This window comes from Carassius auratus, chromosome 43, assembly GCF_003368295.1.
Source record: "Carassius auratus strain Wakin chromosome 43, ASM336829v1, whole genome shotgun sequence".
Lineage (NCBI taxonomy): Eukaryota > Metazoa > Chordata > Actinopteri > Cypriniformes > Cyprinidae > Carassius > Carassius auratus.
The window spans coordinates 10046862-10168757 of record NC_039285.1 but is presented as its reverse complement, the minus strand read 5'-3'; the positions used below and the strand labels follow the sequence as shown (position 1 = coordinate 10168757).

The following is a 121896-nucleotide window of genomic DNA, read 5'->3' as shown; positions in this document are numbered from 1 at the left end:
TTTATTACTATATATTTTACTACATAAAAACAATAAAGCAATGACTATTAGAGTACGTTTTCAGTCTTCCTACTTCAAAACAACGTTTAATTCGATGCGTTGCATGTCCTTTCTTTGTGAAATATACTAGCAATTTCTGAATAAATTTACTGTCGCGTGTTTTTATCTTTTTTTGAGACGTTTCTAATACTCTAGCAGCATCGCGTGGAATACATTCAGTACTGCAACATGTGTGCTTCTCGGGCAGCTTGGAGCAGTCTGCTCAACAAAACAAACAGTGATTGGGTAATGCTTCACTGAGTAGCCCGATTCGACACCGTACGTTTTCCCCACCCACTGAGAGACCAATAAAAGTTTCTTATTGGTTGAATTCAAGGTCCCGCCCCAATGGCCAATTCTTATTGGCTCAGAGATCAATATGGGTGGGTGGAATCTTCCAGAATCTAGTGGCGCGGTCTGTGACGGAAGACCTTTTCAGGAGAGCCAAAACAAGAAGATAGTATACGTTTTTTTTAGGTTTAAATTCTGAAGACAGCTCTTATAGTTTTTGGACCGTGTGGAACTGGTGAGATCTGAACGCGCAAACAGCTGACTGAAGTAGTGAATAAAGTGAAGGACTTGTCAAGTGAGTGCGTGTGAATACTGGCTAGTCATGGTAAACTGAAAGATAGCAAATATTACATCTTAAGTGGAAGCCATGGGGAAATAACTGTTCTGTCCGGACAGCTGTAATTTGTTGCATGAATACCAAACAAACCATTTGATTTTCAGCTCGACCACCCCAGCAGCATCACAGTTTGTTAGTTCCTGAAGATGGACGGGAGTGTGACCGTCCTCTCCAGCCCCACGGTGTCCGTGCGGCTGACCAGCGCCGCCAGCTCCTTCGAGACGAACCGGAGATTCAACCGAGGCATAACGATCGCGGAGTTCAAGGTGCGGCATGCCTCTTGTGTGAATTAGTATGTTTTTATTTTTGTTTTTGTTTTTTACCAATAGTCAGACATGAAATCATTATCTGAGACGTGGGGTTCTGATTTAGTTTTGTTCCCGCATTAAGTATACGGTTGTCTATTTGTTTCATAATTACAGTATTTACTTTTCCCTTTATTTACCCCAAAATGGAAGTGAAATGTGACCATGTGACCCATAGATGAGGCACATTTGAAACACGTGAGGGGCACGATATATCATGACCATACGACAGCATAAAGCGATTATGAATTGCATCTATTAACATTTTATAATGTTCTCTGAGGTTCACTTACAATGGTAGTCTGATTTTACATTAAAACAACTTAATTTTGAAGTAGTAGGCTGTTTTCTGTATAGGTTTTGAGCCTCTGCAGAAGGTGTGGCGCATTCAAAACTCGCAAGTAAACGCCCACTGCTATGATTTGGCTAACAATGTCGCTTATTAAAATACAGATGAACGCTGCTGTGTGGAGAAGCGTCAAACTGCAGCCTGCGGTGGACCCACATCCAAGTGTGACGTCAGACACCACGCCCATGTCCAAATAGGTCACATTCTCATTCATTTCGAAAACTGCGTCATAGAGGCTTGTTTGAGGTGCATTGGCGCTGCGCAGACCGATCTGCATGTCATCAAAGTAATTAGAATATCATGGAAAAGTTTTTAATTAAAGTCTTATATTCTAGATTCATTGCACACCAGCTAGAATATTTAAAGTTGTTTTTTTTTAATTCTGATAACCTACAGCTTAGCTAAAAAATAAGATACTGAATTTTATCTGATACAATGTAAAAAAAAAAAATGCATATATAAGACAAACTAAAATATTTTGTTAATAAAATAACATGCAAGTTTTGTTATGCTAGCATGTCTGGAAATGTTTAAACCATGTGTATTACAACTAACTCTTACAACTAATGGTCGGTGATATTTGGGATATGTTATGCTATTTATTTATTTTTTCCCAAACTGTGGATGTTTTATGATGATCACATGCAGATGCATAATGTGTTGTCCAGTGTGGCAATGTGCTCAAATCACAGCCATGAACACTCTTGCATGATATCTAATATTCAGTACAACAGCAATTGTGTCTCTGTAATGAGCCCTTAAAGCGCCATGGTGATGTAAAATATGGTATAAGAAGAAAAATTATATTTCAATGATTTTGCATTCATTGACAAACAGTTAGCATTCCCCTAAGAAACTTTGCCGCCTTTCACAAAGTGATTGCATTCTCTAACAGGTAAAAAGGTATGAAATAGAGTTTCCTTCCACTTCATATTATTTCCACTGAAAATGTGTTGCAAATGAGGGCAATGTTTCTTGAGGGATGCATACAATTGATTTTTATGACAGGTCATCGAACTGTGAGGATCTATTTGGAATCATATTGATTTCATAGTTTATTTTAGAATTTAACATGTTTTTTTGTTTGTTTGTTTTTCAGTGTAAATTGGAGATGATTGTGGGCACCACAGCTGCCTATATTGACCTTGAGCTATTCAGCACTTCTGACAAGTTCTTGCAGAAGCTAGACAACAATGAAGCTCTGCTCGGCTCCTATCCTGTGGATGATGAGTGCAGAATACATGTGGGTATTGACTCAGCACAGAAAGCAAGTCATATGACAAAATTAGAACTTAAGGGATATGAAATGATGATATCCTGAGTTTTAAAACTCTGCCATTCTTTACATTTTGAAACCATTTTGATGGCATTAATAAAGATGGAGTTATACTGTAGTGTTGTCTTCTGTGCAGGTGACAGACCGAAGTGGTACGCAGAGCGCGGAGTTCACTGATTTGTCAAAGGTGGATAAATTCGAGATCTCTGATGAAGCCTATGAAAAAAGAGGAGGTAATCCAGATAGGACATCATATTTCTGCCTGTGACGCATTTGCTGAGTGAATTAATTTATAGCAATTTAAAGTAACTGCTTAAATAGTAGAGCTGTGATTTAACTCCCAATGAAATTAAATGGAAATAGAGTCGGGTCATATCTTCCTTATTGTGACATACATGTGAGTTAAATGGACTACTGAAGATTAAAAAACAAAAGAAAGTTGAACAGGTTTCTGTCAATCGTTGACTAGAAGGAGGCAGATCGACTAAATGTGATCGTGCAGTTAACTGTAAGAAGAGTGTAGGGTTTAAATGGAGTTAACATTTTGATTAAAACGGACAAAAATCAAGTAAATATACATGACATAATTCACAAGAAGTTCAGTAACCTGCATTTAAAAAAATAGATAGAATCTCATACTGACTTTAAAAATTATGGCTGAACGTGGTGTAATTATGCAATATATTTCCATTTGCATTTTTGGCTTCAATGCATGAAATAGTGTTACGTTAAAATTAGGTAGTCTATAATGGTTGAGAAATGTAGATTGCACATATTAAAAGTGCCTCTAGAATTAATATAAGAAAATATCTAAGTTTTCAGGTTTCTTATTTGTCAGATTCAATACGGACCTTCAAGAAGAATTTAAAGTTAGGTCGATTTAATGAGGAAAACAGGGCCAAGCAAGAAGAGGCTCTTGCTAAGAAAGAAGAGGAGGAGAAGGTGGCTGCTGGATCCATTGCTGTTGGGAACCGCTGCAAAGTTGAAGTTGTTGGGCAGCCTAGCAAGATTGGCACTGTTATGTTTGTGGGTAAGCTCACCCTCATTTTCATATCACACCTCTCAGATTAAGGCTTTGTTTGTGTTGTTTGCATGACCTGGTTTAATCACATCTATTGCTCTGATTTACCAATTGAATGTTACATCTACTCAAAATAGAGGCAAGAGATAATTATGATCACATTTTTAGTGATGCTTTTTAAAAGTGTAAAACATAATCCTGACCTGGGGCTCCCTGGTGTCTTTAGAGATGTGATTTTTTTTTACACATACAGATTCCTTTTTTCCGACCTGAGAAATATGTCCCATGTGAATTGTGTAAATCTGAGAAAAATGCTGCATTTAAATGCATTATTACTTACTAATATTTTTTTAAATGATTATTGTTATAAAAAAAATATATATATATATATTTATTTATTTATTTATTTTATTTATTTTTAAGAATATAATAATATAAAGTAGTGGTAACAATATTCATAATAACTATTCTTTTTTAATTATTGCCATTATTGTCTAGTTATATTGAATTGGGCTTAAATTCAATCTTGGGCTTTCTTTGTTTGCAGGTACAGTAGATTTCAAACCAGGCTACTGGGTTGGTGTGAAATATGATGAGCCGCTTGGGAAGCATGATGGCAGGTCAGTGCACACCCAAGTTATTTATGTTTATGAATTAAAGCAGCATGTGTCTGAAACTGACTAATGTGATTCTTCCATGAACCTTATGAGAAAGTCTAACCGATGCGTTATGTTTGTCTTGATTTAGTGTGAATGGGAAACGTTACTTTGAATGTGAGCCAAAATATGGCGCCTTCATGAAGCCCCTCTCAGTGATTGTGGGAGACTTCCCTGAAGAGGACTATGGTTTGGATGAGATGTAAGACTCAGTTGATTAGCAGTCAAGATGAGCAGAAAGATCCTTTCTTCCAGAAGTTTGGCTCCATGACATCGCTGCGGTAGAAGGTTTTTTGCTGTCGGTGCAGATCATTTTGTTTTATGCTGGTGTGGAAAAGATCAGCAAAAATTGTACCTTCATTTCCTGCAGTCAAATTCGAGGAATGATCTTAAACAACATCTGTGCCCTGGAGACTAGAAGTAACTGGTGAGATAAATGTGAGAACACCAGCTGAGGTCAGAGTAAAGAAAAGCATTCGCTAGCAGACCAAATCATTTCAAAATTCAAACACAACCAACCAACTACAACAGAAAATGTATTTCACATTTTTGCAATACTGTACACACTGTATTGTATCAATGTATTCTGTACTAATGAATTCCTCCTCTTCTGCAGCCTGTTATATTCTTTTGCATCAGTATGACTATGTTTAAGGTTTCAGTCCCTCATTGTCTTTAGCACTTTAGCGATTAGCTCACTAATGAGATGTGTAAAGTAGAATACCGTGGCTTCAGTTTTCCCATGGTTCTGTATTTTCAGTGTAAATTACAGAAATGTGATTAAGTCTTGCTTTTCTTGTGAAAATTGGCGGTAAGCATTTTCGTGCATGTCAAATTTACGTTTAACAGAAAGGCCTAACGTTTTTAATGGAATTCTGTTAAGTAAAATCTCTTTCAAATAAATTCATGTGCCGATTTTGGACATCCTGCAGAAATATGGCCAAATTGTCTAATATTTTTTTTTACGGTTTCAATACTTAACATGGGACACGTTGTGGTGAAAAATATTGATGTAGTACAGCCCTAAAACCTTGATAGTTCACAAGTAGTAATAAAAATCAGGTTTTGATGCACAGCCAATTTTAAGATTCATATGAATGCTGTAATTATATTAATAGTAGCCTTAAAAAAAACAATGCAGTGTAAAAGTAAAAACATTAGACAATAGACTAAGGCCAGGCACAAACACTGATGTTGGAGATGGATCTCTTTACATGCTTGCATTAATTGGTCTTAATGCTTGCATTAAGTGGTCATAAATTTGAAAAGACAGTGATTTGGGACAGTATTTGTTTTTTTTAATTTTGTGATGCTTTGAAAAACATATAGACTCAGTCACCATTTGCAAATAAAATACATGATCAATTGATTTGATCATTTATTAAATACATGTGGCCATGGGATTTCTGGCTCAATTGGACGTGCCTGAGGGGATTTAATAAATGTATTTTGATTTGTCCCTCTAGAGACTGATGCTTAAAAACATAAATAAAAAGTGTTTCAAATCACTCAGTTTGACCTCTACTTTCAGAACAACGAAAAAGCATCAACATGACAATAATGTTGCATCAGTTATGCAGCGCAGCTCCAGCTTTTGAACACACACACACCGACCGATCGACAGATGTACAGTCCAAACCCCCAGTAAAGACCATATACAGTTTCTACAGCTGTTGATGTCAACCAGTTGTGCTGGTGTTTATTAAAACTGGACATTAAAATCTAACTTAAGTCTATCGCATCCCTCTGAATGGCACCTGAAGCAGTTAAGTGGTGGATAATGATAATGAGGACAGACTGAGCTTTTTTCCGTCCTTCATGACTGTCGTTCAGTTTGGGATTGTAGTACGACTTTAGTTTTTCATAAAGAAAATGAACCGCTGTTTGTGTTTCATCTTCATTCATTCCTGTCTGATTTTGTCATTGGGTAAGTGTTTCTCACTTGTTTATATTATAAGAAAACGCGCTGTAACGGTACTTGCGAAAGCTTCCATTGTGAGTATACGTGTACACAGAGTTTGGTTCGGTCTCAAAACTGAGTGACCTGCCTACCGAGAATCTGAAATGAAGCAGGGCTGTTTGGCAAAGATGCTAAATTTGTCAGGTTTTTTTTTTAGTGGTGCCTGCGAAGCAAAACTTCACTATTGCTCATTACTATTCTTATTAGTCTTTTTGTGTAGTTCCCACAGATAGTGAGGAGAAGCTGAACGGCTGTGAAAGGGTCAGAGAGAGGTGCTTATAGTTTCTTTAATAAGCAGCCATTCAGAAACAGCCTATTTATTACCTTGAAACGCAAAGCCAGAGGACTCTAGCAACCATATAGCAATAGGCCCCAGTCATATACCTCAACACCTTGTTTTTATTGCCAGGAGCTGCATGGTTACCCCTGAACATTGACTAGGAAGCCTTCACATCGCGTTATACTCACAATTTCTGCCTGATAAAATATCCATCATACATCCAGATTTTTCAATACAGTGGAAACCCTGGTTCTTCTTTCTCTTCTTCTTTTAAATAAATAAATCTTAATTTATAGTTGTTTGGTCTTATCTTAAAGTTATCTTGAGGCTGTCATGCCCTGTTGGGCCCTGGCCCCCATTTCAAGAAGAGCATACTTGAACTCAGTGTATTTTCAGTGTCTGTGCTTTTTTCTTTCTTTTCTAGTCTAGTTGTACTTCAGAACATGATGGTGAGTTTGATGTGGCATGTATAAAATAATACGTAAAAATCTTTTTAAAGAAATATGGGAGACCATATTGGATTATCTTTTGGTTACAGTTCAGGGGTGTTTTGTCGAAAGGTGGTTTCATGTATGGTGGCCTGCAGGTTTTACTGTGTAAAGGCTTTTTTTCTCAGGCACAGTTACAATATAAGTGTAATTCTTCACTCATGATGAGTATCAGATTAAAGACATTATCTCCCAAAGTACATACTTTAATCTGTCTGGCTCGGCTCGGTGTTCATCTTCAGTTCTCTCTTCACAGCAGTTCAGTCAGTGTATTGTTTGAGTACATGAATTACTCCGGGATATTGGTTTATTCTGACTCAGAGGGAGTGTCAGCCATATTAAAAAAGTTAACCGTTTAAGTCATTTGTGGATTAATGGATATTAGAGATGCGAATCATTTAAAACAATTCAGTTCGATTTGGTGAACTGAATGATTCGTTCGCGTTCCGGATATGACAAACTGCTTTGATTTGAACTCTCTCTCACACAGACACGGAAGAGAAGACAATGCTGAATGAAGTCTATTTTTGCTATTTTTGGACCAAAATGTATTTTCGATGCTTAAAAAAATTCTAACTGACCCTCTGATGTCACATGGACTACTTTGATGATGTTTTTCTTACCTTTCTGGACATGGACAGTATACCGTACACAGGGTTGTCAAAATTGCTCAAAAATGACATTCGAATATTCCCCCTAAAAAAATACAAGAATATTCGAACTATTCGAACATCTGATTGCGCATGTCCTCAATGACGCGCATTACGTCAATAACAGGCCAAAAAGAGACATAACTACTTGTATAGATAGTCGATTTATGTTTAAACATATATGACAACGTATTACCTACACAAAAACAAGGAAATCAACGAATGGCCAAGACTGCAGACCTCACGCTCTCTCACCTTCATGTTCTCTGCGCATAATGGTTTAAATGAACAAACTAATATTTGTGCAAACTATTTAAGGTCGCGACTGTTGTCCCAAATATTAGGCTTCATTCAGTGATTGAAACAAATATTATTAATATAAATTGAAGTTTTACAGCATATAGAACTGACATTGAATGCTCCGAGCGAGCTTTGCTGTGGTAAACATGAAACTTTTCCTTGACATGAAACGATAAATAATCAAACCTCAGATCCATTGCTTGACAGAACTCCCTGAAGCGTGCCCCATCCGCGATACTGATCGGTCTCATGTCCTTACAAATGAACAAAATTATTTTATCCGTTATGGCCTCTTGTCGTGTTGCAGACAAAGAGTTTGTGGCGGGCGATGCAAAGTAGCCCAAAGTAAGTGTCAAGACGTGACTGTTTAGCTGGAGTTCCACACATTATGCCATGCTCATTTGGGTGCACATTTTTGAGATGTGACCTCATATTGCTAGTGGTCGAATGGTATGCTAACTGTATCTAAAATAGCTTGCATTCAACTTCATCTCGCGGGTCAACAATTTTACCTCATTTTCTCTGCTGCAGTCGAGTTGGGCTTTGCACTTGCTGCCATCTTCCATGAAGACACGTCAACTTTCAGCAGTGATGCTGTGTCAGACAGTGCGACTCCTGTGAGGCTGTGACCTGTCCCTGAACCCTCAGGCGCGCTAGCATGCCCACTCATAAAGCAGACAACCACGCCTCTACTACCGCGGGCCTTTTTTTCCAAATTTTTTTTTTTTATTCGAATATTATTTTTCACCTTCGAAATTCGTTTTTTTAAAACTATGTGAATACATATTCGAATTTAGAATGTTCGTTGACAGCCCTACTGTACACACAGCTTCAATGGAGCGACTGAGAGCTCTCAGATTAAATCTAAAATATCTTAAACTGTGTTCCGAAGATAAGCGGAGGTCTAATTGGTTTTGGAATGATATGAGGGTCATTAATGACATCATTTTGACTTTTTGGTGAACTAACCCTTTAATGGCTTTTAAAGAGTTAAAGAACTTCAATTCCATGAAGCAATAACAACTGAATAAAAATGATATAACACTACGTATTTATGAAAAGAATAAAAATTGTTATTTTTCAAAATTACACATAACAGTGTTTAACAGGTTTTTTTGTGTCTTGTTTTTTTTTTTTTTTTTACAAAAAAGTCCACAAGAGTAATGGCAAATATATATATATCTATATGACATTACTCTGGTGGACTTCTGGACAGTATCATGGGTAACAACAAATTCAGCTTTTAAACACATTTACAGCTCGTAGAAAACAGTGTTAAAAATTAATATCCCTAAGGAGAAAATTATCAGCATTTTTACTTCCGGAACCGGACTGTAGCACTCTGTTATGTATTATCCCATGTTTTATATACGTTCAAATGTAAATGTAACACGGTTAATATTAATTTCACGTCCTGCAGTGAGGAACATGATGCCACCATTTAAAATGGAGCCGCTGAGAAAACACAGGCTCAAATACAAGCTATTCATAATCTGAAGATTTCATTTTCATCATAATTTGGTTAATATGCATGAGATAGTCTTGTTTTATAAATTTTATATTGTAATCTTAAATAGTTATTCCCAGCAGTTTTTAAACTTAAACTAGTGAATTCTTGAAATAAGTAATTTCTTTTTTGTTTGTGTTTCTACACCAGTGTAGTTAAATTTGTACTACAGGACATTATAAGGAGTTTGAACTTAAACTAGACTGAACATCTATAGTGTTTATAATAAGCACCATTAAAAAAACATTAATGTTAATAAAAAATAGAATTAACCATTGTTCGTTCATGTTAATTCACAGTGTGTTAACTAATGTTAACAAGCACAACTTTTGATTTTACTAATGCATTAGTAAATGTTATATTAACATTAAGATTAATAAAGCCTGTAGACGTATTGTTCATGCTTAGTTCATTTTAATTAAAGTTAACTAATGAACCTTATTGTAAAGTGTTACCAGTTCATAGGATCTGTTTTTTGAAATGTGTTGATGTTGGTTTCATGTAAGGTAGTGATCCAATAAAGTGATTAAACTGATCAAACACAGCATCTACCAAAGTATATACTTTATTCCAGGCCAATTTGAAAGTAATATGCAAAGAGATATAATGTAACAGAACTTAAGTTTCTAAGGTACATGCACATACATTGATTAAAAAAGAAAAAAAAAAGAGATTGTAAATGGATATAATTCATTGTGGGTGCATTTAAAAGAAATCTAAATACCAATCCATTAACTTGTGTGATTAGTACTACAACTACAACAAAAACAAAAGTAAACAGTTACTATATATTCTGAACAGCTGCACGCTAAGCAAGCATAAAATCATGTTTAAGTGACATACACATGTTCTATAAACGTGCAATACCATCACTGTACCCACAATTCATAAAACATTTTGTTGCATTGCTCTCTCCAACACTGTTTTACTCCACTAGAGTCTGCCAGCAATACTATGTTTGCAAAAATAGAGATTTCTCTTAGCTTGTCTTTTTGTTCTCCACACCACTTTTATATTTTCTCTATAACCTCTAACTTCCAATGCAATGGCCTAGTTTTTGACCATTACATTTTTTGTTTACCGAGGCAATGGAGTTCTAAATCTTATAGCGGTATATCCACCCCCAAAAGACAACAGAATATCATACTGATAAAACTTCACTTTTCGAAAACAAAACATTTCAGTACAACATCTATGTAGTGTATGGGCCAGTTATTGAACTATAATCATGTAGTGTAAAGGGAACCATATTGTAAACAAGTGGAAATCTACATATGACTGAATTACTACTGAATGCAAAGCATCAGCAGCAAATTTGTAATGGGCAAATCCCTGTAGTGTTCTACTCTAGTGAAATAATGTAAACCTATGTAACCTTCCTAGGGTTTCTTCAGGACTGCCATCAGAACCAGATTAAGAGGACTTGTCAAATCTTGCTTCATCAGAGATCTTCTCACCAATCAATTACACATTTTCTCATTAGCTTATATCTTACGTATACATAAAATATGATCAATTATTTTTTGTCATCCATTAAAAGAATCATTACTAACAACAACAACAATAAAAGTCTTTGGAAGCCTCAAAGAAATCCTGACAGAAACGACAACTGATTGTTTCCATAGAAGTCTACTGTATTGATTCATATCCGCAGTTAACCAGATTCAAATCCAAGCTAACAGCTAATCTAAAGCACTAACCCTCAAGACATGCTCATCTACCCATCTAAACGCATCAGAACCTTCCTTTTCCTTCCCCATATCCACCTCGGCACCAAACATCAACCTAACTGAATCAGACTCTGCTGGAGCTCATATAAGAGATGATGTATTGATCAAAGTGCCCATGGTATTTTAGTTCTTTGCTTTTGGATGAAAGAAAATAAAAAATCAGAAGAGATTTGCAATAAAGTATGCAATCAGGCAACAACATATCAACTGAGACACTAAAATCGTAAGATAAAAATAGATATCGGTAATAAAACCAAACGATCCCTCCCTCAGATTGATCATGATGTAGTGTCCATCTAGTTAGTGTTCTTTGTGAATCAGTTACTAATGTACGGCAGCTCTTAGAATAGTTGTTCTGTATACATGAAAGCAAAAACAGTTCCGATTTGTTCTTTGATCACACATGAATGCCATAACCCTAAAGAAACAAAATCAGGTTTAAATAAAACTAACACATAAAGAGGCTAGGGTTCTTTAAAGAGAGAGATAGAAAAAAAAAGAATCAAACCCTAATTCCCAACATAATATTTTTTCTTTTTTTTTATAAAACCTTTGAAAGAAATATACTTTGATTAATGAAGCAGGTAAGTAAAAGCAAACGTCAAAGTTGATCTATGATCTCTAGTGTGAAAACGACAGGAGCATGTTTCAGTTTTTTTGTCTGAAGGCACTTGATTCTACAGTTTCTAGTGTTTTACGCACGCTGGCACAGCCAAGCAGCAGTATTTAATTAACCAAAGCCTTACCATTTAGACCTTTCAATCACAATCCTATCAGAAAACACGTACAGACAACCTCCTCATCACTTTTTGGTTTCTCAGGCTCATTACTGTACGTAAAAAAAAACATAGGCGAGCTGAGATCAAGGATGTTCTGAGATGGGATCCGCAGCCACGGGAGGTTGCAGAAGGTTGATTTAGGGATTCGTCTGTCTTTATTTCTCTCTCTTGGGAATCCCAGAGAGGAGTTTTCATGAGGGGAGAAACGACACTTCGCGCACACAACTTCACATTCGCATACTTGCACGCTGACGGGAAAGAGATTCGGGTGCTTGTGAATACTTGTCTGTTCATGGGCCAGCCTTGAGGATGCAGACATGAAAAAAAAAAGAAGCACAAAAGGTCCAAAGGTTAAAATACCTCAGCTTTTAAAACCCATTCGGCCAAACGTAGTGAATAGAAGATAAGGAAAACGAAACAAAACAAAAAAACTGTCAAGTAGGTAATGTCTTTTCTTTTCTCAACTCGGAGCATCTACACATCCTTCACAGACTGGATTAGGAAGCAGTTCAGCGTGTTGGAAGAGAAGGTGTAGTGCTGGATCCAGGTGCTCTAAAGCCAGGTTAGAAAGTTCTCCTTGTCGATCTTGGTAGCCGCCAGCACAGTCTCCATGTCGTTGAGGATGTCAGAGCTCAGGGCTTCCTGCAGGCTGGGCATCAGTTCCTCTCCCTCCACCGCCATGCTCTCTCCCTCCAGGGTGCCCAGGTCCACATCTGTGCCCGGGATCGCGTCTAGGTAGTCGGGGAAGCGGCTGGGCTGTGTTGCCATGGAGCTGGGGACGAGGGTATCACCTGAGAGCGAGACGGTTTGTTTACAAATGTGCTGTTATCTATGAGTGGTTACATTTGGAGTGTTTGGGTTGTGGCGTACCGGTCTCCATCTCGTCCACACTGTTGAGGAAGTCGTCTGGAGTGCGGGGGACGCTGTAGCTGCTCATGCTCAGGCCACTGTCTGTGCTCTCATCTCTGGAGTGATATGTCCCACTGCACAGAAAAACAACAGGCCACAACTGCTTAGACCAGTGGTTCCCAACCTTTTTCACCTTGCGGCCCACACAACCAAACACATATGTTTGTGCGGCCCACTGAAAAAAATAATTAACTGACCCCGCTATTATTGGGTTAATAACTTATTTCTCAGAAGCTAGATTGTTAACTGTATTTATGGAATGAACTAGGGCTGTGTGATATGAAAAAAATAAAAACCTATCGCGATTTCTTTGATAAATTTTGAGATTTCGATTTTAATCACAATTTTGACACATTTTTGAAGCATATTTCCAAAAGAAAACCAATTCGAGCTTTATCAAAATTTGTAATATAGTACTTTTGTACTATGAATATAGTAAAGGTGTATCAACATTTATAGACTTATGGCAAAAAATAAACAAATTAAATAAATCCAGATCCAGTGTCCAGGGAGTTTTTTCTTTTTTTGCAAATGCATTAGTCATATGTAGTGTACTGTTCGCACGCAGATTTCTTTTGCTCTCTGTCACAAAACCAGACGTGCTTGCTCAGATACACGCTGCTCTTGCTCAGAGAGAGTGTGCGCACTTAAAACATGTCTCCTCTCACTTAAACTGCGTCATGTGCACTCACAATACTCTCTATGCTCACGCGCTAGATATTAATTATTTTCGCAAGTTTTTATTTCTAACCTTTTACCGCGTGCAGTGATTGGATCATCGGATAGCATACTGGGGGGAGGTCAGGTCCGTGGAAAATCATGCTATAAAGGCACGCTCGCTCAAATCGTGATTTTTTTACAATTTCAATTAATTGCACAGCTCTAGAATGATCAGGCAATGAACAGAAAATAACTCGGCTGGCACCGCTTAGCAAAATAGGAAAACCAGATCCAGGCAAAGCTCGGCAGTGGGTAGACAGTCAGCTGGTTTATTCCTTAGTTACAGTTTAATATTTGTTATTTAATATATATATATATATATATATATATATATATATATATATATATATATATATATATATATATATATGAAATGGTGTTATTATGTTATGATTTAGACATAACATAACTTGTTACAAATTCAAAAGTTTGGGATCAGCAAGATTAAAAATAAATAATGCTTTTATTCAGCAAGGACGCATTAAACTGTTTAAAAGAGGCATTAATAAGATAATTTTAAATGTTACAAAAGATTTGTTTTCAAATAAACGTCATATCTATCAGAGAATCTTGGGGGAAAAAAGATTTTTACAGTATATATATATATATATATATATATATATATATATATATATATATATATATATATATATAGATATATTTGATCAAAAATCAGTATTTATATACAAATTCTCCACCCCAAACATTTGAAAAGTTTTATACTGTGAATATACCTTTTCATGTTTTTCATATTTGACAAACATACAACTAAATGAATAATATTAGAAAAAAAAGATATAATAATATACTGTGGCATTAGGTGAACACACACTTGATTATTTATTTTTGACCACAATCCAATCTCAAAAAAGCTAAGAATAGAATGGTGCAAAGCACTGAAATCTAGCAAAGATGACCAAGAAAAAGTTAGCATAAAGAGCACTGTATAAAAAGAGTTACTATCTTGAGGCCACAAGATTTTTTTAGACAAAGTGGGACCAGAGGGGCTACGTGCATTTCCATTTGTGTTACTCCAAAAGAAAAAAATAATAATAATCTTGAGTAAAATAAAAATTCATCTTCTAATTTTGCAGTCATAGGCCTGCTTTGAACTGCCTTTGAGAGTCATTGTAAAAGGTGTTGTTTTGCTGGTGGTCTGAGAAAAGCTCTCTATAAATAGTTCAGTACAGAGTGCTCAAATAAAGAGGGCAGAGGACATGCTACAGTGAAGGAAAATACAGCAAGTTTCTTCTAATTAAGAGAATGAAATGTGGCTTCAGTGCATGAGAGTTGCTGGATGAATGAGCTCTTTGTGAGCGGAGCAGAGGTGGGAGGGGGGGACGGCCTTGTCTTAGACCCAGACCACATGTTCTCACGGGTCGCTTTGCTATTCACATCAATCCCTTATCTGCCCTCATGTAGGAGGAGAGATATAAATGTGCTTGACTGCCAATGGAGGGCGCAATTCTCTGCAAAAGCAGCTTAATCCTGAATTGCTTTTTCACAGCTTCTTCAGCAGGGGTCACCAATGAGTGTTATAACACACACACACACACACACTGCAGCCAAACATCCTTTGTGGGAAGGTTTATTGTCCTTATGAGTCTTCTAACTTTTTTTTTTGCAGTTTTGATGGGTCTTACCTGTTCAAGAACGGGTCAGAGCTGTTGGTGGTCATGTTACGGGCGTCTTGTCCCATCCCGGGTGAGGACACAGGGTTTTGAGTGCCTCCATCTTGCTCCATGCTGGTCGGCAGCTGGTTTCTCAGGGCGAGCTCCTGAAGGAATATGTGTCAAAGTGTGAAATTCAGAAAGTGAGCAGACTGGGTTTCAGGAACGGAAACTTAACGCATGACGAAATTAATGGTTTTCTTTGGATTTACTCCAAGTAGAGAGATACGAGCGGGGACATTTTTTCTACTGAAGACAAAAGTATGGAACAAACTATACTGGTTTTACTTTCAAACTATGTACACGTATATGAAAACATTGAGTGACTTGACCTGCGAGATTTACTCATTTTCCTGTATCACCCTCTTGAGTAAAACGAAAGCCTTTCCCATCCAACAAGTCTTGAGTTACAAATCTGGTTATCATTTGTCAATGGATTGTGCAAGATTGTGTGTCAACATCCTTGATTATTTTACTGCCTCAGCTCAAACTGCTGGTTCGCACAGACTCACGCAAAAGTGTGGGTGTATTGCACATCATTTAGGGTATGGCAGAAGGGTCAGATCTTAGTTTTTTTTTTTTATTACAGACTTCCTATGAATAATTGAAACTTAAATATGGTCACAACTTTTGCTGACTAAAGGACAACTCAACAGGCCATCACCACAGAAAAGTCTCCTCAAGTCAACATTGACTTTCCTAAGGCACTTTAGTCATCTTGTTGCAAATGAATCATTCAATCACATAATTTAAAAGAAAGAAATGCCCTTCTGTTTTGACTGATCTTTAAATGTAGTTTTTATTCACTCTATTTTATTACTAGTCTTTACAGTTCATTTTGATCTGTTTATTTGAGTTGAGTTTTACATTTATTTAGTGTTTTTTTATATTAGTTTTAATATTTTTGAGCTGCCAGAGTTAGGCGTGTTAACAAATCATTTAAATAATGATCGGAAATATCAATGCAGGTGGCTTATAAAATTGTAAACGATCACAATGCATTCTGACAATGAATTTGTGGCAATTTTTATTGTTATTTTTAATTAATGTTAGAACCCGGCAAATCCTTTCATTTAGTTCTTAGCCAAATTTTGTGCCAAGCCTTGCACTACATTTTATGTTGATGAATATGTTTTTAGTAGGAAATATGTAATAATATTAAAATTCACTGTGAATGCAATTTTATGATGACTTTAATACAAAAAAAAAACATGAGTGATTCATTACAGGATTTCCAGCCACCACATCAATGCCTTCAAGTGTATTTGAAGGCCTATCTTTATTTGTCTTTTAAGTGAGCTAGAGCCGGTAAGATCATCCCTGAAGATCTCGGTTTATTTAGTTTTCCAGCAGGGGGGTCTGCAGCACCGAGTCAACACGGTGTTTACATTCCAAAGCAGGGGCAGCTGAGCAAAACCTCCTCCACCTCCCCATCTGCCCCCTCATCTTGCAGCTCACAAAAACATACACAACAAATATCTCCACTTCAGATTTACCCAATCTACACTATATGTACTGGGTAACAAAGTGCGACAAGTTGCTTTCTATGTTTGTCAGATGCATGACTAAAATGCAAGAACAACCTGTACAGTTACACGACACGGTACATTACAAACAAAAATAAACACCACAAACAAGATCTGGGCCATTTCTGCAGAAGAAGACTGTGTGAGGACAGAACGTTCTGACAGGTGCGTGTCTGACCTGGGGTCTCTGGCGAAGGAGCTCCTGTTTGATCCTCAGTCTCTCTTTCTCCATCTGGATCTGCTGCAGCCGGATCTGGTTGTTTCCAGCCAGCACTCCGCTCTGCGGGCTGGAGGGCAACTGGGAGCCTTGCTTCACTGGAGCACTCTGGGAAATTCGCTGCGGGTTCATAGCTGAGGACACAATATTAATTACATTTGGATGTTTCATTCGCTCGGATGATAAAATGTAAACATTAATTCGTTATTTTATATAGATTACATTTTAAACCAAATATTCTCGCAACAGAAATTATAGTCCCACACATTTAAATAAAACATATTATTTGTCATGGCATTATGGTGTTACTATATTGTGTATACAAGCACTACTAGAATGCAGTGTTTAGAAGCATACAGAATTTTATATATCATTTGTATGCATATAAATTAATAACTACATATTTCGATTTACATTTACATATTTACAATTTCCAAAACTGTGAATGTGTGTGTGTATATATATATATATATATATATATATATATATATATATATATATATATATATATATATATATATATATATATATATATATATATATATACACACACACATATACATATATATATATAGAGAGAGAGAGAGAGAGAGAGAGAGAGAGAGAGAGAGATTTGAATTCATATATTGCATCTATAGATTTAGTACACACACACACACACACACACACACACACACACACACTTATTTGTATATATAGATTTAGACTATATATTCTGATATACATTCATGTTGTCAGACCTAACAACATATATATATTCAGAATTTATTTATACATATACATATATATATATATATATATATACACACATTTTTTTTCTTCAGAATTTTACATATTCAGATTTCTTGTTCATACATTTTCTATGTGTTTTTCAAAAATTGAATAAATACCTGAAAGTTCAATCTTCAGACAAAATAACCATTCATAAAATCCGTCACTAAAGCGGATAGTAGCATTAGCTACGTATAAGATACAGGGTATAAAAAGGCCTTTCAATGCAAGTGAATGGAGCAATGCGTATTACCACAGACGCAAACACAGAAACAAATGTTTTGGACCATGGGAGGTGGGGTGTTACAGTAATTGGACCAATGAAAATTGCTGTTTACTTATGCACTGGGGCCACCAGTGACAACAAAGCTGTGATGGAGCCGGCGTTGTCATGCGCGAGGGAGCTCCGTCTTCCCCGCTTATCCTCATCTCTATTCAATCAGAGTGTGTTTACACTACCTCAGGCCTGAATGAGTCTCCACTCTCCTCTCACCATGGGAATCAGATCAGAGTCTCACCACGCCTCACACACACCACAACCACCATCCCCCACACCGCCCGAGGCGTGGAAGAGTGTGTGGGAATGTATATGGGAGCGATTGGGGGTGTGTGCGTGTCTGTGTGCTTGTTTCTCTTTAGAGACTCTTATCTTGCATAGATAGGAGGTCTACTGAAGCCGAATGACGGCTCTGGTGGTGGAGCAATGGCTGATCTCAGAGCCGGAGTGAGCAGTTACAGGCCGATTTGTTGCATCTGGGAACATGAACTCAACAACAAAAAAAACTCTCGATTCTCAGATCTGGATTTCCCTGACTTGTCTGTACTTGACTGCTGTGGAGTTTCTGTGGGCATCTCACTTGGGAAACTCCTTACCACAGCACGGAGATGACAAGAGCACACAAACAAGTCTTATCCATGTGGCCGAATGACTCAGTGTTGCATAAGTGCAGCAGAACTACAGGTACGTGCCATGGACGTGTTCTCCTATGAGCCTTTAAGAGGAGGAGGAAACGTGCCAGAAGGACAAAAAAAAAAAAAAAAAGAGAGAGCTTGATAGAGATAAAAGCTTGGATTGACGTAGTTTGCCCGTCTTCTCCACGCTAGTTCTGGAACACGACCATCCAGTAATAACAGTCTTTATCAGGACATCTCACAAAGGCGCCAGCCAATGGCAGCTCCACGTCTTTTGCAGGTGAGACCGAAGTGGTGTTGGGAAACGTCAGGAAACGTAGCACCAAGACCTTTGAAGCCTTTGTAAATATTTGCTGGCTGTCGATTTAACAGGTTTATTGTATAAAAGTAGTGCTCAAGTTGCGTTTCCAGTTAAGAGATAAGCGCACAAAGCAGAGGAGACGGGGAAAGAGAGTCAATCTGTGTCCAGAAGAAAAGGCTCTCTATATCCTATCAAACAAAAACCTCAGCGGGCCACAAAAGCAAGCTGTGAGCTGCCGGAAGCCAGCATGAGGAAACTCAGCTGTGACTAGCATGTAGTAGGAAACCAGTTGAAAGCGAGATGGAAGCCGTATCAGTTAACAAGTGGAAACAGCAGGTGGTGCATGTATACATTAAGACTTGGAGACTTTCACAGTTATTATTAGTGATTACTGCAGTGAGAAATGCAAATGTGTTTCCATTATCCAAGTAATACAAATAATCTAGCAAATAACGGAGTCATACTGTGTCATTAAAGTGCTTTATAGTAGATTCTTGGCTTTTTCTTTATACACACAGTGTTCTTCCAATATGCAAACCTGATTTAACCACAAATATCTGATCATTTATCCAATTATTTCACTAGATTACACTTGAAATCTCTTTACTTTGGCCACACTAGGAGAAACATTTGAACAAAATCTGTGTTCACGCCATGTCAGAATGAAATCCTTTTTATAAAAACCATTCACTCCCCTTTAGAACTCCTAATTTAACTCTAAATTTTCTAGCAACACATGAACACCCCAGACAACACAACCTTAGCAGTGGGAACTGTAAGGGGGAGCACCACTAACATTTAATCAAACAAACTCTGCGAATGCACTGATAAACTCGGTCACCTTCGAATGTAAACCACTGATGTCACATTCATCACCCTGTTTCCCAATAAGGCGAGCGCCTTGGGAGTCGCGAAGTGTTTATGCTATCGCTCATGAGTCTGTGTGTCGGCTCAAAGCTCTGGAAAAGATGAGGGCTTCACAAGAGCATGACATCACTCTGCACTTGCCAACAAGGTGCCAACTCCTGCACTGAAGTACCACGATAATCCAAGCCGCCTGCAGCACATGGCAGATAACTGAGGGTTCCAGTTAGCCTTTGTGCTCAAAAACTACACCACAGCAAAAAAAAAGATGGAGTTTGTGGAGTGTAAGGGGCAGATGCAGTGCGAAATACATCATAAAGTCTCAGACCAGGCCTTATGCCCTGTTTGCCACAAAGAGGCACAAGCATATCCTGTGGACTTTCTTCCTTTTTCTCCTATTCCTCCCTTTCTTTTCCCTCTTCCCTTCCCCCTCTGTGGCCCTGCCTCCGCCTGCCCCCTTACTCTTTCTCTGTCTCTCTCTCACATTGGGTCTCTTTGACTGAAAAGGTCTGGAACAGATTAAGAGCAGAGCAGCAGCTTCGAGAGGCCTGGCACCGACTCAAGTCCGTCTAGATGTGCAGCTGAGAACAGTTCTGCCTGCGCTGGGCCTCACGCGGGGTGGGAAGGGGGGTGAGACAGAAAGAGAGAATGGCCAGACTTCAGTTCTCTGTTAAAGGAGTACAGTCCTATTCTATTCCCTGCTCAAATTACCTGTGTGTCTCCGATGGGTGAGCGGAGACCCAGACGGGACAACATGTCGGGTTAGCAACACATTGTATCATCTTTTTTTTGGGTTTCGACGGGTGCAAGGAGTATTTAAAGTTCTTTTAACTTATAGAAGAGATTCTGAGGTTAGTGAGGAAAAAGTTCCTTCGGATGTCTGCGGTTCATTGACCTCAGTGACAGGAGCTGAGGGATAAAAACACAAACACAAAGGTCATAATAAAATGCCGGCATAAGCAAAGACCACATGGGAACGCCCCAACAGTCTCAATCTGCCGGCAAGGAATGAGTTAACTGTGTCTACCCCTTTTGCAGTTCTCCCCCTCACATTACGTCTGTAATTCAGGGGCCCACCAGCCTCGTCGGCTGAACACTTATAAATCTTCAAAGGGCTTCACCCACCAGAGCAGACCCCCACCACCACCCTTTTTTGTCTTTCGTTCTTTCTCTCTCCCTCTCTCTCCTGCCTGACCCAGCCCTTCATAGACTGTTTACCACTTGCGTGTTAGGTGTATGGAGACCTGTTTTGTAGCTGAATTTTGGTCAAAAATGGGGCAAAACATGCCTGTTCATACATGAAGGAGATAGTGTCCCTAGGGAAAACTCCTTTGGGATGAAGGGAAAGCACCTCAAGCGTGAGTAACTCAAAGTGACACAAGAAGAAGCCTTCATCTCTTTGTGAGCCTTGTGTGCTCATAGAAAGAGATTAAAGAGAGGGACTGAAAGGGGTAGAAAAAGGACGACCATTTCAGTCTGACAACCTTTCGGTGAACCATTTATCTTGACAGCAAAAAAAAACCAGATGATTAGTTTAACGTGACAATTCCACTGCTTAGGTGAGTTTCATCGTCTCTGCATATGGATTATGGATGCATATCAGAACAAGGGGTTTAGGGAAGGGGCATAATCAGATGCAGTTTGAGCTAGTTTGTGAGTGTGTGTGTGTGAGTACAGGGATCACATAGCAGAGTCCTGAGTGTGGAGCAGTTTTGGCTAACCTCAGTATGAGTCACAGGAAGCAGGAATACGGTCTGAATGTGCCACAAAAACACATACACACTCACACACAGCGCAGAAAATAGCCATCTACACTCGATTGTAATCAGCATGATAATAAAACAATAAGAGACAGTTACAGTTGTTTTACCACAGTGGAACTGGGACTTTGAGTGCATAACAGGCCCTTAACAATGAGACCACTGCAATGATGGGTCTTACGTACAGTGATGCACCGGAATTAATTTTTAACAGAAACACCAAACACCGAAATTAAAGTCCTCATTGAGCCAAAAACCAAAATTAAGAATAAATGTATTTCAATTTGGGGACTGAACTCGGTACTCAGTTTAGGGTATTTGTACACAGGTGATACACCAGTCGTATTCAAGTTCTTCAACAACGAGCCGGTACTTGATACTTTAGCCATAACCATTATTATTATTTTTTACATACTTCTACTCTAGTATCAATTTTGATCATAGTGAAGGGCGCCCCATGCAGACGTATTTAATTGTTGTTAGCTTATCCACACTCCCAATGTTTATAATGCATCATTGATGAAGCGTTAACGGTTTCCATTAATGAAACTGATTTGCCGTTTCAGATGAAAATTTTTGTGTATCACTACTCGGGTGGCTTATTTATTATTATTTTTTTTTAATGGTGGCAACAATTTTATGCTAGGAGACCAAAGTCCAATCATAAGTAATTTATTGTGATTATTGTTATTTTTATTACTATGAACTTTTATGACTTTAAGCTCACCGTAACGCGGGTCAAGTCGTGGGTCCAGCCAAGAGGTGGTTTTGTTCTTGTGATTGATATAGTAGATCTCTCCTTCTGAGGTAATAGCTTGCTCCCAACCATCAGGAAGAGGACCTGAGAGAGAACAGTCAGTGTACAGTAAATGATCCATTACTAACTGAAATTCAAATTTGAGTAATCTTTGGCCATAATCCACACATTTTTTTTCATCCCGCATTTTCTCGAGGTCATGAAAGGTACGAGGTTGAACGAGGCGTTTCTTCAATCGGGCGATAAGGCGACGCGCACCACCAAAGCACTGAAGTGTTTCCTATCACATTCAACCACAGTGTTACACTAACTGTAACTGTTTGTTCTGTTTCTGGATATATCGTCCAATCAGCATCAAGTCACATTATGTGGAGTACGCCCCTTTTCAAGTGATTTCACTGTGGCCGAAAATCGCACGAGTGTTCTCATAGACATACAAACGAATTTTTTTCTGAACTGCAGGCACTGCAATTTAATCTGTATCGTTGCATCCGAAATCGCATACTGTCTGAGTAGTTACTACCTTTGAATTTACCTACTTTGAATTTACTTCACCACAGTTAAAAAAGTATGTTCTATATAGTATGAATTAAATTTGTACGCACTACATGCGCCATGTTGTCATATGACTGACCAGTGTCAGTTGCGTCTCTTCACTACCATTCATTAATCCTCTCCTGTGGCATCATGGGATAGTAAAGTGTCCATTGAATGCACACTTCAGAATCCGGGCATAAATAGGTCATCTGGTTACTTTTCGTCAACAATGCTATCAATTCGGACAATACTACTCGCCTCACGTACTGTTTTTTGGCTACTACACAGTAGGGAAGTATAATATTTCGGATGCAGCATATGAGTTCCAGGAGGGTTAGCACAAATGTGCTTTCTTCATCATAAGCAAACTTAACTTATGCAACGATTGGAGGGAACAAATACCTCTATTAATTATCTTTATGCTCAAGTCAGGACTTGCCTGTATGGCGTGAATAAAGCAAACCAGTCTCTTTTCAGTAAAGTTTTGATGGATGATTGTAATGGAAGGAAAGACTAATACAGTGACATGCAGAAGTTGTACATTATTTGACACGCGTGAGTCCGTTATTATTAGTGTGCAAATAAACAAACCGTGCATGCGTGTTCTCTGATTGCTTTGGTCACATGTCTGGTAAGAGTTTTAAAATGGACACTTGCTGAAGATGTGTGTTTTTAGAGGAATTTGCTGCGGTCAGTAGTGTTTATATACTTTACATATGAGCATTAGCACTCACTCTGAGAGAGGAACTGTTCACTGCTCATGTTGAGCTGCCTTCAGATCGCCACATTCAACAAATTCACAATGTTTTTATTTGCTTTTTTTAATTTGTGTTTTGCTCGGTTTAATAATTCTGGATGGATCCATATGTATTTATTTACAGTCAAGTTAAGGCGACTGGTATAGTGGTCTATTGGCCATCTCTGTGTGGTCCTGTTTGGTTTTGCAGCTTGACTTGTAGTCGCTCTAAACAAATATTTATATATATATTAATATACATTTATTTGTTTCTCAGTTTTTGCTGTTGCACTGTATACATAAATCGTGAATAATTCTTGCAGAAAAAAGTTTTATGAGAATCATCCTCAAACTGAATCTGGAACTTTACTACCAGGATGTATGCTTAAATTGTTGGATGTGGCGCCCCACATAAAAATTGTATACCTTTAATAAAATAAATAAAATACCTTTGTTGAGTACTGTTCAGTCCATTTCAATGCATTTTTTTTTTTAATTAAATTAATGCATTTAGCAGACGCTTTTATGCAAACTTACTGTGCATTCAGACTATCAATTTTTACCTATCATGTGTACCCGGGGAATCGAACCCACAACCTTGCGCTTGTGCCATAATTTAGGAAAGAAATCTCCACCAAACACAGGATCGTGGAAAGCAAAGTGGTTTTCAAATACACTTTTGCTTTGATTCAAAGTCTGTAATGTTGTGATTCACCTCATGGCTGACTTACAACTATTTAAGATGTTTACAAAAATTCCTATCGAAAAAACGAATAGGAAACTTTCTTCTGGAATCAAGGCCTCTTGAAAAGAGTGGGCAGAAACTGTTGCACTCAATAGTTTCCAGGACCAAACCACTTCCCAAAGAAGTCTGTGGGGAACACCTTAAAACAGAAACAGGATCAGTCTTGTCTGAGTTCCTGTTGAAACTTACATAGTCTGGATACCCAGGACCCTACCGTCACTCCAACCAGACACACGTCTACAATCATCAACTGCCATTCTGATGCATTTACTTGCATTCGTCTGCCCTGATATGGTTTTTGCATTTGCTGAGGTAGAGGCAGGTTTAGCTGAGATGTAAACAGAGACTGATACACCCGTCGAATTACCAAAAGAATGCTGGGACTAAGAGTGTAGTTTTTAATATGAAACGAGTGTCTGGAGCAGCTGACCTGAGGCAGGGTTCATGATGTTCTGCTGCTGCACAGGCACTGGGCTGGCCGGGGCGGCCTGGTTCATCTGAAGAAGGGCTTTACGTGGGTCCTGCCAGGTGGTCGTCTGGTCATTATGGCTATTAGGAAACAAAGACATACATAAGCATGACAATTAAACAAAAATATTGCGGCTGTGACCAAAATCCTAATGAACTTCTCCTTTGGCTGGAGATATTGGGCCAAAACATAACTGTCAATTTTACATTTAGGACATATAGAATATATACATAAATATATATGTGTTTAGATATTAATATTATAATCCTTTTTATTAATGATTACATCTGTTCTTGTTCCAGGCTGCATAAATATACATTTCATGGGAAGTGTACTACCATATAAGTTAACCCAGTGTTAGATATCCCACAGTGGTTTATTTGATTTAATTTGAGTGCCCCGATAAAACTTCCAGCAAGTGGACCTTTTCAAGAACTTTGTAAACACCTGAACACAGATCCATTTGGACAGCATCTCAGTTCTTTAATCTGCATAAGCAAAAGCAAGCAGGAACCAAACATCTCCTTCAAGCCAGTAGTGTAAATGATGGCCTGTCTTGTTAGCAATGAAACTCCCATTCATTTTGTTTGCCCTGGTTGCTAAAAATAGGCTCTTATGAAAGTCCATTTCATAAACTTTACGATTGCCACCCACTCTTGTGTCAGATCTGCTGATGTATTGCTGTGGAGGAGGGAGTGTGGATAACCGTAGGCCGCTGAGTAAACTTTGACCCCGTTTACGTGTGATTCGCCTGCGTGCAGTGGACTGAACTGGTGTCATCTGCACATGAAGTCACAGATTACGGTGTAAGGTCAGTGATGAATAACAAGCTTACTGGAAAACGAAACAACAAGTCTAAAGTGAAAGACTGAAGCCAGGCTTACACTCTTCTGTTTATTCAGATCTTAGTCAGCAGGGTGGCAGGGAGAGCAGTGCTGTTCTCTTTTTCACTGCAGTTCATCACTTAAAGGTTAAGCAGTTTATGCTGGAAAATTAAGGCTTTTAAGCCTCAGTCTCAACACAAATACCCAACAGACGCACAATCAAAACGAAAACAAGTCAATCTTCAACTATTTACCTCCAGAAATCAACATTTGTATGTTTTTCTGGCACACTATCAGAGCTCACTTCATGATCTAATCTGGCAGCTTCCTTAAGATCAGACCTTTCCTTCCTAAACACTAGCTGCTAATCTCCACATTTTCTTTTAAACAATTAGACTCTTCCAAGAAAATGGTTTTGGTGTCCTGAAGGCACAAGCATGCAATTTACGAGCAGTGTTTGGGATGGAGTGGGTGGTTCAAAAGAAGACCTGCGATTGGAGGTGTTGCACGTTCTGTCAGGTCCATGAAACTAAAAATACAGCTGCAAGTAAATACTACTGAAAGAAGCAGATTTACATAACTTCTAGAGAACCCAGGCAGTTGTGAAACACTAATGAACACTACTCGCGTCTATTCTACAGTGAGAACGGGCTGTAACACTCGGTGTAGAGGCATTTCTAATGATGGCTTTGTTGGCGCTTGTTGCTCGATTAAGATGTAGAGCTAACGCAGGAAAAGGCCCCTCGATCTCTCATTCTCTTTCTCAGCCGATGGCCTGTACATTCAGGCAGGGTCAGTCATGGGTCTCCTCCCAGGAGGTTTCTTTCTCTCGCTGCCTGTTCCAACACACTGAAGTGTCAGGCTCTTTAACAATCTGGCGCCAGTTTTACAAAGCTTTCACCTTCTGGACAAAAGCTCAGACCAAGCTACGACCCAAAACCCTAAATGCTATTCACTTGTTTCTCTTTTCCTTCAGCTCTGCTCTCTTTGCCTATTTAAGAAAGTTTTTTTTGTTGTTGCTTAAAATGTAAGATATGCATGCACTTAACTTTTTCTTGGGCATCTTGACTAGATTCTTTGATTTCTAGATTATCTACTATTTATGTACAGCACTTTGGGCAATTTTTGTGGTTTGGAAAGTGCTTTATAAATAAAGGTTGAGTTGAGTTGAGATATACAGCTGACCACTGGTCTACTGGAAGAAAAAATATGGAGGATGTTTGACCTTGTGGATAAATGAATTCTGCAGCTTTCTAACAGGTATTTCCCATCATAAAGCCCTGTGACCGTTTCTTTCCTGCCGTCACTTTCTCTTTGCCACCAATTAGTCACTATTCCACCATCACTGCCTTCTGAGAGAGTGAGGAAGAGAGAAAGAATAACAAAAAGAGGAGAGAGAAAGAGAGAGACTGACTCAGCACTTCACCACCCCCTCTTCTCTAAGCTCTCTCTTGTTTATGCTTTACTGATCAAAGGATCAGCCGAAATCTGCCCCTCTCCCACCCACCTACCAGTAAGCCACCCCACCCCCAACCCACACACACACTCCAGGAAAACAGCCCAGGCCACAGCAGACGAACGGGGGGCCTCTTCACAAGGGTCACAGGGGAGGGCCATATGACCGTCAAACAAAAAGAAAAGGCCACAGAGGAGGAAAAAACGAGCGCGGAAGCAATCCTTCAGAACGCATTGGCTGAGTGGATGGCTGTGGTCCTGTTACACTTAAAGTCACCCCGATCCTCCCCCTCCTATTGCTGCTGGAAACTATGACAGAGACACGGGGGGAGCGAGGAGGAGAGGCCGTGTGACTTAATTTTAATTGGAGCACAGGATGTCGAGTATGAAGATCTCCTCTTGGGTTTCGCACTCACACAGGTGGGCTTTATTAGCCCAAACGCTCTGCCCATGCGGCGCCTTTTCCATGCAATACACTGACGTTTGTTTTATTCAGTGTCACAATTATCTAGAACGAGAACTTTTGACCGTAACGACAGCTTACTTACAAATTGCATTTTTCTGGCAAAAATCTGCAAACAAACTTCCAGACACACTGAATTCAAGCTGAAAGATTTGCTTTGTTCTAGTGGAACGACTCGCTGCCTACTCCCTACATAGGCAGCATCCTAAACATCATAATAGAATGATTTGGAGTGCACTATATAGTGAGCAACTCTACAAAACACACATATATCTGTATATGGAAGAATCACAAATGATGGCAGAGCTTCTAAGCTGATGACTCAAAATAAAAATAAAAATCAATTTCATGCATGCTGAATAACAGTTTTTTTTAATAAACAATTTTAAATATTAGTGCAATTAATATCAATTATATTTATTCAGTTTTATAAAATGATCTTGCATTCTGCAGACTGGGATTGCGGTATTCAAGAAGGATCTCTTTGAATGCAGCATAATTATGTTGCCTAGCTTCTCCAACAGATTTTATGTCTGTGATGCTGCTGTCTATTCAGGCAGTTCACTAGCTTTTGGAACAGAGGAAATGTGCTTTTGTAGTCAAAAGCACACAATCCAGTCTGGGTCAGAGCCCTACCATTGCGTCACTCTTGAGCGACTTCTCATGCAATGTTCTCTCTGCTTTCCCAGCACACAAAAACACACTTCACAAATGAGGCGGACTGGCTTCCCTTTACTCAGCGGGAAAGTACCGGGAAAATGGGAGGAGAGTCAAAAAACAGCCAAGAGTAACAATAATGGTGAAAACCATTTGCATCTAATACTTTGCCCATCATTTATTCATGATGCCAACCTGTATTTAATGAATAGAAGCATTAGAGATGGTCATAATCATATGTTGTTTTAGTAAAAACAGTTATCACTCATAATTAATTACAAATGGAAAGGAACACATTGAATTAAATAAATAAATGAATAATAAGTATAAAGATCAATATGTTTTCCATTGTAAAACACACTCCTATAAATAATTTTTGTTTCATTTACAAGGTTTTTATTTTTGGTGTGCAGTAACAATAAGTGATTAGTTAAGTTCACTCATCAGTGAAGTTTAATGAGGCTGAGGCACATTCACACCAACAAACTAAAACCTATGGCAACAGTCTCCCAAACTCCAACCGGAAAAACATCACCACCACTCAGGGCCATTACAGATCACTGGGGGCCACCAGCTGAGAGGCATTATTGAAGATTATGGGGCCAGAGATAGAGACAAAAGCATAGACAGGATAGACATCCGCTCAGGAGACCCCCACAAACACCCTCCAGAGCTTCAAACATCATCAACTAGATGACTGCAACCTTCTTTCGGGAGCTCTACTTCCATCCCAGACAGAGCACTGAAAAGACAGACTGGGAGAATGACAAACAGACAAAGAAAGGTCTACAACCCTGGTAGCGGGCTTTTGCTTTATAGCCGACAGACAGGGCACTCAAATCACATTGAGCCATGACCACACAGGAATCACTCCCTGACAGTGCTCTGTAGAAGCTCACTTCCTGATGTCCTCTCCAGCTGTTATCAGTGCTCATGAAACCAGAGAGCGCTCGAGGAGGAGGAGGAGGAGGAGGAGGAGGTGGAGAGTGGTGGTCAGCGAGCTCACGGCACTGGGCCTAGACCCACCCAAGCGCTCGACATGATTGATGGCCCAATTATCAGGGCCCTGTTTATTGTGCTGTAGTTATTTATAACACAGCAGAGCTTGAGGTGCAGCGATGAATGCTCACAGTTCCACTCAACTTCGCCAGCACTGCATGCTTTCCACTTTGCCGAAGAAATAACAAATATCTGACCTCAAAATATGGAGTATATAGTGGATGAACGGTGTTCAAAATAGAAAAAAATACCAAGAAAGCATTCCCTATTCTCTACTTTCAAACCAAATTTTGCATTGTACTGACTTTCACCCGAGAATTTGTGGTAAAGGCGCATTTCACACAAAACACAACGTCGTTTACCATTGAAAATTTCAACTTGTTCCAAAGATCATAATGGAAAAGTGTTTATAATAATTATTCCCAGATGGGTAAAGAAAAGCAACTTATCCATCACTATAATCTCATGGCAACATGAATAATGGTTATACTTTAAAAATTATAAACATTCTTTTATTATAGAAGCATTAATGCACATTTTTGTTTTGTTTTTTTCTTCCATGTTGAGGAACTAATTGTGAGACCATTTGCAGTATTAATCGATTGGAATACTCTGATGCTGCTTTTAAAGATTTGGTTGTATTCAACATATATAAATATGGATATTCATTTAAGCTAGTGGTCAGTGAATTTTTTTTTTTTTTGAGAATCGAGCAGATGCATAATAAAAATATTATCATTTATTACTTATATAATTACCTGTTGATAATATATAATAAAACATAAAACATATCTGAAAATTGAATTCTGTTTTAAATAAAACTTTAACCCAAGTAAAAAGTGTGTCCATATTGGACACAAGTTTGAGGTTTGATAGCTGCTGTTCTTAATTCTGAGAAAAAAAAAATCATCACACAGTTTCCGCAAAAATCTTAAGCAGCACAACTGTTTTCAACATTGATAACAAGAAATGCATATAAGCATGCTTTATGAAGGATCATGTGACTGCTATAATACATTAAAATAAAAAAACTATTATTTTAAATTGTAATAATATTTCACAATATTGCTGTTTTTTACTGTATTATTTTTTAAGAATAAATCTTACTGTGCCTCAACTTTTGCACAGTAGTGTATCTGTCTTTTACTAGTAAACACTATTAAGATGATGACTTCTACACTACAACTGCATACACAAGGATCCTGTATATTAGCTTAACATAACACACACTGCATCTAATGAGGCCAAAGAGAGGCAGCCATTATGAGTGACTGAATGCTGCTGGTCAGGACAGAAAGAGGACATCAGATCTCCCTCACGGCCGAGCGAGCGAGCGGGTGGATGAGTGACTGAGCTTCCGTCAGCAGGACATCATCAGGAGAGATTATTGAGCGACCTGCTGACCTCTAGCCGGATTTAAGTTCCTCTTTGAAGGAGGGCTCATATCACAGGAGGTAACAGAGTCAAAGAGAGAGAGAGAGAGAGAGAGAGAGATACCATAGAAACACTTTAGTAAAGGTTATGAAGTTCTCAGAAGTGGTAGGCAAGCTTTATTCCAACATTGAAATCATTAATCTATTTTTTATTTTTTTTTAATGAAAGTGCGATTCTTCACATTTAAGGTGGGTCATAATATACCATTAAACTGCTGCTTAATGACAAAACCAAGAACCAAAACAACAAATCTGAGTGTGACACATTCAACACCCTCACTGCACTATTTGGTACATATAAAGAGCATTTTGAACGAGACGCTGGTCTAAATACATAGGCAGGGGTCTTCTTGAGGCGGTTTGTTCTGCAGTGACAGTGGGAGCATTTATGTCTGGGGCAAAGGTGCTACATCAGGACTGGGTCAACACTGCTTTCTGTAAGTCCACACACATACTCACAAATGACACTTCAACAGGAAAGGGGCTTGTTTGTGCGTGGTCAATAAAGCACATGCTTGACAAACACACATTGGCTCCAAGTAAATGCTTCACACTAGATGAGCTGAGAAACTAATCCACCCCGACCTGGGAAACTAAACATTACAAAAACGAGGCCACTGTAACCCAACGGAGGACTCAAACCAGGAAATGGGTCAAAAGTGGTCTGCTGCTCACGTCGTAAAGTACAGCGAGTTCAGAAGTCAATTTAGACTCAAGTGTGAGTTTAAAAATAAGGGATGCCTGACCAAAATACTAGATATTATATAAACAACTATATTATCTTAGAGTAAATCAAAACAAAAATGTCATGCTCTACTATCAAAATGTTGGGGCCTGATTTACATAAAATTAACATTTTAGTGTATATTATGTAAACAAAAATATAATACAAACAGTAATATTGTGAAATGTTTTTGCAATTAAAATAAATTGTTTTTTATTTGAATACATTCTAAAATGTTATTTATTCCTGTGATGGCAAAGCTGAATTTTCAGCAGCCATTAGGACTGTCACACGGTCCTTCAGAAATCATTCTAATATGCAGATCTGGTAAATGTTGAAAATAGTTTTGCTGTTTAATAGCTTTGTGGAATCCATGATATATATATATATATATAAAAAAAATCAGGATTCTTTGATTAATAGAAAGTTCAAAAGGCACAAAATTTATTTGATCTTCTGTAAAATTCTAAAATGTATTTACTGTCAATTTAATGCATCCTTGCTAAATAACAGTATTCATTTATTTATTTACTGATCCCAAAACTTTTAAAAGCATTTTATTTTTTTAAATGCAAAGAAAAATACTTTACAATAAAGTTACTAAAGCAAGCTATATATTTTCGTTGGTAGTTAATAGTTTTCCTTGTGGCTCACACTCGAATATAACATTAAGCTGTCCTCTCCACTGATGTCTACTGCATTATAACAGTACGACACAATCTCTACCCATTCACACATTCAAACCATCACACAGTATTCTCCAGCATTACACTTCACAACTCTAGGAGATAGGTCTATAAAAAGGCCTTGATCATGCATGAAACAGAAGTATGATTGTGGTGTGGGTTTGAGGGGAGGACGGCCTCTCCCTGTGATGTTGATCACATTAGCAAGAGCAAACTTTCACTCCCTTCACCAGTCCTCCACACAAATGTGCAACAAATGGAGCTGGGAAGAGATGCCTGACCCAGACGGCTAAACCGTTACCCATCAAAGAGACGGCCAAAAGCAGTACACAACACGCCTGCTCCAAACTAACACATACGTGGGTGCAATTCACATCTTTACTTTGTCCTTAAAACCAACATGAACCATTTCGAAATTGAGACTGATGTGAATTCAGCCTATGCCTCCTTTCAGGAAAGGGGAAAAAGGCAGAAAAGCAAATATTTCCCCAACTGTCCGCAGGAAAAAAAAGTTTGAGTGTGTGAGGAATATCCAAAATAAAACAGGCCCCCCCAGAAGACTGCAGCACTCGATAACAAAGACTGTCTAAGCTGGCAGTGTGAGTCTGGACATGTGACGCTTCCAGAAGCAGCACCATTGCACTAGAAAACTACTACAGCCAATACAATACAGCCTTGCTCCTAATACACATGATTTCTTCAGGAAAAAAAAAAAAAAAAAAAAAAAAAAAAAAAAAACCTTCCTGTTTGTTTCAAGTGGCGCACCAGTACTATTCAAACATTAAACTTGCAAAAAATAACTTTTAAAATGTTCCCTTTAATAATAAACTTAATGAGTACTAATATTGCTTTCAGCAATGAACAACAGTAAAAATATATTTTATATCTTATATACATTTACATTCTGAAATTACTTCATCTCATTCGTTTAGATTTTATTCATAACATGGACACAAACCAAAGTTAATAATTTACTCATAATATCATAATACAAGACTTAGATTTAAGCACAAAAGGTTTAAAGAAAAAATCCTGTTTGTTTCCATCGGGTAACCTAAAATAGTGCTATTAAAATACTAAACTAGCAAAAATAACCAGTTTCCCCTTAATAAATCAATGAGTGTTATGTAGTGAAATAACATGTATAACATCTCAGAAAATGTGTTTTATGGTTTTATTTAATATTTTGTAACCCTTTAATATTCTGTAACCGGTATTATTGATATATCATGCATCTCTAAGTCGATTGTGCACATTACAGCAGCCAAACACGAGTAATGAGAGTCCTAATGATATTCATTCAAGGAAAAGCCCTTCTTTCACGTGTCCTTGTGTTTTTCTAGCTAGTCCAGTCATGCTCAGCTCCTTCCCGAACCCAAGAAAATCCCATGGTGAAAGCAGACAGCAGGAAGGAAACAAGGGGGCCATTTTTAGTTTACGGAGCTTGAGGCCACACTGATCTAGCGGTAGACAAAGTCATGAAAACCAAACAGTGCTCATTAAATCACTTAACGCCACACTTTTCCCATCACCACCGGCTCCCCTCACACCCTTTAACTCCTCACCCAAATGGTAGTTCCTTTCAAAATTATTTTTCATAATAATTTCAAATGTAGCTTATCAGTCATATTCAGCTCCATTTCTGAACAAGAAAGGCATTTGAGACAAACATTACAGTCTAAATGAGTGTATGTGCAACTCGGAGACACACCTTTGTATAGTAATTAAAAGCAGTATGTGGGTGGAGGGTTAACGGTGGTTCCCATCACAGGGTCTAATCCCTGTGATAGTTGGGGTCCACATCCCTGAGGGCCCTTCTCAGCTAGGACTGCCCTCCCATGGGCTAAATCCCCCCACTGAGTCCTGGCTTTAATAAGACAACGGAAACACTGATTAGCCCCTCTGTTTGGACACATTCTCCAAATTAGAATCCTTCATTAGTTTATGACCCTGGTCTCAGTGTTTGTGCCCTGTGAACCCCCCCCCCCCCTGAGGTCCTAAAAAACAGGCAGGAAAGAACTAAACAAGATGACCCTCAACCGCCCTGAGCCCCCTTCCCCTCGGTCCAAGTCTATTATAAATCAAAGCTCACAGTAAACTGTTGGAGAAAGGGGAAAGAGAGGAGAGGTCAACACATCATGTTGACCTTTCCCACTTCTGTCTTCCACAGGGTTAATGATGAAAGAAGGAAGAAAAGAGGGAGTACAGGGCACAGAGACCTAGAAAGTAAAAAAAGGCTAGGCTACAACTTGTTTTAACCTCCAGAAATTCTAGATATTCACTCTTATAGTGTAAGGTTTCATTCATTTCCATTTTTTACATTGTTTCTTAATACATATAAAAAAATTACTTATACACTCAATTACCTGTTGTTATTTTTTTCTCTTACCAATGTAATTTTGACCCAACTTAGTCACACGCAACTTATTTTCCAGAAAACACAGTTTACGGTTTTGGATTCTCAGGAAGATCCACTACTAACATCTGGACGCACCACAGAACTCGCTCCCTATAATCCCGGGCTTTTGAGGCGGCGCTAAAACAGTCTTCAAATGACTGGGTGTCACAGGTTGATTTCTGACTTCTGATAGCTTTGTGTTTCCTGTCATTTTCTTCCCGCTATCAAAGTGTCGCAGGACACCACTGAGGCCTGAGCAAAGGCTGGACTAAATATAGGATGAAAAGGGTTACAGTGTAACCATTCATGGCTAAAATCTAACTAGTTTTAATGCAATAAATATTTTACTGCTTGTTCAGAGTCTCTCAGTCTTGTTTGTTTGTCTATATCTGACCAGGTCACATTAATGTCACTGGATAAATAAAGCAACCGGCTCATACTCTCGCGGTCTACTTTATCTCTAGTGAGCAGATTCATAAACTGTGCTTTCATTCACATTAAAACGGAAACCAGGCTGCTTGTCAGACGTGCTTATTTGCAACCAAAATGAATGGTAACAAACATGCTCTCTAATGAAATATCTGTCCTTAGGAGAAAAGGACTTGTTGAGGGTTGTGTACATGCAGAACAGTAGTGGTCACCTGAAAGTAATGTGAGCTTGTTATAGTTTCAGACAGGTTGGCTCACGGCCCTCATCTGAAGAGGGCCTGAATATAAATAGGAGTGTGTTTGTTTTCCAGGACAAGCTTCCTGAAGCCCTCAGTGTTTCCAGATTCAAACTACACTTTTAAATGTGCAATGGGAGTTACAAATTATTCAACATTTCATGCACCTGGTAAATTAGTCGGTATTTACCAGTTGACTGTTTGATTACCAACTGTTTGATTACCAAAATTCTTCAAAATATCTTCTTTTGTGCTCTACATTAGAAAGAAACTCATACAGTTTTGGTGGGGACTGAATTTTTATCACTGTGTGAACTATCCCTTTAAACTATACCAGACCAGAATAAGAACAGTTATCAAGCAGTCAGCACTTGACAATGTAACAGGGGACCACAAAACTCAACTAGTTGGTCTAAAATAAGCACTGTATAATTTGCTGGTCCGAAAACCATTTTTTGTGCTTCGAATCTTCAGTGGTAATCAACACTGAATATTCAAAGCTCCGGAGGAAGAGAGCTGAACATATTTTTCTCTCTAACACCGGACGCAAGCTGCGCGACAAAATACAATATAACTTATTATGCTACCTACACTGGATGCGGCACGGCTAGCAATTTCCCGGCAGTAAACTGGTGCGGTGTTATATTTACGATGTACTGACACAAAACTACAGAACAGCGCAGGCAAGAAGCGGTACGCCTCTCATGCCTGCAGGACTTTTTATGCTCCGAGAACATACACTGCACTAGTGATACAAAACACACAGTTCTGTTAAGGGGAATACTTTTCAATAGGCTAAGGACAAATTATTATTAGGCTGGACTACCGTACACTTTTTTCTATGACTGCCGTATTCGCAAGTATTTTCCAAGCAAATTAAGAGTACATTTTTATCATGTGTAAAATTACTGATTAACATGCCGGATAAAAGCTTGTATTTATTTATTTTTTAATTCAACAATGTACTATAGGTGTACTAACAGAACTCAGAGTGATTTTTCACACTTGATGTGCTGTTGTGGTAGGACAGTTTCAAATCGCAGGTCTTCAGCATTTTTGTCTTTGTTTCCAGATAAACTGAATCATGTCATGACGTTCACTCATGGGCGATTCATATCCAAGGGCGAATGAGAAATGTTTCACAGGGGATGCCAGGTGTTTGAAAAAAAAAAATTATAATATTTTGAATCTCAAAATTGAAAATCGAATGCCAACCCACTGAACAAATATTAAAATAATCTAATATTCTGGTCCAGCCCTACTGTATAATTGGACTGGTTTCAGATTCATCTGACCTGAACCAGAATCATTTTAAGGAGTTTACATAAGATGTGCAAAGCAATAAAGCAAAACACATGGCGTCTTGAGAAATATTTTAAATTAGACTATTTTTTACTTGACACACTGTCTTAAAAAACAACCCCCAAGATGTTCAAAGACATCTGACTCTTCTTTCAGCTCCTTGAATTTGATAGGGGGTTACAGAGGTATGCTCACTACAAAAATGAGGAATTGTTGACAAACCATGTCAACTTCCTGTGGGAAAGTATCCACAAACAAAGCAAGGGTCAACAACAAGACGCTGAATAATATGAGCCTGCATTTCTCTTAAACCACAAACAAAGAGAGGTTAAAAATGAGGGGAGATGTTCATTTCAGCAGTGACAGAGACTGGGTGAAGTTCAAACGGTGCTACTCAAAAAGGTAGCTTTGAAAACGTCACAATATTTGCTTAAAATTTCCTTCATTTTTTTGTTTAAGAAGAACGAGAACTACCAGGCTTAATTTGGAGCCAAGTTCTCATTGTTGGATGCATTAGCAGTTGCGACATTTCCAAAACATCAGCCTTGGTCTTCTTGTGAGCCATCTGCAAAAATGGCGTGTTCCCCTTCCTCAACCTCCTTTTGCACAATTTCTGGAGACCTGGTCCAAATGAAGCAGATGTTCCTCTTCTAAACATATGATTTTAAAAGCTCTCCATTTTATCATATCATAAATTGGAGGCTAATCATGTTTGTCTAGAAGCAAATGGTCAGAGGGTCACAGTTCCGGACATCCCAGAAACTTTGTATTTAAAAATTCTATCCTAATTCGGTCTTAATATAGCAGCTAGTAAATAAATGATGATAACTTAAATTGGACTTATCAAAAAGACAAAAATGTACAAAGTTTTTTACTCTACTAAAGCATAAAAATACCATAATATGTTATGCAGATATTTAAGAAAAATGTTAAATTAAAAGGTGTCATCTGACACTTTTTAAAAATATCATTATTTTGTGTATTTGGTTTGAACAGAATATGCTGACATGCTTAAATGTACAAAAAACATTATTTTTCAAATACTGTACATTATTGCAAGTCCTCTATGTCCCGCCTTTCTCAGATTCTTTGTTTTCTACAAAGTCCCTCCTTCCAACAAGCACAGTCCAACTGATTGGCCAATTGACCCAGTGCATTGTGATTGGCTTAACACTGCAAGCACTCGTCGGAAATGTAACGCCCCTTTCCATAATTGTGAGCTTCATCTTTCAAAATAAATTTAAAAACAGTTAATAATGTCCTTAGCTTTACCATCAGTTCAAGCCTGAAAAGGGGAACACAGTGGCATGACAGACACAGTGATGAAGCTCGTATTTGTTTGCAGTACACAAGCCATGGACAGTTAAGACAGCTGACTCCACTGTGCTCTCCATTGTGCGCGCACACACACACACAACTCCACAACAGACAATAGCAAATATTTCAACTATTATAAAACATACATACAGTAGCTGATTCAGAAGTGCCAGATTGTCGTAGCAAAGTCAGAATTACCTCATCTCCTAGGTTCACGAAACAGTCCATAAAATGCGTTGCTGTTGTAAGTAATCTTAAAGATTCCTAAATGCATCTACTTTTGAAAGGCCAAATAAAGTGCTTTTGCTTTCTCCTAGATACACACAGCATCTCTGACATGATTGCTCGAACACTAACTGTGGATAATGATGCCACGCCTTCTTTCTTTGCGTGAACATTTAGGCAGCCTTACGCAAATATTTCCATTAAGTGACATAGACGTGGGGGCGTGCTTGAATGAGCCGTTTTGGGGGGTGGCAGTGTCTTAACTTTTATAAAGAATATTGCCTTGGATTTGAGACTTTAATCTTTGCAACTTTACAGATCTTCTTTATGCAGTTTGTAACACTCCAAAGAGAAAGGAAAAATGTAAAATTGCATCATATGACCCCTTTAACATACTTGTTTATCTGAAAAATAATGCTACAGTCAGTTATTATCCTTTGAAAATGTGCGTTCCGAGCCGGAATGTCGGTCTCTGTTTTGGTTTGTGAAACCCACCCACTAACAGTTTACCCAATTGTATTTCGCAATGAAAACACAGTGCATCTCATTTCATTCATTGTCAAGTGTGCTGGTTCATGTTGGTCTCATCAATCTTGGAACCTGCGTGTGTGTCAAGTCTGAGGAGGAGGGTCTGCGTGAAAAAAAACCCCTCTACAGTATTTTTAATTTGGCTGCAGTATCTAGTTCAACCACTCGGTGTCAATCCTACATACAGCACCTTTAAATCTGCCCTTTTAACTCCTCCTGTCCTGTGGACAGACTTCTGTGGTCAGGCAGATGAGTTTACCAGGCCGGCCCGTCCTCCACACATTCTACACTGCTACACAGGGCCTTTGTTCCCCTCTGTAACCCAATCCACAGAAGCACCAAGTACCCACACACACACAGAAGGAAAGCTTGGCACACAGGCTAACACACTAGCAAAGACTAGGATATATAAACCAGCTGGAATTTTTTTTTTGGTAGTTTTGATTAAAAATAAGCTTTCATCTGCACATTTAAAAAAAAAAAAAAAAAAAAAAAAAGCGATTTTCATGATGTAAGTATCAGCCGGCAAGTCTGATGTCACACACCACCGTTTTTGGGTCCAAAAACTCTATTAAATCTCAAAAGGAAACAACAAATGGTGCTAAAATATACTCACACAGTGTTTTGTAATACTGCTGAAAAATCATGATTGTAAATTTCAACTTTAAAGGTATGGTGTTATTTCCCTGTCAAATGTCGAGAGCGCATTATTGTAGCGTGAAAGTACATTAATATAAAGCGTGAGCGCGAATCTCACTGCTCGCGCACATAATATAATGTGCCCGAGTGCGAATCTCTCTCCTCGAGTGGGGGATATAATGTGCAGAGCGCAAATCTTTCTGCTCGCGTGCGGGAACCGGGCACATGCTCTCAGATACATGTTGCTCTTGTAAGAATTTTCTCTGGGCTCGCTCAGAGAGTATGCCTCCACTTAAAACGTGTTCAGTGCATTCGCGAATTGCTCTTCTTCACTTAAAGTAAGATTTATGTGCTTAGACTGTGTCCTGTGCGTGCGCGTATGGTCAAGTACTCTTCTCTTTGATTTCTTTCTCTTTGCTCTTGGCATAAGCGCTGTTTGGCAACAACCAATCAGAAATAGGCTTCAACAACTGACCAATGAAAACGTGACATTGCACATGGAATCTTATTGGTTGATATTGAACTGCACATGGAACACATGGAATAAGTTCACTGAAGTTCAATCAAGACAATGCATTTGACATATTTAACATCAAAACAAATAAAACTGGTTACCTGAGATCGTCGATTCGGCGGATCCATCTCAGATCGTCTTGATTGAACTTCAGTGAACTTATTCCAAGTTCCTGCGCGTGAGCAGATAGATTCGCGCTCGCGCATTATATGAATGTACTTTCGCGCTACAACAATGCACTCTCTACATTTTACAGGGAAATAATGCCATATAAAGGCGTTTCAGTTATTGAATTGTCAGACTGATTTTTTTTTTAATGAAATTTCAAAGTATATTTAGGACGGCGAGACAGAATACTGTAGCTTCTATAAAGCTTAGTTTAAATATATGATATTAATAAATTGTGTTCATAAATGGCTGAGTGACTGGAATAGAGTGGAGGTTTAGACCCGGAAACAGTATTTGATACATCACAACTTCAAAGCAACATTGCAAAACTTTCTGTCCACTAAAATTCACCTTTGTTGTAAACTTTAAATGTACCGAGTCTTCCATCTTTAAAATGACTGGGAGCACTGCAAACCTGACCCCAATCTGAAGGGGAACAATGCCTTATCAATTTAAAATACTTAAAACCAAGTTGACATAAACATCAGATCAAGCATGACAACATTAACAACTCACTTTAGGAAGTATCTCTGGCCTGAAGGGGTCTTGGCCATCTCCCAGCCTGGGGGCAGTGGCACATCATCAGGTATTTCGTAAGAAGACTGGCGGAGGTGCTGAGGTGGGGCGTTTGCTGGACCCATGCTGCTCAGGTTGCCAGGAGAAACTGCACCCAGCTGCAGGGAGGCGGGAGAGGAGTGTGCCCTGACGTGCTGGGGCGTGAGGGTACCAGCAGTACCTGCATCCGTGCTGGCCTGTGTACGGATAGAGGATTATCTCAGCATAAAGACGACATTTAGATTAGGATTAGATTTAAAGCAAAAATGCTACAAGCAATAAGTCTCTTAAATAGCAAAGAGACTTATGTCTAAACCTTAATAATTCAAAACACCAATAAAGTCACATTTACAAAGAACATGAATAGACACACACACACACACACACATATACATACACGTTTGTTTTTGTGAAAAGTGGGGACATCCCCATAGGCGTAATGGTTTTTATACTGTACAAACTGTATATTCTATCACCCTTCACCAACCCTACCCCTAAACCTAACCCTCACAGGAAACTTTGTGCATTTTTACTTTCTCTAAAAACTAATTCTGTATGATTTATAAGAATTTAGAAAAATGGGGACATGGGTTATGTCCTCATAAGTCACCCTCTCCTTGTAATACCTGTGTCATACCCATGTCATTATACAAAGTTGTGTCCTGATATTTCACAAAAACAAGAGCGCGCACACACACACACACCCCACATATATATAAAATGATTCTCACCTACATAACTCAAAGATGCCCCACTGTGAAGGTCATATAGGCTACTAAATATTTTAAATAATTTTTCCTCTTGTACAAATTAATCATGAATAATTTCAAAATGGTTCAAAATCACAATAATTGTTAAAGCATTGTTTCTTACACTTTTTGTTTTCTTTCCTATGTATCAAATGTTTTCTTGATGCCTTGAGTCCTCCACATTTATTTATTTTTGTTTTACCATAAACCATTCTTTGTAACTTTAATTTTTCTAGCTTATAGCTTTTTAAAGGAAACAATCTGTTTTATTTGCTGCAGTGAATTTTTTAAGGTATGTGAACTTTGGAGGGTTAGTGAAGTATGGAAATGCGGCCCACGCTGCAGACTTTAGGAGGAGCTAAGTAGGAAACAGACTGTCCTGGGGCAACTTCTCAGCAGAACTCAACACATGCGCATGCGCGAGATGTGATTGCAAAACCGAGAATAGTCGACTACTTTTGTAACTTATTATTATTTTATTTTTTTCAATTAAGCTTAATAGGTTACCTATTTGATGTATCTTCACTCATGGAACAAGTGCTAGAAATTAAAGACTTTAAACCTCATGGTTTATAAAACGGACATCAAAGTCCAAATGTAACCTACATTAGGCAGGACGTTTCATCGAAAGATAAAGCATTAAAAGTAATGGTCAATGATGTAATCGCAATGAACAGAATACTGGAAAGCATATTTGTTGAATGAAGTCGTATGGTCTGTGTTTTCCGTCGGCTGTTTAGAATCACAACTAGCGCTGCCCGAATCGCAGAAGAATCACTCATTTGAGTCGGTTCTTATCAATGAACTGTATAAACGGATTTGCAAACGATTCAGTCTGAATCATTCCAATACCACACTTATGAACTGAATCGTTTGTTTCTGAGATAAGTTACTCTCCGTGAAAAAGTAACCGAATGCTTTATAACGCAGAACAAAAAGCACAGAATGACATGTAATGTTTACCTGTCATCAGCTCAAAACAAACATGGTAATAAATCGTATCTTTTGAGAGAGACTTGCACGCAGCTTGAATGACTTGTTCAATCCGTCAAGACATTTAAACCCACTAAAATACAGAATGAAATTGCAAAGTACCATGTACTACCATCACTTTGCCACAATGGTACCTTTTTTCCAATTCAACTAGCATTAGAGGTGAATAAGAGAGATACAACTCTGTCTTCTGTATTAGATCAAACTATGTGTGTTTGCTGCAGTGTAACTAGCTACTTAACGATACCTTTCATTTCAGCTATTTTGTATTTTCCCACTGGAATAGTTGATAGCCTGCACAGGAGTTAGTCTAACACTGGCGAAGAATAACACATTTCTAGAGCATTGCGATTTTTGTGTTATGACTACTCTATTAATTTTATTATAAGTTATAATAAAATTTTTATATATTTTTTCCCTCAATATTATATATATATATATATATATTTTTTTTTTTTTTCAATATTATATATTGTTTTTATAAAAAAAATGCTTTACTTTATACTGTCTTATGGGGCTTATAGGTCCGCTTATGCAAGCTATTTATTGTTTGTTTGTTTGTTTCCCCAATGCAGCACTTACTGTTCTTTGTTCCTGCAATAACAAACCTAAAATGCTAGCGTTACGACACACTGAACGGCCTCATTACACTCAGCAGAGACTGACGCGTCGGGCTGAAGAGTCGCGTGAAACTCTGCAGTGGCAGGCGCAGGGAAACTTTATGGAAATAGTTTGTGGTTTCTGTGGGGGTGGCCTTACTTGTCTGGAGTGGGACTTTGGCTCTGGCGGCTTGAAGAATGAGTCTGGCAGCTTTCTCATCCTCATCGGCACGGAAGGGGGGCTGATGGCGTTTTTCGGGTTCATCACAGCATTAAAGAGAGCCTCCAGATCGGTCTCGGAGTCTCCCCGAACATGGACGATCTGATGGCCGGCAGGAGGGTTGTGCTGGCTCGGATCCATGACTCCAGATGAAACTGACCCCTTCTTTTTATCCGACTGAGATGGTGTAAACAGGAAAGTTGACTGCAACCATACAATGACTAAAAATTAAATCCAAACAGCTCAAAGTCGTTTTCGGTCCGTCCACTTGTATTAATTATCCAAGCCTTGCGCAACAAATTAGGCAACGGTGTGCTTTTCTGCTTCCCGAGAACACCCCAATAAATATGGAAACGCGCATATCTACTGAAGTTTCTCGTTGAAACTTCTTCTGAAGTATTTGAACTCTTTAAATGCGCTGTCTGTGTGACTTTCCCAGAAGTTTACGGCTCCTGTAACGCAGACATTGGTAACGACTGTACTGCGCATTGAAAATCACAGCCCTCTCACTAACCGAACTAACTTTTTTTTCTTCTTCTCTCAACTTCTGAAAGTTTGGGCAGGACATCAAACTTTATGAGTCATGTGACCGCGGATTCGGAGGGGCGGGGCTTAAGCAAGAGCCTTTAAAGCTACACGATTTTCTTCTGTTCGGGGCCCATGGATTCAGTAGGCTACATAAATATTTATATTTCAGTGTTTTGAGTACAATTAATAGAGTGCTTCTATATCTATTATTGTCTTATATATCTGTATTATAATTTATTCCAAGCTAATGCATTTGAATGCATATTTTCATGTAGCCTATATCATCAAAAAGGTTTAAGATAATAAAACAATCATCATGACACTGCATTTATTCTTATCTTTAATAACAAAGTGGTCATTCAAGGATGATCTGTGTGTTTTTATGGGGTGTCACACTTTTTTTATTCATATTAAAGCTATGCCATGAAGTGTCACTCACCACACGGAATAAATCTATCTCATTATACAGAAATACACCAGTGAAGTTCAAGCGCTCGCTTCTTTATGAATAAAGAATGAAATTGTCTTTCATTATGTAGAAAGCCGCAGAAAAGTAGTTCCATGCAGTTCCCATAATTGTTATGTAAATGAGCCTTCCCGGGCCATTGAGAAATCATTTTGTCAAGGCTGCAGCTCTTTTCCCATACATTTAACATTGAGTGACTGATTATGAACCCCTTTTAATCCCCTGCGGGAACTGTAAGGGCATGATGAATGGATTAAAAAAGTTACTTTGTACTTTTCTCTTTTAACCAGCCAACCAGTATCCAGCTCTTACACGAACTGTCTCTGCAAGAACCCATATATAATTAACCACATTATGTGTGTGGTTTTTGTCAATGCCCTGTCATTTAAATCCTTCTCTAAATTATCTCTGTATTAAACTCTAGTGATCATGAAGTGAATGTAGGGGAGACCAGGGAGTTGTTAGTTTTAACACCATCATTTAAGGATGGTGTGAAATCATTACTTGACCATCACCCTTCTTAACGGCTTTGAAGGTTCTTCTTCTTTTTTTTTTCTCAATGAAATTGTTAAAAGTGAAATGAGATTGGTGTTAAATGACTGTATAGGCCTATTTATACAATTGCTTTGCACAATTAAATTGGATTACCATAATTCCAGCATAAATGATAATGTCCATGTTTACTTAAAAAAAAACATATATAGTCATTTAAAGGAGTTGGAAGGTTTGTTCTCTTTATTTAACATTCATTTACAGTGTGTAGAGTTTAATAGTAGATTTTTAATGAGCTTTATTTTGCAGCAGACAGATACTGAATTATTGAGCAAAAATCCCAAAGTTACAGTTGTTTAAAACAAATTCTCACTGGCTTGCCCTACAAGTTTCAAACTCATATCAAGTTTTCTTTTGTGTTTCAGTGAAAAATCTTCCCGTCTCTTTTTTTATTTATTACAGTTGAGGCTATTTGAGGGTGTTTGCAGCAGTACTGTAACTTGATATGATACCAATACTCGAAATACTCGAAATAAGTTGCTGTCTATTTATTGTCAATGGAAATATGTTTCTGCTTCAATTTGATTGTCCTGTTTGCGCGTGTGTGAGATCATTAAAGAGTGGTAAATATCCTGAAATGATTGAGGCAGTATTTGAGGTTTGTTCAGGGGGGCTACCCTGCCCAACCCTGGGGGAGACCACCCACTTAGCTGTCCTGAGGGTAACTCCATCATTTAGTCAACATGTCCCAACATCTTTGAGCCTGTGACAACTGTTGACATCAGTATTACACGAGAAACAGAAGTGTTATTGAAAAAAAAAAAAAAAAGATTTGTCATTAGTTTTAGGATTGTAAAACTGTAGGCATATAGGAACATGTAAATGGTTTTAAACATAAATATAATTCTCCTCCTATGTTATACATCACTTGTAATAAATGGGGTAATTCCCTATCTTTTATCTTTTAAGATGAGACAGGTTATTTGTTTTGTTAATAATCCCCGTTATAATACGCATAATGAAGATAACAGTGGAAATGCTTCCATAATCCTCATCTGAATGGAAATGGGAGCGTTTGTGCGCCCTCTATGGGTCAATGACCGTTGAGATGTTCTAATAATTAGACATTATATTATATGTACATTGAGTAAATTTTTAGCAAAGGGTTGTTTTTTTTTTTTTTTTTTTGCAAACTGTTCCTTTAAGCACTCTTTAAAACATTCATTTTAATAAACTATTTATTTAATCACGGTGCAAATGTTTTTATTGTGTTCATTTGTAACTTCATCCTTTAAAAATATTTTAAAAGCTGATTAGACTTCATATTGTTAAGACATAACCAACTCTTTCATGTAAAAAACATTTTTTTTTCTAAAGATAGAGTGCTAAAGTGGACGTCTGTACAGTTTGCCATTCTTTTGCATGGCCATGACTGCAGTTATCTCATAATCCCCAGCCTACTATGTGTGTGATGGTTTAATTGCAATGTTTTATTGCATAACATGAACATCTGTCAAGAGCTGACTGACGGCTGACTGCTTCTATTATAACGAAGACAAGGAAATTGCCATGCCCTTTCTTTTGTATGTACTGTATTCACTTCACACAAATGTATATATATCAGAATGACAATGGAGCTCAAATGCAGCCGAACAGCACCTCTAGATTACACTTAGGGTCATTAGAGACGGTAAAACCAGGTATCAACCCAAATTCGACTGTGTCCCAAAGTCATTTTAGGATTTTAATAATGAACCACACCCAAGGTTATAAATGTTTTGTTTTTAGATTTTAAGTTTATCTCTAGTAGTCTCTTTCTGTAATTAAATTAATCACCCATTATTTATTATATATATATATATATATATATATATATATATATATATATATATATAAATGTTAAAAAGATAACTGTCACATAAGATAACGAAAGAGCACATTTTTTTAACACTACATGATTCTATGTTCTCACACTAATAGCAATTTTTTTGTACTGTATATAAAATGGAAACAACATCCGCCAGTAAAAGAAAGTGAAAAGAGAAATTTAGGTGAGAAACTGCCCTTTAGACAGTACAGTACAGATACACAATGAGTCGTAAACCTGTTCAGCAAGTGTGCTCTTGCAATACATTTCAATTTGTCACATTTCAAAGAGGGAAGGCGATCTCTGCCAAATTCTTCAAAGATGCAGGGACCTCCTCCACCCGCTGCAACAAGCCAAGGCAAGCTGACCGGAGAAGAGACTGCACCCTTCCCAGAAAGACCTGACAGAACGAACAGTGGCGAATCTCAAACCACACAAAGCACGATGGTGTTTTTCTTTCTCTTTTGCATGAGCGGTTAAGTAAGCATTGCTATCCTGTAAGCCTGCTATCCAAGTTAATAACTGAATTGGAAAATTGGCAGTGATTAGCGTAACACATCAACCAATGTTCCCTCGAAAGAATCCTGAAAGCTGGGGTTCTTGCTCAAACGTTCATGTTTGATCACGTTTGTTGCTGAACAATCAAGAATGCTTTTTTTTTTTTATTATTATTTTATAAATGATGAAGACACACATATTACCTTTACCTTAATGATGAATGGATTTTTAACATGAAGTGGCTTTCCATTTGAAATAAATTCAGATTATTTTCTACTCTGTTCATCGAAGAATCCTGAAAAAAATGCATCATTGTTTCCACACAAAAAATAAAAAAATAAATTTAAATAGCACAAATGTTTTCAACATTAATAATGAGAAGTGTTTCTTGAGCACCAAATCAGCCTATTATAGTGATTTCCACAGGATCATGTGACACTGAAGACTGGAGTACAGCTTTGAGCAGAAAGGTTTCATGACTTGATGACAGTTATAGGGTGGTGATGGCAAAAGAGCATCAGGAGTTTGACTTCGTTATCCTGCAAAGCCTGTGCGGTGAGTCTCCAATGCACTGGAGTAATTCATAGTTACTCGAAAGTCACTGTCACACACCTAGATAAGCTTTCCCATACATGTATACACTGATTACACACACACACACACAAACACAAAGCATCACTCACTCAGGTCATAGGCACACACATACACACGTAAAACACACACCCAGAAAAACCTGTCATGATTATGCCACACATACAATGCAAATCTGTATCCATTTTATGCTTTACTGACACTTGACCTAGGTCGAGTTAAACAAAAAGCCCTTTATCCTGTCTTGGCACATAGAAAACAAAGCAAAACAAAACTTTTTTTAATGCAATTTATTTTTCTCCAAGAGTTAAGATTGTTTAGAATAAAAATAACAATATGCATACATTAATAATATAACATTTATACGAAAATATATTAAGAAATGAATATATATATATATATATATATAAATATATATAAAGATAAGTTTGAGAAATTCAACATTGCCTCAATTGCTCACCAATGGACTCTCAGTGGTGAATGTGTGAAGTCAGAATTATTCCAATCAGCTGGAAAAAATAAACATCACAATAATCGGTGAGTCGATGAACTATCATCATGTGAAGTGCAAAGCTGCCTGTTTTTAAGAAACAAATCCATCGTTAAGACTTTTGAACTTGTGCTTCCAAAATCCAAGTTCATAATTCATAATAATATTTCATCTAGTAAAAAAGGCTATCCCCTGTTGTCCTCTTACATCAAAATCTTACATATCAGTTTTTTTCTGTGCATATTTCTCTCCTGATTCAGAAGAGACAACGATTTCACTGGAGAAAGCATTTCTATAAATAGAGGACAGGATGTTAGCTGATGGATTGGAGTTGTGTGGATGTATTTATCAGCTGTTTGGACTCTCATTCTGATGGCACCCATTCACTGCAGAGGATCCATCGGTGAGCAAGTGATGAAATGCTAAATTTCTCAATATCTGTTCTTCTGTGGAGAAACAAATTCATTTACATCTTGATTTTCATTTTTGGGTCAACTATTCCTTCAAAAACATTTCAAAACTCTCAATACCACTCAGTTATTTTAGTATGTCTCTACAATATACAACATACGTATAATCATAAGGTTTAAAGGTTTGCAAAGTGCAGCTGAGAGAAGGTGTTTGAGAGTGGTGGATCATGGGCGGTGTAATCTGTAACGCTGTCGAGTTCGGGTGCGATTATCAGCAGAGGCTCGCCGCCTACGCACGGTGACACCTACAGCCTCACCGGTCTGGTTCTTCAAGGATCAGAAGGAAGAAAGATGGGACAGAGCTGTGAGCAGGTCACATGGGTTCAGGGGAACAGATCGCTTCCTCTGATTACATGGTCAATACTCACAAACACAGGACCCAGAGCCAAGATGCCCTTCACTGCTGGGATACCACCAGCTGCATCTCGCACATCTGTTAAATCAAGTGGAAGTGATCAAGAACACAGCTGTTGAGATTTTGAAAACATTACAACAAAAAACGCATACATAGGGCCATGTTAAAAGCTACTTCCCTTGCCTTAAATCTGTGCTAAACTTACATTTTGACTGTGTGGATTAAATGTACATGATTTTAAAATGACACTGACATTGCAGGCGGTGATTAAGTCTCTCGAATGACTGCAGGATCTTCTGCTCCTCGAGTGAAAGAGCGCTGACACTGAGGGACTGTATTCTGTGGCTCAATGGAGCAATCGGACCGTCGCACAACTTATGGGTCTGCGCACAGTCCACCACTTCATGGGCACCGTCTGAAACCTCTGGGCCTGTAACGGTGGAAAAAAAAACAATGTTAATGCTTTAAGTTTTAAAGTCCACTTAAGGGCGTTAAACAGCTTGGCTTCTAATCGTTTGGTTGAAAAACACATACTGCCATAAAAATTATCTGTTTTATATGTATAAAAAGTGACAGACATTTATCATGTTTCAAAAGACATATATTTCAAGTAAATGCTGTTCTACTGCAATTTCTATTAGTTAAAGAATCAAAGAAAAAATAAACAGAGTTTCCACCGTAATAACTCAGCTTTGAAATGACGGTAAGTAAATAATGAAAATATTAACATTTTGGTTGACCATTTTTTTTAAAACATGCTGCACATTAAATGATTAATGTATGTTTGAACATAAGAATAAACATTAAAATTTCAAAAATGTTTTGCTCTTGCCCTGGTGAAAATCTGCAGGGGTGGCACATTAATCTACTTAATAGGAAATTAGATATTCATTTACATGATAAATTACCTTCACTTTCAGCTGCATGACTATTTTTATTTGGGAGTTGAGGTTTTGGCACAATAACCTGTTAAACCAAAAATGATCAGTTAATAAACACTAAATTAAAGTGTCAAAAAGCCAAAAGCAACATGATATAAACACAAAAGTTTGCAATTATATTGTCAACATTACTTTTATCTATTAAACTATACATCAGATAAAATGACAGCAAACTTACGAGGGGCTGCTTTAATTAAGCTTATTTTATATTTATTTATATATTAAAGTTCTATAAATATCCTTGTCAGTTGAAAGACGCCTACTGAAATGGTTTCTTTTTCCACAGCTCTGAACTAAATGCTATAAATACACCAATGCAAAACGAACCAGCTGTAAGTCGACTCCAGCAATAGCTTAGTTTTCTTTGCTTTCTAGAACAGTATATTTAGAATATGCGCATGTTTACTTGAAAAGGAAAACTGGGCTTTCTCGGTGTTGTTCCTGTAGGTTGGTTCCTGCTGTTTTCCAATGAAACTCGGTTCTTCACCATATAACTCTCCATAGCTTGTCTTCTTATTGGACTTCTCACTGCTTACAGAAGAAACTCAGATTAAAAAATACCACTTCAGCTCAGGTTACTTGATGTGTGGGTTCGGCTCAGTAGCTTTAATTTCTAAACAACTCTAGTAAAGCAACTGACGTGTTTTTATTCCTTTTTTATCACTTGTGTTTTGCTAGCAGCAGCAAATATTCTGGCTTTTGGTCTTTGAGGAGATAAATGTACTATTAGGGCCCTTTTGACATCATTAATTACATAAAACTATAGAGGAGGACAAGAAAAAGCCACCCATTTTTGTGGCTCCATTGACAAGACTGATCAGACTATCACCACTGATGGTGACATGGAACAGGCTGGAGGCGAAGAAGACAACGGGCCATTGTGAGCAAGAAACCTTTGAGGGTCACCTAAGTCAATTCAGAGAGAAAAACACAAAAATACAAAAGAAAAAGACAGTTTAATGAAAAGGTCCAAAAGTATGAAAGTCACTTCTCCTGCTCTTAAGGTCTCTGTCCTCAAAATGTAGAGGTTCCCTGATGTTCTAAAAAAGAATTGACCTCAACAGTCCATCATTAAATGGATCCATTTCAACAGAGTAGTAATCCCAAGTGGTGCACTGCTGAGCAGAGGGCCAAAGAAAACAGACTCTATTGATCCAACACTAAAAAAAAAAAACTTATCCAAAGACTCTAGAAAAATATCCCCCAAGAATCTCAAACAAAGCGGCTGAACTGACACACAAAGGGAGCTCAGTTCTTTCAATCGACTCTTATTTGACTATATGGCAAGGTGCAGTGAAAGTTCATGGGAAGCTGATGATTCCATGACTCTTGGTTTTGTAATATGTTGCCGGAATGTTCCTTGTCAGCTGAAAGACACCTACTGAAAATGCTTTTTCTTTCTCCACAGCAAGTAAACATTCATTCCCAAAATTTGGAAGATGTAAAGCAGAATGGAAAAATACAGAAATAGGAAAGCAATAACCTATTATAAATAGCATACATATAGGCTGGGACTTGTTAGAGCATCTTCTAACCAAGCATGGTGCAATGTGACATGATTAGAGCCAATCAAAACATATTTAATGTTTAATTATGTAAGCCTACTAAAGCCTCTACACCATTGGCATCAAACTCAATTCCAGTTCCAACCCTGCTCCAACACACATACCATGTAGTTTTCAAATAAGCCTGAAGGACTTGTTTAGTTGAATCAGGTGTGTTTAATTAGGGTTGAATCTAACTCTGCAGGGCTCCGGCCCTTCAGGAATTAAGTTTGACACCCCTGCTCATACACAATTAACTTGATCAACACAAAACTTTTGTATACAATCCATCTATGCATATTTATAAATATGTTGAAAATGTGTGTATGCAGTATGATGTACGCATTTGAAGTATATAAATTATCATTGTACTGCATTTTACATACTAAAATTATTCTATATTTTTTATATATGCTTGATTATTATATTTTCATCCATTTTTCAATTTCTAAATACTGTGTTATAAATATACAATATGATTTTATTGTAATTTATTGATCATAATAAAAATTTACCCTCAGAATATTTCATATGTCATGCTTTCATGTTATAAATGTTATACACCAATGTGTTGTGGGATTTTAAACCCACTCAGCTGAAATTAATTAAAAAATGTGTTAGGTCAGAAATACTGTGTATATATTTCTTTACCGTCTTTGCTGGAGAGAGCATTTCGGACACCATGCCACAGCAGTGTGATCTCCTCATTTGTTGGAGTCCGGTCCAAACATATCCCGTTCTCTCCACACCTGCGCCTGGCACTGTCTGCAAGGGCATCTGGAGGGGAGAGGGAACAGATGCCTGTCTCATGGGTGTAGGTACAACAGGGTGGCACTGGAGCACAGACAGTATCTGTTCTGAGGGTAGGCCGAAGATCTATTGTCTCTCTATTTGGAGTGTCTTTGTAAAGGGCCTGATCCTGCAGATCTGGTCTGCTCAGTACACCATCGGCATTGCAGGATGCCTTTGAGATGTACACGGGACACTCAGCTAAGTTACACTCCTCAACTTCAGGTTTTGGAGGGGGTCGAGGCACCAAAGTCTTCCCCTGGGTCTTGGCCACATGTTGTGCTTCTGCGCAGGCAGATTGTGGTCTGATGATAGTGCCCTTCCTGGCCCGGGAGGTAATGGGACACGAGCCGACTCTGGCTGAGCGTGCTCTCTGGGGAGTCTGTGGGCCCCCAACGCAGAGGTCTCTTTTTTGAGAGGTGGGCTCCTTGATATGCTTCTGTGTACGGCTTTCTTGGGGATCTACATCTGCCCAGGCCTGTCAAGTGGATTGGGGCCCAGTAGGGACAGCAGAGGTCTTATTGGAGTTGTTCTCTGATACCCCTGTGAGTAAATTCACATGGCCTGATTGATCTGCCGAGAGCTGTTTATGAGTTTGTTGAGGCAGGTTAGCATGCCAGCTGGGGTCTCTAAACATTTGGTCCCCCCCGTCAACTTCATCTACCTCATCAAACCAGCGTAGTTTCTTCTCAATGGTCCTATTCTGCTCTGGCTAATTGATTTTTGCCCTGGTCAGCTCTACGCTGTCCCGGATTAATATGGCCACTTCTTTGGGGAAAAGCAAATGGCCAGGTGTATAAGTGAATTTGACATTTCCTGATTTGGATTTTAAATGGTTTTTAAGAAACCCTTTTAGGCATCTGACATTGTTGTGAGGGGCAGAATGGGTCATAGGGTCTGCAGATGTTCTATTTGGTTCCTCTATACATTTAGAAGACTCCAGCACACCAGCTTTGGCCAGTTTGGTGACATCCGTTTCATTTTTAGGTTCTGAAGAATTTATGCTTTTACTCTCCTCCTTGCTCAGCGGTTTGGATTCTATCTTGAGCCCTGTGGCAACAAATACATCTGGTTTGTGTTTATGTGACTGTGAAGAATTCAGTTCTTCTATTGGTTGTATGTTTGGAGAACTCATGTCAGTCTGATGCGTTATGCTAGGATGGGCAGAGGAGCTCGAAAAGGCTTTGACGGAGCTGTTGCTGTGTTTGCATCTGCTGACTGGAAGAACTGTCAGTGCTTCTGATAAATGTTTAGCATATTTCTCCTCCGGGGTTCTTGTCTGCTGTTTGGATTCTGACTTGAAGTTTTTAGTCAGACTTAAGAATTCCAGGGGTGTGGTGTCTGGCAAGGCTTGTGTTTTGCAGTGGGCAACCACAGATCCTTTGTGTTTTAAAATGTTCCCTTGAGCGTTCCTGTCATTATCATGAGTAATATATTCTGAATTAGCTATAAAGACCTGCTGAGTCAGCTCTTTTTGGCAGCCATGAGACTGGTTGCTGAAGGTCTGCAACTGGTCTTTTGAGTTATCAAATCTTTCTCGTGTGCGATTCCGGAGACTCCTATTTTCCTCTGTTGACTCATGATCCTTTGGTGAGGGTGAGTTGAGACTAAGTTTGCTCTCCTGATTTAAGAACTCCTCCAGGATACTCTTTGCTATGAAACAGGAGGGGTGAGACGGTGAACATGGGTTGTTGGACTGTCTGTCTGGTGATGTATATATATATATATATAAAACATTAGAGCACTGATGCACTGATACTGGAAGACTGGGTGCTTTTTCAAGATCATGTTGCATGCATGCTGCAGAGGGATGGAAAATAAAACAGGAAGTTTATCTTTATGTAAAGGAAATAATATCAGTTTCTGCTACAATTTTTTTTTAAATGAATAGTAGCATTTATTTAATCAAAAACTACAGTAAAACTGAAACAATATTAATATTTAAAATAAAAATTTTCAATTTTTAAGTTTGACTTATTCCTGTGATGGCAAAGCTCAAATTTCAGTAGCCATTTCTTCAGTCTTAAAAGTCACATGAACCTTCGGAGATCCTTCTAATGTGCTGATTTGGTGCTTGAGACATTTTTTATTAATATCAGTGCTGAAGATATTTTTGCTGCTTAATATTTTTGTGGAAACTGTGATACAGAACAGAAAGTAATATATATATATATATATATATATATATATATATATATATATATATATATATATATATATATATATATATTATACTCTATATACTCTATTCACAGTTTACTGTATTACAGTGGTGAAATCTTTTTTGATCCTCTGCTGATTTTGTACATTTGCCCACTTACAAAGAAATGAAGGGTCTGTCCTTTTATGATAGGGTTATTTTAAAACATACAGACGAATAACAACCAAAAATACAGAAAAAGACACATTATATAAGGGTTAGAAATTGATTTGCATTTCAGTGTGTGAAATAAGTATTTAATCCCCAAGCAAAACATGATTTAGTACCTTCGCAGAAACCCTTGGTGGCAAGCACAGATGTCAGATGTGTTTTGTAGTTGGTCTCCAGGTTTGCACACATCTCAGAAGGGATTTTGATCCACTCTTTACAGATCCTCTCTAAATCCTTAAGGTTTCTTGTCTGTCATTTGGCAACTCAAAGTTTCAGCTCCCTTCACAGATTTTCTATAGGATTGAGGTCGGAAGACTGGCTGAACCATCTTCAGTGTTTTGGCTGAGGGAAGGAGGTTCTCGTTCAAGATTTTACAGTACATGGCCCCATCCATTTGCCCCTCAATGCGGTGAAGTCGTCCTGTACCCTTAACAGAAAAACAGCCTCAAAGAATAATGTTTCAGCCTCTGTGCTTGACTGTAGGGATGGTGTTCTAGGGGTCTTAGACAGCAGACATTCTCTCCCTCCAAATCAAGTTAATTCCAAAGAGCTAAATTTTGGTTTCATCTGACCACAGCACTTTCTCCCAAGCCTTCTCTAAATAATTTGGATGTTCTTTGGCAAACTTTAAACAGGCCTGTACATGTGCCTTCTTGAGCAGGAGGACCTTGTGGGAGCTGCAGGATTTCAAACCATTCATAGTGTATTACCAATGTTTTGCTTGGTGACGGTGGTCCCAACTGTCTTAAGATCATTAACATGCTCCTCCTGTGTAGTTCTGAGGTGATCCCTCACCTTTCTCATGATCATCCATACCCCATGAGGCAAGATCTTACACTGAGCTCCAGACTGAGGCTGATTGTTATTTTGTATTTCTTCCATTTCTGAATAATCTGAATAAACAGTTGTCTCCTTCTCACCAAGCTTCTTGCTGTTGGTCTTTTAGCTCACTCAAGCCTTGTGCAGATCTATAATCTTATCCCTGACATCCTTTGACAGCTCTTTGGTCTTGCCCATGGTGGTGGGAGAGGTTGGAATGGAATATACAGACTGTGTGGACGGCTGTCTCATACAACAAACAAGCTGACTTTAGGAGTAACTTCAGGGCACATAACCAATCTGTGGGAGCCAGAATTCTTTTTGGTGGATATTCTGTCTCTATCCATTAAAATAAACTTACCATAAAATTACAAACCCTTAGTGGGCAAACTTACAAAATCAGCAGGGGATCAAATTAATATTTTCCCCACTGTAAATTATGTGTTGGCCACAAGCCAATGCAGGTAACATTCCAGCTGGTGTGTGTAAGAGGACATAACTAAGTGTGCAAGAATATTTGTTTGAGGTATAGAGAAAGGGGAATTTGTATCTGTAGATTTAATATGTGTTTGTGTGATTAAAGAATCACCTCCAGATGCGTGATTGAACTCGCCTGGGACGTGAAAAGCACGAAGCGACCTCAGATGCTTCTGACTCCAAAGGAGGAGATGGTGGGCGAGTTGGGACATGCGATGGGAGTGCAGACCGCCTTGGTGGTTGATGTATGCAATGGTCGCAGTGTTGTCCGTATGGACCAGTATGTGCTTGTCGTGTAGCCTCGGTCTGAAGCGGCGCAGAGCAAGCCACACTGCCAGCAACTCGAAGCAATTGATATGCCACTGCAGGCGAGGCCCTGTCCAGGTGCCCAACGCTGCATGCCCATTGCACATGGCACCCCAGCCGATGGAAGAGGCATCTGTTGAAACAACAACATGCTTGGACACTTGCACTAGGGGAACCATTGCCCGTAATAAAGTAAGGTCCGACCACGGGCTGAAGGTTTGGCGGCAGGAGAGGGTAACCAAGACCCGGTGCGTGTCACGCTGCCATGCCCATCTCAGGACTCGATCGTGTAGCCACCGCTGAAGCAGTCTTCAATGAAGCAACCCAAGCGGCGTGACCACGGCAGAGGATGCCATATACCCCAGGAGCCTCTGAAACTGTTTCAGTGGAACTGCCTCTAAATGACACCAGGGAGTTCAGCATTGACTGAGCACGCTCTGTCGAGAGACGCACCATCATGTCGACCGAGTCCAACTCGACACCAAGAAAAGACAGGGGAGAGTTTGCTCTTTTTCCAGTTGACCCGAAGCCCCAACCAGCTGAGGTGGTTGAGTACCATGTCCCTGTGTGCGCACAACTGAGCTCGGGACCTGACCAATATGAGCCAGTCATCGAGGTATTTGAGAATGCAAATGCCTGCTTCCCTCAAGAGAACGAGGGATGCCTCCACAACCTTGGTGAAGACACGAGGCGACAGGGACAGCCCAAAGGGGAGGACCTTGTACTGATATGCCCGCACCTTGAACATAAAGTGGAGAAACGACCTGTGTCGGGGGAGAATCGAGACATGAAAGTACGCGTACTTCAGATCGATCGCTGCAAACAAATCTCGTGGACGAACGCATTGAAGGATACGTCTCTGCGCTAACATCTTGAACGGGACCTTGTTTGCGGGCAAAGCTGCTTCGCAATAGCGCCCCCAAGAAACAATCATCCAGCCTTGAATGTTCGGGAGATGGAGGCGCCTTCCATGGCAACCCGACGCTCTCGGCGGCCCGGGCAAGCATGGCAGTCAGCTCTGGATCTGACTCAGGCAACGCCACTCTCCCAGAAGGAAGCAACGCAGCCAAATCCTCATCTCCAGAGCATAGCTCGTCCCACGATGCAGTGATCGACATCTGGTCATCTGCTGGTGGGCCAGATGAAGTGCTGGGTCCCGCCCTGTTTGAGGCACCAGCATCCGCATCGCGGAACACCAGGGGGCACGATGTGCTGGAGGAGTGAGGGGCCCATGGAGACTCACTCGGCGAGGAAGCCCTCACTGTGATCCTCAGATCACCCTGGCCATGAGCCAAAGTAGCCCTCCTCTTAAAGGAGGAACTGGAACAGGGCATGGGGAGGGGGACTCCTCCTCGTTTGATGAAGAGGAGCCTTGATCGCAACATCGCAATGGTCATGTTCCCACAAGGTGAACATGACTCATCCACGAATGCTGCCTCACGAGATGCAGCGATCGTGACCATCAGATGGAGCCAGGAAGCGACCACATCAAGAAATGCACGAGTGGAAAGACATCTTTAAAAAGATGACCCGTCACTCATGGAGCTCTTTTAGTAATTACTCTTTTAGTACTTTAAACACTGAAGTGTTGAAGCGCCCAGGAGGAGTTGCAGCGAGACCGCAGAATGAGAGCTACAGCACAGTGAAAAAAAGGCAGCAGCACTGGTAACCCCCGCTGATGCACCGTAACACCAACACTCGTCGATCGGCTTGTCTTGACGACACTCTGCTCGGGAAGCTGAAGGCTCGGCTCGAAAGCGAAAAGCTGTTTGTGTGACCGCACGTGCTCCTTTTATACCCGCGCTGCGGGGCGGAGTGCGCGAGTAAAATCTCACACGCCAATAATCTTTGGCTCGTTTTGTTAACACTCGAAGGCTATTTGTCTCTCTAGCGAGATCCCCGATTTCGTCAGTCACTGATGTAACGTTGACGTGACTGACTGAAAGGCAACACCCTGTCATTGTATTTGGCAATGTGAGTACTTACAGTCCTTTTGGAAATAATTAGTAGGTGTAAAATCTAAAACTATTGGCAAAGAAATCTCTGTATGCCCTAAAATCTGTATTCTTGCTCTTCTTCCACTGCCCTTATCTTTGGAAACATACGAACAGAAATTTGTAAACCTGTGTCTACTACACGCAAAATATCTGATTGCAATTCACTGGTAAAGTATTCATGGTCCATCTCTGTCACAGATCTGGGACTCCTTCCTACGTTTTTTATATCAGAATGGACTGACTCTTGAGTAATACCAAATAATGTGATCATGCCCAAGTGTTTAATTAAAGTTTACTCTGTGTTAATGTGTTTATGACTCATTTTAACATCTTTTTTTGTTTTTCATTGGCAATTACATACTGTATGCTGAACTGTCATTTTCTTAGTTTGTTTTAAAATAATGCCCCTTTTTTTGTGTGTGTATGTGTAAATGTTTCTTATGTCTCTTATGTTGGGGGTAGGGAGGGTGTTCTTTGGTTACTGTTACAGTCTGTATGTAATTCCGTTTCTTAATGTTTGGAAACAATAAAAAGTATCTAAACAACAAATGCGTGTCCTGCATTAACTCCGTGATGCATATCTTGGATCACTGGGGGGTGAGTAAATTATCAGGAAATTTTTATTCAGGAAGTGAACTAATCCTTTAAAGCTTCAGGATGAGCTTATCTCTTTCAAACACCTCAGTCTGTTCAGAAGATGCTGCAGCATGTAGTGGCACGAGGAGCCCTGGGGTAAAATTACAGTCTCCCCAATAGTTGGAATTATATCTTAAAACCTTCACACACTCCTTAAGCAAATTCGCCAACAGGCCTTTCAACATACACAATCATGTTCCTAGTGAATCACTGTGAACTATCACTTGTACAAGGAAGGTGATCATAATTAGGGGCCAAGCACTGAAGGTGCAAGGCACCTATTGTATCCGTTAGGGTAATTTTTTTCTTCCGCCGCAAGTCTATGGCAGCCCATACAACAGATTGCAGGAAAGTTGTAATGGTTTGACATTCTGATAGAGGACCGTCCCAACATTAACTATAGCATAAAATTCATTGAACTCGTCCTAGACGGTTATTCCAATTTTCACGAAAATTGGCTCAGATCATCTTCAGACAATGCTAGCAAAAAGTTATGGAATTCAAGTGGATTCGTCCAACCGTTCTCGAGTGACATGTGAACAAATTTGACGAAAAGCACGCAATAATGCATTGAGGCTATATCTCGGCAACGGTTTTGCATATTGAGACCAAACTTGGTGTGTGTTATAACAAGTATGACCTGAGACTACCTGCAGTGTTTTGATGCAGCGCCACCTAGTGGTCAGGAGATATGAAAAATTCATATTTTGGCTTGTAACTTCTGAATGGTTTGGCCAAAAATCACACAACTGGTCTCTTTAGATTCAGTGGGTAATGTCGAGTCAATTTTCCCGTGTCAGCCATTTTAGGCGTCGGCCATTTTGAATTATGTTTTAAAATGCTGTATTTTTTTAACGCAGCATCGTATCGTTACGAAAATAATTACAAAAATCTTCGGCTCCATGCCCTGAAGGTACTCAAAAAGTTTGTTGGCAGCGCCACCTTGTGGTCAAAATTTATAATGAAATATCACAAAAATGCTAATAACTTTTGAATAAATTAGACTATTGAAATGAAAAATTGTCTCTTTTTATTCTTTGGGTTATACCAAGAACATTGATACCAATTATGCCATAATTGGCCATACTTCCTGTCCGCCATTTTTATTAATGTTGAAAACCTACTTTTTCGAACTCCTCCTAGACCTTTAGTCCGATTTTCACCAAATATGACATGGATCATCTTCAGACCATGCTGGCAAAAAGTTATGGATTTCGTGTCGATATACGAAATGGTTCACATTTAGTGCATCAACGAATTTGCTGGAAGGGTGCCAAAATGCATTTGAGGCTGTATCTCTGCAAAGCTTTGACATAATTGCACCAAACTTTGCATGTGCCATTATCACTTCACACTGACCATGCCACATCAGTTTGGTACCACCTACTGGTCTGGAGTAATAAACATTAATTTATTCTTAATTATCCACTTTTTGAAAATTACATAACTTTTGATTATATTAACCTATTGTAAAGAAACTGGTCTCAAAATATTCATTTGGTCATGCCGACAATATATATATCAATTATGTCATAATAAGCTGAACTTCCTGTCGCCCATTTTGATTTCTGTTGTTTACTTACCTTTTTTTTTTTTTTACTTCTCATCAACTGTTGGTCAGATTTTCACCAAACTTGAGTAAAATCATCTTCAGACTGTGCTGACAAAAATTTATGGATTTTGTGTCGATAGACGCAACCGTTTTCATACAGCGGCGCTATAAACTTTAAGTACTGTGTCAAAATGACTCTAAGGCTATACCTCTTCAAAGCTTTGACATAATGACACCAAACTTTGTATGTGCAATAGTCACCTCACACTGACCATTCAACACTAATTTGGTAACACCGCCACCTATTGGTCAAACGTGATGAGCTAATAAATTCTATTACTAGTTGTTGTGTTTATTGTTTTCAAGCCATTTTGCCTCAAATAATCTTAAAACGGTTTAATTACTCATTCCTGCCGTTCGTCTGAAGCTTGCTTCTATAGTGCTTGGCCCCGTAATTGCTGCTTGCAGCTATATTTACAATCTTGTAATTGTAAACAAACAAAAGCCTCAACTCGGAAATTACATAAACCTTCAGATGATGGACTGAACTACTCAGCAACATTTTATAATAAACATATCTTTAAAGGAATACCACCCAGCTATGGTTTAACCATGTATATGAGTATGTATATTAACCTGTGGACCGGCCTGCTCTTTTTCTTTCTGGGTCTCCAGTTGCTCACTTGGGAAGAGCAGCTGGTTGTTCTTGAAGTTAGGCTCTTCTCCTGCAGGAGTTTGGCGTAGGCCTCAGCTGCAGATAAGACACGTAGGTGATGGGCGACCCCTGAAGGCTTTGAGGAGGGAATGCAGCTCCTGAAATAAACAGGTGGCTCAATGTATACCCAGTTACAAGGAACAGACATTCATATAGCATCTGGTTCCCCAATATTTAAAGTTGTATAGAACTAAATAATTTTTTAAGTGCTTCCAAAAGTATAAATATTTTTGGTTACACTTTAGTATAGGGTCCAATTCACACTAATAACAAGTTGCTTATTAGCATGTCTATTATTAACATATTGGCTGTTTATTAGTGCTTATAAAGTACATATTAATAAGCAGCAAATAAGGAGTTAATTGAGGCAAAAGTCATAGTTAATGGTTAGTTAATAGTGAGAATTGGATAGTGGTGGGCAGAGCGAGGCTTCATGAAACACTGAAACAGTTGAAGCAAAGTACCGTATTTGTTTCGAGGCTTCGAAACTTTACCAACACCCGTCTCCACGGTGACACCTAGTGGCCAATTGCCCATGTTATCTGAAACAACTTTGACAACAAGCCATTTAAAAATAAATAAAAATATTTTGTTTTCGTTAATGTGGTGATATTTTAAAATCCTATAATAATATCCTATATAATCCTATATCATAATAATAACTAGGTTATTTTGGTCATGAAAAATGAATAAAACAAATAAATCCACAATGGTCTAATTTTTTTTTTTTTTTTTAAAGATTTTTATTCAAAAATATTAATTGCTCTGCTGTGGAAGGGCTTAGCCTACTTCTTTTTTTACTGATAATTTCTCCAGCCTTAGAAAAAATCCTCTCACAAGGGACACTTGTTGCTGGCATGCATAGATATTTTTTAGCAAGGACATACAAATGAGGAAAAATCACAGCTCTCTCTTTCCAGTAACTTAGTGGATCATGGGTTCTTGGCAAAAATGCATCTTTTAGGTACTTTTTAACTTCTACTGTGGCATCTGCTGTGGCACTGTGTATCGCCTGGGTTTCATGGATACGACTATCAAAAAGTTCCCATAAACTGTCCTGGGTTTCTGTTGTTGATGTTGTTGTTGATGATGATGATGATGATGGGCCTGATGTTGACTGTGGCTCTGAATGAAAGTAAAAACAACAATTAGTTACTAAGTCTAAACTGACAGCATATATGAAGTATAAGTCACATAATTATTCAGATGACATAACTCCATAATGTCAGATGAAGAGTGAAACTGCTTACCAGGAGTTGCTGTGTTTGAACGCATCAACGAAGCACACTCCAGTGTGATCTGCTTTTCAGCCTCCTGGGCTTTGGCAGGATTTCCAAAACCCACATTTTTGAACCTTGGGTCCAGCAGTGTAGCCAGAGCCAAGGCTCTGAATGACTCGTACCCACCACATCTTGAGTGCAGACCTTCTTGCAGGTGTGTGCCTGTTCAAAACACAAGCAAACCATATTGGTTATATTGATAAAAAATAATATGACAGTTGTGGCCAATACATTACATACAGTAGTATGGTCATTGTGGCCCACCTAATTGTGCAGTTGATTCCTGTGCTGATTGGCCTTTTTTCTGCGATAGCTTGTGCTGCAACATCCTGTAAAGTGGTATGAGCTTTGAAGCAGACACTCTCTGTTCCTCTGACAACTCTGTCGTTGCGAGTTTGAAAGGCTGCAGTAGTGACAATGATTCTTGTATAATGTTATACTCAAAACTTGTCAGCGGAGCAGTATCACTGTTTAAATTTGATAGCGCTGCACCCACTGGCTCTCGTTGCTCATACAAGCGCTGCAACATGTCGTAAGTGCTGTTCCATCTTGTGTCCACCTCCTGCATCAGTTTCAGAGCTGGTCTGCCCATCAAGCCCTGCATCTCCACAAGCTTGTCCTTTGCTTTGCAGCTGGATCTAAATAACCCCACTATCTTTCTGGCTTTCTGTCGTATTTCATTGATGAGTGGGGTTTGATCTAGGGCCTTTTTTACAATTAAATTTAAATTGTGGGCAAAACATGGGACATGCCGAAGGTTCAGTAGCTGGGCACATAAGATCATGTTGGATGCATTATCAGTCACCATACACTGAACTTTGGTGGTTATTCCCCACTCGGCCATTAGCAAAGCTTTAGCCTCCATGAGATGCTGGGCTGTGTGTGTTTGGTAAAACCTCCTTACACCCAGTACAACAGTTGCCAACTTTGCCTCTGGTGTTATGTAGTGGCAAGTAACACCAAGGTATCCGTCCATATTAATGGAGGACCACATGTCAGCTGTAAGGCTAACAAAATCTGCCTTTTTTAGGTCCTCCATTGTCTTCTCCTTAGAAATGTTGTACCTTTCGGTTACCATCGTTTTAAGTGCCTTCCGGGATGGGAGGACATAGCTTGGATCAAGTTTGTTCACAAAAGCCATGAAACCCTCATCCTCCACGATAGTGAAGGGCTGCAAATCCTTTACCACCATGTCTACAAGAGCCTCATCCAATTCCCGCTGTCTGCCTTTTAAAAGAAAATAAAGATAAAAGATTAAAAGTACTTTCACAAAACTAAATTTCAAAAAAAATAAAAGCTTTTTCAAGTTTGGAAAAGTTTATGCTCAGTGTGCAAAGACAGATCAAATACAATATAAAATTACAACAATTAGGAAAACCAAAATGTTGTCTTCAAGCCTATAAAAATATCTATGTAATACAGTGACTAAGTTTGTGAGATGTTACATTTACATATTCAGAGTGAAGCTGTTTTCAACATGATTGGGAGTTTTGGAAAAGATTGACGTTACGTTGTAAGGCTGGTGGACACAAGCCTAAGTCTATTTAAAACTATGGACTTTCTAAACAGTGTTACATGAAGTACATATTATATCAAACAATGTATACCTTGTTTAGATGGCCCAGCAGTGTCAGTAGCAGGCCTAGGTACAGGGGGAATGTTACCATCCTCTGCACACTGCAAAATGGCAGGATGAGTGCTCCTCAAATGGCGCATCATGGATGATGTATTGCTGAAGTAGGCTAGCTGCCTATCACAATACATACATCTCACTTTATTTGGGGTTTCCAAATGGAAATGCTCCCACACCACAGATTTACGGCATCTCTTCTGTGGAGCCTCCATTTCTATCTATTCTATTAATGTCTATATCTATCTATCTATCTATGAATCTATATATTTATGAAAGTATATATATATATATATGAATCTCTCTCTCTCTCTCTCTCTCTCTATATATATATATATTAATATATGAATCTATATATGAATTTATATATCTATGAATCTATCTATCTATATATATATGAATCTATCTAAATTCTATATCTCTAACTACTGTGCTATCTGTCAATATCTAACTTAGCCTATATAAATGTGTCACTATATCTATCCTAACTATCTGTCACTGTCTTTAGTTTATCAGTAAATATATTTAACTTAAATGTAACCTAAATATAACTAACTAAATCGCACTATAAATGTCAATAAATCGTAAACGCTATCTCAAAATCTTTCTCCTCTCACAAAAACCCACGAGGTGAAGGTGCATTAACTCCTCTTTTAAACTTTGTGGCAGTTGAGACAGATGTGCGATTGTGTGGTTTGTTCCCGCCCCTGTCAATCAAACGCAGACTCGGCAAGCGTGCCACCTGTCGGTCGAGACACTTATGAAACGCGCAGAAGCTTCGTTTAGCCATAGTCACGTGACATGGGTGTTTTGAATCACAGTTCGGAGCAGTGTTTCGAAACATCTACGCTTCGGGATCTCGACACTGTGTCGAAACGTTAGTTTCGCGTCAGCCATCCCTAGAATTGGACCCTAAAACAAAGTGTGACCATATTTTGAATAACAATACAAAATGTTTTAATTTTAAATGTTTATTCATTCAAAATTGTAATTACATTTTCATTATTGTGGTACCATTATTGATAAGATTAATTATGAGATAAGCAAACATTATTATTTTTTTTTTTAATGCTTAACATATACTATAAACACACACACACACATATATATATATAGTTTCAGTCTTTCACATTTCTATTTTTTTTTATTTTACAATTTACAATTTCATTAATTCAAGTACTAATAAAGTATAAAAAAAGTGTTATGTATCTTCTACAAAAATTATATTGCCATGGCATTAATTTCATACCTGCTAATGGTGGAGGAACCAGCCAAAAAGGGCGATTGTTGGATATATAAGTGTGGACTGCCCTGAATATGATGAAGTGCTTCATCAAGGTTGACTGTTCTTCTCTTAAAGGCTAATGAAGGACACAAATGACTTTATTTAAATGGGGGATGAGATGTTTACATCACATACTGACCTAATAATAACTGCCTACAGACAGTTCAAGAGATAAAGAGTGCATGTGTACACACATGGATTAGACTGTTTCATTGAATTTACCTGGTCTTCTTCTCTGGGAACGAGGGAGATGAGCTCTTTGGAAGTTTTCTGTGGCATCCTGGACCCTCTGATGACGCTGCTGTAGAATATTCTCCCTCAGTCTCTGCTCTAGAACATCCCACTGTTTCCTTCTCTCTTCTAGAGCCATGGAGAGACAGTCAGAAAAAAAGACATGCTGTTTTTGTGGCCTTTGACAATTAGACAGTGGTTTGCACACACACAGTGTCCTCTTAAAGATATAATTATTTATTTTTCAGATGGATGGATGAACTTTGGAAAATGTACATATCAAATACACCACTTGACTTAAAATGGAAATGAAACTTTAATCTAATTTGAATATCAGCTCATTGCACACGCAGCCGTTATCTCAGACGTTTACTTTCAAGGGTCAACAGAAACCTGAGCCTTCTGTAACAGATGCATTTCATCTAAATTAATTTGTTAATGGCACAGAAAGTAGTGCATCTCTATGCCGCAGACCCATTGAGAATTCCTGCAAATATTTTAATTGATTTTAATACATGAATTAAAAGCATACTCATCATAGAAGTGATTTCAAATCACTGACTGCATGAACTGCATTTTTTTATTTATTTATGAATAAAGACTGAGTCTCTAAAAATGAGTCTCCTGTCATTGGCACTTATAATCATACTCATGAAATTCTGTAATATATTCGATATGTTTCAGAAATTATTTAATCACCACAAAAATAGCTCCGGATCTGTGTCTGAACTCAGTGGGAAGGGGGGATGCACTTCCTCACCATCATTTCCTTCTATAAAGTAATGTTCCTTTGCTCCTGCTGATTAGAGCTTCTATTTCAAGCTAGTAAATCCTGGCCGGCAAATAAAGGATTGTATAACAGTATCCGAGCCATGTATGGTAGCTTTACTTTCAATGTGCAGGTCAAAAACCAAAAGACTGTTCTTAGTATATCAGACACTCACTGTCAACTGTCAACATTAAATTCAGCAGCTGTGCATTGCTTCTGATCTCTGGGACACCCACTCGGCAGTCTTTCAGTGTAGTTGCCTCCTTGGTGAATACGCTGATGCTATTTCTTTTTTGTTATTGTCACCACATCTAATAACAAGTCCACAGAGACCAAAAGGCTAGAGCTGTGTAGTTTAATATCCATGCTGCAATGTACTGTATTAAATGTTTTTGGAAGCAAATGTTGACATACTTATAATTGTACAATTTGAATGGACAGCACAAAGAACACAGATTTGTTTTCTATAAACATTAAAATTATCTATTCAATTTGTGTTTTAAATGTTGTTTCATGAAGAATATACACATTTCCCTGAAATGCACAAAAAGTCTAGCATTGTCTATTGTGATAGATTTTTATGGTGAATATTATGGTCTATTATTGACTTAATGTTAAGTGACGCACAAATTCAACGGGAAGTAAATATGAACATTCATGTCAACTAAAACTGAATCACTCAAATATAATCACACAAGATTTTCTAAACAGTTATGAAATAAATATAAAATCAATTTATTTTTGACACACTTACTTTCGTCTGCGATTTGTTTCCAAAGAAAGCTTGCGAGCCTGAGCTCGATAGTATCTCTGTTCTTGTACCAACGCTTCTCTTTCATTTTCAATCTCTTCATGCACACCTGATCTAATGTTCCTAATGTGATACAATGTCAAGGAACACATTATTATTATAGGATAAAACATTATCTTATGCATGCATTATCTTATGATATGCTCAGCACAAAGAAGCAACAACAAAGAAAACACAAAATAAAAGTGATATCTAAACACAGACAACATTATGGAATAGTAGAACACACACACACACACACACATATATATTTATATATATAAAACTGAGTGTCAGATTATTAGAAATAATTCTGAAAATTCAGCTTTGTCATTACTGGAATTTTAGAATACATTTTAGAATACAGTCAAATAGAAATCTTTATTTTTTTATAATGTTTCACAGTATTGTACGGACCCTAGGCCATACTTGGTTGGTCATTAGTTAGCCCAGGTACATTATGCAAGAATAATAATTAAAGTATGTTATGATATAATAGAGTACTATAATAATAATAATACAATAATAGAGCAAGAGCAGAATTCATCGGCTTATGTAAAATATTGGTGCACTGAAGAGTGAGTGCAAACTGAAGACGGGCTACAAACAGCGCACAACACTTAATACCTATAACTTTAACTTCCTGTAGTTTGATACGAAATTCATCTAGACCAAAACTGAGTGAATGTTATGTTGACATTGTTTTAAATTAAAGTAGGCACAGCACAGGTAAGCCTGTATCGTTATTCGCTACAGCTGATACAGTTCATACCTGTCAAGTTTTGAATTTGAAAATAAGGGAAATTTTCCGGCGCCCACCGCGAGCAGTCCCACCACCCCAACAAAGCTCCAGTATCCCTTACATTTTAAGACAGGTGTTATAGCCCAAATGAAAACACAAAAGGGTATATATGAAGAGCATTTATTTAAAGGCTTATTTGCATATTTTCTGTTAATTTAACATTGCTTGTCTTTATATTTACATTTTATTTTTATTCCACACATTCTTTTCATTTCATATTGCTTTTCTTTTACAGTTTTTCTTTTTATTTCACATAACTTTTCTTTTACTCTTTTAGTGAGTTGTTGTACAAATTTGTTGCAGAATTCGCTGTCCCATTTATCCTGGTATTTACACATGGGTTTTGGTTCTTTGGCAGGTGTGCCTTCACTCTTTATCGTAGCATCCATCATCCGTCTCGGTTTTTTCTTTTGTTGTTGTTGTTTTTCCCGCGTTATAACTCATGTCACCTGACCTCACACACCACTCGCGACAGGCTACTACAGGTGGCAGTTATCGCGAGACTAGTGACAGAGCTCAGATTGGGAATGTTTTTGTTATTATTATTTTATTAATAACGCAGGTTAAAATAAAAAAAATTAAATACGGGAGATTTACGGGAAAATACTAATACGGGAGGACGGCGGGAAAGAAGGGTAAAATACGTGACTTTCCCGGCCAAAACGGGATACTTGACAGGTATGATACAGTTACGCAATGACGGTAACCATCGACGCGCTTCCTTGACAACAGACGCACACTCGAGGTGGAGGCGTGGTCACGTCTATCAGAAGCGCTTGACGTTCATCGGGCTCAAACAAGGACGTCGGCCTACTACATTGCTGCCACCTGCTATTTATTTAGGGTTTGCTACATTTGAAGGAAGTCCTAATCTTTTCTACGAAAAAACGCTATTAAACAGTATGTTTCAAATAAACGGTTTAATAGCCTAATGTGATTATTTGAGTCTTGATGCAATTTCGTAATCCCGTGGTCCTTGGTATTATGTTAATGTTTATTATAGTTTGTCCTTTTGTATTAATAAAATGTTCATAGCATTTTCTAGTGTCCTAGTTCCTAGGTCCGTTTTCTTTAGCCATTCAGCTAATAAAAATTCAAACTAGTTTTCTTTATTGGAAGATTATTATAATTTTTTTTACACATTTAGTGAGGTTGTGGATTGCGGGGTTTCCCAGGATTGATCCAGTATGTCATTGCTGCTGCAGAGTGTGAAGTGAAGCGAACCTGCTGTTTGGATACGATTGTAAGCAGCTGACAAGGCGTGTCTATCCGTTCAGGTTTTTTTTTATTTATTTTTTTTTTTTTATTAATTATTAAAGTTCAATTAAACATCATACAAAGATCACAGTAATTCAAATTACAAAAATACAGGCATCACAGTTCGTAAACAAATATTACACAAAAATAAATAAATAAAATAAATACATAAATAAAATAAAAAATAAATAAAAAAATAAAAAAAAAGAGAGAGAGACTTACAGACTTCATTTTTAATAAAAATGCATAAAATAAATTTCTATTTTCAATTAAAAAGTTTTGAGTATATATCAATTACTGACACAGCTTTCTTATTTTTTACAAATTTAAGAGACTCAAAATATATATCAATTTCAATTTGGAAAAATTTAAAACATGGTCTTGATTTGGAAAATTTAGCTTTATGAATATGGAATTTACCTAGTAAAATAAAGAGATTTACAATATGGTTCTTCCAGCATGACGCAGTATCGTCTGAACCAGAACGCTTGCTGTCCAGGACTGTACACACTGCTGTCCATCTGTGAGTGACCCTTGCAACTCATATGGCATGAGTATGCAGCAGAGTCCTTCTCCTGTGTTGAGCTATCTGAACGTGTCAAAACATAAAAATGAAAAAAAAAAAAATTAAGGGAGAAATAGATGGAAAGTGAGTGATTATGCAAATTAACACACAGTAGCCTAGTGGATAAAAGAAGTTAATTATAATTATAATAATAATGTGAGAAAAATAAATTGAACTAAACATTAATTATATTTAACATCTAAAAAAAGTTAAAATACAAATAAAATTGTAGAACTGTAGAAATTATGTAGAATTATATTAAGCATATCAACAGAAAATACAGAAATCTTTTCATGGTTGTTTATTATTCTGTATGCTAAATTGTCTAATGTGCTTTGTGAGATATTAAAATGAAATATATAATAAAAAAAACTTGAATTACATAGTTTCACTCATTTAGCATATTAGTTTGAACTCCTAAAATAAATTATTCATTTCCATTTTCATTTAATAATTTAATATATTTACTTCATGTGTCTATTATTCAATAATTCAACAGGATTTCCTTTATAGGCTATACAATTCACATAAAAGTGCTCAGAAACAGACTTTACACTGTATGGGATAGTTTTATACAGTTAAATTCTGTCATCAGATTATGACATTACCAACAACACAAGCCTATCTATAAATAAATTAGTAACAGGAATAGTTTTGATTTAAAAGCTGCAAATAGCAAAATCAAAAAGTTCCCTGGTAATATTTGACCTTACACGAGCAATCTTTCATCAGCCACATTGGCTTGTTGCCACTGTTAAGCTGGTGTTTACAAGGGATCTGAAATGAATTAATATGACTTACACTGGCTCCCAGGTTCTCGTTGCTTCTATTTCCCTCCTGAACGGCTGTTTGTACTAAGCGAATAATAAACCCAGGCTGAGCATGTGGAGGACAAATGTAATCCAGATCTCTGTAATCCAGTTACTGTGAGACATCCTCTCTGATCCGGATTTACAGTCACAATGAAACACATAGCGTGTGAAATGTATGATGCCACAGAAGTTCTCTTCCACACTGCATAGGGATTAAAACTGTTTACACTATCCTGATATTAACACACATCAACACGTTACAAAACCAGCAAAAAACCTTGACATACTGGTCCTCTTTCATCTTAAGGGACGGAAATTTCATCTGTTTTTCAGTAGTGGGTTACTCATGTTGTGTCTCTGTAGGGACAGCAGTACAGTAGACCATATCCTCCAGCAGGAGACGTTAATGCACCATTAATGGCTTTTAACTGTTCACCAGTTCTCCGTCTCTGCTCTAGAGGGCGCTGTTGTCCCTTATTTGATTTCAAAACGTGGGTGGGTAAATGTGGGAAAGAGAGTCTGTCTGGATTGGAGAGATGGGGGTCAGAAAAATTTTGCTACTACAATTGTGTCGAACTGTCATCTGAGAAGGAAAGTGCTTCAGTAGCGCACAGAGTCTGACAGTGAAGGCCAGCTTTCCTCCCTTTTATTGTGGGCCTCGGGGTAACATGACTGATCATTTCTTCCAGACGGGCGGCTGACGTTTCACCAAAAATGTCTCACAAACTGCATCATCCAAGACTGATTGTCCCTCTCTTTGTACAGTAAAACACGAGGCAACCAGATTTAGACTGGACCGTGCTTATCCTTTCTTATAAAGGGCGAATTTGTCCCCATGTCCTGAGAAGGAATAATCAGGAAGTAAATAACTGAGACTGGGGCTAGTTGTCACGCTTCTGCCTTTATTTTTGAACATCAGTTTCTATGCAGACACCTACCTTGAAGTCTTAGCAACAAAAGAAGCTATTGAACATTTCTACCTTTGTTGTCCAGAATGAATAAATAAATAAAGAAGTAAATAAAAACAGCTGAACACATTGATTTTTCTGTGACAACATGCCCCCAAAAGAATGACATATTGTTAGTCTAAGTTTGAACCTGCTATTAAGCAGCCTGTCATAAACTTTTATGTGCAAAAGGAAACATACAAAATAAATAGCAAATTAATTATAGATTTTGTCTCCCCAGTATGAGTACAAGTTATACTTTGCAGTATAAAATATAAAGTAGTAACCCATTAAATGGATATTTCAGTAATAATTTGTTCGCCCTAATGTCGTTCTAAACCTGTGTGACCTTCTTTCTTCTGGGGAACACAAAGACACACAACATATTTTGAAGAACTATTTTGTCCACGTAATGAAAATCAATGAAAATCAAAACAACAATATGGATTTTTTTCCCCCAAAAAAATATAGATATGTTTTCTGTGTGTGTTTCAAAGAAGGAAGAAATGCATGCCGGCTTTGAATGCCTTGAGTAAATGAGTGGAGTCAATAGTACTCTGAGGAGTAATCATTATGCCATTTCATGCAAAACCACATTCAGAAATGATTTTCTCTTCCTCAAAAATGAACATTTCCTGCTAAAGGTTTGTTATTTAAATTCTAATCAAAGTCTAATCTGACTGTGGGTTCTTAAAGATAGGACCATTACAAAACCTAATCTTTTAATTAGCCAATTACAGAAACGCTTAAGGTGACTGTTTCACTGCTGAAAGTAGAGTTGCCTTCTGGGCTTCAGCATATGATAATCTGATGAGGTGAAATAATAAATCTCCTAGTGAAACTTCCCCCTATGATTTTGGTCAAAGCTTCAAAACTTCACATTGCCGTGAGGAAAACTTTCTGCATTTTGTACAGAGAGTAATGTCTTATCTTTGAAAGCTTTCATTAGCATTAGCATTACAAAGTTACCAACCGAAGAAGCTTAAAGAGGCAGAATAATTACTGCAGAACCTGAAGGACACACATACCTGCCTACCTGCTACTGCTTCAAAGATTTGTTCAGACTCTAGTTTTCTGTGAACTTGAGGTATGTGGTAGATGAACAAGGGTTATATGTCTCAGTCCGAATCCCTTACCAGTGCTTTTTGTAAAGCTAGCAGAGACACATTTGTTTTACAGGCAAGGTAAAACGTACAATTGATTGTATCATTCTTTTATGACACTGTATATGGGCTGATACACTCCAAGCATACAAAAAACAACAGGGTTAACACACTGACCCAAACAAAACCCCACAATGATTGGAATTTGTTGGTATCAGTGTAGCATTATGCTATTGAATGTGTGAATGATAACTACACCAGAATGTTTTAGTTACAAAAACATACTTTTACATCACAGGAAAGAAAGAAATAGCTGAACACAGGCTGAAGTTTTGTGACAACATGACCCAATAGTGGGGTGTTTGACTATAATGGTTTACGTGTAATTCAACAAATCCCATGATGTCTTCGACACTCCTGAAGTGTTTCCACTTTTGTGTCCTATATGCATCAGACGTTTAGCCAACGGTCCATGGGTGTGACGTCTGAGGCTGAGACTATATTTCACACAGTAGTACTGATCAGAATTTACTCCTGCACTCTTTCACTATTACGGTATAATTTTCTACCTCTTCTGCTCTGGTTTGCAAAACACTTTAGTAATACGAAAGACAAATGCTGCCTCTCTGTTTCTCTTAAACGCTCAATTTTAGTCAATCAGTCAGTCGGGCGTCTTTGTCTGCTGGATGTTGATCTCCTCTGTGACATCTGAGTGTTTCACATTATTCCGCAACAGACTCTTCATTTGATGCCTGTGTCCTTCAGAAAGCTCCTGCTCTCAGCCTATTATTGCCATAATCATTTCTGTGTCCAAATACAGTAAATTGTGCAAAAAACCTCTTAGGCGTGCTAATGCATCATCTGGCTGTGTTGCACACATTGCGGTGTTTGGCAATCATTGTCGCTTGCTGTTTATATATTTGATTATTTTCATGTTTTAAATGTAACTCTTGTAAAAGTGTTCTATCAACCCATAAATATAAAGTACTATTGAACCAGCAGATTTGTTTGTAACAATATATATATATGTAGCTTTGATACCTTGATAACCCCTGCTGTGTACGGTAGTGGTGATCATCCTCCACAGTGATGCTGGTAATAGACAACATCATGAGACAAAAGCAATAGCCTTGTACAATCTATGTCTTTTCCAGATCACCAGTTTCAGATGTTGAAAACCTTCCTCTGTCTATTGTTTGCTGCGTGTCCTTACTAGGTGTGTTTCCTTTTAACCTCAAAACTATAAGAATTCATGGATGGACATGGTTTCAGTGGCCAAAGAGGGTCTACGATGATACTCCGTTTTAAGAAAATGCCAGATTGCAGTGTTTATACTGATCAGTTACCAACACTAGAAAGAGCATCAGTTTCTAGACCGAGGTTGGGCTTTTGAGCATGAAATGCATTTCTCCCTGACAACAACTCGCCTTTCTGAAGAAATATTGCATGGAGCTTTTACTGTTCCTTAGGCATTCATTCTCCCTGCAGACTAATTGCAATAACTGTAAGATGGAATTTATTCAGACTGAATCAGTCCTGAGATGGTTAAAAACACAATATTTGTCATTTTGAAAATGTTCTTTCTTCACTAGGCTGTTTCGATGGGACTCAAATGGATTTCATGGAAACAACAATGCCATAGTATTATTATACGATCCTAAACAAAGACCCTTTATTTTTATTACATACAATGAATGACACAGATTTACAGAGCAAATTCTGAATAACAGCAATTTGGCATCATGCTTATCTTTGCAGGTCATTTGTCCTTTCAGTAGCATTTACTGTTGCCACTTTAACATTGAACTCAATGATGTTGTGCAATTGAATTACTTACACTCATATACCCCCACCACACAAACTGTGCCTCCGTAATTGTTTATATCATAGCTAATTCCAAAAGAATAGACGCTCTATTTGTACTAGTGTAATTGCTGGCAACCTTTTGACATGAAGTGCTTTCCTATCATTTACACAGTGTTGTTTGGATAACAAAAAGGAACAAAAAAGAGACCAGAGCAACTGAACCACACAGCATGACCCACAGGTCACCTGATCCATTAACTTGCAAAACCCATTGCAACATAGAACAGGTTTTGTCAAGTTCATGGTTTGGTTGCCACATTAAATGATTTCTGAATGATCACGTGTCACTGAAGACTGGAGTAATGACTGCTGAAAATTTTGCAATGCCATCACAGGAATAAATTACATGTTTAAATCTATTTAATAAGAAAATAATTATTTTAAAATGTAATAATATTACAGTTAAACTGTAATACATTTTCACATTATTACTGATTTTACAGTTTTGATCAAATAAATAGCCGTGATTAACACAAGACTCGTCTTTCAAATAAATGCAAAAATCTTACTGACCCCAAATTCTAGAACAGTCAGGAGTATATATAAGTATATATCACTTTTCCCTCATGTTTATGCTTTCCTGTACCTGCAGTGGCACTTGTTTCTAAGGCTTCCAACCCTTTGCTACTGTTAGCCGTTCCTGTGGAAGTGGCAGATTGGTGATATCTGTGCTATCACCCGTCCTGTGTAATCAGCATGCTGTGTCTGAGGTGTGTTTGAGTGGTGAGAGACTGCCATGATTGTCGTCTGCGCTCATGTACAGCCTTGCTGCTCTTTTCATCGCCTTCTGACTGTAACGCACTGACATAAGAGACAAAATCAGAGAGGGTGAAGTGACCTTATTGCGCTCAATGAGGGGAGACGCGTATGGCGGTGACTAATGGCCCATATCTGGGCAAGAATGAGTGTGCGTATGAATTTAACAATGTATGACTGAAAACAAATTATAACTCTGGGAATGACTACACCACTTCACTGATTATAGCAATTCCTGACCATTTATACCGGAGCCGTGTGGACAATGACTAATAGCGGGGGAAACAATGTAAACAGGTAATATCTGTAAAGAAATGTGTACTGTAAAAATCTCTTCTGTTGTGTAAGATCTACACGCTCATCTTATTTCCGCTTCCTTTATCCCGACTTAACCCCTCAAGTCAAATTTAGTCATAGCAGTGTTTGGTTTGTTCCCATGGGAACCGGAGCTGACAAGTTCACTAGTGTGTGTGCAACCGTTGTGCATTGAACCTTGCAAGGACAACACGTCCTGCTGTTTGAAATGCTGGGTATGTAACTTCAGCTATTTTAATTTAAAACTAATCATCACAACCTTTACCTCAAGGGTCTTTATCTGTCACATTACGTTCAGTTCAGTTGCTCTCTTGAATGAATAGAACATTCTCTTCTGTAGTGGTAAATTAATACTTAGCTATTGTAAAAGGGACCGAATGGTGAAATAAGTATTGTTAATCAGCCACATGCCAGGATGAAATTTTAATCAGGACAGAAGCAATATTTATGACATTCTCATACCAGCAAATAAACATGAATGCATTCGCCATTAGGACTGTTGACTCAAATATTCAATATATATAAGAAAAAAAGTCTTTGAGTAGATGACACCTGGTGTGAACACAACACTACAATCTTAAATTAGAAGACGCAGATTTGTTTGATGAGACTTCTAAAGATGCAAAATACATCCAATTAATTTTTTTACAAGTCTGTTGCTGTATTACATCACATGGTACAGAATAGCTTTGATAATTTCAAAGTATCTCCTATTAGCTATGTGGATTATGTGTTATTAATTGAAATAAAAAAATATACATTTTAGATGAAAAACTTAAAAATTTGAAATGTTGTGGATAAGTAACATTTTAAATAACATTTTAAAACATCTTAAAATGGTTATTTTAACTTTTACTAATATTTCACAATATCACTATCACTGTATTTGACCATTTTTTTAATAAAAAAAATTAATAAAATGAAACTTTTGTGAGCGAAAGAGACTTATTTAAAAAAACATACCAACCTTAAACATTTCAATGTGAAAAAAAGAAGAAAAAAAGGAGAACATTCTAACATATAAAAAAATCACATTCTGAGCTTACCATTTCAATCTGATTTGCAAACAAATTACTGCAATGGCTGTTCTTTTAATGAATTGTTATAAACTGTTATAAATTGTGGATTTAAATCATTCTAATGAATCATTCACTGACAACTTTCAACTGTTATGTTAAACTTGAATTTATGAATAGTTACCTTGTTATGTGCACTTAAGCTGCAATATGTAGGAATTTTGTAATAAAATTTCCGAAAATAACTTGCACAGTGTGATATATTTCCTTCAGTTGTGTACTTACAATATCTCAAAAGTCTCCAAAGATTTTTTATTTCAGAGAAATTCCGATTTTAAATAACTGGCCGTACCAGAAAAGAAATGTCGCCTCTAAGTGACACAATGTCTGCTCTACACTTTGTTTCCGGTGTAGACCATGTGATGTTCCACCACACCGGAATATCACATGGTCAAATGCAGAAGTGGTGGTTATGTTATAGCCGCGCGTATGGTTTGGTTGTCGTTGTTATGGATCACGATTACTCTTTGGCGAGTATTGAAGTGCCAGTAAAACGTAAGCGTCCATATTCGGAAACACGCAGACTGTGTGACAAACGGAGGAATAAAACCAGGATAAATATCGGCCAGGCGTTTACGAGATGGAGAGAGCTGCGCGAAAATCTTGGACTTGACAGAGACTCTGCTCTCGCGAGTGTATTGATAGACAGGTAAGAAAATCAATTATTTATTTTGTTATTGTACAAGTAACGTAATAGTTACAGTAAAGATGATTTTAATAGATATTAATTACACCACATGTCTGTACATTCTGTCACTGTAGCATTTTTTATCAATAACGTTACCTGTGAAAAAATAACATGACGTGGCAAATGGACTGATATATTGCTCTTTGTACTAAGGTAAGGATTTTTATCACGTGCGGTGACCGAGATTATGGCAGTACAATTAAATACAATTGTTTATGTGTTGTTAAAAATATATTTAGTCATTACTTGCAAATGTTCGTTCAAATTTACTTTTAGAACGATTGGTTTGAACACGTTAAACAACACGGCACTAACCATAAACACGTAACACTGCACAACATTAACCCAACAAATCATTTAACAAATAGCTGTAAGTTGTAACGGGATAATATATGTAACGGAGGCCAGCAAGTAGTGCTGTGCAGGTAAACCTCACTCCCCGATCTCAAGAGACGCACTAGCAACAGACGCTAGTGGCTGTAGCCATTTAGCCTCCTTGTAAGTGCGTCCGCCTCCCATGCTGAAGACCCAGGTTCAAGCCCCACTTGGAGTGAGTGCGAGGACCCGGGAGAGAGGGGTTACATGTAGTATAACATTTCATGTTCCTTGCAGTTCATTAATTATGATGACATTAAATAATACGATCAGATATACAGGTAATACAAAAATGAATAAATTACCTTATCTGTGATCATGATTCGTTTATCCAATTTAGATACATTGCTATGGTGAAAACGCATTAAAAACGACATCTCCCATCGTCACCTGCTTCATAGCGTCATCAAGCTTCGCCTTTGTTATTGTTGGAAATGCGCCCTCTTGTGGTCAATAACAAAAATCGCATACTGGAGCTTTAAGCATAGGGACCACATTGTGAAATGAGGTTTGTGACACTTAAAGTCGATTTAATTACTGACTGTTATATTAACTCTAGGCTTGATGTAATAAATGGTATTTTAAATAAACGGAAAACTGCTAAATTCAGTATTTTGATTTTTTTAACCTATAGAGGCTAATCTGAACTCCCCAACTTCCTTAGTTGTTGGTATCTGGAAAATCCATTATTCTTTAGCCTCTCTCTCCTGTATCTGAGTTGTTTTTCCCATACTCCTATTTTCCTCCAAACACTGAGCAATACACATCAAATCACGTTCAGATCTGATCGTGGGGGTCACATTGTTCCAGCAGAGCTGCAATGCAGAGCCCTATCTACCTTGATCTAATTACTAGGAGGATTCACCAGGACCCTCGCTGAGTCTTCATCTCTTATTCCTTTTCATGATGTTCCTCATTCAAAGAGCTTTTCAAATTTGGTGTCATCATTCTGTACGTACTCTGTGTAGGAGGGAGATCTCCCTGCAATACTGTACAACATGAAAGAGAAAATGCCCTCTGCAGTCACAAATCTATCAGAACAGGTGTCAGCTTGATGTCATCACTCCCTATTGGCTCTCACCATTAAACTGATCATGGGTGCAGAGAAAGAGGAGAAAGGATTTTATAATTCCTTTACTGCATGCATGCTGTAGACCTCAATGAAATTTAAAGAGGTTCCCAGAAGAAAGAAGGTCATGTGGACTTTTAGAATGGAACAATTAGATAAAGTAAACAATTACAGAATTTTCTTTATTGGGTGAGCAATCCCTTTAATTGACATTTTAGACAATAGGGGCCAGATATACTAAATTAGTATGAAACCGCAATCCCATAAAAACGCTGATGGGAGTGGAAAGAGCTGCTTAGGAATGCACAAGCGGATTGTCTAGTCATTGAGCATAAGAAAAAAATGTGAAACCGTTGTTGCCAGATTTCATCGGGGATTTCAAATATAGAGTTTAATCATAGGCTTGGTGAACATGTTGTGGAGACTTTGAGTTACAACCTTACATTAGTAGGTTTTTATGAGTGAATCATTGAATCATTCAGTCAACTGATTTGTTTGAAGACACTAATTTATTCAGCAATGAAACACATGACTTTCTTTACGAGTAAATCAAGGAAGAATTCACTCATCCGGTTCACTCAAAAAAACTGGTTCACTGGAACAAAATAAATTTACTGTGCCTAGCCAGTGTAGCTAACATTGATCTTATTGCTAGATTTAATGACTTTAAGCTCTTTTTGGTGTCTTTTTCTTGCCAAAGTACTGTATGTGTAGCTCAGAAAAATGCCCAATGGCTTGTTCTTCTGTAGTCTCGCGTAGCCAGACCTTCAGACTGATGGCCGATATGTCAAACAACCAATCACAGTTTGTTTCGTTCAGTGTCACGTTTCAAGGAATGGAAATGTCGCCACAATAACAAACTGGTGTGTAAAACTCTTAGACGTATTTTAATGATTCTATGCTGCAAACTATTAATATTTCACACACTTTTGAAACGTTTTTAGTTGATCCGGTTAAGTGCTTATCATCACAGTTGTAAACACTATAGCTTTCTTCTTTCGTAAAGGGTGGTTTGGCGTCACGGTGTCTTTGTTTCCAGGTGGAACCTTTATGATATCTCCCGGAAATACTGAAGAATTCAACCAATCCGATGACGACTTCAACACTCCTGAAGTGTTTCCACTCTTGTGTACCATATGCATCTGACGTTTAACCAATGGTCCGTGGGTGTGATGGTTATGGCTGAGACTAGTTCGTCTGTGACTATTTCTGTTGCCAGAACAAAAACTGCAATATTGTATCTAAACTGTACATTATTAAACATGGACAAATGTTCCTGAAAAGCAGATAGGTTATATGACATTAATAAATTGACTGGATTTTATGTCTATGTTAAGTTTTTAAGATTTTAACATAGATTTTTAAGTCTATGTTAAATATTCAATATTAAAAGAAGTCCACATTACAAGATAATATAAACAATAATGCATTAATGTTGTGATAGTGTGGAGAGAATTGCAAAAATGTTTTGCAAATGTACCTGAAAAAGTATGTTAGTGTCAGTTATTTGGAGAAGTGGTTTGCATTATACTGCATCTCTTTCATCTTCCTGTTTATTCTTGCTCCTCTGGCAAAACATGGTAATATTATTTCATTATTTTTGGTCTGGTATGCCTTCAGCATCATTCATGATATTTATTTTTGTGTTTCAGTGTTCAGTTTCAGCACCTTAAAGTACAGACTGCCTTTTGTGTTTTCTTATTTTAATCCTATTGCTTAACCAAGCTGCAGATCAGATTATACTACATACTTTTTTTGTTGATATTTTTCATATTTATCGAAAGAAAGCTATTTGTTATTGATCAGAAGTATACAGTGGGTATATAAAAGGATCACCCCTCTTTAAAATAATCACAGTTTGTTGCTTTGCAGCCTGAAATGTATAAGGACAGAGTTTTTGTTTTATCCAGCTGTATTTAATCAGTACAATTTATAACATCCAAGTAAAAGATATAACACCAACATATCAGACAAAAACATTTTGGTGTTACATCTTTCACTTAGATCAGGGGTTTTCAAACCGGTTCTGGAAGCACCCCTTGCACCTCACATTTTGTTCCCTATATCTGACAAACCCATTTCAGGTCTTGCAGTCTCAATTAATGAGCTGATGAGTTAAATCAGGTGAGATAGATAGACACATAAAATGTGCAATGTGAAAACCACTGACTTGGGCCATGTCCACACGTTCATGGGTATTTTTGCATTTTGCATTTAAAGATACTTGCACGAAAACTGTTTCTGCTTCCTCTCAAAATAGGCATTTCCAAATGATATAATAAATTATCTATGGGGTATTTTGAGCGGAACGTTCCCAGACACATACACATTGTAGAAAGGGGCATAATAGGTCACCTTTAAAGTGATTATTTTAAAGGGGGTGATTCTTTTCCATACCCACTTTATTTGTATGTGTGTTAAAATGTCTCAAAGGGATTCTGGTTTCTTGCCATGCATGCATTGCCCCAATCACTAGTGGGTTTATATGGCTATAGTGAACCAAGATGGTGGTTTTTCATGTAATCCCTGCTGCTCAAAGTCCCCTCTCTGGAGACTGGAGACGTCTGGAGACATCTATCGAATCCATTAGTGGCCTCTGCTTTCAACATCAAATCCCAAATCTCTGATTAAACCACTGTACGCCTCAACAGACTTTCATCTCAGCATGCCGCTGACTGACACTGAATGACAGAGCAGGCATGTCTGTCTCCCACAAATAGTAACAGAGGCTGAAGTATATCAGCAATCTGTCTTTTGGAAAGATGCGTTTTCAAGGTAGTTCATGCTAATACTTCAGACTTTTTTTGCTTGACTTGATGCTTCAACATTCTCAGGCTACTCTGACAGTCTTTGATACATTTTTAATGCACTCCGAGGGATTCCATTGTAACTTTTAGAGTATCATATTGTTCCTCAGAACAGTATATTTAAATCTTCAATATGCCACATGTAACTTGAGACAATAATAATAGTCAAATTAGCTTAAAATGTCTTTGCATGCACTTTTTAACAAATTGTTCTTAACTTTGCATACTATAATATTAAATATACTTTTAAAACCTTTTCCACTTAATGTTAATTACATTAAAATTTACTTAAAAATATGTTGCAGTGGCACCTAATAACATTTAAAACAACCATACAGTATATACAAATAGTGGACTGTTACAAACTAAGGTAGTGCTAAACGTAAAACAAAGTGCGAGATGAGGATCTGGAACAAATAAGGAGTTTACTGGAAGACGAAGGAGAATGCAGACAATAAATGAGATTACATTCAGCATTTACACTCAGATGCACATTCACAATACATTAACATTAACATCAACATCAACATCAACATCTAAACATACAAACAATCACGGACGAGGGAGAACTCAACAGAACGGGTATTTAAACAATCAGGAGGTGATGAGGGAACTGGAAACAGGTGGGAAGAATCAATTCACCAAAACTAGGAGGAAGGTGACCAAAAAAAAAGGAAACAGAAAGTTCATAAACGTGACACACACAGTAGACTTCTTTGATTTTTTAAAAAAAATAATACTTAATTATACATTTAACAAACAAGACATTCAGCTGCACACACACACATCTCAACACCTGGCACACAAAACACAATAATGGTTTACAAATGGCATTTGAGTATGAAAAGAAAAAAAGTGTAAATAAATGTAAGGAATTATCATTAATATGTCCACGTGCAGATTGTGCTAAACATTTCCCTGGAAACTTACAAAAACAAAGGCCTGCACCTATCCCACATGCTCTTTTGAGAGTGTACTCTTTTTGGTCTGGGACTTCATTAAACATGCCCCTTTTTAGCTATCCTCACTCTTTCCTTTCCTTCTGTCTCTTTGTCTCTTGCCAGCACTACCACAGTGTGAAGTGCAGTTCTCAAAGCCTGCCATTGTCTCATACCCCACATCTTTAATGGAATCCTGCTGCGGCATCAAAGAATTGCGTCAACCTTCCTATCCCAAGCAATCCCCTTGACAGTGTTGTGAAAGTTCTGCCTATGTGGAAGGGGGTGGATGGGCATCAGTAAAGTGTGCTTGGCTCACGCTGTTTGTTGGAGAATTGTTATTCCAATAACAGGCTGAGTTTAAACTGTGAATGGTGTTTTATCTTGTTTCACAGTTTGGGAAGTGAAGATTTTAAAGAAATAGTTCACCTAAAAATGAAAAAAATTCATTTACTTTCATCATGTCTTTCCAAGCACCTGTGCCTCTCCCATGAGACCCACAAGGAACATTTTTGAAGAATTGTTGTTCTTTTCCACACAACCACAGGGAATGGGGCTTTTAAGCTCAAAAACACTAATAAATCAAAAAAATATAAAAGTTTAATGTGGTCCATAAGGTGATCATCTGTCCAGTTTTAGGTCAGACAGTCTGCTTTTGAAATACCATGTCCACCTACCTGTGGCACTTTGAGCAGGATGCTCTTTCATGTACTGCAATCTGTTGACTGTCTGTGTTGGTCTGTGTCTGTGAATTGAACTTTATACACAATGTTGTCAGTATCAACTGTGTTTGCTCTCTTCTCCCAAGAGAAATTGTTCTAAAGAGAGTCTCAGTAGAACCATTCCATCTCCTGTCAAAACAGTTGAGTTTCATTCTTGAATGTTTCCGAGTTTCTGAATGAACTGGGAGTCGATGACTCAGTGGCCCATTCATTAAACATTTGCTTAAATGAATCAGTAATTTTGACTGAAATGGTTGAATGAATCAATGATTCACTAATTAAAACAATGATTCGCCACCACCTACTTTTTTAACATTTCATATTTCAATATTCAATATATTTTATATTTAAAACATTAATCTCAGTTTATGGGGGTGAATGCCATCTCTTATAATAGAAAAATTTATCTCTGCCACCACTTATTTTTAAGTTTTTATTCTGGCTTCACTGAATCCTGCATAGTGTCCTCATTTTTGGTTTTATAAAAATGGGCACCCAAGGTCCATATGACATATGATCGCTCTCTCTCTCTCTCTCTCTCTCTCTCTCTCTAGCTATCTAGTTTTGTCGGAGATGACAGAATAAAGTTATACAGGTTTGGAATGACATTACGGTGAGTAAATAAAAATGCTAATTTTCAATTTTGGGTGAACTATCCCTTTAAGGCTTACAAAGTAGCAACTGAATACCCATTTAAAAGAATGAGAGAAACAGCTTGAAGTCTTATTAAGATTCTACTATCAATCTCTAAGATCAACTGATTAAGTCAATTTTTCCTTCTTGCAGATAGTTTACAGAGTGCAATCAGTCAGGCCCAGAATGCTCCGAAAGTGAGTGCCAAAGAGCATTGCCAGGAAAAACAACATAAGGCATAACAACAATTTCAAAGCATACAATTTCCCCTGTTGCATTTTCAAACAAATGTTCTAATCAGAAGAGACCCAGTAAACCCCACCACTACACCTCTCAAAGTACATTCACGATCACCATGGAAACCACATCCTGTGTAAGGGCATTACAGACGTTACGTTATCATCACTGCTCCCACCAGTAATCCCACTGCTCTGACTGGAGCTGAGCAATTGAGAGTGAGGAGTTGTTGTCATAGCACAGAGCCCCTCCTCTCGATATCACAGTCTCCGCCATGTTGGCAGGACACCGGCAGCAAAACATGATTGATTGACAGTTTTTTTTTAGGTTACACCAAGCGCAAAACAGCGGTATTTGGAGAAGCTCTCAGGCATCCAAAATATCGACCCATTCGAGCTCCCTGCAGCGGAATGGCACAGAGACCTAGACCATTTACCTCCGTGCACACATATGGACATTGTCAATTATCCAAAAAGTCTTTAGTTTTATTATATTTATAAGAGAAAGATAGTCTGTACCGTTTTTTCCCGGAAAAACAAGAGCGGCTGGAGGCGTGACGTGTGGGTGGAGCTAAAGAATCACGAGCGCCAGTAAGCTTTTGAGTTGAGAGCGTCTGGAAGCTGTCACATTACTGTGAGGAAAAAACCATCATCCAAAACAAACCATGGCTAACAGTCAGATTCAGCGTATATTTATGATCCAGAATCAGATTGCGAGGCTGAAATTGAACAAGAGCAGCAGCAGCAGCAGCAACGACTACAGCAGGACGTCTCTATGTTGTATGTACTGAAACTGTATATATTTGCTTAGCGGTTTTGGAAAATGACTAAGTTCCACTTTATGTCATCTTTTTTTTTTTTTTTTTGGTGTACATGTGGAAAGTGCAGTTTGATGCCAACATCGCATGTTGTTTACTTGATGTGCTTACGCACCGATAGCTAAGTTAACAACACAGAGATATTTTAAGCAGTTTTATTCACCGCATGCGGTTCCAACACACGATCGTGACCCTTTTTCGTTGGGACTGCATTATCCTTAAGAAATAAAACGATGTGCAAATCCGGCGTCAAACTGGGCCTTGTTTGTAAAACAAGCATCTTCGAAATGCAGGGAACAAACAAAAACACTTGCACAACTCCGTTGATGCTCTGTAAAAATAAACTCCATCCACTGGTCCCTTAATGCTGTTTTTTTGTGGTAATCTGTGCAGGGTTGTCTTGCCCTGGCAACCAAAAACACACTTCTTTTGTGACATTTCGCTCTCTCGCTCTGATCAGTGAATGTTTCTGCTCTGCTCTACAGGAGACCGCGTTTTGGAACAAAAATACTCCTTCAAACCTACAACTTAATTTTGAAACTCTGTCCATGTTTAGCATGGGAATCCAACTCTTTAACAGTGTAAAAAATAGGGATGCACCGAATCCAGATTTTTGGGGTTCGGCCGAATACCGAATCCACTGTTTAAGATTCGGCCGAATCCGAAACCGAATACCGAATCCTACTCGCATCCTTATTACATTAACACGGTAAAACACATTAATGAAGTAAACAACGTCGACCGTAATGTATTTTTCATTTTATTTTATTTTAACTGTAAAAAAAAAAGAAATAAAAAAAGAATAGGCAACATTATGCCAGGATGACAAGTGAGAAAAACTTTTTTGATAATTATCAAGCTTATGCTTAACCAAGTAAACAACCAAAACCTTTCAATAAAAGTGCAGAAATGCACAGAAAAGTGTTTTTCTTTTCTTTTTAAAGATCAGAATATGTTTGGTGACTTAACTGAAATTAATGTTATTGAACATTAACTCAATAAACATGGATAGTAGGCTGTAGTTTTCGTTTATAACAGCAGAATAGGCTACGGTTAGAACAGTAGCCAAATATTACGAAAAATATTACGGAAGATCACACACACCCCCTGCATCATAATTAAATTAATGTGAAACCCTCTAATCTTTCACATGAAATGAGAGTTTAATTTAAAAAAAAAACAAGATGCTCTGCATTAACAGGTGACAGACGGTTGCAAGTGTGGGAACGAATGTCCCCAGCAGTACTGAAAAGTCTTTCACTGGGCACAGGTAGATTTTTGCCATTTCTGCCAGCAGTGGAAATCGCTGCTGGTTTGTCTTCCACCACTGAAGATGATCCTCTCTAAGAGGAATCAAAGGCTCACTGAAAAAAATGCTTATCTCCATGTCAGCACCCGATGTGATTGGCTGGCTCTGTATTGCTACGGTATAAATCATCCCAGCCGCTCAAGATTCCTCAACAGTTTAGTTTAGAGCGAACTGTCGGGCCGTGTTCCTCCTCATATAAACACCTTCACGCAATCAACGGCCGCGTGACGTCGACCAGCGCAAGCCTAAGGTTCGGTCTGGTGAAAAAAAACCCTAAGGTTCGGCCGAAACCGAACCCCGTCAAAAAGCCCAGTATTCGGCCGAATCCGAATCTGAATCCTGGATTCAGTGCATCCCTAGTAAAAAACTCTGTATACATGAAATAGCATTTCACCCACCCCCCCTTTAAAAGCCAGAAGTCTTTGGGAAGTTACAAGGCTTTCTGCTGTGGCTGGGTCCATCTACAAGCCCCCAGGTGGTGAAAACAGCGTTGTACTGGCCAAAGTAAGTTTGTTCACAAGCGTTTTAGTTTGTTGTAATTACACTGCATTTAGCAGACACTTGTTGACCAAAAAAAGAAAAAAAAAAAGAATGTGCACACAGGCGCAGTGTCATAACAACTGGTGGTGGTCAAGGAATCACTGACCTCTCAGCTTTTGATGTAAGGGTGGGTGCGATTATAGGGGAAACAGGATTAAGTGGAGTTCTGCCAGAATTCCAAGGTGATACGGATGTGATTTGCGGTGACGATGGTAAGTAATTGATCTATCTACACATTATGTATGGTTTTGTCTGTTTAAAATTCAGCTTTTTTGTTGTGGATAATTTAAATCAATTCCGTGGAAGTGGAAAGTCCTAAAATATCCAAGTGACAAATCTAGCAATAGATGCAGCTGCAGCTGATATACGTTTATTAAAATAGTCGATTTTCCTGTTTATTCATATGCTAAAAATGTAACTTAAAAAGACAAAAGCAAGTCATCAAGTGCACATTTTATTTCACACATTTATAGATATGCAATACAACCTTTATTTAATTAAACGTTTTTTAATGATTAAAGGAACAGTTAATCCTGGAATGCCTTCAAGCCCGGTGAGTGGTCCAAGTGGGGTAGACAAGGGATGTAGGCTTAGATCCTACATGCCACCGCCGCCGCCATCCTGTGTGCCTCCACCACCATCCTGTGTGCCACCACCGGCATCTTGTGTGCCTCCAACGTCCAGTGTGCCGCCATCATCAAATGCCCAAGCAACCCCATCCTGTGCGCAATCCAGTGCATCATGATCATCATCATCCTTTGTGCCACCACCGAGCGCTGGTAACTCAAGGCGTGTACTGACGGAAGAAGTCATGCAGACCCAACGTCACATGGTTCATGCTGTTAATGTGGTGTGTTCCGAACTGAAAGAAATAAAAACAATTTTGTCATAAATAAGTGGTTCACTTAAAGAACTTGTGAAAAAATAAAAAGTTTGAATTCACTTGCCTTTTTACATTCCATTTATTACATTTATATGCAGCTGTATTGCCATAGCATTATGCACTGCATTAGGAGGGCCGGGGTCGGGTTCATTATCTTCAGTATGGGTGTTCGATGGAACAGGTACAGTATACTATTCTTTTGAGCAATGTTGTGCAACACTGTGCAAGCCACCACAATGCGGCAAACCTTTGAAGGGTTGTACAATACTGTGCCACCAGACCTATCCAAGCACCTCCAGCGACCTTTTAGCAGACCAATAGTGTGTTCGACCACTGAACGCATCCGGCAATGCTTCTCGTCTTAACGCCGTTCTTGTTCGGTTTGGGGTCTAGTTAGTGGAGTTAGCAGCCACGTTCTAAGGGGATAACCAGTGTCTCCTGAGAGGTAAAACATTTAAAAATTTTTTAAAGAAAATATAACAAAACAATGAATGTAAATACAATGGGACAATTAATATAGGCAGAGGTAACAATTATAAACAATATTATAAGAATACTTTAAAGAAAGTACATGCTTGTAAAATAGCCTACAGATAGCTTTTTGTTTTTTCCAGGGCAATATTGACTCAATATAACATTTCACTTAATTTTTAAATGCTATAAAACATGTTTTGTTTCCTGAAAATATTAAATATTAAAAGTAGTGTGGGTTTATTTATCATTGGAGATTATAATTATACCTAAAAAAAAAAACATTTTAAAAGGTATGCTTTAAACACATTTGCATCATTACTCAATTACTTGTATCGGCCTCATGTAATTTTTTTTTTATTGGAATTCGTTTTCTAATTATAATAATATATAGTTTATTAAATTACAGTTAACTTTACAGTCGATTTAACAAACGTAACAAAAACGTGTTCAATATTTACATGGAGCAAATGACCAAAATAAAATCCTTTAATTCTGTCAGTGTTCTTGTGTAATGCTGAAACCAACTTTATGTTAGGAAATGTGCAGTATATAGTGAATCAAATCAGTTCATTCTATTGTGGCATTTATATTCACAGCTCTAGAATAACATAAGAACCATGAACTTCATGACAAGAACTAAAAAACTGTTGTAAGCTTGAGCTTTAAAGGTGACCTATTATGCCCCTTTCTACAATATGTAACATAGGTCTCAGTTGTCCCCAGAATGTTTCAGCTCAAAAAACCCCACATAGATAATTTATTATATCATTTAGAAAATGCCTATTTTGAGAGAAAGCAGAAACACACTGTTTTCATGCATGTATTGAGAATGAGGAGTCACGTGCCGATTTGGGTTGATTTGGGGGGTCTGAGCCGGTCGGCCCTGATGGCAGGATACGCTATCGGTTGCCAGGGGCAATGCATTCAGAACTTCACAGAGGCGCGACTAAACATTTCAGAGCGCTTTCATTTTTGTGCATTTATTTTGTCGGCGGAACAGATCGAGATGGATCTACGAATATGAGAAAAAAAGGAAGAAAGTAAAGAAATGCAAAAACATAAGGCGAAAGAAAGGGGACCTTACAGGAACAAGCTCACACCAAGCGCAAAACAGCGGTGTTTGGAGAAGCTCTCAGGCATCCGAAATATCGACCCATACGAGCTCCCTGCAGCAGCACAGAGACCTGAACAATTTACCTCAGTGCTCACATATGGATATTGGTAATTATATTGTTTACGATGTAAGTCAACTTGCATTCACGCTGTTAATGGCTTTAATCTAACCCGGACTAAACATACACAGCTTTAGCCTACATCAAAACATATTGGAAACGTTTGTGTACATTGAACATCTCGTTACAATCTGGTGTTTATGAAACAGTCGCAGGTAATTACTTTGTCATTTTGGTCAAGAAGTGCATTCTAAATGCAATGTAATTACAATACACTAAAATGCATGTGAATAAACTTACTTTGGCCAGTACAACCCAGCCACAGCAGAAAGCCTCGTAACTTTCCAAAGATTTGTGGCTTTTAAACTCCTGCATTGTGTAGTAACTTAAACCAAAAAACAATATAATTCCCAATGTCCATATGTGTGCGTGGATGTAAATGGTCTTGGTCTCTGTGGTGCTGCAGGCAGCTCGTATGGGTCGATATTTTGTGTGCCTGAGAGCTTCTCCAAATAGCGCTGTTTTGCGCTTGGTGTAACCTAAAAAAACTGTATTCCATTGTTCCTATGTTTTCCATATGTATCGTGAGAGGTACTGGAGCAGTTTTTAACGCAGCAGTAACTTCCAGGCATGGTAAAACAGTGCAGAATTGCGAGAACCACCGAGTTAAAAACACATGTAAACAATCCTGTTTCGCCGCAGGTATCCTGCCAACATGGCGGAGACCGTGATATCGAGGGATGGGCATTGTGCTATGACGACAACTTCTCATTCTGCAAATGAGCTGCTGCTCCCCACCCCCTTTTTTTCAGAATAGGGCTGTGCATTTCCGTCAGATACTCTCATTAAAAAAATAAATCATTTTTAATAATTATAAAATAATAATAAAAAAAAGATAAATTCTACAATTCTGTTCTTATGAAGAAACAAACTCATCTACACCTTGGATGGCCTGAGGGTGAGTAGATTTAAAAAAAAATATATATATTTTTGGGTGAACTATTTCTTTAATTCTCATGGACATTTCACTTTATCATTGTTTTAAAATTTCTGGCTATATTAACATGTCTCTTGCGATGCAGCTGTGGCCAGAGTACTCAGACCTACAGGTCTGAAAGAATCCAAGTGTCACTGTGTAGTGGGGTGGTGACATGTCACTTTTAAAGATAGCTGCCATTACTTTGATCGGGCACATGAAATTGTGGTGGAGTGACTGTGACGGGGCGGTACCAAAAATGAGGAAGATTAGTTCCGCCATATATTTGGACCATATATCGCAAACACCGCCACTTCCGGGAACGCCGGCGAACCCAAATCGGCGTGTTATTGGGAACGGGCGTCTTGTTGAGCGTGGCGATCATTGATTGGGAAATTCGGTGAAGAGGAGACACATAAATAGGGCATCAGAAACACAGGAAGTGGTTGGTGATTCCCAGTAGTTATTGTGGGTGCAACGGAGCGGAGGAGAGAGTTGGAGAGAGAGTGTATGGTGTACTGTGGAGCTTGGGCAAAGAGAGATACACACACAGGGCTGAGTATACGAATATCTTTATTGGAGCATTGTGTTCAGATGCATTGTATGATGTGAAGTTAACACACCTTGAAGATCTGCTAGGATTGCAGGAAGGAGATCGTGCTGCCAGTTGTGTCGGATGTCGGTTGTCTGGAAGAGAAGTGGAAAGATCCAGTGTTAATGAAAGTGTGAGTACACTGAAATATTCATCGAGTCAACAGTTATTTTGCAAGTGTGGAATATGCATATACCTCTTGTGAGGTGTGAGCGGCCCCACTGTAATAGGATTGGTGGGTGAGCCGGAACCAGCGAAAAAGGAGTCTGGTGCCTTGTCGTGGCTGTGACGTTTCCTCTGGCCGTCTGCTGCATTGGTGCCCCCAACGTCCAGGAACTAATCCCCGGTCCTATGTGGTTTTGAGCCTAATTCACTGTGAGTGTGTGGAGTGCAGTGGGTGAGTCCTTTTCTTTGCTGTGTGTACACTTGAAGCCTGCAGTGTCATGCTGTGTCATGTTGTCAGTAATCACCCTCTAGGCTGGGAGAGAAAACCCTGTGGAGAAGAACGTGCACCGGTGTTGTGAGACGACCGTCTTTTATATACATGCCCGCTCGTGGCTTTGGACCCCTACTCCGCCGAGTGGTGACGTGTCAACAATAGCAAGTAAGGAACAGTGTGCATATTGTGGGGGACGACGACTGAGAGAAGTGTTGGCTGCTATATTAACATCCAGCTGTGTAGCCCTTGTGTATGAATACCTGTTTGTGGAGTGCTTCCAGAGGTTCGCCCCTGTCTAGATCTCTGGTCCGTTGTCTGGAAGAGAGGAGAGGGAAGCGTTCGAGTCATTCCTGAGGTACATACCTGGTGGCACAAACCTACCTGAAGTCACCCAGCGTGGTGGCACCAGCTGAGGCCGTGGAAGGCCCAACGTGCAGCAACTTCAATCTGCACTTCTATCCACTCTTGGTCAAATTCGAGAGGTGGTGTGTCTTTCTCCATATATTCAGTAAATTTGTGAAGGAACTCTGTCTGTCTGTTACCAGTCCTACAGGTCTGAGCTTGAGGCTCTGAGTCGTCATGGGAGTGTTTCCACGGTTGGAGGTGACCGTGTTGAGTGAAGAAGACCACAGTTGTCGTGACCTATACACCTTCTCTAGACTCCCGAGCTGAAAAGGGCTAAAGCCTGACGTCAACCTCTTCGAGGGTCTGTGAGTTGTATCCATTCAGTATTGTCATTGTATACCCACCTGCATGCCCAGAGCAAAGCTCCAGTTGCCCCTGTATGCCCATCTGTACGCCCACACCTAAGAGCCAGCGTATTGCCCTTTTATACTTACCTGTATGCCCGAAGTCAAGCTCCAGTTGCCCTTGTATACCCCTCTGTATGCCCACAGCTAAGAGCCAGCGTATTGTCCTTGTATACATACTTGTATGCCCAGAGTCAAGCTCTAGTTGCCCTTGTATACTCACCTGTACGTCCAAAGTAAAGACCCAGTTGTCCCTCTGCATACTTACCTGTATGCCCCGAGTGAAATACCAGTGCATCGCCCTTGCATACTCACCTGCAAACTCCATCCGTAGGGTTTACCCGGACGAAAATCGAAGTTAAGGATTGTGTATCTTTCTTGCATACTTACCTATACACCGAAGGCCAAGACCCCAATATATTCACCTGCATACTTACCTGTGGACCTTTTAGGTGTTTCCAGCCGCGGACCCAGAATCTCGTGGCGAACGGCGTCAGATACGCACCCCACCCAATTCATCAGAATTACTAACCTTCTTTACTCTGCGTGCAGGGACTGGAAGGGCCCCACCGACGGTTCTCCTACAGGAGAAACACAAAGGCACTACTGAGAAAAACCCTGTTGAGTCACGTGAAGGAAAGGATACAAATTACCTACAGGCTTACCTGAGAGTCCCCGTGACAGAGTCAGAACTGACTCGGACCTATACTCTCTGGCCTCGAGAGTGGATTTTAGATTCCCTTTTCCCTTCCCTTCACACCTTTTAAATAATTTAAATAAAGTTTGTTTTAATTATACTCACTCTCTCTCGTGTGTCTGGTCATTGGGGTGTTCTTGGGACCTCCTCGAGGTGGAAACTAGGGAGGGGCGAGACTCACGACATCTGTGGTCTGCTCCGACCTGTGACAAAATGCTAAGAGCACTTCTCTGAATTTATAGCCAACTGCACCACATTGATTCTTTCTGCATAATATTTTCTTACAGTGGCAAGACTGGATGTTCATGCAAGCATGGGGAAGTCGTGGCCTAATGGTTAGAGAGTCGGACCCCCAATCGAAAGGTTGTGAGCTCGAGTCTTGGGCCGGCAGGAACTGTGGGTGGGGGGAGTGCATGTACAGTTCTCTCTCCACTCTCAATACCACGACTTAAGTGCCGTTGAGCAAGGCATTGAACCCCCAACTGCTCCCCGGGCGCCGCAGCATAAATGGCTGCCCACTGCTCCGGGTGTTTGTTCACTGCTCTGTGTGTGTGCACTTCGGATGGGTTAAATGCAGAGCACAAATTCTGAGTATCGTTCACCATACTTGGCTGAATGTCACTTCACTCACACTTTTTCACTTTAGCCCTCTGAGCTTGTTTTGCCATTATCCTGGCCTGCCAACAAAACAGAAGCACATGGTTATCAAGAGGGCGGTGTATTCACATGCGGTTAATTCCCATTAGCTGCCATCTCACAAAATGGACAAAAAGGAGCACTCAGCCCATGCTTATCATAGAATGGACTGCAGAAATTCCCTTAACATCTGGATAACCTTTCAGAAACCCTTGTCTCCTCATCACAATATGGGTGTACACTCACCAAATTTAGATCTCATTGACATAACCATACAAAATCAGCTTTTGGTCAAAAGTATTTGAATGGCCTGTTATTGATCTCCAATGGCAATTTGTGTTTTTATTCATTCTTTGCAGTCATTTGTGGAGAGCAGAGAGGACAAAACTAGCATAATCCAGCTATAGACAGGCCCTAAAAACTGCCAGGGCCGAGCATATCCAAAAACTCATTGAAAATAACCAAAACAATCCAATGTTTTTGTTTAGAACAGTGGCAAGATTAATGAATAACCAGACGCCGCATTATTCAAATATTCCATCAGTGTTTAACAGTAATGACTTTATAAATTTCTTCACTGATAAAATAGATAACATCAGAAATACAATAACAAATGTAGATTCTACAGCGTTTAATACTTCTGTTTCATCCATTGCACCCAAAGACAAACTGCAGCGCATTACAACTATAGGACAAAAAGAGCTAAATAAACTTATCACTGTATCTAACACAACAACATGTTTATTAGATCGTGTACCCACTAAATTACTGAAAAGGTGAAGAACCGCTTCTCAATATAACTAACTTGTCGTTATCTTTAGGTCACATCCCAAAACCATTCAAGCTGGCGGTTATTAAGCCTCTTATTAAGAAAACCATAACTAGATCCTAGTGAACTGGCAAATTATATGCCCATTTCAAATCTTCCATTTATGTCTAAAATCTTTGAAAAAGTTGTGTCTGCTCAATTGAGCTCCTTCATGCATAAGAATTATCTGTGTGAAGAATTTCAGTCAGGTTTCAGGCCCCACCATAACACAGAAACTGCACTTGTTAAAAATTACAAATGACTTGCTTCTTGTGTCAGATCAAGGCTCCATCTCATTGCTTTTTTTACTTGATCTTAATGCTGCGTTCGACACCATAGATCATGACATACTCATAGATTGATTACAAAACTATACAGGTATTCAAGGGCAGGCTCTAAGATGGTTTAGATCCTACATGTCTGATCGCTACCATTTTGTTCGTTTAAATGGGGAGTCATCTCATTTATCACCAGTAAAATATGGAGTGCCACAAGGATCTGTCCTAGGTCCTCTTCTAATTTCAATATACATGTTGCCCCTTGGTAATATTATTAGAAAATACGGGATTTGTTTCCACTGTTATGCTGATGATACTCAACTATATATATCAACGAGACCAGATCAAACTTCTAAAATATCTAAGCTAACGGAGTGTGCTAAAAATGTAAAAGATTGGATGACCAATAATTTTCTTCTATGAAATTCAGATAAGACAGAGATATTACTTATTGGACTAAAAAAAAACAGTACACAGAATCTAGTAGAAAACAGTTTGCAACTAGACGGATGTACTGTTACTTCCTCTACAGTCAAAAATCTGGACAGCAACTTGTCTTTTGAAAACCATATTTCCCATGTTACAAAAACTACATTCTTCCATCTTAGAAACATTGCCAAGCTACGAAACATGTTATCTGTTTCCGATGCAGAAAAGCTAGTTCATGCATTTATGACCTCTAGGCTGGACTAAAGTAAGACACTTCTTGGTAGTTGTCCAGCATCTTCAATAAACAAGCTAGAGGTAATCCAAAATTAAGAGGCTAGAGTCCTTACCAGGTCAAAAAAAATATGATTTACAGTCTCTGCAATGGCGACCTATTAAGTTCCGCATCAGTTACAAATTATTATTACTTAGCTATAAGGCCCTTTATGGTTTAGCTCCTGCGTACCTAGCTAGCCTTCTACCACGTTACAATCTATCACGCTCCCTAAGGTCACAAAACGCTAGACTTTTGGTAGTCCCTAGGATAGCAAAGTCCACTAAAGGAGGTAGAGCTTTTTCGCATTTGGCTCCCAAACTCTGGAATAGGGTTCCTGATAATGTTCGGGGTTCAGACACACTCTCTCTATTTAAATCTAAATTAAAAACCACGTGCACGATTTAGCAAATCGACTGAACAAAATAGTAAATCGAGGGAACGCAATAGTAATTGTTTGCAAATTTTAATAAATTGAGGGAACGAATTAGTAAACCGTGCGCACAATTTATTTATTTTTTCTTGCATGTCATGTGTGGGGCTCTGTACTATACAAATAAACTTGAATTTAAATTAATTTAATTATTTTATTTTAGTTCGGTTTCCAATGATTTGGGCCTTTTGGTTCTCACAATGGAGCCTATCAGAAGTGTATATCCTTGCTTCTATTTGTGTATATGTAATTGAGATTTTTCCCAACAAAGAGGTGTACAAAGGTTTAGAATATTATCATGCTGCACACACTCAAGTCTCTGAGCATCTGCTCTGGTTAGAGTGCATTATGTTTCTTGTATGCAGCAGTGTGGAGTCTAGGTGCAGAGCTTTTTGGAAATGAATGCCTGTATAATCAATGAAAAACAAACAGTACAAGGCTCTGTGCGTGTGGGTTCATGAGTGCTTGTATACATGTGTGCGTGTGAATAACCTAGACCTTATGAAAGCGAATGAAGGTTTGTGTGTTGTATTGTATTGTATTGTGTTAGCCATTGAATAGGACCTGCAGCTCACTGAATGGAAGATATTGGTATCCTTTCTCAGTCAAGATGTCTTAATCGAGTTGGAGCCGTGCCTGGCGAGCACTCACTAAGGAGTTCTTTTAACCACTGCTCAAAAACCTCAGCAATGTGATCAAAACCAATTTCCCTATTTTAATAAGCTTGAACGCGTTTCCTTATCTCTGCTTTGCAGTCCAAGAAATCCAGGCACAGATGATAGGTCTGTGGAATGGTTAAGAAATTAAATTAATTTTGAAGGTAAGCACCGAGCAAAAGCATGCTTTATGATTGTACCCTTGCAGGTATAAACAGGAGCTTCAGCCCACCTTGAAAAGGTGATTTCACCTGAGCTTTTGATTTAATTGAGTCTTAGAGCCTGGGTCCATTGCTTTGATTTTGTTTACACTGAATTTGAATTATCACAAGAAAAAGGCTTGCATTAAACAATGGATTCCTGTTTAACTGTTTGACCTAGAACAAATCCGTTTCATTGAAATAAATCTTTAAAAGCATCTGTAGTTAGTTAGTAATTTTTGAGTTGGTGGTCATAGCTGTCCTTGCCCTAATTATAATGAAAACTTTAATAATTCATCATATACATGTAAAATCTCTATTGTCAGCAAACAGAAGAAGACAACACAGATAAATGGCATTCTGACAGAGCTTTATTACAGGCTTCAGGAGAGGAACAATGGATCATCACAGGTGAGATGATATGGCTGAGAATCCTGAGCATAGACTTGAGCTGAATAGTCACTATGGTTCTCTTTGCAGGATAAGGCTGAGACAGCATGCTGGGATGAAGACAGAAGATAATGGCAGATGACTGGGAAGGATACACGAACAGGTAGGTAGAGCAGGTAAGTTGATGAATGATAGTGAACAACAAGACCAGACACTGAGGTGGTGATGGGAATGTGGCTAAATACTGAGACCAATGAATGCTGACAGGTGAAGTGCATCAATTCTGAAGAATTCTGGTGATGGAGCTGAAGGATATGGCATTGCTGGTGACTCTGTGACATCTATATTATTAGGATTTTTTAATTTTTTTGATGAGGGGAGTATCAGTTTTTGAGCAACATAATGGATGGTAAGTGATGATATATTTTTTTAAGTAGTTTATCAGGATTAAATTAGTTATTTCCAACAAAGCATTTTAGACTGGCACGTATTACGCCTAAATTCATGCAACTTAAATATTAAAATTTATATCTTAGGACGCGTGGTAGAGCACATTATCATGGGTGCACTCAACTCTATTCAGCAAAGCTTTTGCTCACATTTCAGTTGTTTGCCTGGATGCATTTAATTGGTGCTGTGTATCTTTTGTTTTGTCTATATCATTTACGCTCTTTTCCCACCTCATACTACACATTTTAGGCTTTTTAGGCATTTTTTAAAGGTTTGGGGTTTTGTTTTGTTTCATGGCTTGAGCAGGGAGTGCTTATTGGATGTTTTATTTCCCCCCTCATACTCATTATGTCTGGATTGCACAGATGCTGACCCATAGCATCACTCTGGACTCAGCTCCATTGATATGTGGTATCTTTATAACGTGTTGTAAGGCTGGAAGAACCTCACACACTTTGATCTACTAAGATACAGACAATACAAATGCACTGTATTACGGGCATCTGTTTCCATATCTCACTGAGAGAAGATTGAAAGCTTCTTTCTCACCATTAAATTTGTTCCTTTCCCCCCATTTCCTTCCCTCAACCCATCCCTTCCTTCACTCAACTCATTCAGAATGGCCAATAGCAAAATATAATTTTCTACATGAATGCAAGTGATATTCAAAGTTATTTGGTATCATTTAAAAATGTCTCACAGCGACTGCTACAATGGTCTCAATTATACAGGGAGTAAACTGAAAGATCAGAAAGATCCTAAGAATTTAGAGATATTTTTATCACTGTAATGAGTGTGCCCTTCCCCAGTTTCTTTCATGCTAATTACCATGTCCTCAAAACATGTAAACTTTCTGTGTCTAAGACTTGATCAATGCAAATTCCAATTTTTTGTTCCTGCCTCCAATTGGAGGATGTTTTTCTTGGTCTGAGAGTACTTACAGTAAATGAAAGTTGCAAGAGGATCAAGGCGCTTCTTATATATATATATATACCCGGCTGATAATAAATCGTTACATTTGAATTGATTCAGTATACTCTGAAATTATTTACTCTGGTAGATTTCGTAGGTTTTGCCACATTTCTGTGTCAGGTAAAATGAATTAAAATCAATTTGAAATGTAAGATAGAGCACACCAACTGGATCTTTAGAGATCCGGCTAACACTTGGTATTAGTTCAAGTGGAATTTCAGAATCTGAGTGTTGTTCAACCAACCTAAATAGGGTGAGCCTAACCTCTGTTTACTGTAATTTACTCTAGCTAAGCATACATGGGAAACCATGGCGATACCAAACCAAAGAAAGTAATGTTGGTTAGGTTATATCCACTGTTTTAAGTGAGAAACAATGAAAATATGTAAATAACTGGCATTATTAACTGTCTAAAGTGTTGTGATTAGCATTCCTGCAGCTGACTCGTGTCATCCTGGAATGACATGTTCTATAGCGGGTATACACATTGTATTAACATAGAAACAAATTATTGGTTTCGAATCCATAGTGTAACAGACACGCCAGGTTCCATCACCAACCAATCACAGCGCACTCCCTCACCTGAGTACTAATCACTCCCACCTGCTCCTCATCCACCTGCAATCACCAGCTAACTACAAATACCAAACACTCGAAACCAGTCAGCATCCGGTCTCATTCGCAACAAGGTTGAACCTGAATGCTTACTCTAAGGACTAACTATCTCTCTACTCACCTCTCTCCAGCAATCTCCAGAGTTTCATTCATACTAGAAGCCGGAGTGCGCTCTAGCACTGATCGTCATATCAGGAAACTCCTAATATGGGCAGAAGCGTCCAGCTATCGCTGTGGTTTTCACAGGAAAACAGAAACTTATGCAAACACGAAGACATTAATGTACGATCACGACAATAAATTGTTTTTCAAGTCATCTCCAGCAGGTGATAAATAAATTATATGAACAATGCAGTGCTAATTGACATAGCATTTATTACAGTATAGAAACTATTCTGCCTTATTACGTGATAAACAGTGTTTGTAGTATATAAACAAATCATTATTATTTGTTATTGTCCAGCATTTATAGATTTCTAAGACAATTAAAAGCTAGAAAATAAGAGAACAATTAAAGTTGCCTATACTACCAGTCAGAAGTTTTTGAACAGTAAGCTTGTTAATGTTTTTTTTTTTTTTTTTAAAGAATTCTCTTCTGTTCACCAAACCTGCATTTATTTGATCCAAAGTACAGCAAAACAGTAAAATTGTAATTTATTGAACATCCTGGATCTGTTTTTTCGCTCTTCTTTATTCTTTTTTTTATGTATTATAGAAGTAACGGATCGGGACTCGGTATCGGCAGATACTCAAAATCAAATGACTCGGACTCGGACTCGAGGGCAAAAAAACCTGATCGGGACATCCCTATCTTGTACCCTTCACCAACTGATCCCTTCATCACTGCCTTCAGCACCATTGCCTCACCCTACACTACCTGCTCCTCTGCTTGTACCTCAATAAACTGAGTTTTTTATTCTTTCAGCCTCCTGTCCTGGTTATCCGTAACAGAAGACCGGGCCTAGACCGATCGGCACAAGCATGAGCCTCATGGACCCCTTCCAGGAACTTGTTGACACTTCACTACCATGGCAACGCCGTCAGCCTACAAGGTCCATACAATAACCGGAAAACCATTGAGTTTGAAGATGCATTCGTCACAGTGTTGGTCCGATAACCCTCCAAACCGGGATACTTCATAAGGAGGAGATCCATCTGCTGGTTCTGGAGGAATCCACCACTGACGTCATCCTAGGGCACCCATGGTTGGAGCAGCATAAGCCAGTTATTTAATGGAAGACGGGTGTAGTCCTGAAAGGGGGGCGACTCCTGTTTCCTGGGCTGCATCACTGGATTCCCTGTTCCAGCCAAACTCTTCCTGGAACCTCTACCTGTCTGTCCACATCCATCGAGAGCCCGGTAGAAAAGCATCCATATCCATTCCAACCTGTTACGCCCCCTTCAGTGACGTATTCTGCCCTAAACGGGCCTCCAAGCTGCCTTCACACCGGCCATGGAATTGTGTCATTGATCTGCTTCCGGGTGAACTAGTGCCTAAAGGAAGGATCTATCCCCTTTCCATCCCAGAAAAGAAGACGCTGGCGCAAAGTTACATCCGTCCATCTACCTCCACTGCTGTATCCAGCTTTTTCTTCATGGAAAAGAAGGACGGAAGCTTGCGGCCCTGCATTGATAACCGTGCCCTCAACAATATTACTGTTAAATTTTGTTATCCTCTTCCCCTAATCCCAGCTACCCTGGTACATCTCTGTGGTGCCACTTTGTTCACCAACCTCCGCAGCACTTACAATCTCATCCCGGATACGTGAGGGGGACGAGTGGAAAACTGCTTTCATCAGCCCTACTGGCCACTATGAGTACTTGGTGATGCCGTATGGACTTGTCAACGCCCCATCAATATTCCAGGATTTTTATACATGAGGTGCTCCGGGAGTTCCTACACAAGTTCATCCTCGTCTACATAGATGACATCCTCATTTACTCCCGGAGCTTAAAGGAACATCATCGCCACGTTGCGGAGGTCCTGCAATGCCTGAGGGCCTTCCACCTATACCTCAAGGCCGAGAAATGCTCCTTCCATCAGTCCTCAGTGCAGTTACTTGGGTATAACATCAATAGTAGCGGATGAGGGGAAGGTGAACGCTGTCAAGAACTGGCCCACTCCTACCACCATCAAAGAACTCCAACGATTCCTCGGCTTTGCCAATTTCTACTGGCTTTTCATCCAGAGCTACAGCTCCATCACCAAACCCTCTTACCACCCTAATAAACTCAAGTCTCTGTCTTGGACCCCAGCCGCCATGGAGGGACTTCAATTCCCTAAAGGAGGCTTTCACTACCGCTCCACTCCTGGTGCATCCAGCCCCAATCGACCCTTCATCGTCGAAGTCGACACCTCCACCACAGGAATGGGAGCGGTCCTGTCCCAGCAGCAGGGGAGTCCCAGCCGCCTCCATCCATGTTCCTTCTTTTCGCGGAAGCTCAACCCGGCGGAGGTCAATTATGACATCGGCAACCGCGAGCTACTGGCCATCAAGCTGGTCCTGGAGGAGTGGAGGTATTGGCTGGAGGGAGCCAAACACCCTTTCCTAGTTCTCAAAGACCATAAAAACCTTGAGTATCTACGCATAAGCCAAAAAGCTTAATCCAAGACAGGCCCGCTGGGGGCTATTCTTCACCCCCTTCAATTTCTCCATCTCATACCGCCCAGGGTCCAAAAACATCAAGGCTGACGCCCTGTCCTGGTGTCACGCCCCGGAAGAAAGCTTAGAAGCTGCCTCCAGCACCATTGCCTTACCCTACACTACCTGCTCCTCTGCTTGTGCCTCAATAAACTGAGTTTCTTATACTTTCAGCCTCCTGTCCTTGTTATCCATAACACATAGTAGGTGTTGGGGTTATAGACTGATATTTATAGTTGCACTGCCACCTCGTCTGCTGACCATGATGCAGCGACAATGGCGCGGGAAGGGGGTGCTGCGGGGGCTTCTTTTTTCAAGTTGCGTGTGATGGTCGTTTAAAGTAAGTGATTTAAAAACGTTGTGCAAACAAATGTTACTAGTTTGACTGTTGCTGACTATTTATATCTAGTGGGTTTGGTGTTGCAAATCCAATGACACTGGTAGTGTTGATTCTATCTGACCAATCAGTTATCTGCAGTGTTTACACATCACATCTAAGTATCTGGACGGCTCGCTTTGAACCTCAACCGAGGCGGTACAAAAAAAAAGTTGTAGGTACTAGGTACTATACACAGTGAAAAGCCTCCCAAAAGTGAGCTGTACCGAACATTACCATGCAGTGGAAAAGCGCCAATATAGTGCCATTGCCAATGGTGTTGTCAATGTCAGAACAACTAGAAAAAAATCACACTGTCATTATTCATCAGTGAGTGATTTGTTGTGATTGCTGCTAGTTTATGACATAAAAAAATATGCAAACTTATGCATGCTGTTTTTTTTTTTTTTTTTCTTGTAATATTCATGGTTGACTTTTCCTGTCGACTTTTCTTTTTTTCACTGTTAACTGTTTGTTAATTAAAACAAATGAACTCATTGAAATGAAATTTTATCTTGGTAATTGATGTGGTCCGGCTTAACTGGACTGGTTCTTCTGTCAACGATAAGAAAGACAGATTACTGAGAGATTAAAGAGCTCTGAATCAAAGATCTCCAATACCTAATTACTCACTTAACAAATTAAATTACACATACAAGTGGCAAACAAGATCACTAACAGATTTAAACACATGCTGATCGTATCATGGTTGATCCTGAGAATTCACTGTTTGTGTGGCAATTGCAGGTCGTTTTATTTGGCTGTCTAAAGGTAATGCAAGCTTTATAAAAAAAGACTACTGTAGCACTAGTCTGTGCTTCAAAACGTATGACCATGGTTCACCCCCACTGTGTGTCCATTCTATTTTTAGTTTTATCAATGATCCCTACAGTAAGTACTTTTTGACAGAGATTCTGATTCTGCACACATTTCCACCAGTTTTCTTTACAGCCATTCCTGTATGATGACACTAGCAATAAAAAGTAGGCTTGTGGAATTGGGCTAAACATTAATATTTAGCTTTCTCAGAGGTAATTTTACAGCCCTGATGCTACCAGAACTAGAGCAAACTCTGAACTGTATGTTTTATTTCAGTGATCCGAACAGAAACAGAAAGAAACTGAAACACATTGCAGAATTTTGAGCAGGTAGCAACACAGCAGACCAAACTTCTCATGTTTTTATATGATTAGCCCTAAAGACATAAAAGGAGAATGAATCTTTATTTCAAACAGAACTATTAAAATCATGATGACTCAGCAATAGTGGAAATACTGTACCATCTGACTGTGTGAATAGTTTTTTATCCATTTTGCATCCATTGGATTTTAGGTTGAATGAATATAGGTGTAGTTAACAGAGTAACTCTTTTTTGCAGTAAATAGAAGTCCCAAGCAAGGGTTTATGATCATTTGATCGCAACATGAGATGATGGAGCTACCAAAGTACCAGACAGGTTGATTTTGTGTGGAGCAACCAAGGGGTCAAGGTCTGGCTGGTTAAAATGACCCTGTTAGATTTTGGACAAATTCTGGACAAACTGTAATTACAATTTTAATGAACAATTAGTAATATTTAATGGATATTTTCAACATAATATTCATGGTCGACTTTTCCATTCTTTTTTTGGAAAAGTGTGCAAACATCTACCAACCCACATAGAATGAATAGGGAGGAACTAAATACATGGTGGTGAAAAACTTAATGATGATCAGCTGTGATGACTGGTTAGTGTCCATTGAAACAGATGATTGGCGGGAACTCATGTGATGAATGAAAACAAACTAAAAATCCATGAAAACTAAGGCAAACTGAACATAACTGTGTGACAATAATAATATTAATATTAATAATTATTAATAAAACATAATAATACTAAATATTATTTCAGAATATTGCTGTTTTTACTGTATTTTTGATGGTGACATAAAAAATATTTCTGCAAATGTTTTTACAGTGAAAACTATTATTCAACATGACAATTATTATATTAGTGCCTAAACTATACATAACAACATCCTGTGCCCTGAAACGTTCCTCAGATTGTCTTGTTTCTCTCCATACATCTGTGTAATGAAGTCTGTTTACATCAGTGAAATGATTTATAGAACCTCTCTTTCAGGATTCGTGGAATTCAAAAGGCTTGAGGAAAAACAATCTCTGTGTCTTGTACCTCTTTCTGTTTGTCAGGGTGGATTACTGAACGGAAAGCAGTGAGCTGTGGCATAGAGAGGAAAGTGTATGAGCTCCTAAAGTGAATATGACACATCTATGAGAGAAAAATCTCATTTTTCACATCTGGGGAATATTGGCCCATTTAGGCGTTCAGTAGTCTGATGAACAGAAGAGCAATGGGTCTTTTCTTATCTTTTCTGTTATGGCCATTCCCACTAGTCAAGGCTCATTCTGTTGCCACCTGTGAGCCATTGTGATTAACACATTTTTTGCTAATACTAAGGTACAAATGATGGCAGGCAACATCAGGTGTTGCTTTCCCACGAGAAAGCAGTAATTATTCACTAATCTTGATGCAGTTGCACAGCACAAAATTGTCATAATACAGGCAACCTATTGTACTTCTAATTCAATCAGTTCTGTCTCAATGGAACATACATGGAACGAGTAATTCCTTTAACTGAAGTAGGGTATCACCATAATTTCAGCTGAATGCACCGAATGTTTTTATTCAGAAGAAACATGCTCTTGAATATTTATTTGGTCAAATCAGCACTGCTTGAAAAGTTGCCTGTCTTTTTATTCTGTATTTCTGAAGCCCATAACTTTGACTCATGAAAGGCCTGTTTTTAACAAGCTGAAGAATTGAGATTCATACGCCGTCACAACAGCACAGTGCAATGAAAGAGATTTCCCATTCTCTGTGCAAATGAAGTCACAATAAATGATCTGTGCTTCCAGACAGGAACCATCTTCAAACTTCGGCGAGATTCTCTGACACACTCTCCAAACACACTCCATTCCTCTCAGCCCACTCCCCCCTTGAAATTCAAACCTTTCTCAAACTGAATCATATGAATTATTTACCTCAGATGACGGGAACCGTGGGCTTCAAGTTTGGCTGATGATGGCTTGGCTCAGTCCATTTCTAAACTGTGTTTATTGTCATTATAGCTCTCACATTTTATTCTGCCTTTAATGAGACTTTCTCATAATTAATAGTTTAAAAGAGCAATTACTGGATAAAATCTTGGCGTTACCAGAAATATGTGAAATATGTTTTCTTTTGGTGTCTTTTCTGTGTGGGATTAAAGGTGATGTGGTATAGCAGAAGTTCAAGCACGAGTCAAAAACAGCTCAAAGAGAAAGGCTTTCAGGATTTGGACCTGGGGATGCAGCTCAATTGCAAAGAGCACTGGGAGCCATAGTACTTCATTCCACAGCTTTTCAACTCTCAGCCAAGCCGCATTTGACTTTTGGCATTGTATAACAGCATCTTTTCCAGATCAGTTTATATCCAAGTATTCAACATGTCGAAGTTATTTTATAAATTCTCTTGGATGCATTGTGAAATGTAGCATTTCTATAATTGTGTGTGTGTGTGTTTAGATGGATTAAAAAAGCAATAATGTCTTTAAGCCTTTCATATTGTATGTTAATTTTAAGAGTCATTTACTATAGAAGTCTAAAACAGTTTTGTTCAGGCAGAACAAATGGCTACTTTTGAATGCTTGTCAATGAATATAGATTAAATACATATAAAAGATGACGATGAATGAAAAATATGATGAAAAAAGGATTTTTGTCTGTACAGTTACAGCATCTACTAGAAGGTTTCTTTCATTGTAATACATTTTTCAAAAATAGTATTTTAAGAGCTTCTCTTTTTGTAATGTAAATAAAATATAAAACGCTGCTGATGATTTTATGTTATCTGAACTCAAAAATAAAGAAATAATGCCTTTCCATTTTTCAGCTATAACTTTTATAGAAGGTCACAGTCAGGATCACTTCAAAGGATTTCAGTCAGGTCATTATTATAATAATGATGACTAAGAGCACAACAGTACCTTCTTCTAGTCTCCATTGTACATAAAAGTTCTCTATAATGTGTTTGATGGTGCATGAAATTCACGCAAGAGTCAAGAGAAATAAATGTCCTCCTCTCAACTTTCCCATAGAAGAATTTTATGAATTTTTAAGCAGGGTTGGCCTGCCACCCTGACAGCATTTCCCTGTCCCCGGCTTCTCTGAGTTCTCCATGTGAGTAAATCAGCATTGATGACAGATGAGAAATATTGGCCAATAAAAAGGGAAATTTTGAAATCTCCATTTATCTTGTGACAGCTTTATGATTTCTTTTCAAGAATGAAGTATGTGCATTTAATGAAACGTCATGTGCTATGCAGTTTTTGGTGTGTTTTTGTGTTCATACGCTGTCAGATTTTTCCAGCACTCTCTTTTTGGATCTGTCAACGGAGACTTGAGATATTATGTGGTTTTGTTTAATCTTAGCAGGACTTTGACAGTCATTTTTTAAGTGAAGAGCTGAATGTTTTCCTTAGCAGATTCTAATGGCAAAATAACTGGAAGCAACAGTTATTTTTACCTTTTTCACTTTATATACTACAGTATACTCCTGATGAATGTTGTTTTCAGAAGACCCTTAACTACATTTTTAAAGTAAACTTTCTCTGTATCATCTACAGCTTTTAAATCTATCCTTCTCACCACATAGGGGTCAAATAAAAAAGTAAAGTAAAGTAAAAGTAAGAGGAAAAGTAAAAGTCCTGTTTTTGATCGATTTATTTAGTTTTTACTCTAATTACATGGAAAAGATGAATAGTCAGCAGCCTTTACTTTAGTCTTCTTATATGAAATGTTGAAAACTTATTTCCTCAGCTCGTTTTTAAGTTTATTCCTTAAACTTATTTCCTCAGATCACGTCATATGGAATACAGTGTAACAAAACTAGCAATGAAGCAATCATATGTAAAAAGGAGCTCATTAGTGAAGCTACTGTCAGGGTACATAAAAAGTTAAGTTAGTGGCACACTTTTAGCCAGATACTGTATTTCCTAACATTGAGTGGTTGTTGTTTTTATATCTGAATAACTATATCTTTTGGGCCTTTTCTTTTTGCATAATGTTTCTAAATAATACAGTATCTATCAAACTGTATGAGACAGTGATTTAAAGATCTTATATTATGTGGAAATATATCACTGAGAGGTTTTAGTGCAGAAGGGAAGATATGCCACTCCACAGAGCAGATGGCAGGTAACATAATCTCCCACAAACACCTGCTAAAGCTGAAGATTTTCAGCATGAGTTCACAGATCGTGTTCAAGTTCACCATGCAGAGATAGTTGTGAAATTGTGAAAGCAGTGGGGTGTTTGCCCATTTTCACTGCAAAAAAAAAGAGAAAAGAACAAAAAACACTAAAACTTTAGCTAAAATTAAAAAGAAAACACAACATATAACAATAAAAACTACTTCAAAATATTAATAAAAACTATATTAGTATCCCAACTTTGCTAAAATAACACTGGTGGTAAGCTACTTTTAAAAATACATTCATGTACATTTTTTATTGATAAAAGCAACAGTCAAAAAATGTCATATATATATACAAAAAATGATAAAGTGATATAATATCCGAGCTCACAGTGTAGAACTGCAAACACTTCAGCATTTAAAAGAACATATTCAGATGCAGCGTTCATGTAAAGTCCTAGCAAAGCATGACAGATCACATTAGTCTCTAACATCCCTCATATCCAACAGTGCACGCAAATAAACAACAATCAGATCTTTGTGAATTTCCCTGTCAGTATACTATTCACCCCTGTCAGTCGGTCACAATCAATCAGACAGTGTTGCTCCAGGTCTGAAAGACCTTTATCGTATTGCAGATGTCCTCTGTTCTTCAGTTACACACCTGTGCTGATGTTAAGAATCAGTCATTTTTGGTGCTTTTTTTTTTTTTTTGTACTCAATTTTTATTGTCTTGTCTTGTTGGGTAACAATATAAAAGAGATGTTGTGACAGTACAGATATATATAGCAATACCTTCATCACCCTCCCATCCCACCCCCCCTCCCACCCCTACCGCATGGGATACAACAAAACTATCAGTGTAGCACAGTCAGTGTTATAGAACAGTTCACTTAGCGTCTTTCCAGTAAAATGTCCTGAACTCTAGCGATTCCATTGCTCCATGTTTGTATAGTCCGAGGTGTAGCGCCGTTTCATTTTTGGTGCTTTGACACAAAAATAAACATTGAGCCCGGCTCTTAAAGTGATTCTGAAAGTTATTGTGTTTTTCAACACTATGAACTTTCAGATAACAATGGCGCTGAATTGAAGGTGAGAGACAGAGAGGAGAAAAGAAGCAATGGAAGACGTCAATGCTTTGAATCAAATTTTAGTCTGCAAGGTTAACACATCAGCCCTTATCTAACAACGGCTTGTACACAAAATGCTCATCAATTCAAAAAACAGCTTCATGGAGTTTCCCAGAAAGCTGACAGCTTGAATTATTCAGCTCTATTAAGGGTGAAAAAAGATGTGATGCAGAGACAGACACTTAAGATTCCCAGCTAATGTTCTGGCAAGGTCAATGTTCTGACAAGGTTCTAAAAGTTATTAACAAACTTGCAAGTATATAAATATAAAGTTATATGCAGTAAATGGTCATTCAGAGTTATCTGGTCTGCAATATTCTATTATGTTTCCAAATGTTCTGTTAACATTCATATAACCAATAAAAAACATTTTTAAAAAGTGACATTTTAAATGTTCAAGAGGACATTTTTTTTTCATATAATGAAAATCATTGGGGTAAAACAAATAAAAAAACAGACATTTTTGTGTTCCACAGAAGAAGGAAAGAACAATATGAGGTAAATGACAGCAGAATTTTCATTTAAAGTGGATAGTGAGTCATGCTATAACACTCCAAGGCCAAAAAAGGACTAATAAAAGTGGTCCATAAAATATTACAAATCTTCTAAAGTCATAGACTTCATCTTTGTTTGACAGACAAAAATTTAAGCCATTATTGATTAATTATCTTTGTTCAAGATTGTGTATCTCTGTCCAAATATCCTTTGTAATGGAAGAATCTAATGTAATGTCAAGTAACGAAATTATAAATCATTGGCCACAGCAGGAGCACAAAGTTAGGTCAAACATTCAGTCGGTCACACTGAACTGAGTGTGCTTTTTTTATCAGCATGTGGCGTGAACCTGCCTTGAGCTTCTTTTTCTGAATTCTTCTTCTAAGCAAGCAGAAATAAAAACATTTATAAAGCCAGCCCACAGAATCAAGCACAGTCCATGGAGGACTATAATTAAAGAGATGAAGCAGTTTCACTCTGACTTTGTTCTACTGTCTGTAGGCCAGACAGGCCGTGACGTGTGCGCTTGTGTTATGAGAGGCTAAGGCTTGCAGTTCCACTGGAGCCGCAGGTAAAACATTATTATCAAGTGGATTTAAAAAAGAACATGCTGTGGGTCAAAACACTGTCGGCCCCCAGGGATGTGAATCTTTACCTCAGGCAAAGCTGAAAGAAGATCTCTATATCAGTCTCTGTTGGACTATACTGTTCCCCTACCCTGGGGGGATGGAAAATGTGCTGTTTCTTATCACAAAATGCAGAAATGTAATAACTAATAAGCTGGATTAGAAGCAGATTTAAGTAATTATATAAAACACATTAACATATTAACATACAAATTAGACCTAGAAGGCAGAATTCCTAATTTCAATGTGAAGGCTCAATCATTTTAATAAGAAAATCACCTTATGTTTAAAGGAGCATAAGTGGCGAGCACATGCATTGGAACAGCACTTAAAGCTGCAGTAGGTAACTTTTGTAAAAATATATTTTTTACATATTTGTTAAACCTGTCATTATGTCCCGACAGTGGAATATGAGACAGATAATCTGTGAAAAAAATCAAGCTCCTCCTAGAAACACTAAGGTACATCTATAAGTGTTTATATTCGGACTATTTTAGATTGCTTCGGGGGTACCATGACGGAGTAACCCAGTACCTTTGTGATTCTTCATAGACATAAACAGAGAAGTAGCTCCGGCTACAATGTTCTTCTGCAAGACACAAGCAGTTCTGTTTATTAACCGCTAGAGCGTCAAAAGTTCCCTACCGCAGCTTTAAGAATATCGATTTCGTTAAAGGTGACATATCATGAAAATCTGACTTTTTTCTGTGCTATAATCGGGTCTCAGGTGCATCTAGCAACCCAGGAAATGTTAAAAAGATTAACCCATTAACTTTGCTCTGGTAAGCCTTTTATGCAAACATCTGAAAAAAAACTAGCTTGTCAGATTTCACTCTTTTTTTTGTGACATGGCAAAGGGATCTTGTTACAATATCACCACCCCTTTTTATGCTCGTTTCCACTCACAGCACTGCAATTCAATATTCACAAGTGACAATGGTATACCAGTTCTGATGCCATAGCTAAAGTTTGAGCAAAGCATGCAAACTGTTCTATCGTTAGCTGCACAGTTAAGCACAGAACACTATTTAGAGTACCAGCCTCAGAGGAAACAAGAGTGCTTTGGATTTATTTACTGTATATTACCCTGCTGCCGCACAGATCTAATATAAACATGCCATCTCATTCCCAGGTGTTTGCCTTCACAGAAATAACACACGGATTTTGCAACTCATGTAATTTTAACATATATGTAACGCAGTTCTTTTGTGGGGAGAAGGAGGCGGGAACCGGCAGACAATCAAATAAGATTAATTACAAAATGAACACAAAACACAACTAAAACCCAGGCCCGGTCCTCTCTTGTCTTTCACTGTCGTCGCTCCCATTTTATATCCTTCCATCTCCTCCGTGGGACTCAAGACCGGTGAGTGTCACAGGTGTCGCTGATTTCCAATCACTCCACCGGCCTCGCTCGTTCCCACGGCTCTCGGTCTGCCCCACTCGTCACAATATACTTATGTGTATTTGACAGTTTAAGCGCAATAAGACATGAGAATGAGAACTTGGTTTAGTACTTACAGTACATGCCCTGTGACAGCCACTGTCTGTGCATGTGCTTCGGATGTGTGCGCTCAGAAAACACTACATCAGAAGTTTAAACTGATATGGCTTCAAAACACATAATTTTAGTGCAATAGAAACGATAATCATGGAAACGTGGATTCCTGGAGCACAAGTATAGCTCAAATATATTAAGAATTAATAAGTCAAGTATACTTAAATGTCATTTTAAGCATATTTAGTACATAAAAGTAGACTGAAAGTATACTTTCCTATTTTTTTTATTTAAAGAAGTACACTAACAGCACACTTAAACTTATTTTTCGTAAGGGATGTAATGCTAAATTACTTTAAATCTGTTACAATGAAGAATCAAATTTCTCTACATTCTTGATGATTTGTGAGGTTGAGTTTTCATCAAATTTAAAATTTCGGTCATCTATTACTTTAATTAGACTAAATAGATTAAAAAGTACTACAACAGTATGAAAACTAAATACAGTACATTACCCACTGGACAACACAAACAAAATGTAAGGCTATCTGGCCCTATAAAGATCTGTAGATTGTCTTTCTACTTCTTTTGTTCAATGGTCGTTTACATGCTTAGTGCATACTGCCACCTAATTGATGGTTGTGCAACCATTTTTGTTTCTGTTTAATCTTTAAGCCTTGAGATTTTGTATTATATTGTTTGTTTTATGTTAATTATATATTGAGTCATATCAGATATGTATTTTGATTTAGAATTTAGACATTATGGAAAATGCTGATCAATGTGTGATATAATATAAAATGCAATAAATATAAATATAATAAATTAAACATTACCTTGTCATAGTGTTTTATAATTTATACAGAGAACTGTCATATATGCCAATTAAAGTGAAGTGACATTCAGTGAAGTATGGTGACCCATACTCTGAATTCGTGCGCTGCATTTAACCCATCCAAAATGCACACACACAGCAGTGAACACACACACACACACACTGTGAACACACACCCGGAGAAGTGGGCAGCTTTTTTTTTATGCTGCGGCACCCGGGGAGCAGTTGGGGGTTCAGTGCCTTGCTCAAGGGCACCTCAGTCGTGTTATTGCCAGCCAGAGACTCAAACCCACAACCCTAGGGTTAGGAGTTAAGCTCTCTAACCACTAGGCTACGACCAAAAACAGGTGAGGATGAGAAAGTCACATGATGAATCAAAGCTCATTAGCGTTTCCAGAAGCTGAGGAGAGGGTTCACACAGTGTCATTCACACAAACACTAAACACCATCATGGTAACAACATTAGAGGAACCCTGATGTACATAACTCAAAAAAAAAAAAAAAAAAAGTCATTTTAAAGAAACACACCAAATGTGAAGTGTCATGCAGGGAATGTCAGTTTGGGAATGTCAGTTTTCACTGTATAGTAAAAGGTTTTTACCATTCAGTCTTTTGCTATATTATTTAATTTGATTTATTTTTTATGTTACTATTGTTTACTTTGCAAAGTCTCATTGTACACAGCTACAATACAAACGAAGAGCTATCGTAATGCCAATAACTATCACCCTAAATTGACATTTAAATTGAGACACAGAGAGGACTGATGGAAATTGCAGGTATTTTAACAGAAAAACAAGCACATATTTTCAAGGTTAATTAGACCCAATAATACATCTTGTCTGTTTTGTTTGAGTAAGGTGTAGTGATTATAGGGGAGCTTTTATGCTATTGTGTAGGTACTAGCATTTCCCTCCCACGCTTAATGACATAATAACACCTCAGACTGCAGGATACAAATATGCAATCAGTCTAACATTGTAATTTAAACTCACACTTATTTAAGTTCATACTTGCAATTGTTCCTATAAGTATATATTTGACTTTTCCTCACAAAACAAAATTTACATTATCAAGAGATCTGAAACAAACACACCGATTCAGATTTAAACCAAAACATAATTTTGGACGATTTATGAGTTTCTAAAATGCTGCGAAAATGCTGTCAAACGAACACATTTCACTATATTTGAGAGGACACTCTAAAAATGTGGCTAGACAGTGATTATGTTATTAATCAATGCAGTTTATTAATGCTAAATATAACCATGTTCAAGGAAAAAGGAGTCCTGCATACAACTAGTGCTGTGGCTGAACAATTGAGCATCTGTATTTTATTAATAATCCCAATGTAAAATTGCTATGGTGTGGCTGTAGTTCTATGATTAAAACCACACATTTTCATCAACAGTCTCTATTCTGTTAAGAATCCGTTGGAGAAGTGCAACACAAATGAATGCTTTCTTTAGACCAGAGGCTCTTGTATTGACTTCGCCCCACACTGTCTGAAATGTCAAGCCACTTCAGCTTACAACATGCTTACCTGCTTCATGCATCTAATTACCAAGCAAATATGAGTATCTTTTTTGTATCTTTTAAAGGTCCCGTTTTACGCGCTTTTTTGAAGCTTTGATTGTGTTTACAATGTGCAATAAAACATGTGTTCATGTTTCGCGTGTAAAAAAAACACAGTATTTTTCACACAGTTCACCTATCTGTATACTGCTGTTTTCACTGTCACAAAAACGGGCTGATGACTTCCTTGTTCTATGAAGCCTCTCCTTCAGAAATACGTAACGAGTTCTGATTGGGCCAGCGTTAACTGTGTTGTGATTCGACAGCAGCTGAGAGCAGGCTGCCCTCCTGGTAACGCGATTGGGCTAGAACGCACGTGCTGGAGATGTATTTATAATCACAGGAGCGTTTTTACTGACAAGATGCGCATGAAAACCGCATTTGTTTTTTTGCACAGCCCTAACATCTAGTTAACAAAGCTAAACAGCGTTACCCTTTGTGTCATAAGTTACAGAAACTGTTAAACGCACCAACTTAAATAATAAAATACACTCACCGGTTGTGAGTGTACATTTTAAACATAGTTTTACATGTGCATTATAATTTTCGAGAACTGAGTTAAACATAAATTGTAGCCATTAATCTCAAAGTACAGCGTTCCTGGGAAGTCCAGACAAAGATGATTGGACTCAGAGATGAAAAAACAGCGTTTCAACGACATGGCGACAAAAACAAACAGCTCTTCCTTCTTCTCCGTCGGAGCGCAACAAGGCCACGCCCCCCGGTTTGTGAATTCATGTGGGCGGTGGTTAGTCAAAAAAACTGTTTTAGTGACGTCATTACTGCAGGAACTAGAGGGATGTAGTCCAAACGGGTCGTTTTTTGTAGGCGAATTCTGTTAAATCAAATATCTCGCTTGGCATTGAACTGGCATTTAACAGAACAACAACATTACACACTAACTAAAGTTTAAAACATGGAATCACGAAGAAGGAGACCTTTGCGATTAAACACATTAGTTCATTCAGGTTCAAGCCATTTTAAAGCTACGCTGTATTTAATACATGAGGACCTTTTTGCCCTAAGATCATTTGAGACATGGTTTTCCACTTTGCTAGATTCTGAATATTTAAAAGCCACTTAATGATTTTAAATGTCCATTACCACTTTTTGCTTCTTTAAAAAGCCATTTTATAATTTGTACTAGTGAATTATAGTAATTTCACTACCTTGGCACAGATATAAAAGATGTTTACATGCATATATCAGTCTAACTTGCTTACTTTATATGTTTGAATGTTGAAGTCTTAGAATGGAATCTCAAGTAGGGGTCACAGCATGAAGTGATCTCTGCTGTTTGCCTCTGGCCTCTGGAGTCCTTCCATGCTTCCAGGAACAAAGAGATCTGTAGTGAAGAGCATATATATAATAAATGACTGACCTCTACCTGAACATGTCATATACCCAACAAGGTTGTCACCCTTTGTGGTTTACATCTGAAAGAGAAATTAATCTATTTGATTGTCGTAAAGCTGTTGGGTTATGTTTAAAATGTCATAAAAGTTTATTGTATGTGTCCTATTAATTCCTTAAATCAAAAGCACAACTGCAAGTGTGATATTGTTATTACATCCATAAATAATTTCAATAAATAATTTAATAGTAACGTACAGTCTCTTTGACTTCATTACAAGTTAATACTGATGTTGCCAGTTGAATTTAGTGATGGGTCGTTCTTGAACGATTCTTTCATTTTGAACAAAACTTTATTGTGAATCGGTAAAAAGTCGTCTCGGGGAGTGATTCGTTCAGTTGCACATGCGCAAAATTCTATAAGTTATGTACTGGAATTAGTCTAGTTCACCTGTTTCAGTCAAGGCAGTCTGAGCCGGATAGAGAATTTATTAGTTTATCTCATGAGACTTTCGGGTTTTCGAGTCATTCCTTAATCACGTGACAGACCCATAAGTGTAACCAATGCAGTTTGAGACAGAAAGAGAATTGATTAGTTCTTCTTGTTTTTTTGTTCTTTTTCTTAATGCCAAGGTACCAAAGATAAAAGTACAGAGAATGTCAATATTGCATACAAAGAAGGGGCATTACATGCAAAGCACCATTATTTACAATCATATGCAAACATAAAAATAAATAATAGCTACTAAACGGAAGCTTTAACAAAATAAATTAAAAAGATTAAACAGCCTTAAAAAGATTAAACAGTTTTAAGATTTTTGGAAGATTAAATAGTTTGGATATACTGTTGAACCTCTTTTTTTTTAAAAAAAAAAAACAATATATAAAGGATTTTGATGAGTGAATTTACTGTGGTGAATATGAAATTTATCAAGAAGTCATAATAGGTTAATGATAAAATATTCATTAATTTTGTATTTTTGAATATTAAAGAAGAAAAGCAGATCCTTAAAATCCTTAAAAAGCAGAACCCTAAACACTAAAATATGTGTAACAATTTGAATGAGATTTTTCTAACCTCTTTAGTTATTATATATTCCGAAGACAGAGTCCATACTTTTTTCCAATCAATATAATCAACCACATTCCTCCAATAAGACACCACATATGCAGTTGTTACAAGCTCCTTTTGAAAAAGCGATCTAATCTTATAGTTACGTGATGAAGAAGATTTATAATGGGTCTAAAGATGAAGTGCTGGATGATCTATTGAGTCCCTTAAAAGCATAACAGCTGCTTTAGGAATAGCGTTCATGACAATGGAGAATTCTTTGGGAGTTGCTGGAAAATTACATTTATATAAGAATACTTTGTAACTTAAAATAAGACCTTCTGAGTTAAGTAACTGGGAAACAACCAAAACATTTTCTCAAACCAGTTATTAAAAAACAAAGATTTTCTCTTATAAACTGTCTTGATTGTTCCTAATGAAGTACCACTGGGGGTGCTTAAAAATTAAGGACCATGCAAGTAATGCCTGTTTATGAAATTTAGATACATTTTAAGGGATTCCAGCAATATCATAATTACAGATCAATTGGAAAGGGAGACAACCTAATTTGCAAAAGTAGTAATTGGGGAGTTTGGATAACACAAAAACTGTCTAATCCAATTAATGTTGAAAGTGTTGTTCAAAGAAGAGAAATCAAGGAAATTAAACCCAATTTAAATTAAACCCTTCAATTAAATCATGGAGAAACCACATACCCATTCATTGCATTGCATTAATAGAATGTAAGATAACAATTCACATAGTTTAATATTTAGTATTTTTTAAAGATATTTTTAATAGTATTTTCACACTGTGATTACAGGGAGCAGAAACCTTTATGACATAGCTAAAATACTGCCTTCAGATTGAGAAGCTCACCTAACAATGATTCAGTAACTCATTCATAAAGTTATTTTGTTCTTGAATGAAGCAGTTTTTTTTAATGAATCAGAAAGACAGCTTTTGTTACTGAATGAATCAGAGTTTTTGAACTTAACTGTAAAATAAGTGATTCAACTACTCACTCATAGACAGTCATCTTCTGGAGAAAGCATGTGTTGTGTATTTGTTAACGTTGTTTATTTAACTACATTTCCCAGAATGCAGTGTTATGTTGTAACCGGATGTGTTCTTGAAAAAAGGGTATACATGAAACCAGTAAAGAAAGCAGTCACGAAAATTGTGCAAGTGTGATATTTGTATAAAGGTGCCGTGCATTCATTCAAAGACACAACAAAGTGGCGACGAGGATTAAGTTACTCCGCGTGTGTTAAGAGAATGCGGAAGTGAATCGGCTTGACGGTGAAATCGCTAAAAAAAAAAGAAATCTTTCGGAATTACAAAAATTCAGTAAAATCGATCTTAATCAGGCATATCTGCAAATGCATGTTGAGGAACAGTCCAGAGAACTTCTCACTATCAACACACACAAAGGCATATTTTGTTATAAGCGTTTGCCATTTGGAATTACTTCGGTTCCATCCCTGTTTCAGCGAGCGATGGACCAGATCCTGGGAGGGCTTCCGGGAGTAGTGTGTTACTTAGATGACATTCTTGTGACCGGCACTGATGATGAGTCACACTTGCAGCATCTGGACGCTACCCTTAACAGACTAATAGAGTATGGATTAAGCAGTCGAGTACCTGGGCCATGTCATTGATGCCTCTGGTCTACATACGTCCCTATCAAGGGTTAGAGCCATAGTGGATGCTCCAGAGCCTAAAAATGTCAGCCAGCTACGTTCTTTCCTCAGTTTACTTAATTATTACGGGCGGTTCATTCCAAACATTGCTACACTGCTGAAACCTCTACACAAATTGTTGTGTCATGATAATGCTTGGAGGTGGACCACTGAATGTCAAGAGACATTCAAAAGAGCAAAAGAGACTCTGTTAAAATCAAAGGCCCTCACCCATTTTGATCCTGCTCTTCCGATTCAGCTGGCCTGTGACGCTTCCCCATATGGTGTGGGAGCGGTCTTGTCCCACATTATGCCAAACGGTCAAGAGAAGCCGATCGCATTTGCTTCAAGGAGTTTAAGCTAAGCCGAAGCAAACTATGCTCAGATTGAACATAAAGCATTGAGCATTGTGTTTGGAGTGCGCAAATTTTATCAGTATATTTTTGGAAGGAAGTTTAGATCATCGCCCGCTCACTGCGATTTTTGGCCCTTACCATGGCATTCCCTCTCTTGCTGCTAGTAGGATGCAAAGATGGGCGTTGTTATTATCAGCTCACACCTACAACATCAAGTACCGCAAGTCAGAATTGCACGGTAATGCGGAGGACTGTACAGATTGCCTCTGGCTGACTCCGTGAAAGAGACAAAAGTGGCTGAAATTTTCTACTTCAGTCAAGTGGAAAGGGCCCCCGTGACTGCTGCACAAGTGCATAAAGGAACGCAAAATGACCCTGTTCTGTCCAAGGTCATGGATTTTGTCATGACAGGGAAAGATGAGAATGATGACACGGAGCTCAAACCATACACCTCTCGACGTCATGAACTTTTAGTGCAGTTAGGCTGTTTGTTGTGGGGAAGGAGAGTGATAATTCCACCAGCTCTGCGTAATTCAGTGCTGAAACAGCTACATGTGGGACACTGTGGAATGGTTCGAATGAAAGAGATTGCCAGGAGTTACTTCTGGTGGCCAGGAGTGAATGGCCAAATTGAGGTAAAGGCAAGAACATGTACATCGTGTCAGAGCATACGAAATGCACCACAACTGGCACCGCTGCACCCGTGGGAATATCCTGAGAAACCATGGCATCGCATTCATGCTGATTTTGCCGGCCCAGTCGAGGACAAAATGCCATTGGTCATCATTGATGCACACAGTAAGTGGCCTGAAGTGGCTATAATGAAATCTACCTCAGCAGACAAGACAATTGAGAAGTTGGGAGAGATTTTCAGTAGATTTGGACCACCTGTGCAGTTTTTCTCAGACAATGGACCCCAATTTATATCGCATGAGATGGCCACATTTCTACTGGCAAATGGAGTACAGCATATCAAGTCATCACCTTACTATCCTTCCACAAATGGACTAGCAGAAAGGTTTGTCCAAACCATGAAACATGCTTTGAAAGCTTCGATTGGGCATGGCACATTTCATCAACGCCTTCATAACTTCATGTTGTGCTATCGTAGTATGCCACACGCAACTACCAAAGTGTCGCCAGCTTATCTGTTGTTCAGTCGAGAGCTCAGGACAAGCTTTGATAGGCTCAGCCGTGCTGGCTCGGAATTATGGCAGCGGTTCAAAATGGATTCCAGCTACTGTGGAGACCCAGACTGGTCCTGTGCCATATAAGGTTAAAACTGCTGGAAACCTTCTATGGAGGAGACATACTGATCAGTTGCTGAGTGGTGCTAGTATATCCACAGACCTTACTGGAGGTACTGATGCCCCTGATCAAGTAGACGTCAGCTCACCAGCTTCTGTGACCTTCACCACAGAGTTTACCAAGACCCCAAATTACCCATGTACTAAGGAACCATCATCACCTGTTGTTTCAACAGAAAGTCAGAACCAAGCAGGTCACCGATATCCAGTCAGGGAGCGGCGCCCACCTCAGCGTTTCTTGGATTACACTTAGTTATGGGCTACCCTTGTTGTTTGGGGCAGAATAATCCCCTAAGGGTAAAATAGGGTTTGAGGTAATCTACCCTCATTCCCAGGGAATTAGTTGTGTTCATAAATAAGGCATTTAACAAAGTCTGAATGTTTCAAGAATATATACAGTATATATATATAAAAAGAAAATCGTTCACAGATTGTGGACCGGATGTGTTCTTGAAAAAAGGATATACACGAAACCAGTAAAGAGAGCAGTCATGAAAATCACTACAAGTGTGCAAGTGTGATATTTGTATAAAGGTGCCGTGCATTCATTCAAAGACACAACAGCATGTAACCTGCTAAATGAGTCGCACAAAAAGTCCCATTGCTTATACACACAGGCTGACAATTTGTCTGCAACTATTAAAATCCAATGACTAGAACTAGCTGTTATATTATATATTAACAAATAATCATTTTCAAAATTGGAGGGTACTTTTAAATGGCTATCTATGGAAAATATGTTTTTCCTCCCATAATGGCGTCCTTATGGCATCCACAACAATTAAACCATGCTAGCCAGCCAAAACTTGACATGTTGGTCATTAGAGCTTACATGGCAAATAAAAAAGGGTAATGGAGTGTGGAAAGCCAAGCCTCAAAAAAAAAAGACCACAACAACACATACCAACTCACACACAGGAAGCAAATTTTTCCTCACACATACACACTTCATGCACATGTTCACTGTTGCAATCAAGCTGTGTAAAGGGAGCCTTTACTAAATAAGAGGCTTTTGTTAGCATAAGGTTACAAAGTTTCCTGCCCACACTTTAACCTGGAGTTTGGCTGGACTGATCTAGGAAAGAGCTTTGCTCATGAAACAATTACGGTGACGGATGGTGACACTTTCCACGTATAGCAAGCTTATCTCGCCTCACATACACCAGAGGGACAGGAAAATCAGACCGAGTCTGACAGGGTAGACATTGTGGAACATGCATGAACACAATGAGAGAGAACAGCTGTGTATAATTCATGATTCTAACAATGTGACCTTTAGATATACACCATTAAACTAAGTCATCCCATACTGAGTGGGCTGTGTCATTGTACAATAGGTCTTTTTTGGTGGATATATAATCCCTGCTGCTTTGAACGGCCTCTCTAGAGGCTTCACATCTACCGAATGCATTACTGGTACCTCCTTTCAAGATCAAACCCCAAGTCTCCAATCACACTACAACATGCCACTCATGCGGCTTTCATCTCAGCACTAAAAGCCTTGGGGTTGCATATCTGATAGCTTAACGGCCACACACATGTGCACACACATAACATAATGGAAGTCAGGACACTTTCACCTCAGTTAAAATGGATTAAGCTAAAGGCGGTTAAATAAAACAAAAGCATTCTCTTAATATTGACATGGTGGTCAATATCTTGCATAGGTCTAGGCAAAAATATTATTTAGAATCGGAGAGACCTAGCCACTTATTGAGTCAAAAGCATATATCAGCGCAATAAAATCATCAGAGGGTCAGGTCACCATGAACCCTATGATGATTAACACCATAGTCAATGATTTTTATATACATTTGTATAAAGCTGGAACAGATTCAGAGGAATCAGTTTGTAAACAGTATTTAGCTAAATTAGAATAAACTCGGTTCTCTCTTTTTTTGGAGGCACCATTAAGTTTTGATTTATGGTAGGAAATTTACTAAATATCTTCATCAAACATGATCTTTACTTAATATTCAAATGATTTTTGGCATAAAAGAAAAATTTATCATTTTGTCCTATACAATGTTTTTGTTTATTAATTTTTTTGGCTATTGCTACAAATACACCCCAGGGACTTAAGACTGGTTTTGTGGTCCAGCGTCACATATAGTAAAATTATTGATCGCATTACAAAACTTCTTTCTATCAAATCCGTTTGGAATTGGGAACTATCTGAACTTAATTCATCCGTCGACTGGGAGAGAGTGAAGTCTAACCTCAGTGTAACCTCTAAAAACTTGGCTCATCATCTTATAAAGTTATTCAAAGAAGAATAAAATGAAAAATACAAAAAATACAGTAAAAATGAAACTACAACTAAATAACAACTGCCATATCTTTAATACTGCGTCATCAGGGACCTATGACCCAGTGTCCTATTGTCAATAATCTGTGGACACATGTAAACTTTGTTTTATCCTCTTTACTACAAATTGATAACATGGTTAAGCCAAGTTTATGGCCCTGTTAGCTCTTGCTGGTAGTGCCCCAAAACATAATCTCTTTCTCTTTTGAGCTCTGTATTTGTCTTTTTTTCAGGTATTGTATACCTTGGGTTTTATGTGAGTTTATGCAAGCTTAATGTATCTTTGGATTTGTTCACATAAAATTATGCTGTAAAGCTGTAAAGGTCAGGCTAATAAAAGAAAGAAAAATCATAAAAAGTAATGCTTAAAAAACAAATTCAGTACTATAATTGATTCAGCGAGTTGACTGGGAATATAGTGGAGCTGATTCTAAGGCAGACATTGCATGAATTCAGTAATTATGATGCTTGGGGAAAGATTTTCCCTTATGCCAGATGATGCTAAGTCAAGAAGTGGTAAATAGAGCGTAATTATATATTCTATAGTGAAGCAGATGCCTGATGGCGCAAGACCCCTTGGAGGTAATTGATTTGAAATTGGCAAGGAAAAAATAAATATGCATAAACAAACAAAACCTTTTCAGTACAAACATCTTTTATTTAATATTAAATTAGACATAAATATAATGCTGTATAATTTAGTTTAACTAAAATTTTAAACCATTCTTCACTATGTTATGTTGTATTTAGTTTTTAAAAGCATAGAAATTTAACACGTCATGGTTTATGGACTTTTTGTTCAACAAAAACA

General features: G+C 38.3%; 3 protein-coding genes and 1 pseudogene across 5 annotated transcripts; 1 reads left to right on the top strand and 3 right to left on the bottom strand.

Moving 5' to 3' along the window:
* Window positions 1–419: 419 nt before the first annotated feature.
* On the top strand, window positions 420–5782 carry tbcb (tubulin folding cofactor B). 2 transcript variants are annotated; one of them, XM_026230975.1, is made up of 7 exons: window positions 420–625; window positions 772–933; window positions 2421–2564; window positions 2734–2830; window positions 3436–3627; window positions 4166–4238; window positions 4366–5782. In XM_026230975.1, exons 2-7 carry the CDS (start codon window positions 814–816, stop codon window positions 4478–4480), a joined length of 741 nt encoding a protein of 246 aa, XP_026086760.1. In that variant the 5' UTR covers window positions 420–625; window positions 772–813; the 3' UTR covers window positions 4481–5782. The 2 variants fall into 2 exon arrangements, with proteins under 2 accessions (XP_026086760.1, XP_026086761.1); XM_026230976.1 differs by lacking the exon at window positions 420–625 and adding an exon at window positions 1426–1518 and having other exon boundaries at window positions 798–933.
* Window positions 5783–10008: 4226 nt separating this feature from the next.
* Window positions 10009–43539, bottom strand: LOC113061663 (transcriptional coactivator YAP1). 2 transcript variants are annotated; one of them, XM_026230972.1, is made up of 8 exons: window positions 42916–43539; window positions 40376–40611; window positions 24824–24942; window positions 22346–22459; window positions 16972–17144; window positions 15241–15374; window positions 12839–12951; window positions 10009–12759 (listed from the first exon to the last, which is right to left on the bottom strand). In XM_026230972.1, the coding sequence occupies exons 1-8, from the start codon at window positions 43114–43116 to the stop codon at window positions 12521–12523; spliced, it is 1329 nt and encodes a 442-aa protein (XP_026086757.1). In that variant the 5' UTR covers window positions 43117–43539; the 3' UTR covers window positions 10009–12520. The 2 variants fall into 2 exon arrangements, with proteins under 2 accessions (XP_026086757.1, XP_026086758.1); XM_026230973.1 differs by lacking the exon at window positions 22346–22459.
* A 4330-nt stretch (window positions 43540–47869) lies between these two features.
* Window positions 47870–66913, bottom strand: LOC113061230 (uncharacterized; annotated as a pseudogene).
* On the bottom strand, window positions 61973–63371 carry LOC113061662 (zinc finger BED domain-containing protein 4-like). The gene is made up of 2 exons (XM_026230971.1): window positions 62424–63371; window positions 61973–62321 (listed from the first exon to the last, which is right to left on the bottom strand). Exons 1-2 carry the CDS (start codon window positions 63349–63351, stop codon window positions 62041–62043), a joined length of 1209 nt encoding a protein of 402 aa, XP_026086756.1. The 5' UTR covers window positions 63352–63371; the 3' UTR covers window positions 61973–62040.
* Window positions 66914–121896: the final 54983 nt, after the last annotated feature.

What these genes read in the sequence shown, in the direction of transcription:
- LOC113061663 (XM_026230972.1), bottom strand. Translation starts at nt 43,116, where the DNA reads ATGGATCCGAGCCAGCACAACCCTCCTGCCGGCCATCAGATCGTCCAT. An exon ending in CATCATGAACCCTGCCTCAG is followed by an intron (nt 22,460 to 24,823) that starts GTCAGCTGCTCC and finishes GTTCTCTCTCAG; the next exon opens with GTCCTCTTCCTGATGGTTGG. An exon ending in TGTGGACGAGATGGAGACCG is followed by an intron (nt 12,760 to 12,838) that starts GTACGCCACAAC and finishes TCTCGCTCTCAG; the next exon opens with GTGATACCCTCGTCCCCAGC.
- tbcb (XM_026230975.1), top strand. Translation starts at nt 814, where the DNA reads ATGGACGGGAGTGTGACCGTCCTCTCCAGCCCCACGGTGTCCGTGCGG. An exon ending in TAACGATCGCGGAGTTCAAG is followed by an intron (nt 934 to 2,420) that starts GTGCGGCATGCC and finishes TTTGTTTTTCAG; the next exon opens with TGTAAATTGGAGATGATTGT. An exon ending in ATGATGAGTGCAGAATACAT is followed by an intron (nt 2,565 to 2,733) that starts GTGGGTATTGAC and finishes TCTTCTGTGCAG; the next exon opens with GTGACAGACCGAAGTGGTAC.
- LOC113061662 (XM_026230971.1), bottom strand. Translation starts at nt 63,351, where the DNA reads ATGGTGGTAAAGGATTTGCAGCCCTTCACTATCGTGGAGGATGAGGGT. An exon ending in GGAATCAACTGCACAATTAG is followed by an intron (nt 62,322 to 62,423) that starts GTGGGCCACAAT and finishes TGTTTTGAACAG; the next exon opens with GCACACACCTGCAAGAAGGT.